The sequence below is a fragment of the Eschrichtius robustus genome, chromosome 1, assembly GCF_028021215.1.
Source record: "Eschrichtius robustus isolate mEscRob2 chromosome 1, mEscRob2.pri, whole genome shotgun sequence".
NCBI classification, from domain to species: domain Eukaryota; kingdom Metazoa; phylum Chordata; class Mammalia; order Artiodactyla; family Eschrichtiidae; genus Eschrichtius; species Eschrichtius robustus.
Genome location: NC_090824.1, coordinates 187,598,891 through 187,732,527, shown reverse-complemented (window position 1 = coordinate 187,732,527; position 133,637 = coordinate 187,598,891). Strand labels below are relative to the sequence as shown.

The window sequence follows — 133,637 nt, the reverse complement described above, 5'->3', positions numbered from 1 at the left end:
ACGAGGCGGCCGGGGAGGCAGGCTAGCGAAGGGCCGTCGGCTCGAATCTCTCCGAGGGTGATTTTAACACGCCGACAAGCGCAACATACGGTTTCCATGTTGGGCGGAGGATACAAAGAACGACTTTGCGCCGAGGAAGTCGCCTGACACCAAAACCCAGCAACCCCGACTTAGTGGGCCCTGAGTGGCAGGAGGCTGGATTTTTGGTTGAGTTGCAATTAATGGGAGATAATTATGACCGGGCCTCTCAGCTTATTAATATTTATAGCCTGGAGCGACAAGACCTTCGCTCCCTGGAGGCGGATTTTTCAGGCCCAGGCGCGGAGCCCGGATGTCTCCGGAGCCAGGGGCTTCGCCAGTGACCCGGGAGGAAAAAGTGTGGTGGGTAAAATGGAGACCGTCCGCCTTCTGCGTTTCTCCTAATTATATGAACGGTGGAAGTCGGGCCTGGGTGTGGGCGCGCCCCGCGGGAACCGCTGTCCGTGCGTCCCGAAGGCTGCCGGGCCGAGCACCTCGCAGGGCCTCCCGCCCAGCCCTCGGCCCGGCCCCGGGGCAGCGAGCGTTCCCGGGGCCCCGTTGTTGTCACTATTAATTACCCACACATTGCCTTCTGTTTCTAGCTCCCGGGACAGCCGGGGTGTTAGGGAAGTGTTCCAATAACTAGGCTAGGACTCGGGGGTAAATGTCTTTTAAGCTCCCTCCCTCCCCTTGGAGAGCCTGCGGGGCGAGGGCCAGGAGGAGTAAACGCGGCCTGGCTTTGGGACGGTTCTGCTAAAACACCCACGTCGGGCCTCTGTCTCCATCTGCGGGGCGCCGCGCTGCGGTTCCTCCCCCGGGCGCGGTCCCAGGGCGTCGGCGGAGCGAGAGGGGCTCTCTGAGGCCCGCGTCGCCCCCCGGCCCTGGGGGACGCGCCGGAATGGCGGGGAAGGAGGGGCTGCGCGGGCCGATCTCGCATGGGCCTCCACCCGGGGCGTCCGGCCAGGCCACCAAGCAACGCTTACGAAGCGTTTGCAACGCGTCCTTCGCGCCGCGTCCGATTTCAGCTTTCCCCGCAAGGCTGACGCGGGCGGGGAAGATGCGAGTCCCCCGACCCCGGGGGGTGGGAGCGGCGTCCGCGCGCGGATTCTCAGGTAATAAACGTCTGGTTCCGCAGAGGAGCCGCCGCGGTTCCCATGGCAACGCGGGGGCTCGCAACAGCCCGCCAGTCCGGGCTGCGGGAGGCTGCGCTGCGTAAGGAGCTCTTCTCTTGGGCCGCCGCGGCGGCCGGCTTCTTCCTGCGCCTGGTCTTCCTCATCTTCGTCTCGGTCTACGTCGGCTCTGGGCCTCTCCACCAGCCTCTGTACCAGAACTGTTAACTGAAAAAAGGAATCTTTCGTCGCAAGGGGTGCTCCCAGTGGAGCTGCGCGCCACAAAGGAAGGTACCTGCTACATCCTACGGGTACCAAAGCAGTCCTCGCCTCCGGCACCCAGGCCCAGATGTGGCGACACCAGACATTGCTTCACAGTTGGGTTCTGCCCATCCGATTGGCTTCGAGGGCTGGTTAGCATCGACACCAAAAAAATGAGGAAGACTCACAGCGTATTAAAAGGGTGAGCAACAGGATTTTATTATAACGATAATGGATTATAGCATAAAGGCATATTTATCAGAGACACGGATGGCATTGTAAGCCAGTTTTCTTTACACACAATCTCTCTCTATATACACACTCACACCTGAGAAGAAAACGTTTTGGCAGGCACGAAATGAATTTTTCTCTTTACCCACATAAAGAATGTGTGTTAAGTCTTGGGTGGTGGAGTTAAACAGGACGGAACAGTGGCACTAGATAATTTACAATGACGAATCTGCTACATCGAAAATAGAAGCTATACTGTTTATCCAGTCCATTGCCATTTGTATGTGTACAACCTTTTTTAACGTTAGTCCAGTTAAAAAAAATAATGGTAATGATGATAATCTTCAGTTTTATCATGGGAAAGTAAATCTGGTAGGAGGGCATCTATTCGATGCTAATGTCCAGTAAATAAGAACACTTGCTTTTTATGGCTAATTTACTGCTTGAAATAGATAATGTATACAGACGTTTTCATTTTCATTTTCTTGACCTTCCAGTAGGGTCTTGGGTGACTGCCATATATATTATCCATTCCCCACTCCCTCTCATCCTGCTTTTTTTCTATTTTTAAAAATAAGCTTAAAAATTTTTAGAATAGTTTTAGGCTCGTAGAAAAATGGCAGAGTTTTCCTATATCCAGCCCCAGTTTCCCCTATTTTTAACATCTTCCATTAATGAGGTACATTTGTCACAACTAATGAACAAATACTAATACGTTATTATTAGCTAAACTACATACTTCATTTGGATTTCATTCATTTTTAAATTTTCCTTTTTCTGTTCTTAGATCCCATCCAGGATATCACATTATATTTAATCCTCACATCTCCTTAGGCAGTGACAGGTTCTCAGACTTTCCTTGTCTTTGATGACCTTGAGAGTCTGAGGATCTGTTTAAATTGTGGTATACTGTAATTTACATACAGTGAAATGCAGAGACCCCAAGTTATAGTTTTATGAGTTTCGACAATTGCATATACCTAATATAATCCACTTTTGCATAGAAAACATCTAATCTTACATTTGAAATGTTGTCACACAAATATCATCGATATATAGTTTCTCCCACATATATACACAATTTACTAAATGTTTCCCCAAATCTTTCAATTCCAACTTAATATTTTAAAATTTTCAGTTCCAAAGGATATTAAAGAGTTATTTACCTATTGTTATCTTAATGAGCTGTTGATCCGTTAGTTCAACAATCTTAATTTAAGCTACCGATTGTTCTTTATTCTAGAACATTTTCTTCTCTATGGAGAGTGGTCTAGCATGCTCCTTAAGAAACCAGACAAACGGGGGTGGGGGGCAATGAGTCAATCTGAGGACGCTTACTGTGGTGGCTTAGCAATTTTAAAAAACAGATTCTTCATTTTTAAGTTCTTAATATTGAAGTGATAATTAATGCACTCATTCATGCACAGCTCTTCGGGGAATTGTTTTTATGTACATTTAAGCAATTTTATCATAGCTCACTGATTCTCCTAATTGTAAAAAAAAAAAAAGGTGTTTCACATTTAAGTCCTTGAGAATTTGACACATGGTATAACCCCCAAATATATATATATTTTAAGTGATGTTAATAAACTTAGAACTGGTAAAGGAAATAAAGGTCTTATACCCTTGTGAGCATGGACCCTATAACCCAGAACATGTAACAGGCGAGTTAACAGGTGAGTGAAGCACTCAGTTACAAGCATACCTCGTTTTATTGTGCTTTGCTTTATTGCACTCCACAGACACCACTGCATTTTTTTTACAAATCAAGGGTTTGTGGCAACCCCGCATCAAACGAGTCTATCTGTGCCATTTTTCCAAAAGCATTTGCTCACTTCGTGTCTCTGTGTCATATTTTGGTAATTCTCACAATATTTCAAACTTTTTCATTATTATTATATTTGTTATGGTGATATGTGATCAGTGATCTTTGATGTTACTACTACTATTTGCTGAAGGCTCAGATGATGGTTAGCATTTTTTAGCAATAAAGTACTTTTTAACTAAGGTGTGTACATTTTTTTTTGACATAATGCTATTACACACTTAATAGACTACAGTATAGTGTAAACATAACTTTTATATGCACTGGGAAAACAAAAATTTGTGTGATTCGCTTGATTGCGTTATTTGCTTTATTAACAGTGGTCCGGGACTGAGCCTGCAATATCTCTGAGGTATGCCTGTAATAGAATCTAATTTCCTCTCGTTTCAGTGGTATTTCATGCTAGCAGGCTCAGTGGATCATATTTTTATGGCTGGTAATACAGAGGAATGGACATCAGAGAGAAAATGTAAAATTTATGGCTGTGTTTCTCCTCTTTGCTATTCACTATTCATGCATGACTATTTTTAAGAAGCCCAGTGGGGTTGGAGCCCTGACCACATTTAGTTGAAGCTGGTCATGTCAGAGGATGATTCTGTCAGTAATTCCAGGAGCTGCCTTTCAGAAGAAATTGTTGGCTATTATAGCTTTTAGAGTCAGGCCATTTTGTGCCAACACAATTCTGGCCCATGTTATCTTTCCCAGTCCACAAGTAAAAACCAAGCCAACTAGGGTAGAAGACTGTTCAAAAGGTGTGGGTAGCAGCAAGCAGATGACTTTCATTCTTTTTTTTTTTTTTTTTTGATTTTCATTCTTTTACCATGAAAAAAGAAGGTTCAAAGATCCGTGTAATTAGCATAAATATATTTTCCACCCATTCTAAAAAAAATAAATCTCAGTTCCTACCCAAACCAAGTAATATGAAAAATATCTTCCAGAAAGATAATTCTGTGGAGAAAGAGAATGAATTTTTTTGAGGAGTAATGCCTTTTTAATGAAGTCTACCTTTACTTACAGCTAAGAAAAGACATAATGTTGAACAAGTTAGCATGTGTGATATTTGATTATTTGCCTGAATTTGGGTAAGCTGTGACTATCAGAAAGGATGTCAGAAACAGTCTGTGTTTTTCTACATGCTTACAAATTGTATTTCAGCAGCTGTCACTCATGGCTGAGAGTTTGGCTGAGTAGAACCACAGAGTCCTGTGTGCAGTGGGTCAGGCAGCAGTGACTAACAAAAGTGGCCTCTGAAATTAGACAGCTGGGTCCATATCTGGTGCCACCACTGACTTGCAGGTGACCTTAAGCATGTCACTTAACTCCGTGTCCGCAACTATTAAATGGGGATATTAATACGAGCTTTATAAAATTGTTGTGAGGATTAAATGACATACGCACATAACACTCAGAATAGGAAGCATTTAGTAAGAGATAAATATTATTATTATTGTTTTTATCGTTATTAATTTTTGAATAGCAGCTGTAGCCAGGTAGTGTATTATATGCTGGTTTTCAGTAATGTAAAAATCAGATGTGTTGCTGCATGAAGACTAAAAACCGAATCCCTAGGTTTGAGCCTGTTTGACCTGTCCATTGTTCTTTAACAAGCTCTTTTTTCTAGCCTATAATATTCATAACATTGTCCTAAATGCCGTTGATTTTGCTGTGTTCTTCTTTATTATCACAAAAGAGATATAAACGAAAAGGAAATCTAACCCCTGGCGAGCCTACCCCAAGCCCCAAGTGGATAAGCTGTGTGATCACACACTGATCCTGACAAGATTCCCCCAGGAACGCTGAAGACAGGACCACTTGAAAGTCTCCTCCACTTACTCAACAGACTTTAATGAGTAATGACCAAGTGTCAGGCTCTGTTCAGAGCTGGCTATTCACAAATAAGACACAGTCCCCACCCTCGAGAAGCTTACAGTGCACTGGGGCAAGATACAAAAGTAAACATGCAATTAGGGGACAGGATGAGTGCTGATAGAGGAGGGCACAAGAGGCAGAGTGAACTTACCGGAGCCCAGACTGAGGGGTGCGGGGAGGCAAGAAAAACCTCCCAGAGAAGATGCCTAATGTGGGTATTGAGGAAAAATGTGGCATTGATCCAGGTGAGTAATAAGGAGAGCTGAGCTGAGAAGGACGGAGAGAAGGGAGGCTCCAGAGGAAGAAGAGACAAAGCCTGGCCAGCAATTGGATGTGGGGAGTAAGGGAGAGATGAGGGGGAAGGAAGACCCCAGGTTTCCGTTTGGGGGACTGGATGGATGGTAGAGCCATTGACCGAGGGGGAACCCTGGAGAAAGAGCAGGTTTGCGGAGGAAGATGTCTTGTCTGATCTCAGATACAAGAGTTTGAGGTATCCAGGGGACATGAATTTGGAGATTTCCAGTCTACAGATGGATACTTGGGTGATACCCAACTTGGAAGCATGATGAAAGCGTGATTTCTAGGTTTTCTAGGGTGTCCTATATGATCATTCCTATAATCTTAACACTTTTAGGTCAGGAAAATTTCCTGTGAAAAATAGACTTAATGGTGGGAAAATAGCATTCACTCTGTGGAACGTCACTTTATAACTAAATTGAACACACATTCCAATCCTTAAATAAAGTATGTGCAGAATTAGTTACCTCATTTAGCTTAAGATGTTTAACTATTATAAAATTTCTCAAGGAGTTTTAAGAATTGTGAAAATGGATTATAGAAAATACATTTCACTCCTGCTAATTTCTTTGCTTATTCTTCTGGGCACACTAAGAGCCAAAGTATTAAGTTTAATACCTGTGAACAAAGAAATCACTCTTACTGACTCAGATGGCCTGATTGGGGTGGGTGCTGATGGAGAGAGAAACCCATAGCCTAGAGAGAGATGGTGTGACACGGCAGGTGAGAGCTTGGGCAACAGAGTGAGGGGGGAATCTGAATCCTGGCAGGCTTTACTACTTGCTAGCTGTATGCCCTTGGGCAAGGTTATACCTCCAAGCCTCAGTTTCCTCCTCTAAAAACTGGATACCACACTAGTACTTTTCCTACTTATTATGAAGATTTAACTAGGTAATCCATGTCATAGCCTTAGCACAGTACCTGCAACATAGTACGTCTCAATAAATTTAACTATTACGGATGACCCACTTAACTATCTTGGGGTCATGTCTTATTTAGAATAAGTTGGTACCTCTTGGGTTTTTTACTTCTCAAAGTCTGGTTTCTTCCAACAAACCATCCCAGGAATTGCTATTTACTGTCCATAGAATTATGCCTGAATTTATTTATTTTAATAAATTTATTTAATTTTGGCTGTGTTGGGTCTTCGTTGCTGCGTGTGGGCTTTCTCTAGTTGCGGCGAACAGGGGCTACTCTTCGTTGTGGTGCGCGGGCTTCTCACTGCGGTGGCTTCTCTTGTGGCGGAGCACGGGCTCTAGGCGCGCGGGCTTCAGTAGTTGTGGCTCGCGGGCTCTAGAGCTCAGGCTCAGTAGTTGTGGGACACGGGCTTAGTTGTTCCGTGGCATGTGGGATCATCCTGGACCAGGGATCAAACCCTTGTCCCCTGCATTGGCAGGTGGATTCTTAACCATTGAGCCACCAGGGAAGTCTCTATGCCTGCATTTAGAATAAATGATACCAGAAGGAAGGGCCTTACCGATTTCAGAGACTATAGTTTTACATCAATAAAAACAAATATAAAGTTTTAGGTGTCATTTCTTAGGTAAAATTGAGACCTTACCCCACGCTTCTCCTGAGCTATCATGGCAGCAGCAACAAAAGGCTTTTTTCCTCTCAGATGAAGGCCATGCTTTCTGACTTTCAGTTTGGTTGACTTTTCCACCTGCTCTCCCAATGTTTCTGAAAAAGGCCTGAAGGGTGAACTCTGCAGACTGGGAAGTGAGGCCAGCGCTTGTGTCAGTGACTTGCGCAGCATCATGAGCTTTGGCTAAACACAAGTATAAACGCTGCTTCTCTGAACTCTGACACTGACACACTAAAACTCTGCTTTGAAGGAAAGCACAATTAACAATTTTGTTAAAGTTGGCATTTGGCAACAATGACGTATGGCCAAAGTCCCTGCCTGCTCACGCCTAGGAGCGAAGACATCTGGGGACAAGGCCAGAGAGAGGCTCTGCCTTGTAGGAGGACCACCACTCTGCAACGGAAGCCAGAGCCTTTCCAGTGTGGGCCAGGCTCAGGAGGGCACCCTGGGGTGCAGGGTCCAGGAGGAGTGTTCTCAAGCTCAAGAATTTTGTTCTCAAGCTCTCTGACAGCAACGCATCCTGCAGGGCCTGTGAGAGGCAGCAGACAAGCTTCCCCTTCTTCTCACACACGAGACTGTCACTATGGCTTCTGCAGTTCCCGACTTTTCTTGTGCGCTCAGTATACATATTTTTAGTTGCCTGGTTATTGCCCTTGAGTTAAAATAGAACCCCAGAGTTCAGAATCAGGGGGTGTGGGGTCAGGAAGTAAAGGGTCCCAGAACCTGGAATAGCGTCTATGATTATTTTTGAGGCAGAAGAGTAAATATTTAACAAATAAATATTTGTTGAACACTGAATCACTGCCTAGACACGTCTGCATTTCCTAAGCATGATAATATATGAAGACTCATATGTTATCCCATTTTTGACAGATTAAAGCAAGCCACATCAAATTAAGCAATTTCTCAATGATGGCAAAGAAGTCAGTTAGCTGAACTGGAATTTCAGATCCCTTAATAATGAGCTGCACACACACACGCACACACACACCTCTCAGTATCAAGAATACCATTTTATATGCAGATCAAAACTATAATGAGGTACCACCTCACACTGGTCAGAATGGCCATCATTAAAAAGTCCACAAATAACAAATGCTGGAGAGGGTGTGGAGAAAAGAGAACCCTCCTACACTGTTGGTGGGAATGTAAATTGGTGCAGCCACTATGGAAAACATTATGAAGGTTCCTCAAAAAACTAAAAATAGAGTTGCCATATGATTCTGCAATCCCACTCCTGGGCATATATCTGGAGAAAACTATAATTCGAAAAGATACATGCACCCCTATGTTCACAGCAGCACTATTCACAATAGCCAAGACATGGAAACGACCTAAATGTCCATCGGCAGATGAATGAATAAAGAAGATGTGGTACATATATACAGTGGAATACTACTCAGCCATAAAAAGAATGAAATAATGCCATTTGCAGCAACATGGATGGACCTAGAAATTATCACACTAAGTGAAGTAAGTCAGAAAGAGAAAGACAAATACCATATAATATCACTTATATGTGGAATCTAAAATATGATACAAATGAACTTATCTACGAAACGAAAACAGACTCACAAAGAACAGACTTGTGGTTACCAAGGGGGAGGGGGGTGAGGGAGGGATGGATTGGGAGTATGGGATTAGTAGATGGAAACTATTATATATATAATGGATAAACAACAAGGTCCTACTGTATAGCACAGGGAACTATATTCAATATGCTGTGATAAACCATAATGGAACAGAATATGTATATGTATAATTGAATCACTTTGCTGCAGAGCAGAAATTAACACACTGTAAATCAACTATACTTCAATAAAATAAATTTTAAAAAGTAAGGAAGAATACCATTTATAGAATCTTTCTTGACAAAAATGCAGAAACTAGGTGATGGGTGACATATATGTTAAATGTTAAATTGCTTTCTGGTTTTATATTAAGCAAAAAGTGCAGAGCAAATTACCAGACTTCTGATTTTTCACCTAAGTGCTTGCCTAGGATTATTTCTATTTCTCAGGAAACAGCTTGAAGTATATAAGCTACACAGCTACATTTTTAAAAAAATCATTTTCAATATAATCCCAGCAACATCACATGAGATACTTTCAATATTTGCTGTCACCTGGAATAAAATACAGAAAGAAGCACAAGCTTGTGTAAGAAGGAGGAGTGCTGAGTCAATGCACAACTTTAATATTGTTATTAGTCCATTGTGTACAGTAATTGTATTTTCCAAACCAAAGCCTGGTATCTGATCTGGTAAATACACGTGAGAGCAACAGGGCAAATATTTGAAACCAGAACAGTCTCAGAAAATTTGGATGATCTTTTTACTGTATTATTAAGTGTGAAGCAAGTATTTGGGGATAACTTGGAAATGCCTGTACATTCTATTAATATTGACTTTAATTGTACTTTTTCAGTTCTTGTTCTATATATTTGCCCTTCTCTTAGAAACCTAAAATAACTATTAGTAGCGGCAATTCAGCTTAAGAATCTTAAATCTTAAAATATTAAATGTTAAACTTCAGATAATATACTGCTATTTTTTTCCAAGATAAACTCCAAAGACTATGTCTACAGAGGCACTGGAAAATTGTATATAGAATAACGTCAATGTTGGCAGACATAGTGGAAAATCAGACAGGAATATCTTTCTCCTCAATTTAAAAATCTGTATTTTCTCTGAATTACGTGGCTGCTTTTATCTATTTTGAATTTCAGTCACCGCCAGATACATCACTATTTGCTTGATTTGAAAGAAAAATTAAAAGAACTCAGAGAATCATAATGTCCGGAAAAACTCATTTATTGAGTACTTAACTATGTGCCAGCTTCGATGCTCAGACACAGAAAAAGAACAAACAGCCAAACCAACTCATGGCAGATTGGCTCCTGCCCTCAAGAAGCCTCTGAGAAAACAGACTAGTAGTAAGGGGATGGCTGCAACACAAGGTGGGAAGGTTTTGACGGGGCAAGGGTACGCGCCAGGAGCTGAGTTCAGCTACTCACCCTCCGAAGGACAGCCAATAAGTGATTGAGTGATATCACCCAGCATGGTGGCTGCCTCGATGCTCTGCTTCTCAGGGATAAAACCTTCCAGAAGTTTCCACTGAAGGATAGTGCTCAGGATTTAATAGAATATATGTCACAGTTGAAAATATACTTTGTGGGCATAAAGATAGGTGGTCATCAGTGACCTGTTTCTGCTCAGTAAGTTTTTTTTTTTTAATTTTTATTGGAGTATAGTTGATTTACAATGTTGTGTTAGTTTCAGGTGTACAGCAAAGTGAAGCAGTTATACATATACATATATCCACTCTTTTTTAGGTTCTTTTCCCATACAGGCCATTACTGAGAATTAAGTAGAGTTCCCTATGCTGTACAGTAGGTCCTTATTAGTTATCTATATTATATATAGTAGTGTGTATATGTCAATCCCAGGGCTCAGTAAGGTTTCAATGTCAAGTCTTAAGAGTAGGTACGGGAGTGCAAAGCACAGGAAAGCAGGCACTGGACAAGCTGCAAACTGTAAGCTAAATGTGCAGCCTTTTCAATGGTAAGATTAGCCCAGATGAGGAACCAAAAACAATGTATTTGGTCATTTACCTATTCTGAGTGTTTGATATTGGCCAAGTTACTAAGCCTTCTCTGTGCCTCATTTTCCTCAACTGCAAAATGGGATAATATTATCTACCTCACAGGGTAGGATTAAGTGAGATAATTCTTGTAAAGTACTTGGAACGTTGCCTGCTACAAAGTACTATTATATTTTAAGCCAAAATATAAATAGTGTCTGAAGTAGAGATATTAATAAAAGGGAATAGATGCAGTTTAAATAATTTAGTTTGGGAGAAAGGCAGAATTTGTGTTCTGAAATCTTTCTTTATTTTTATCTTTTACTTATTACTCATGTGAGAATCATTTGTTAAAAAGAGGGTCCTGGACTTCCCTGGCGGGCAAATGGTTAAGAATCCGCACTTCCACTGCAGGGGGCATGGGTTTGACCCTGGTCGGGGAACTAAGATCCCGCATGTCACACGGTGCGGCCAGAAAAAAAAGGGTCCTTACCTTTTAGAGATTCATACTGAGGTATTAGTGAATGAAATGACATGATAGCTGGGATTTGTTTAACAATAAGGCAGTGGGAGAGGTCTGGAGAAGGAGGGAGGGTAGAAATGAAACAAGATTGGCCATATGTTGATGGTTATTAAAGATGGCAATAGACAGTGAAGCTTTGTTAGATTTGCCTCTACTTTTGCATATGTTCAAACCCATACTAAATTTTTTTAAAATAATAATAATAAAGTCAGGATTTGTAGCTTCTATCTGCTCCTATGTATAAGTACTCTGGTGGAGATTGAATGCTCAATTTTTCGTTTCACACCAGGCAAGCATGAATTTATGTCAACCTGATGCAGAAATCATGTTGCTATGGCAACTTTTCACCACATTAAATGATTGCAGAGTCAAAAATGGCAGCAGGTTTTCTCCAGGGGATGATCTGAGTATTGGAGAGAGAAACCCATTCCAAAGACCCCTCCTAGCCACCCCCATACCCTCTAAGAGTCTCCATCCCCCACCTGCCATAAGGGATTGAGGGGTATAGAGGCCAACAGAGTTTTGAGCCCAGAAAATTAGGGGATGAGGAGCCTCTGGTGCAGACTCTTGGAAGAAGCCACCTAAATTCTCACTCTGTCAACTGGACTTCACGTGGAGCAGTTCAGGTGAGGGCCACTGGTTGAAAGCAATGAGTTCTCCGTAGGAAAACAGACCGTCAGTGAACATCAGTTCCTTTCCTTTTATGCCCTTTCCCAACATGTGCAACTGGGTCAATAAGAATCCGAGCCCAATCCCAACTTCCTGCACAAGGGATTCTGTTTCCATAGAGGCACACTACGCACTTCTAGAATCACAAGGAAACCATCATGTGGCCAGGATCTATGGTCATCATTAAGTCCATGGCCCTGCCCTCAGAAGACTTTCTCTAAATCATTCCATATGTGACCTGAACAGCAACACAAGGACAGAGGGACACCAGGCAAGGGGCAGGAGGGTTCATTCTACAATAAAGAATGGGCCCTCTTGGCTTTGCTCGTTGGAGAGATTGACTGTGGTTCCCACTCCTCAATCTGTTGGCCGCATCAACGTGGGCAAGTCATACAACCTCTGTGTGCTCATTTCCCTGCTAAAAGAATGGTTCCCTCAAGGTTGTGATGGGAATGAAACAAGATAAAATATGAGGGAAAGCCCTGAAGAATGTATGGGTGACTGCTACTCCTGAGAATGGGGGGGAATTACAAAGCCACTTAAATCATTGTTTTTTCCCCTTTTTCTTCCTCTCTCCTTCCCTATTTCCTTCCTCCCTCCCTTCCCCTCACCACCACCCCCCCACCCCCGCTCTCTCTCTCTTTCTTTCTTAAAAATTCCAAAAACCACCCTGAGATTTTTAGCATGTTCCTTGGAAAGAGTCTCCTCACATTTTCAACAATTCGTTTATTTTTAAGTTTCTGGGCACTGTTAGTAAAGCACCCAGTACAGGGCACACTAGTCCGGGATGGATTCAAGCATCCATCAAATTCCCTGCTAGGGCCTATCACACTAACTCACAGTGCTGTCTTTCTCCTTCAATCTGCCTCCAGCCAATCGAATTCAATACTTTCTCATGCATGTTATTATGCTGTGTCTCTAAAAACTGCCTACACAGACAACCTGGAAAGCTAGCTAACTGGAATTTCATCTACTCAATCGAGAAGTCATCTTTATTATGGGAGTAATGAAATGTTTATTTTGGCTGAGTCAACATGGAGGGTTTGTTTTTTGTTTTTTGTTTTTTGATGTTTCCTCAACACTTGGTGCTGGCTGCAAGAAACCCCCGGCATCCTGCTTGGCATCAGGCATTCAAAACATTTTTAAAGTGATAGAACGTCTGTGCTGGTGTGTATTTTAATATAGCTCTGTGCTTTTGAACAGGCTGTTTTTCAAGAGGCTGCTTCTGTTCTCCGTTTTTAAAAAATTATTATTATTATTATTATTTCAGGTAGAAATGCTGACAAATGTAAACAGTCCTTATTTAAAGCCTTTTTTTTTTCTTTTCACTCTTGAAAACAGTCCTTCCCAATCCTGTCTTTGGTTTTCAGAATGTGTGATGCTTGTCAGGCCTTTGAATGGTATGTTAATTACAAATTGATTGAGCATGTCTTCATTTAGTTACCGCAGCCTGCTGGCTGTGGGAAGGGAGACACATTCTCCTGAGAGCTCCCCGTGGGGCAGAGGCCCCAGAGCAGAGAGGGGCTGAGGCATGAAATGTAGTACACACGGCAGGGGAGCCTGCGTGAGGGAGAGTGGGGACCAAAGTCTCCGGTGAATCCGAAGGGCAATAGGGATCCACTGTAAGTCCTAGAGCAGTGACACGAGAGCCTGTTGAGAGCCATCATCTTTCGGTCTCCTCTTGCTACTTCGGTTAAGTCTATAACAATCCAATCAGATCATAAAGCAATCTGCTTGATGGCCAGGCAGTCAAATGGCAAATAATGGTCTAGATGGGGCTCAAGCCCACTAAATCTATGTGTCCGTATTAGACAAAGGAACTAACACACTGTGAACATACTCAACCCAATTATTTAAAAATAGCAGTGGGACACCTCCCTCATTTCTAGGAAAAATACACCAAGGATTTGTTAAGGAGAGGGTCGTCTGGAACTAAAGAGCTCTGTGAAGAAGATTCCTCTTAGTCATATTTGCCATCATGATAGAAAACAGACAAAACGTTGACATTCATGCAACACTTTGCAAAATCCTGTACAAAGAAGGGGGAGCCTTTGCATGAAAGAAGCTTGAACTCCAACTCAGAAAATACCTATATAGATGTGAAAAAGATACAAGACCCACCAGCCAAACAAACTATTCATGCGCTGTAAATGCAGGACTGACTTCCCAGGCCCACCAGTTTGGGAGTAAAAACAGTGTCCCTGTCAACAGTCGAAATCTCATATTTCTCAAGACACAGTATCACTCACTCAGCAGGGGCCCCAGCCCTCCCCTCAGACCCCCGGAATCCTCCCAAACACTTCCAGGACTTGGGGATGGGAGAGGGATGGTTGGGGAAAGTGGAAGTTCTCTTTCTTGGTTCCTGTGTCAGGTGTACAATTTTCCTCCTTTTCTGCCCTCACAGCAAGCTGCCATGTATGGCTGGGCGTGGTGGATGCTGGGAGCTGCAGGGCCAGCTCAGTCCGCACGTGGCTCCCTGAGGATCTGTGTTAAGTGTGCCTCCACCTCCATAGCCGCTGACACTGCTTTTTTTGCTCTCTGGGTTCCGTGGAAACTTTAGTGAAGCAGCTCTTCATTTTTATCCCCTCTGATCATCCACTCTAATTATTATAAGCAAGGGCTCTGAAGCCAGACAGACTTGGGATTTGGGTCCCAGATATCCTTCTCTCTCTCTTTGTGGTCTCTTTGTGAAGTCACTGAGTCTCGGTTTTTCCAGCTGTAAATTGGGGATTATCATAATAGTGCCTCTGTAATCGGGATGTCCTCAGGGCTGAGCTAATTGCTCCATGTAGAAAGCTAATCCTGTGCCTGATCTTGGTCAAGCTCTCAGTAACATTACCTGCTTCTGTCCATGTTGCTGTAGTTGATGCTGCCATGGTTGTTGTTCAGGTGACAGTGCCCTTCATGCGGGCATTCGGCCGTGAGTCCAGGGGCACAGGCAAGAGAATGATGTGTGTGACCCCCACTATGCTATTGGAAAAACCCAGCCCCATAAAGCACCCAGCACAGTGCCTGGCACATGGCATCTGCTCAACAATGTTGATTTCCCCAGTGGAAATGGTCCTCCCCTTCTTTAAACCATGTCTGTCACCTGTGTTCTGAAGGGCACACTTGATTATATATTCTCTCCTTGGGGTCTTTCTTTCTTTCTTTCCTTCTTCTTCTCCTCCTCCTTCTTTTTTAAGCTTTTCGGAAAGCTTTCAAAATATCTCTCTGTGTTGTTGTTGTTTAACCTTTGTGTCCCTGGAGCACCTCGCTTGCTCTTGGGGAGCTCCCCCTGACCCTGGAAACAGACCTGTTCTGTACTGCGTGAACTTCTGCCTTCCGGCTCCACCAAGGCCACCGGAAGCGTGTAAAGTCCTCAGCCCAGCAGCATCTACATCGGCCTGCTCCAGGCTCTCTGCTTCCCAGGTTCTCTTCTGTCTAACACACCAGGCCCCAGCTTGTCGAGAGTCTTCATGACACTGAAAGGAGTCCTCAGACTTTTAAAAATATCTCCCAAAGTCCAACAGCCTGTAAGAACCCCGTGTCTGATTAAAATGCCATGAGCCATGGCATTTGGCTAGAACAACATCAGTAATTTGGGATAATATTTGTTCTGCCTGCTGATCAGGTGCTCTGAACCTAAAAAGTGGAAAACCAATTAATGATTACTTCTTTTTTTCTGTGATTGAGGATACTAAAAAGAGTACTTGGTGGTACTCCTGCCTCACTCTTGCTTGCCAGCTGGCTCCTCTGTGCTTGGCCAGTTATGGCAACTGTGTGGAAATCCTCTCCCATCCCAGAGCCCTGTGGGGAGCAGGTGGGGACCAGACTCCTCATCCATCCCTAAACCACAGAGTAGGGCATAAGATAAGCTATTCTGACCATACTGGAACCTTCTGTAAAAAAACTTTCATTATAGCTTTATATTTTTTCTACGATGACTGTGACCACATTGTTTGATGAGCCTTAGAATCAATACCATAGTCAAACCACGAAGAGGTGGGAAGTCTGGAGGGACTATTTCACAGTTTAGGCAAAGTGATGGCTATTTTTAATTTTGTGCTCTAGGCCTCATTAGTGCTCATTCTCTTAATACTTTATCCTTCTCTAGATTGGTCATATTAATAAATATTAATATTAATAAATATTAATGAATAAAGCATGTGTAGGGAGGGATCTCTCCTAAAAGAGGAGCTCATTCATCCTTGAAAGTGTGTAGGATTTTTTCAAAGTGTCTACTTGGGGAAATGCTGTGGCGGCATTAATAGACAACAGCGTTTTAATTATGAATCTGATATATTTGTATCACAAAACCTGGTAATTTCAACAATAAAGCACTGTGATTATACAAAGAGTTTTAAGAAACTGCTGAATATACTCATGAACCACATTAAGATTCAATTTCAGCTCTTGTTAGCCATATCAAATAATATTGGGTGAATTGGTTATTTTAAGTGTATTTGATGTGAACTGATTTTGTATTATCAGAAAGAATGTTGAGGGACGTTCTGTAGTTGCCATTATGCATCCTGCCCTGGCTCCTGACCTATATGTGTCTAATCATGAAAGATTTATATAGCATTTGATTTTTATTACGTGTTATCTTGAATGATGGATAGATACTTGCTACACTTTCCTTCCCACCAACCTTGGACTTGTCTGTTCAACATGAGCCAGGGTCCCACTGGGGATAAACACTGAGTACCAGGCCCAGGGCAGAGCTTGGGAGACCGGGGCAATGTCCCAAGTGCACGCTCATCAGGGGCTGCATCGCTTCCAGGTCCCTTTCCTCATGTGATCGCTGGTTCTGCTACTACCAGCTCATCTAAGTCACAAATATGAGTTTGTCATGCAACATGAGTTAAGACTTTTCGGACACAACTTTATTCCACTTTTGGCTGGATCACCGAGCACTGATTGCAAGTTTCCCTGGGACCTGCAGCAACAGATCTGGGTATCTGAAAACAGAGCTACCATATGATCCTGCAATCCCACTCCTGGGAATATATCTAGAGAAAACCGTAATTCAAAAAGATACGTGCATCCTATGTTCACAACAGCACTATTCACAATAGCGAAGACATGGAAACAACCTAAATGTCCATCGACAGATGAATGAATAAAGAAGATGTGGTACATATCTACAGTGGAATACTACCCAGCCGTAAAAAGAATGAAATAATGCCATTTGCAGCAACATGGATGGACCTAGAGATTATCATACTAAGTGAAGTAAGTCAGACAAAGACAAATATCATATGATATCACTTATATGTGGGATCCAAAAAATGATACAAATGAACTTATTTACAAAACAGAAACAGACTCACAGACGTAGAAAACAAACTTATGGTTACCAAAGGGGAAAGGTTGGGGGGAGGGATAAATTAGGAGTTTGGGCTCAACATATACCCACTACTATATATAAAGTAGATAACCAACAAGGACCTACTGTGTAGCACAGGGAACTCTACTCAATAATCTGTAATAATCTATATGGGAAAGAATCTGAAAAAGAACGGATATATGTATATGTATAACTGAATCACTTTGCTGTATACCTGAAACTAACACAACATTGTACATCAACTATACTCCAATAAAAAAAAAAAAAGAGAGAGAGAGAGATCTGGGCATCTGTAACTCTTAGGTTTGCTCATGAAATGTACTTCAGGGTATGTTTAGTAAATATGATACAAAAATCACATGCCTCCTAGGAGCTTTCCTCTTCTTAAGTACCTGGATGAATATGCAGAAAATGAAAGCACAAGAGAAATTAGAGCAGAAGGCAAGACCTTAAAAAATCAACGTATAGTACAGAAAACACTTGTCAAGGAGGACTGGGGAATGCACTGAGATGGGGAAGAGAGAAGCACTTTCTGGGCAAGAGAACAGCACATGCAAAGGCCTGGAGGCAGGATGCACTGGAGAGCAGGCTGGGCTGAGGGAAGCAGAGCAGTGTGGGAGTAAAGGCGTGGCTGGGCCCAGCTGAAAATTGCCGCAAATTTCAGGGCTTTTTCTGAAGGCCCTGAGCAGCCAGTGAAGGAAGGAGGTGAAAGAGAAACACATTTTATACATAGTTTTTTTTTTTTCAACATAGTTGCCGCTGTCTATAGTCTGTGTTATAGCCTGCTTTTTCATTTAGCTGTATATCATAAACATTTCCACTGTTCTTCATTAGAGCCATTTTTCATTGCAATATGGCCAGTCATTCCATGAGTCCCCTTTAATCAGATATTTAGATTGTTTTCAACTTTTTTTTTTATTATTATAAAGTAGAGTAGTGCTGAGTAACTTGTACATAAAACTTTCCCTCCTATTTAAAAGTAATTCTGTGTCGGGATACATTCCTAGATGTCACACCAGCAATATGTGGCAATATTAGTTTCTTTGCTATGATGACTCTTTGATGGGGGAAAATCATTATCTTCGAGTTTTACTTTACATTCCTTTGATGACTAGGAAAATGTAAAAGGTCTCCATATTTATCAACAAATATTCTTAGGGCAATAGGTAAAGTCATAAAGTAATTTAGTGAACAGATAAAGAGAAGATCAGTTTACCCCAGTAAATCTATGGAATGTGCAGAGAAGCAAAACAATTTTAGACTAAGCTAAAGTTATTTTATAAAACAATATTATTACTTAAAAATCAATGTGTTTTCTAAAGGCTAAATAAATTGTTCTTTGGAATAAAGGCATTAAGACAAGCTAATAAGTTACATATATAGACAAGTATAGATAGTGAAATCAACTTATCTATATGGCTTAGATACCAGAGTAATCTGTTCATGTGGTTTAAGCACAAATCTATGCCTAAATCAGTGTCCAAGTATCCGAGAACTTGTCTATTCCACTAATAGAAACACAGGCTTAGCTTCTTTTTATTGACCTCAGGAAGTGTCTGGAACGACCTCACTGGAGGGGGTCTCTGTGTGGGCCTCCACTGGTTTTTAAAATAGCTGCTTCACTGAGCCACCCCCACAGGAAAGCTGTGTTTTCCAGCCCATTAGGAGAAACTCCCAAATCAATGTACAACTGTGTTCCTGAAAAGCCCAGAGCAAGAGAGCCGGCAGAGTACACTTCAAAGCTCACGTTCTAAGAGGAAATCTGTCCCCCTCCAGCTGCCCCCAGGATAGGACCCTACTCTTAAAAGATTTGTTTAAAATCTATGCAAAATCAGACTGGTCCTCAGTGAAATAATCACCACCATTGAGCCTCAGATGGCGCAGACGCCTGAGGTCTACCTGACTTCATCACAAGGAAAGCCGTCGGCCAGGAAATGCTCTGGTGCTGGGTAGAACCACCCTCTTCCTGGGTCTTGTTTCCCAGAGTTATGTTGACACATCCCAGGGGCCAGCCCTGGTGGGCCAGCACTGGAAAGCCCTAGCAGAGCGGTGTAGAGCTGGCCCCTGGTGGGCACTCCCAGTACAAATCAGAAAGTGGCTTCTCAGGGACTGGGGGACTCTGTGCTGAGGGCACTGACTGAGTCATGGGCAGGGAAAGCCTTTGGAATCCACAAATGGCCGTGGTAAGAAGTACCCCTCAGCCCTGATGTTAGCCCAGGCCGTAGAGAAACACACATGGGCTCGTCCCTGTTGCCGGGCTCTTCCCACAGGTGGTGTAGACCAGAGACCATACCCTTCTGCCATCAATGCTCTGCCCTGCAGTCATAAGTTCAATGCCTATTTAATACCCTTGTGAAAACCAGTCGTTTAAAACTGGTTTTAGAAAAGGCAGTCAGAATTCTGTGTGTCACTCCAAGCTAAAACCCTGAGGATAATTACTTAAGTCCAGTTAGCATAGAGCTACTGTGGATAAGGTTTAGTCTCTTAGCGGTGGCAGTTTGTTCTTATCTTGGAGCCTCTGTTGTACTATTTTGGGCAACCTCCATATGCATCATACTGAAAAACAGAGAGCATTTTGCTGAAATCCTCCATGTGGAAAGCCAGTGTGACTGGACCAATGATTGGTCCTTGATTTAATTATTATCTTCGGTAGAGTCAGCAAGTGGGGCAGTGAGCAAAGGACCTGAGGAGGGATGAGAAATCTCTCTATAGTACTTTCTGCCTCAGGAAAGAGGGGCTGTTCATTTGTGGGGGGGGGCTTACTGTTCTCTTCCAAGCTCCTGAAACTGGACACCACTCTGGTGAGGGAAGAGGATGGAGAGCTGGGACAGCACAAATAAAAGGATAATTAATCAGGTTGCTATTTGGCTTACAGCCATAGCTTCCTTGGCAACATGGATCCTTCAGCTGTCAGCAATCAGTCTACAGGCAACTTTCAATTATCAACGCTCTTGGAGGGGGCAATGATGTGGATAATCCAAAACAGCAGATAATCCCTCCAAATCATTTAATTTATCTTTTGCATGGTTTTCACATGTACACACACGCAAACACACATGATTCTTTCCTTCCTCATTATGTTCTGCTTAGGCCAAAAATCAAATTGATATGCATTCCTGGGCGCACACCAGTTGATAAGAAGGTTGACTGAAGGAAGCTAGTCCTCAGATTAAACATTTTCTGTGGATCATCCACTCATGGATAATCAAGGGTTTAATATATTGATTTCATTCATAGACTCATAGGACTGGAAGGAAGCAGGAAATTATTCAAGTCAAACCCTTTGCTTTGCAGATGAAAAAACTAAGTCCTGAGGCACTTGCCTAAAACCTTTTGGCTGGCTGATGCCCATGGGTTGTCATTATTTCATTCACAAGATTTGTCCTTCCATTGACTTTTAACCAATTTGTGCCCAAAGGGGAAAATCACAGGAACCAAGGTACAGTGTCTCCTCAAGAGCTTCTCATGACTGTATAGGAGGATGCTGAGATGCCGGGCCCCAGAACGGAGGCCCAACCCTGGCCACTCACTAGAATTGCCCAAGGAATATTTTTTAAATCCCTGAAAAATTAAATTAGGATCTGGAATTGGGGCAGGTCATGGGGTGGGGACACTGCAGCTGAGACCCAGGCATCAGAGTTTAAAAAGGTCTCCAGGTGAATCCATCATGCAATCAACGTTGAGAATCACCATCCAGAGCCAGAATCCTGACTCCTTCCCCTACTAGCTACACAGTCTTGGACAAGCCCCCTCCCCTTTCTGTGCCTCAGTTTTCTCCCCTACAAAATGGAACAATGAGGATGATGGTTTAATAGTTGCCCTACTGTGTTGTTGGCAGGATTAAATGGTTTAGTATATAGAAAACACCTACAACAGTTCTGCTATGGACTAAATGTTTGTAGCTCCCCAAAAGTCATATGTTGAGGTCCTAACCTCCAGTGTGATGGTATTACAAGGGGGCCTTTGGGAGATGATTAGGTTTTGAGGGTAGAGCCCTCATGAATGGAATTAGTGCCCATATAAGAAGAGACACAAGAGAGTTTGCTTTCTCTCTCTCTGCCCCCCGATGCATGAGGATACAAGGAGAAGTCAGCTGTCTGCACACCAGGAAGTGGCATCTCACTAGACCTTAATATTGGACTTCCCAGACCCCAGAACTGTGAGAAATAAATCCTTGTTGTTTAAACCAGCCCTAACTGACTAAAACAAGTTCCCAGTGCACAGAAGTCATTATATAAATGTTAGCTGTTATTGTTGCTGTTGTCATTACTACCACTACTACTACTACTGTTACGATAGAAGGAACATGCTGAGGGTGCTTCTGGAAACACTGGGCTTTAAAAGAGACCCCTTTTGAAAAGTTGGCTTGGGACCTTGAGTTTTAAGGTAACTTCTCTACTCAACAAAATATCCAAGGAGGGCTTCCCTGGTGGCGCAGTGGTTGAGAATCTGCCTGCTAATGCAGGGGACACGGGTTCGAGCCTGGGTCTGGAAAGATCCCACATGCCGCGGAGCAACTAAGCCCGTGAGCCACAACTACTGAGCTTGCACTCTGGAGCCTGTGCTCCGCAACAAGAGAGGCCACGATAGTGAGAGGCCCGCGCACCGTGATGAAGAGTGGCTCCCGCTTGCTGCAACTAGAGAAAGCCCTAGCACAGAAACGAAGACCCAACATAGCAATCAATCAATCAATAAATAAATAAAATAAATAAGTCTTTAAAAAAAAAAATCCAAGGAGAGGGACGTAAGTGCAAGGTCTGGGAAGAAATAAATCAGCTTCTGAAAACAGATTCACCATTCAACTTGTAGGAAAGGAAAAACATTTTAATGGGTTGGATTTGAGTGCTATCTCTGTCTTTTAAATTATAAATGCCATTTGGCCATTTTTCACTTAACACTTACCATATTGATTTTAACCATGCAACAGTACATTGTCAGAGTCTGAATTTAAAGCATTACAGAATCTGTATTACATGCAGTCACAGCTCCCTTTGAGCCCCTGTGATTCACCTTACATTGGGATGAATATTGAAATGCGTATTTGCTTCCCTCGACTCACAGTGTCAGGGAACACTTTTGATATCAGTGTACTGGTGGTTTTAAGAAGTTTTATATTGTAAGTTCACTCTGATGCCAAGAATTTTTGGATTTCCTGTGTTTGATTTTATTAGCAAACTAATGGGTTAGAAATTATCAGCTACTTGCCTTCAGAAATTGACCTACTTTCTGTTCCTTAAAAAACTGGCAATCAGGGGCTTCCCTGGTGGTGCGGTGGTTAAGAATCCGCCTGCCAATGCAGGGGACACAGCCTGCATTGTGTCCAGGGTTCCAGCCCTGGTCCGGGAAGATCCCACATGCCATGGAGCAACTAAGCCCGTGCGCCACAACTACTGAGCCTGCGCTCTAGAGTCCGCGAGCCACAACTCCTGAGCCCGCGTGCCACAACTACTGAAGCCTGCGCGTCTAGAGCCTGTGCTCCGCAACAAGAGAAGCCGCCACAATGAGAGGCCCGTGCACCGCAACGAAGAGTAGCCCCCCACTGGCTGCAACTAGAGAAAAACTCGCACGCGGCAACGAAGACACAACGCAGCCAAAAATAAATAAAATAAAATAAATTTATTAAAAAAAAAGTGGCAATCAGTTTTGTTCTATGGAAACAGAAGATGTAAAAGCAGTTTCAGACTAGATGAAACTCATATGCTTCTCATTAAATGATTCCTACATAAGTGTTGGCAAATGGGCTTCTTTCTAAATAGAAAACTACTATTTTACAGAACATTTTTGAGACTAATCATTGCTAGTAACACAAAGCACCATGATATTTGTATATTATAAATGATACAAGAGTTCAGAATTGAGTTGACTTCTTGTGAAAAAACAATGTCAACTGAGTTCACTTCTTGTGAAGAAACAATGTCAGGGTTAACCCACAATTTAAAATACTTTCTTTAGTAGAGAAGTTTCAAATAATTCACTGCACATTTTTTTTTTTTTTTGGTAACTTGCATTGACGTATAACACACATAGAGAAAAGTGGACCAATCATAAGCGCACAGCTTGACAAATTTTCACAAAGTGTATAAAGCCATGCAACGAGCGACTTTATCAAGCAGCAGAGCATTCATAGCACCCGAGAGCCCCGCCGCGCCCAGTGCCTCCCCCCACACACCACGTAACTATGACCCGCAGTCATAAGGCCACAGGCTAGTTTATCTTTAGGAAATGTTTTCATATTTTAATGTAAACATCTTACTGTTATAGAAATGGAATCACAGAGTATGGATTCTCTTGCATCCAGCTTTTGTCCAACATGTGAGATTCACACATACAGTCGCACGTAGTTGTAGTTTCTTCCTGTCATTGCCGTGTAGTATTCCCTTGCATAAAAATGCCACGATTTACTTATCCATTCTACTGTAGATGGACACTTTGTTTCTAGTTTGAGGCTAATACGCGCTCCTGTGAGGATCCTAGTACGTGTGTACACCCTTCTGTTGGTCTATACGCCTAGGAGTGGAATTGCTGGGCCTTAGGGTAGAGGGCATGTATGTGTTTAGCTTTACTAGGTACTCTCAGTTTTCCAAAGTGGCTGCAGTAGTTTATACTCCCACCAGCAGAGTATGATCATTCCAGTTGCTCCACGTCCTCACCAACCCTTGCTATTATATACCTTTTTCATTTTAGCCATTCTCCCATTGAACGTTTTAATAAAAGAAAAAATTAAAGGACCATATGAATTACGATACTGGGGAAAGTCCTCACGCTTAGGCGAAGCCAGTCCATCTGCAGTAGGAGTGAGAAAGGAACTGGCACAGCAAGATGGCAGCCCTTGTCCCACACATTTCATGACAATGGGAAAAAGAGGATAATGAAGGTGGCCCTAGTTCTCACTCAGCATGCTCTGATCCCTGGAACGGTCGGCAAACATTGGCTTAGGATCTCCCAGATCGGAGTCTCATCAAGACCCCAGGACCTGCCCTCAGAGAGCCTACAATCACCTCGATTCTTTGGAAGAGCGACTCTGCTAGCTGTGCTGAGCTGTCACAGAACAGGGAGGAACTGAGGCAGGAAGTCTAGACATAGAAGAGCAGGTGCTAGAAACGGCAGGGCAAATTTTCCAATAGCTTCATCTACTCAGTTTGCCCCTTTCTTGAAAGTGAGTCTCCTTTCTTTGAAAATGCAGACTCCACCTTAAAGTGAGTTTACTTTCTGGCTTTGTATTCTGAATGTTAAATACTGAGTTGCTGCTCAAGAGCTCCTTGGGGGCCTTGGCCCAGGCCTCCGTTCCTAGGCCTGCCACCTTCACGGTTTTCTCTACATCTTTCTAGGGCACAGCTCCTCAGTAACTTTGAATGCTTACACACTTTTGCCACAAGAGCTCGTTAAGCACAAATCCACTTTCATGGCTCTGCTGGCCATCCTCACCCAGCATCACAACTGCAAGAAAAGGCCTGGGCTCTAGCGTTCGACAGACCCAGTTTTGAAACTTCTAGCTGAAAAGTCACAACTCCCTGAACCTTAGTTTCTTCATTTGGTTCTTTAAAGATTACATGAGATAACTTGTGTAAAATGTTTAGTACTGCCCCTGGCAGATACTGGCATGCAATAAATGGTACGTAGTATTATTAGCTATTATTTAACATCTCACCTGTTGTATTGGTCCTGGGTTTTCCAGGATAAACAGAACCAATGTGATATATACAGAGTGAGACAGAGAGAGAAAAAGAGACAGAGACAGAGATTTATTATAACTAACTGGCTCACGCAATTATGGAGGCTAAAAAGTCCCAAGGTATGCAGTCTGCAAGCTGGACACTCAGGAGAGCCCATGGTGTAATTCCACTCTGAGTCCAAGTCCAAAGACAGAAGACCAATGTCCCAACTCAAAGACAGACAGAAAGAGAGAAAGTTCTCTCTACACCCTCTACCTCTGTGTTCTGTTCAGGCCTTCAATGGAGGATGAGGCTCGCTCATACTGGAAGGGCCATCTGCTTTACTCGGTGTACCAATTCAAATGCGAATCCCATCTAGACACACCCTCACAGACACACCCAGAATAATGTTTAACCAAGTATCTGGGCAACCCAGGGCCAATGAAGTTGACACACAAAATTAACCATCACATTTGTCAAAGCATACGGCAGTTTGAGTTAAGTGCCTCATCTCTGATGAGGCTGCACTGATACCGTAGATAAGGCCACATTAGGGAAGTATTCCTTCTTGGCCAAGGGAAGTCAGGAAGACACCCACAGGCTGAGGAAGGGAGTTCAGGGAGTGATCTATTGTATTTTTACCTCTGAAAATCCTGTCTTCCAGAACCATCAGGTGTATTGACTTGATCCCAGTGTTCTAGGAATTTTCTTCCGTAGGTTGTTAGTTTCTCTACTTGTTCTGAAGTAAAACTATAGAGTGAAGACCAAACTGTATCAACCTTTCTGGTCGATTTGTCATTTTCCAAATTTAAACCTCAATGTTTTTCAACCTGGACCCTATTCTCTGGAATCATTCTTTTTCCCACTTTTTCTTTATGTAGGTTTAAGCTTCCAGGTATATTCTCAAACATTTTTCTTAGGTGGTTATTGTATAATCACACACGGTCCCAAAGGCCAGCTTGGAAAATATGGGCCAAGAACCTCAGCTCCTGGCCTAAGGAGGTTACAGCTGTATGGTGTTGACACTTGGATGACTTGCTGAGATCATCTAACAAATATTTACTAACCATCCACTTCCATGTTTAGACTAATGAAAGACTGCTCTCGAGGGGCTCACAACCTTGAGGAGAAAACAATTAAACAGGGCGCAGGGCAGAAGAGTATAAACCAGGGTAGCCAACACTCGACTCCCTGCACTGCTTACAAGCTGTGACCTTAGACAAGTCTCTTAGCCTCTCTGAGTCTTGCTTTTCCCATTTGCAAAGTGGAAATAATAAAACTCTTCCTGAGGCATATTGGGAGGATTAAATGAATGAGTTGTGACTTTTCAAAGCAACTGAGCATGTTAGGGGGCACAGCAGACGTTCAATAAACTTCTTGGTCATACAGCAATACTCACACACACCTTAAAAAATCTCAAGATACATTAAAAACTGAGGAATGTTTTTAATTAACCTAAAAACTAAACTTTTACATATAACAGTGCTATGTTAACTAAACACACACTTAATGGTGACCATTGGTTCCAAGGACCAACTGACTGAGTGTCCGTAATTCACAGGGTGAGGGTTGCAGAAGGAGCAGGAAAATGACCCCTCATCCCCAGATTACATTAGGCAAATCTGACAAAAAAAAATCCAAATTTTTATTTATAATATTTAAGTTTCAGAAGATATTTATCATAAAAAAAATTGAAGGCAATATTATGTTGAAGATACAGATAATAAAATGTTCTCTCTAAGTAACCAATATTGTGCAAACTGACTCAATGAAGGTTTTTTTCTTTGTTTTTTTTTTTTTTTCAAAAACTGCCCGTCTGAGTATCACCACACCTTGTTTATTCACACCGATAAGCACCCTTGGAAACTCACTGTTTAACTTATAGAACTTTGGACTTTATGGAAGTGAACAAACTTTAAAATCTACTTATTGCTAAAGTTGTTGGAGATTGTGCTTAGAAACTATTTTTCCAAATTTGCTTTGCACCTGAGAACTGTCTGCAACTGGCAATAAATATTAAAATAATATAGTTTAGTAGTTGATATATTCAACTATATATGTTGAAAAACAGATGTGTTCCCAAAAATTGGCTAAGAAAGTGAATTTCTAAAGGGAACCTTCCTACACTGTTGGGAACGTAAATTGGTACAGCCACTATGGAAAACAGTAAGGATGTTCCTCAAAAAACTAAAAATAGAGTTGCCATATGATCCAGCAATCCCACTCCTGGGCATATATCCAGACAAAACTATAATTCAAAAAGATACATGCACCCCTACGTCCAGAGCAGCAATATTCACAATAGCCAAGACGAGGAAACAACTAAATGTCCATCGACAGATGAATAGATAAAGAAGATGTGGTACATATATACAATGGAATACTACTCAGCCATAAAAAAGAAGGAAATAATGTCATTTGCAGCAACATGGATGGACCTAGAGATTATCTAAGTGAAGTAAGCCAGAAAGAGAAATACAAATACTATACAATATCACTTATATGTGGAATCTAAAATATGACGCAAATGAACTTATCTACAAAACAGAAACAGACTCACAGACATAGAGAACAGACTTGGTTGCCAAGCAGGAGGGGGCGTAGGGGAGGGATGGATTGGGAGTTTGGGATTAGCAGATGCTAACTGTTATATATAGAATGGATAAACAACAAGGTCCTACTGTATAACACAGGGAACTATATTCAATATCCTGTGATAAACCATAATGAAAAAGAATATGAAAAAGAATGAATATATATGTGTAACTGAATCACTTTGCTATACAGCAGAAATTAACACAACATCTTAAATCAACTATACTCGAATAAAATAAATTTGTAAAAAAAGAAAAAAGAAAGTGAAGTTCTCAATATAAGCCCTCTACTTTCTAACTGGCTTTACTTATTTTTTTTAAATAAAGGTGTTCCTTTGGAAAATATCCTAGCACAAATACACAATAAAACCACAGATACGCATACATTAAACAAATTTTTTTTCACCCTGAGGTGAGGAGTAATCATTTCAATTCTGTTATTTAAAATAGTTACTGTACAGCAAAGTGTACAGCAAATAGTTACTGTACAGCAAAGTGTAAATGCAAAACATTCAAGAATTTTAAAGACTTTTTATTGTTTTTAAATAATGCAATAACAATTTCAGGCATACATAAAAATATGTATAGGGTGATTCTTTCTGTGTCCACCCATCACTCAGCCTCAACAACCATCAACCCCATGGCCAAACCTGCCCCATTCACACTCTCATCCACTTCCTCCTTCCCATATTATTTTGAAGCAAATTCCAGACATATAATTTCATTCATAAACACTTCAGAACTTATCTCTAAAATATAATGACTACTTTGTTTTCAAAGTAAGCATATCAACATATCACCATTATCACATCTGAAACAATTAACAATCAGTCCTTAAAGTCATCAAATGTCTCACGTTCAAATTTCCAAGGTCTCATACACGTGTCATAATCTAATATTTTTTAAAAATCAAGATCTGAGTAAAGTCCATGCTTTGCAGTTGTTTGATGGGTCTCCTAAGTCTCTTTTAAATTATTGGTCCTCCTCCAACTCTCTTTCCCCCCTTGTAATTTATTTTCCAGGAAACTGGGGTGTTTGTCCTAAAGGGTTTCTTCTCTCAGGATTTTGCTGATTATATCCTGGGGTGGCCTGAAAAGAAAAACATCTTTTTCTGTACTCTATTTTCTATAAATTGGTAGTTGGAAGCTTGATCCATATGTATGATTTTTATTTTAATGTTTTCTTTGGCTTTTTATTCATTTAAGTTTTACTAAATGAATACCTACTATGTACGTGTCTGTTACGGCTGGTTGTTATGGAAACAAAGATGCCTCAAGAATTTAGATAAGAGTGAAGAAAATGCATGCAAACAGAATTATAATCAATGTGTTCAGTGTTTTTAAAAAAGTGTAAAATAGCTGCTAAGGGAGTGCCAGAAGGAAGAAACTAGCCTGCCAGAGGGAGGCTTCTTAAGGAGGTGACTTTTGAACTAGGTTTTGAAAGAAGACTGGGAGTTTTCCAGATGAGAACCTGGGGAGAGATGAAGGGAAGGCAATTTCCAATCCAAGATATCAGCACTTGTGAAAGCAGAACATTGTATAAGAAGATAAATACAGCTTGAAGATCTATCCGTCTAAAGTAGGACCGCTGATGGCAGAGTTCCTGAACTGGATAAAAATACCTTTAATTCCCTCTACCTTATTTCTGCTCCGGGAAAATTAGCTGCTTGGTTCCCGCCTCCTCAGTCTCTAGAGGAGTCTGTGGCTTTTACAGAGTTGACCGTCACGGCCAAGGGGAGCAGAACGTGGAGAAGATGCCAAGAGCAGCAGAAGGAGAGAGAGGTCGGGTGATCTGGGCACTCGTGACACAGCTTGGGCAGTGCCCAGCTAGCCTGGCCTGTGCCTGGGGCCTTTGGCACAGTACGTCACACATGTATTCAGAGGCCGCCTTTGGTGAGATGGTCAGGAGAGTGAAGTTTATCCTGGTCCCTTAAGCACACTCCTCTCAGCGCCTCTCCTCTTGCTCCCATCACCCCCGCTCCCAGTAAGATAAGGGCAGAATCTGATTCTGCCACATGACAAGATGCCTGCAGGAGACAGGGGACTGGAGGGAAATGTGGGGAAGGAGGGTGACAGGAGCAGAAGCTTCCAGGGCGGCCCTCGCAGTACAGTGTTCCTGCCTATCCCAGGCTGCCTCTCTGAGGCTGTGTCAATCCTGCCCCAATCACTAGCCTAACAACACCCACCCCTCTCCCTGCTTGCGGGACTATCTGTCACTTATTTTTACCATGTTGTGATCATTTCCACCTTTGGTCATGCTGGTCCCTCTGATATGATGCCCCCATCTCTCCCTTCTCTAACTGGCAAACCCCTACTCATCCTTCAAGGCCAGCTCAGGGGCCACGGGCCCTCGTCCCTGGATGACCTGCCCCCATCCCTGTGCTCTCATAGCACAGGCACAAATCTTGGCTCCTGCATCTGTCGCTTGGTATGACCATCTGCTCATGTCCTCCGTTTCTCCTCCATTTGACTTTTTCAAAATAGGACTGAGTTCCATTCACCTGTAAGTCTCAGGGCCTAGTCTAGTGCTGGCACGTGAAGATATTCAGTGAGCATTTGCTATGTGACTAACTGGAAGTATTAACTAGAAAGATTTGGCTTGCACCCTTTGCCTCACTCCACCTTTTTTTCCCCTCCCAGTTATAAGAGGACATTGTAGATGGTGGTCTAGATATAATGTCCTGACTTGGCTATTGTGGCATAAGGCCTAAAATTAAGGCCCAATATTATGCATGCCTTGACATCTGGGGAAAAATGGGAGACCTCAAATGGCCTAACCATAAGTTCCCCTCCCCACTCTGCTCCAGAGGATAAGGTCTCCCAGCCAAACAACCCTCCTTATTAAATGGACCAGGTGCTAGTCCCTGAGTGGTGGGTTTCAGTTCCCTGCCAGCCCTCAGAATTCAAATAAGCCAGTCACATCCTCCCATGGGAATCAGGGGGCACTTCACCCTCTTGACGCTACATGAGAAGTCTGCCCTACCCACACAAGTCCTGGTTGTTATTCCATCCTCGAGTGCAACCTGCACGTGGCCCTGTGGGCAGTGTCCTCCTCCTCCCAGCTGTGAGTGTCGGTGACCAATAAACTGCTGCCAATCTCTTCTGTCCAGTGTCAGGGGTTGTGTGTCTGGCCGTCCGCATAACTCTAGGGTGCGAACACCTCCCTCACCAATGGCGTGAATAGGAGGTGATTAAAACCACCATGGGTTCCAGAGGAACAGTGGTGATGGTGGGAAGTGGGAGCCAGGTTGGCAGGGATGTAGAAGACCTAGCAGTCTTGGTTGATCTCCCTCGTGAGTCTCCTTTCCTATCATGCTGGGTTCCTGAGCTCTTATGGTAGTACTGGTGATCTGTCCATGGTTCCCAGTGCTATCAAAAAAACCTTACCAAAATGTGCCTGGACCTCGGTAAAAGCTACAAGGGTTACTACATTTTGGGTAATCCAGATATTTCAAAACATGGCAACCATGGAATGAAAGTGTAACTTTTAAAAAGGTCTTTAGTTGAGAATGCCTGGCCTAGACCAAGCTAAGTTTTATAGGATTGCTGAGGTAAAAGTCTAAGAGAGCCCTGGGCTGATTCCCTTATATCCCATATTGTTTTGCCCTCTTTAACCCAACTTAACCCAGGGGGAATCCATTCAGGAGCAAAGTACTGCCCAGCTGGGGTAATCCAAACAAGAGTAGATTTCTTTGGCTTGAATTATTTCCATAAATGCCTCACTTTCCACCTGGCATCAGTGCGAGGCCAGTGGAGTTATTCTGCAACTGCCCTTCAAGTTTGTGAAAGAACAGGCTCCCCTCAAACAGCAGCTTTGAGACAGAAACCACAAGTTCAAGATGCAGATCAGTGTCCCTTCACTTGATAAGATGCTTACTATATAATAATTTTTAAGATACAGGTAACAGAAAAATGGGGAAATGACAACAACCTAAAACTAAAATGAAGAAAACTCCAAGCTTCAGAAATCTATCAGAGTGATGTTCTCTTGAAAAAACTTCCCTTGCTGAATCACTCATTTTTAGTGTTATGGTAACTAATTCCAAAAGTGACTTAGTGTTAGCAAAAAGTTCAGAGTCCCTTCACAGTTCAAGTCCGTAGTTCTCTGGGTAATTGCTCAAGATCAGCCAGGTATTACTCTCTTATGTACCAGCCACAAATCATTTCAGGCCACAGCATTCTGCCGTCTCTCACAGATAATTTTTAAAAGGTTCTTTGGCATCCAAAGGAGTTGGATACATCTGATAAATGTCTGAGACACTTTGGACAAGGTTCGAAATAATTTTTTCCGAGTAAAGACAGTATAGTAAAGGTAGAGCATGAACTGTATTCATTTTTTCACATTCCCTAAATATGTTCTAACGTTTGCATATTACTATGAGTGGCAGTACTATTTTTTATTATTTCAACCTTATCTTACTCTATGGAGCACTTTATGAAAGCTAGCAATAATTCTTACCTTACGAGCCTAAAAGGTGGGTTTATTACTTTAGTAAGACCTAAGTGAATAATAACGTTTCTCTAGCTCCACAGACCTCCTTGCCCTTTCCCAGGCAGCACCCTGGCAGGAAACCCAGAGGCAGCGCAGTAGACAAAGCTAGCTGTGGCAAAGCTGCTCTTATTTCTTCCACACAGTGTTCGCACTATGTATAAATATTGCTCCATTCACCTTTATTACAGGTGCTGACTTACAGAGGACTTACAGGAACTTGTCCATAGTCTCTCAGAACTAGGAACAGAGAGCAGAAATCTGAGCACTGGAGACTCCTGGAAACTTCTGGAGTACAAAGGGATACTGACAGCTCTCACGGTCCAGCCTTCACTTTCAGACATGCTTACGTCTAAGTGAGCCTCAGTGGGACACAGGCCTGGGGAATCCTTTTCCCCAATTTGATTAGAGGAAGCCTGTGGTCAGAAGACTGGGTTGCAATCCTGATGTTGTCACTAACAGAGTATCCTTTGGTAAGTTCCTCTTTCTGGGCCTCATTTTCCTTATCTGTAAAGTGAAGACACTGGATCAGATGATCTTCAAAGGTTCCTTCAGATCTCAGCTTTCATATGCAGCAGATTATTTCTGAAGATGGTCCCACAGTCCCTCCTGCCTCCTACTTTTTTGGTACACTTTACCAAATAGTTGTAATAAAATGCACACATTTTGACAAATGTTCCCTGTGTATACACCACCACAGTCAAGGTACAGAACATTTCTATCATCCCCAAAAGTTCCCTCATGCTTTTTTGCTGTCACCACCCTTCAGCCACAGGCAACCAGTTTATCTTTCCCAGAAATTCACATAAATAGAATCATACATAATGCACTCTTTTGTGTCTGGCTTCTTTCAATCAGCAGAACCACATCCCCTTTGCAATGTGCCTGTATCATTCTCCCATCAAGAGTGGAATCCCAATCTTTTGACTCTATGCTGGCCCTTGGACTTGCTTTGACCAACAGAACACAGTGAAATTGATGCTGTGTAATCCCTTTCACTCCTTGGAAGACATCCACCACGTAAAAATGCTTGGGCTAGACTACTGAATGATGTGTGACCACATGGCAGGGAGAGAGAGAGAGAGAGAGAGGAAGCATGTGGAAGAGAACCCCACTGGGTGTGGAAGGGTGCCCCACCCAGGTATCAGCGCCAAGGCCCAGACAAGTGGATGAGGTCACCTTGGATCCTCCAGCTGAGGCACCCCAGTCAAGAGGAAATGGAGCAGAGAAGAGCCATCCTCACTGAGCCCTGCCTGAATTCCTAACACAAAGAATCATGAGCAAGTAAAACGGTCTTTGTTTAAGTCACTAAATTTGGAGGTGGCTTGTAACACAACAGTAGTTAACTGAAAAAATGAGTCTCCTGCCCTGTTTTCTTTTAAGGTCCATCAGAATTTCTTTCAGGCTCTAGGACTATTAGCTAACTATACAAGTGTTTTACCTTAAATCTTTTCTACTTCTCTTACTCCCCTTTTTTCCTTCCTTCCTCCATCCCTCCCCCCTTTCTTTCTTTCTTTCCTTCTCTCTTTCTAATTGAGGTATATTTGGCAAACAACATTATATTAGTTTCAGATGTACAATATAATAATTCCATATTTGTATATATTGTGAAATGATCACCACAATAAGTCTAGTTAACATCCATTACCACACAGTATAGAATTTTCTTTTGATGAAAGCTTTAAAGATTTACTATTTAGCAACTGTTAAATATGTAATACAGTACAATTAACTATGGTCACCATGCTGTACATTACATCCCCTGACAATTACTTTATAACTGGAAGTTTATACCTTTTGATCTCCTTAATCCATTTCTCACACTCCCCTATCCTCCACCAATGGCAACCAATTTGTTCTCTGTCTCCATGAGGTTGGTTTTTGTTTGTTTCTTTGTTTTTTAAAGATTCCATATATAAGTGAAATCATATAGTATTTGTCTCTTTCTAACTTATTTCACTTAACATATTGCCCTCAAGGTCCATCCACGTTGTCATCGTACTCCCATTTCAGATTGTTCTTCCCTAAGGTATCATACATTGCATCTAAATTCTTTCTAACTACACATTAACCCTGTTACTTACATGGACTTGAAAAATGTAGGGTGTTTTTCTTAGATTTCACTTCTACGTGATTAAAAAAATCTCAGATTCTTTCCCTCTTTCCTTCAGATCCAGTGTTCTGGCATTTGAATTACAGCATATTCTAGAGAAAAGAATGCAGAGTTTGGGAGCAAAGAGCTCTCACTTCAGACCAAATGAGCTGTATGGTTCTGGGCAAGTTTAAAAGCTTCCTGCACCTGATCTTCTCCATATAAAGTAGAAATATCTCATGTGCTGGTAGACAGAAGATAAAGTGCAAAAGCAGATGGAAGAGTTATTCAAAAGCAAAAGTACCTTTCATTTCCGTAACTCTGACAGGTCCTCTTGCAATATTTGCATGCCCTCCATGGGTCAAGTTCTCTGTCACAGGGTTGAACATACAAGATACATTCACCTATCACCTGGAAGGCAAGATAAACACTATTTCAGCCTTACAGCTTTTTGTTGGGAAAAGTGAGGGGGGTGTGTGTGTGTGTGCAGGCGTTTTACTTTGCTACTCTCCGTAAATGCTTTATGGTGAGCTATGGCTCATTACAGTCAGGGAAAATCTGGTGAAGGAAACATTCTCATGGAAGGGTGAAAGCTGCGGTTTACATGAAGAGATGCATTGGCTTGTGGGGTAGTTAACTGGAGGGCTTAAGACTTTTAGAAGTCACTTCCAGCAAAGAAAGAATTATGGGAGTCCTGTCTCCCCAAGTACAACTCTAAATCAAAAATCATATTAGCCATAAAATAAAGGTAAAGAAACTCAGAAAGTTTCTGATTTGCACCATGATAGTTACTTAGAAGCTTCGTTTGAAGTATCAGATACAATCCATCTGATTTGTTTCCCCTCATTTTTTCTTGGTGCCCCTGTTTTCCTCGGTGTCCTAGGACAGTGGTTCTTCTGAACCAGCAGTAGCAGCAGCAGCGCCGGGGAACTTGTTAGAAATGCTAATTCTCTGCCCCAACCCCTAATTTACTGAATCAGAAGCTCAGGCTGTAGGACCTCGCAATCTGCATTTTAACAAGCCCTTTCAGGTGATTCTGAAGCACTGACGTTTGAGAATAGCTGCCTTAGACAGATGCTTGAGCTGCCCACTGCACTGTTTCTCAAACTAGCTTTCGTTAGAATCTCCTTGAGAGCTTTATCAAAATACCCATGCTGAGACTCTAACGCCACAGCTTCTCATCTCATTGGTCAGGGGTAGGCCCAAGAAGGCAGTATTTTTTTAAAGTCTGATTCTAATATGCCAACCAGGATTGAGAATCACTGGCGTGTTGGGTAATCCAGCTCTCACCCCCAGGCTTGAGCAGTTGGGGGTTGGCAGTGGGGAGGGGGGGAGGTGAGGGAGGACAGAGAGGTCTGCTTCCTCAGTCCAGGCTGAAGGGAATGAGCAGGAATATAGGGATTGTTCCAAAGAATGTTCAAGCAAGTTTGAAACATAACAGATTTAAATGTGAAATGGGGAAAGGGAAGTATTGTAGTTAAGCCACAGTCTTCAGGAAACGTTTGGGTCAGTGAGCATTTTGGATTGAATGAAAGGGAGAAAATTTAGAGAAAACTGCTGAAAAAGAGTAGAGTTAGTACAACTAAGAAAATTCCTTCTGGTACCGTGTTGTGCACTAGAAACTTGTTGCACGTTTATATTCCGAATCTCTAAGCCAACATTCAGTTTACTCCTTTTAAAAAAATCTGGAAAAGGAACACCTCTGTGTTTAAAAATTTAACATTGCTATTCTCCACATAATGTTTTACTGTATGCTTTATTGTAAGATTAGTATGGTCAGGCAAAGTCTGGGTGAAGGAAACATTCTCATGGAAGGGTGAAAGCTGACTGAATAGTAATTATCTTCACTTATACAATAGCCAACTGAAGGAAACCAGGAAAATCATTTTTAAGCTTTTAAAAATTATAGCCATAAAAGGAAAATTTTAGAAATGAATTCTTTTTGGTAAAAAGTTAGGTTTTTAAAAGGACTTGATTTTTAAAATGTATTTCATCATGTATTTTTATTTGATATGTTCATATTTTGGATGAAGTGAAGGGCAGAAAATAGAAATGTTTTGAAAAAAGTGGTAAAGTAGATGGCAAATGAAAGGTGAAAACAAGTAAAGAAAAAAGATGTAGTGAAAAGACGGAAGGGGTCTGGGAGTAGAACAATATAAAACAGGAAAGGGATTTTTGTCTGTTTTTTTTTTTTTCCACTGCTATATCTGCAGCATCTAGAGCAAGGCATGACACATAATAATAAATATAGTATACTTGTTGAGTGAATGAATGATCTTACAGGATACCTCCAGTTTTGCATACCAGGATGATATGATTACTGGTTGGTTGAGGCATTAATATATGCGATCTTAAACTTATTTTTTTGTGTGAAGGACTTTCCAATCTGTCAGGTATACTTTGACATATAAACTTTCCTGGCCAAGGTGTGGCTCTTTCCCAACCAAAAGTTCCAGAGAAATGGAGGTTGAGACACAGGTAACTCCTTAGAGCAGCTGGCTGTTCTGATCCTCTTCACTCTCAAAACACCCCATTTTCACTTCCTTCAGAACTAATCCATCATTTATGCGTCAGCAACCTGTGGGGATGAAAGGGCGTTCAGAGAGCAGAAGGATTTAGCCAGCTAATTTTCATGTGAAACACACTCCCCAGCTATGTCTTCATGTACTAGACATGACACTGAGGGTCCAGCACAGAAAAAGTGACGTGGGGCTCACTGATGTCCGTCTTGTAAGTGTTCCGAATGTCCCAAAGCCCCATGTCTTGCTCATCAGACAGGCCACCGAAACTCCCAGATGGGGTTGAGCATGTGTCCGAGGGTCACCTAGGACTAGCAAAAAAGAAAAAAAGGACTTCCATTTTCCTCATAGATTTTTGTTGGGCTCACCTCAGAGGATTAATCTCTAGAATGAAGTGGAAAGCACCCTAGACATAAACGCTCACTTCTTTCATTATTCTCCTTTGGAAAACGTAATAGTGGGGTATCACTATCTCTTGGCTATTCCTCACCAATGATTGCTCCGAAACGAAAAGAGCAGGTCTGAAGAGATCAATTTTTCTTGTGTCACGTGGCTTTCGGTTTCGTGCTTCTCTCACGATGCCTTTAAGTAATGTGTCATGTGTGTTTTTCATTCACTGAGTCACTATTTACGAAGTCCCCCCCACCCCAGTACTTTGCCAGGCACTGTGCTAGGCTCCAGGGGACCCCAGTGAACAAAACACCTCCCAGCTCTCCCAGGTTTAGATCAAGTGGGGGAGAGAAGCCAAACAATAAGTATGTAAAATATGCAACATCTAGCAGGTGGCAAGAAAGGCTACGAAGGGAAACAAAAGGGGAGATCAGCAGTCACAAGCTGCGAGCCCAAGCTGGACTTCGGTGCTCTCAAAGAACCCCCTCCTGCCCTCTCTTCCGTCACTGAGGGCTGTCGCGTAACCAAACAATAGACGCCTTCGCAGCGGGCTGGAAGCCCCTTTCTGAGGCTCGGCTGCCTCCGCCTTCTCTGATCAGGCAGTTTCCCTGGATATTCATACAAAACCACAGACTAACGGGATCCCCAGATAACTTTAACCCGCACAGCCCTCTCCTTAGGCCTGCGTCTGAGGCACCAGGGTGGACTCAGCAAAACACATCTCAGGACACTGTAAGCCCGGGTGACCCTCGCCCACCTCCACGGTTGCCCAATTCAATTCTTTCTGAGGGAGGAAAAGAAAAGATGTGCGCTAAGAGTCCACAGAGAACTCGGTCTCATCAGGTTTCAGAATCGCTAAAGGAGATGGAGTCAGTTTAGGCGGAAGGCAGTCCTCAAACTCCAAGACTCCAATCAGAATGAAAATGTCGGGAAGGAAAAAGCAGACTTTCCCGGGTTTAACTGACACGGAAAACATCGCCAGCGGAGCCCGCGGAGGGCGGCCCGGCGGCCATTCAGAAGGCGCCGCTTCGCCACAGCTCTTTTCCCGCAGACAAAGCCTCCTCGTCAGTCCCTCCGCTGCCGCCGAAGCACCACGTTCGGCAGAAGAAAAAGAGAGCCGCTGCTCTCCATCAGGCAGCCAGACAATAGCGGCGGCCAGGCCGCGCCTCGCCGAAAGGCAGAGGACCGGCATCTTTGTTTCCACCCTGTCCTTCAAACCCGGTCTCCGCGGGCTGTCGTAGCGCGGCGGGCGCGGAGGAGGAGAAAGCGACCCGGGACCACTCTTCCCGCTCGTTCCTTTGCAGCGGCAGGGACTGGGCCGCCTCCTCGGGCCGTGGCGGAGGCACCGGCCGAGCCCGAGGCACCGGCCGAGCCCGCGCTCCCCTCGCCCACGACGCTGCTCCGTCAACCCCGCGGGAAGTAGCGCCGTCCGCGCGGAGGGAAACGGCGCGCGGTGAGACGCCCGGCCGTCGTGACGCGTCCGCGGAAACGCGGCTTCCTCGCGCTCGTGCGCGTCGACCGCCCGCGGCCCAGCCTGTGCTGGTGGCCGGAGCCCCCGGGCCGTTTCTCGGGAGCAGGCGGCCCTGGAGGCTGGCGGCTGGAGGGGTCCGGCCTCTCCGGCCTCACGGGCGCCATGGTAGGGCCTCCGTCCCGGGGGTGGGGGTTTGTCTGGCCCGCGGCTGTACACGGCCAGGCCCGCTGTCCCCCTCCCCAGCCGGACAGCAGGTGCCGCGAGTCGGGCCCCGAACCGCGGCGAGCGTGGCGGCCTGACTGGCCGGGGTCGGCCCGGAGCCCCCTCCCAAGCTCCCCCGCCGGGCGCCGCCAGCCTCGTGTCCCCGTGCTGGGAAGCAGGGTGGTTGTGAGTGCTCCAAGTGAGCGAATGCAGGTGAAATGCCCGGCGTTCAGCACACAGAGTAAAGTTCTCCAATAGAGCGAACAGTCGAAAGGGACCCAGTATTAATACGTGCAGCAACGCGGATGGATCTAAAAAAACATTATGCTGGGGGCCGTAGGAGAGGTAAACGCGGAAGACCTTAATGTGCCCGATTGCGTTTATCTGAAATTCTAGAAGCAGCAAAACTGTGGTGATGAAAGCAGTTTCCTGGGGAGGGATGAAAGAGGCGAGAGGATGGGAGGCAGAGGAGCAGGAGGGAACTGTGGGCGTGATGGCGCAGTTCTGCGCCTTGATGGGAGTGGATTTTGAGGACGTGTGCAGTTGCAAAATCCAACGCTCTGCAGCTTTCAAATGGGTGATTTTATTACACTCCAATTACACCTCAAACGATCTTGGGCGGGGGCGGGGGTAGAGTTAAAATAGTGGGTAAGGGTAGTCGAGGAACATGGGACCGTTTGGTGGAAAATAATTACATTTACAACATCTGAGAGCTGAACGCGTGCTCTCTCTGAACTGAGTGGCTCCTCCTCCCCTAGGAGTGAGTGAACATCAGCACTAAGACCAGCTCCGGCCCTCGAGGGAGGCACGGTACCAGACCCAGCTTGTGCGCCTCGCCGCTTTGCTCAGTCCCACCTCCACCCTCATCTTAACCTCTAGCTCAGTGCGGAGGCCTGGCCTCCACTGCTGTAGTTTCCTCTGAGAACAGCCTCCCCGTGGGTGAGAGTCAGGCTTCAGCACCGTCTCCCCCGCAGCCCGATTCTGATGGTCAGTCGGAGGCACTGGCTCCTCCCACCAGTCCCAGGCTCAGGTGAAAAACCCTGAGGTTCAGCTTGTTCTTGTCTCCTTGGCAATTGCTGGGAGGGTCAGAAGACACACCCAGAAGAGTGGGGCATTGGAGCCCCACGAGGCAAACTTACACCACCACAGAGGGCAACCTAAGAGGGCGGAGAGCAAGAAGTAGCAAACATATAAACTCCTCTCCCCTTTTCTCCATAGGCAGCTGGTCCCAAGGCATAATGGTTCTGCATGGCTTGTCGGGAAGGTGTCCCTGGGGACTGAGCAATCAGCTGTACTTCTCTCGTGAAGCACCGCTTTCCATTTGCTTTCCTTTGCCTTTCCCCTCACTCTTGCTTGCCCTGGGATTGCACCTCCTAATAAAATCTTAGCGCTTAAACTTGGCCTCAGGCTCTGCTTTCTAGGTAATCCTTTAGCAGCCTTTGGTCTTTCACTCTGTGCTTTACTGAAAATTTCACAGCCACAATAGCAAACAAAATTAAGATTCTTTTTTTTTTTTTTTTTTTTAGATTCTTTTTGGCTCTGGCATACTGTCCTATTAGCCCTGAACTGCTACTTGAAAAAGCAACCAGCTGAAACCAATACTAAGTACATACATTTATATACACATACCTCTGTGTGAGTTAGTAGAGATTAAAAATTTGTTTTTCCATTTATAGGTTCCTAGTGGTGTTTCCTCTCAAGACTAAGTTCCTAGAGCACAGGCACTTGTATGTTTTGAACATTTGGAAGCTTAAAAAACTTGAGATGCATGTGAGTGCAAAACCAAGAAAATGCTTTTCAATCATGATCATAAAGCTGTCATTTTGTCGGGGGGAGGTCTGGTTATGTTTTTTGGTTCATTCATAAAGCCATGTTCTATCTTTGCTAAAATCTTATTATTAGGGAAGGATATGTTAAAACCACTTACAGGAACATCTTCTGTTCCTGAATGCTTTGCAAAACAATTTTTCTTTGCATTACTTTAAATACTGAAGACAGTAAGTTTGTATTTTTAATGATAACAGCCACTGGCTTTGTGGCCTCCTGTTTATTGCAGGGTTGTCAGACCTTGTTCTTCCCTCCTACTTGGCTTGCCAACCATCTGTAACTTGATCAACAGTAATTTGAGATGAGACTGGCCAGGGTCATATGTTAAACAGGACATTTCCACTTTCTTGACCACAAAATCCTCCCTTTCCTGGCCACTTAAACACTGTTACATAATCTACAAACATGTGGCTCTGATGATGATCTGCTACATATGCTGGCAGAGGTCACACCTGCAAATCTACCTTTCTATTGGCACAATATTTTTTTTTATTAGAGACATTTTTATTGCTTATAATATGGTGTACCAGAGCATTTAAAAGTTATTTTTAAAAACATGTTTTGCCTTATCTACATCATCATAATGAATTGATTTTTGCAGAGAAAACTTTGTCATCCTATCATGTGAACAATTTTTAATCTTTACATTTGAAAAATGTTTTTATCTGGGGTTAATTTCAATCACAAACAAACACGAAGCCAAGCTGTACACATAATGTATTTAAATAAATTTTCACAGAAAGAAAAAAACATTTAAAAATATCTTAGGTTATAGACATGCGGTATCAGAGGACATCCCATTAAGCAAATGTGAGAGCTTCTCTTTAAATTCTAGCACTTGATTCTTTCCAAATATATGAGGGCAGATAATGTTCTAGGTTTTATATATACAAATAGGTCTTGGCCTTTTCAGAATAGGTCATAAGCTTTGCTGCAGTTGTCGTTACTCAAACATTTTTAGAATTCTTTAGAGTTCTGAAAGAGACTGAGTCACATTCTTTTAAATAACATCATCAGTGATAGCAAATCTTTCTCTCTTGAGAGTGGATTTAATTTTTAGAAATACCCCACAGTCATTTGAAACCAGACCAAGCTGAGGGACATTGTTTAGCAGGAGAAAACTGAACACGAAAAAATAATAAGTGAACGGAGTGATACTTTTTTAAAAATTAAACCCTTAGAAAAGGAGAATTAAGGAAAAGATTGAAGCAGAAATTAATGAATGAGAAAACAAAAAACACAATTATTGATCAATTCCAAAAATAATTCTTTGGAAAAAAATAAAGTAGAGAAATATCTGGCAAATCTATTTAATTAAAAAAAGAAAATATAAATAAAATTATAAAGGAGAAAGGAGACAACAGATATGGAGAAGTCTGAGGGGATTATATGAAAATACTATGTATAGTTAGCTATATGCCAATATATGTTTTTTTCCAGGAAAAACATAAATCACCCAAATTTAATCAAGAAGAAGTTAGAAAAACTAAGTAGATCAAAACTAGGGAAGAAGTCAAAAAAGGCTCACCCTAGAGATTTTATAGGCAAATTCTTGGAAATTTTGAAGGACATGTAATTCCCTTTCTGCATGCATAAATATATTAAAATTTAATCCATTTTATGAAGCAAATATAATTATTATAAAACCTATCAACGGTGGTACAAAAAGAATAGCCAAAAAATATAAAGTCACATAAGAAATCAAATGCCAGAATTCCCCCCAGAACTATCAGCAGATTACATTCAATGAAATAAGTAATTTTTAACATGATCAAGTAGCTTTTATCCTAGAAATGCCAAGATATTTTAATAATGGGAAAATAATTGAAATAACAAATCATACATTTAGGCCATATAAGAAAAAACTTTGTTGTCTCAATAGATGATAAAAATCTAACACCTACTCCTGATTAAAACAACTAAATTTTTTAAAAGACCTCTTAGTAAATATTAAACCAGTAGCCAGCATCATATATTTTAATAAGGTTCTATAAAAATAATAATGCTAATGATAAGACAGCCAAACTGTAAGGAAGAATAGAAAGTGTATAGTAATTCCTCACCCTCCCATCATCACTCCTTATTCTCCTTCCCAGACATAACCTTCATTAACAGTTTCTTACATGTCCTTCCAGAAATCTTCCATGAACATAAAAGCATATGACCATCCCTTTGAAAAAAACAAATAGAATCTTACTATACGTATTGTTCTGCACTTGATTTTTTTCATTGTATACATTAACTTGGACATCTTCCCATATCAGCACATAGATCTACCCAAAATTTTCATAACTTATTATATGAATATATATGTGAATTATGTAACAGTTCACATATATGAATGCGCCATAGTTTTTCACTCCCCTACTGGGGAACATTTTCTAGTTTTCTGCAATTCTATACAGTTACACTGAGCATCCTTGAGTATAGGATTAATGCCTAGCAATGGAATTGCTGGATCCATTTCTGAATAGATATTTCCAAATTAGCATCTAAAAATTAGTCTGGATTAATTTATAATCCCTCTAAAAATGTTTGCAAAAATATTGATAATTGTTGAGGGTAGGTGGTGAGCACGTGAGAGTTCATTTTACTATTCAGTCTACTTTCGTGTGTATTTTTAAATTTCCAAACTCAATGATATGACAGGAGAGGCATTCTCATTAAAATCAGGTATAAAGATGCCCTCTATCAGCACTGTCCTTTAAAATTATGCTGAAATAATTCTGACAAGAAACAGAAATAGGTAAAATATTGAAGGCAGAAGAAAAGTTACCTTTATTTGCAGATAATACTTTTGCCTAGAAAACTCAAGACATGATTAAAAAGCTATTATAAAATAACTATTAAAACCAGTAACTTTTCCAGATCCAGTAATAACCTGTAGGGAAATATGTATTTTTAAAAGATTCTATTAAAATATAAATAATATTGGCAACACCTGGAAGGGATTGATACAAAAAAAGAGAGAAGAGAAAAAGCATGAAAGCAAAAAGATTTAAATAGATTGAGAAATCTGTTATGCTTCTAGATAAATGTATCTATTCCTTTATTTGTGATTTTAACCCAAATTCTAATAAGAATTTTTTTTTAAGTTGAAAAAAATTAATTTCCGTTTGGAAGAAAAAGCAGGAGAGTAGCCAGAATACTTTTGAAAAGGAAGAATAATAATAGGAGATTCACTGTACCAGATGTTAATACATGTTATAAAGCCACAATAATTACAATGATTTTGAACTACTGAGAAAAGCTTGACAAATAGATTAATAGTTCAGAAAAAGCCCTGAAAGAAAATTTAATATGCCAATAAATGAAGCATCACCAACGAGGAGGACATAGATTATTCAAAACTGGCCAGTAATTTAGTCGATTAGATGCTCACTTCATACAATTTACTGAAGTACATCCCAGATGGATCAAAGGCACAAATGTAAAAACGAAACTGTGAAAGAACTAAGAGAAAATATGAGTCCCTTAAATAAGGGATTTTGAGTGGGAAGAAAACTACGAAATAGAAGATATATAGATGTATCTGCATAAGCATTTAGACCATCTGTATGTCAAAAATTACAAACAATATTAAATAAAAAGTTAAGAAGTAGAAAGATATTTGCCATAAGAGTTAGTATTTGCAACAAGGTCCTTAAAAGCCTTTTCAAAGAAGAAATCCCAACACCTTTTTGGCAAAGACAGCATCACTGTATTATGGGTTATGTCTTATGAGTTCAGAGGGAACCACTTTGAAGAAGAGAGTTCATTTGGAAGAATCATTTGTCCCAGTTTTAGAATGCGAGGTTTTTGCTTTTGGTACGTTTTGTTTTGTTTGTTTCCACCTCATTTCATGTGTACAAAGTGATGATATGTGGATTACAAATGCTTTTTTTTCCATTTTCTTTTTCAAAATCACCCCTAGAATATTGTGCTTCCCTCTCTCCTCTGAAGGGGTTCACTTGATTTATCTCATTGCAAACGCAGGGGTAGATAATCTTACTATCCCCATTTTCCAGATTAGGAAAGATGTATCTTTGTGGCTTTAAGTACAAATAGGCAGCAAACTGAAATATCGACATAAGTCATTAGAGGAGAAGCGACGCCAAGTGAACACGATTTAGAGAAAGAGAGGCAGTTGTTAAAAGTACCTGCTGATCCTCAAATGCATGTGCTCAGCCAGGAAGGATTCTTACATCCTGCCCCATCTTTGGCTGTCACAGACCACGCCCAAGGGATACAGCCTAGCTATCTGCAGTGCCTGAATGAGGACAGGTCGCAGAGGCCCCGCTGGAGAGAGGAGGCTGTGAGGAAGTTCACAGATGCCTTCACTTGTGCTAACACCTTCTGGGGGCTCAAAACAGAGACTGTTCTGAGCATGTACCGACTTCACAATATGCATGAATTGTCTCATGTAACCATCACCAAACAACCTCAGGACTTAGGTACTTTTACAATCTCCATTTTCCACATTAGAAAACTGAGGCACGGAAAACGTTAAGCAGCTTGCTGAAGCTCACACAGCAAGGGAGTGGTCGAAACTGTATTTGAGCCAGGCAGCTGGGGCTGGAGCCCAAACCCCTTGGCCACAAGTAATCATGTATAAAGCCCTTTCATCCACAGGAGCACATTTGTCCCTCACAACTTTGTAAGGAGGTCAGGAAATATTCTCCCTGATTTACACTAAGGCAGTGGGAAGCCAGAAATGGGTTACTGGAATTAGTCATCTTTTTTTAATATATATATATATATACTCTGAAGAAAGAGCATGGATGGACATGTGATAAGGAATGACTGGAGGGAAAACAAGACTTAACAAGGCTTGGATCAGAGAAAGAAGTGCCCTAAACTTTAAGTAGATTAAACACAAGCTGCAAGGAGGGGAAGGGAGCTGGGGAACAGGCAAGGGGAGGTTATCCTAGCATGGGGAGAATGAAAATCATTCTAGCTCACCAGCCATCAGGTCTGTCATGATGCCGGATGATAAACAGTGAAAGAAATCACACCCACAGCATTCTCATCATGTTGAACTCGTTTACCTTCCTGAAATACTAGCTCTACTCTATGTCACTATTTGTCTAAGAATACTGTTAATTCATGTCTCTGTTTACTTACCTGGGCTTTGTTAGTTTAGATAACAAGACTAGAAGTTATGTCTAAACAGCCAAAATGAAGGTCCATTGCACAATAGGACTTTCATGTAGTTTTAAAATACAATCATGGTAATAAAGTTTATGCAAATACTTTTAGAATTTGCTCTCATAGAACTAAAACAGTATTAGTTAACCTCTGAACTTGTTGCTTGTTTTTTGATCACCTTATTTCCCAGTGTTGTGAATACAAAGGAACTTCGCAAGAAACTCTCATGTTCTGATAAACTTACATCTATAAAATGATCCACGTTAATTAAATGCACTGGAACTAACTCTATTTAAAAGTAGGAAAATAAAGAATCCTTTTACTCTAAGACTGTTGCCCACTCATTTATCTGGTTTTGTTCACCTCAAATGATAGGTATCAGAAAATATATACTCTATACTCATTTCAAAATGTTCCTAAAATTGATACGTGTCCTCAACTGCAAAGGGAATTCTTTAACCTATTGTAAATTACAGCATTAACCTCAAGTTGCATGTAATGTTATATCAGTATAAGATTTATCGTGGGTGAGAGGCAGAGAGCCACCAGTGTTACCCATCAGGGTTCTTGCCCTCCTAAAAAAAAAAAAAAAGATTTATCGTAAGAACAATGTCTAAGTATAAACGTTTTCATAAATAAATTTCTATCTAAATCCTCTCTCAAAAGTGAGTAAATTTCATGTAATAAGTCCTTCCTAACTTCCTTTTCCTGCTCCAAATCCACATTCTTTCCTTCTATAACTCTTGGCCATCAAAATCCTTCAGTGAGCTGTAGCCACCAAACAGGTTTCCAGGATTTGATCTTAAATAGTTTTTAAAAATGGGGGGATTGTTCAGACTGAAATATTTGGCTATGCCTCAGGGGAAAAAAATAAAAGGCACTCTTAATCCATGGTTCTGACAGCACTGTTCTGATTTTTTTTTTTTTTTAAATTGCCGGTGCTGGCATGAAATAAATATAGAATGATTCATCCAATTAGAATTTGAATGCTGGTAGAAAACTGTACAGAAAATCCAGGTGAGTTGAAGGAGAAAGAGATCAGGGACTTGTGAGGAAAACGCAATCAGAAAATGAAAAGAGAGGTTCTATGAACACAGGCAAACAAACATAGCAGGTTTGAACTCTAATAGTTAAAGCCTGCTAAAGGCCAGTGACAGATGACACCAGGATGGGAGAAGAGCCAAGGGTGAGAAGTTTCTAAGCTGACTGTTAAATAGATGTAACTCACTGATGAGTGTGCCCATGTGGGATTTTAATTACTCAGACATCTGTTTAGCGAAGTGTATAGTAAATAGGGATCAAATACAGAGATCAAATTATGTGGGGAAGAGAGTGGAGATGACATTCATGACTCAGAAAGGAGAGCTATCAGCCAGGGGAAAATCAATCCCGGCTTTACATCTCACCAACAGAGAAGCAATTATTTTAGATGTGGGGCTGGTTTGCATCCTAGGTCATGAATTTAATTAAATAACCCTCGAGTGGCAGAAAACAGAACAAACCACTGTATTTAACTGTCAGTAAGACATGCTGCAAATCAATGATCCAAATTCCTCCTCTTCTCCTTCCCTCCTTACAGCTGTCAGTGACAAACAAGGTAAAAGAAGCTAATAGTTGATGTAACAACATGGATGGACTTGGAGGGCATTATGCTATGTGAAATAAGTCAGACAGAGAAAGACAAATACTGTATGATATCACTTATCTGTGGAATATTTAAAAAAATAAAGAAATAAATACAACAAAACAGAAACAGACTCACATATATAGTGGTTATAGAGGGGAGGGAGGAGGGGCAAGTTAGGGGTAGGGAATTAAGAAGCACAAAGTACCATGTATAAAACAAATAAGCTGCAAGGATATATTGTACAGTCAGGGAATATAGCCAATATTTTATAATAACTTTAAATGGAGTATAATCTATAAAATTATTGAATCTCTATGTTGTATACCTGAAACTAATATAACACTGTAAATCAACTACACAAGTAAAAAAATAATTAAAATAAAAGCCAGTTTAAACCTAAAAAAAGTCCAAAGTGCCTTAACCAATGGGTAAATGCAATAGTTACAATTAAGACTGTCATTTGATCCTTTTAATCTCTGAAACAGAAGAGCTACAAACCGGTATTTTCTATACAGTGAATTTTGTGGCAAAATAAGCCACAGTATACACAAGCCTCAACATTTGCTAGCACCTAACTTAAAGTTAGATGATTTGAAAACACAACAGACAAATCCTTCATGCTTTCAAGGTCAGTTTCTAAATTTGACATCTTAGATTGGAGATGGCATTACCCAGGAATTTAAGGTCAAGGTTTATGAATTTAAGGAAAGGGTTGGAGATCTAAAAACACAACAGACAAATCCTTCATTCTTTCAAGGTTAGTTTCTAAACTTGACATCTTGGATTGGAGATGGCCTCACCCAGGAATTTAAGGTCAGGGTTTATGTTAAGCAGGACCTCAAATCAAGTTTAGAAACAAGCAAATCTTTAATCCTGTCTTTAAGGGGATAGTTTGAGAGAAAAGGTTAGAAAAACAGGTCAACCTCCTGTAACTATGAGGTTGTCATTTGTTTTTACATACTGAATGAAATATGCCTGTTTGGTGTTCAGTGTCTTGTGCCTATTTTATTCCCTGTGTCTGGGCAAATGTGTTTATATTAGAAAACTCCATGAGGGCAGGAAATTTAGCTTTTCTTTATAATAAATCATCTGGAATAAACTCCACTGATCTAAGATTATGGGGCCTGGTGTGCCCAACTGCTGGCCAAAATGTGTAATCTGTCACTGACTGTCAGATTGCCCATAAATCACATATTGGTTTGCACAGAATAGAAGAGTTTACAAAACTGTTACATGCATCATTGCAAGTTATCTTCATAAGCATCTTATGAGTTTGCTGAGCAAGTATTATCACCTTTACTTTTAAACAGACATGATCAGAACCCAAACTTTCACCATCTCCTTTCAGGTACCACTGATACACACCTATTTCCACAACAGGTGAACTGAATGAATAATAATAAGGTTCAACCAATAATAAGATTCAACCATTCTATTCCTGAAATGATAAAAATAAACTGTTGTTCATGTAAGCTAAATGAGATATCCTAATGATAGTTGAATTTTAAATAAACTGCAGGGGGTGGGGAGGGGAAACAGAGGATTGGAATTGACAAAATTCAAACCAGGAGTGAAAGTAACAAAAGAATACCATCAGTGAGAGACACTATTTTTCCTCTAGCACAAATAGAAAATATTTTTTTAAAAGTCTCATTATAGACTTTGCAAAGAATAAAGAAAGCTTCATTTTGCTTTAAGTGTTTTATGTCAAGAAACATTTCATAGCATATATTTTCCAAATTGCATATGAACAACTTAAAGCACCCATTCAAATTCCACTAAACATTTTTATTTTTCTTAGCTTAAAACTATTTGATAAGTATGAAATGATTTAAGAAGTGAAAAATTTCAAATACAACATACAATAGCAAGAAATACATAATAGGAAATTCACCATTCCCATAACATTTGAGGAGGTCTTATAGTAGATGGACTAATTTCTGTCACTATTAATGAAGAAAGATGGAAACCACCTTTATTTTCTCAGTCTGTTAAAAGGTTCATAAGAGAAGCTGGGCAGGCAGGAAGGAGAGAAAGGGAAGCTACAAAACTGAGGATAAAGATTACATTTTCTTATGCAATGGATCTAAGAGATTACTGCAAGGAAACAAAATAGGCCCTTTTCAAAAAGTATTAAAAAAGTCAAACTGCATGCAATTCTAGACTGATACAAGGCAAAAAGAAATGAGGTAATCTTGGGTATGATGAAATTTAAAAATATACAACAAAGCTATGTACTGTTAGGAAATGATGACAGAGATGAATCCAGAAAATACCAAAAATAAATGGGTAGGTTTCTTTTGAGAGGGGGAAAAAAAAGAGTCTGAGAAGGAAACCTGAAGGCCAACCAGACTGGAAACACTGTGTCCAAGGGGCTCTCTGGTTACCATTTATTTCCTCTCCAGGCCTCCAGGGGAGATCACTGTAAGGAATGTCCTTTAGATTAAAAAAAAGACACAGCTGCCAACTAACCAAGACTCCTGAGTCGAATCACATATTCCCCAAGGTCAGAAACACTACAACGGAAAAATGAAAAGGACAGTTCTAATGCTGTTTTTATTTAAAATTTTATCACAACTCCCTCTTACCCTCCTCTCAGCTCTGTTTGTGAAAATGTAAAGTCTGAGTCGGACAGTATTCTTTTCAAATTTTTCCTTAAATCCCTGAAAATCTGACTTTTGAAACCTGGGAATGTGAAGCTAGGACAAGGGAACACTGAGGACCCATTTTATTTGCTTGCTTCCTTGTTTATTCATGAGCAGGGCTAGACTAAGAAGAAACCTTTCAATGAAAATGGAAAGCATGCCTGCAATAGCATAGTGCTTAATATTGACTTCTACCCTGTCCAGCCCCAGGAAAGGTAAGGAACAGTTTAGGTAGGGTAAGAAAAGGTTTAGGAAGCTTAGGATGAAGAGGAGACTTCCTAAATTTTAGGAAAACCTGCCAGGTTATCGATAGATTCCATGTGTTCAGCTAACACATTTGTGTAACCAGCATCAGTATGTCTTTCAAATGCCCTGTACTTTGTCATCAGTGTCCTCTTTCAGCTAGTACTTCCCTTGGATATCCTACTGTGGAATTTGCAAGGCCAGCCTTCCTTGCCTGTGCCTGTGAGGAATTGGCAAAATAATTAAGAGTTTTTGAACACCATCTTTCATCTGTATCTAGTTGGAAGGGTGTGTGTGTGTGTGCGTGTGGTCTTTAATGGAACAATAACTAATGCCTTAGATCCTTTAATGTCTTTTAAAAATTTACCTTTAGAGCATATCCTATGCAAATGAACATGAATAGTTCCTCATACATTCAAGCCACTAATTTTTAAAGTATTCCATAAATTTAGAAAATATCCAAAGGTTTTTCACAGTGAATAAAGCTACAATGTATTTAGTTCAAATATTTAGAAAGAGCTTTAACAACTGTCATTCATAAATACTCTGCTGTGAATTCGAGTATAAAAATGTAACTTTGCTCAGTTAGTAAGTGGTTGATAGCTGTCCACTCTCTGCAGAAGTATATCTGAATATCCAGGGGAATAATACCTGAAAAAGAAAATTTTCTATTAGATCTTTGTGAAAAGATTCGGCACAGTAGGCAAAAAAGATTTAATATAAGATATTTATCTGAAATAATTCTCTGAGTGAAACCTCTAATACACTGACCAGTTATGCTCCAGGAATGCTTTGTGCACGAGGGTAGAGATGATCAAGGAAGAGAACAACAGCTCACCAGACTGTGCCAGAGAAACAGCAAACATTTAAGGGATATCAATGCAATGGCAAAGAAGGGGTATTTTCAAAGCCAGGCACTTGGATCCAGTAACAGTATTTTATTACAGAGACTTTGTTTTCATTATGTCAAGTGACTGATGTTGCTTTCATGATCACAGCAATGGGTTTTTTTGTAAGTTAGACAACACAGTCTATCATTACTAATCAACTTCCACATTCTGACTACCCTACAGATTATTCTCAACATATGGTTTTTTTTTTAATTAATTAATTTATTTATTTATTTTTGGCTGTGTTGGGTCTTCGTTGCTGCACGTGGACTTTCTCTAGTTGCAGCGAGCGGAGGCTACTCTTCGTTTTGGTGCACGGGCTTCTCATTGCAGAGGCTTCTCTTGTTGCGGAGCATGGGCTCTAGGTCCATGGGCTTCAGTAGTTGTGGCACAAGGGCTCAGTAGTTGTGGCTCGTGGGCTCAGTAGTTGTGGCGCACGGGCTTAGTTGCTCTGCGGCATGTGGGATCTTCCTGGACCAGAGCTCAAACCCAAGTCCCCTGCATTGGCAGACGTATTCTCAACCACTGTGCCATCAGGGAAGCCCTCAATGTATGTTTTAATCAGATCTGGCTACCCATAAAAACAAAAATTTCTGGGAGTATAATTCACATTAAACAGCTATTCAATAAATAGTTTACAAATACTTCATCATACTAACCTAGGAAATAAATCCTTTTCGTTGGTTTTGGGCATCTATAGTACTATAAATTTACATTTATAAATTTATCATTTTATAAAATATATAGTATAAAAGTATTATATATATTGATTAATGCATTGTGAGATGCTTCATATACCATGAAAAGAATTTATATGCATATAAAAGTATGTCAAATAAAATTTGGCATTCTAGAATACACTAAATGGATAAAAAAATCTAGTAAGTGTAATTTAAAATTTTCTAAAACATTCAAAATAATTAAACCTCCTAAGGTGTTTTCTCCAAATAAAACCAATATTCAAGACTTGCTTTATCCTTTGTTAATAATCTTTAAATATCCTCAGATGCTTGACTTAAAAACTCATAATTTATATTACATTAATTTCTTCCACAATTTGTCAAGTTAACGTGGATAAAACTGTGTTTTCTCAACAGTGTGCTTATAGGCAGTCATAGATAAACAGATACATACATGCATACATAAAGAGCTACCTTAAAGAATGTATCTCCACCAAAGGCCTCCTATCCTTGAAAAAAATTGTCCCTCAACAGTGAGTCTCTTCAAAGTATTCTTAAACCAAAGAAGTTACAACTGTTTCTCTCTGAGTTAGTCACAAATTTTAAGCAGGCCTCACCTTCCTGGGTCTTATAAATGTGTTAGACACGAGATAGGTACTTTTATAGAAATGGTAGAAAGTGAATTTAGAAAAACCAAAACTTTAAAAATTGTGCTGTTTCATATGGTAGCCACTAGCTACATGTGGTTCTCGAGCCCTAGAAATATGACTGAGGAACTGAATTTTTATATTTAATTTTGATTAAAAATATTAATAACTGATATTCAATTAGTTATTAGAAAAATTTTAGGTGTGCTTGGAACAACTTGTGAATCTACTTTTTTAACTGTAAACTTATATAATCTAAATACAGATCATGTATTTCCAATGAAATTTAATATCTGAATTGAGATGCACTAGAAGTGATAAAATACCCACCAGATTTCAAAAACTTAGTATAAAAAATGTAAAATAGCTGATTGATAATTTTTATACTGATTACAAATTGAAATTATAAAGCTTAGATATATTGGGCTAACAAAAATATATCATTAATATTTATTTACCCTGTTTCATTTTACTTTTTAAAATGTGGCTACTAGAATATTTTAAATGACATATGTGGCTCATATTGTATTTCTGTTGGACAGTATTGCTTTAAAATAAATGTCCCCAATAAATAAATTAGGACTTACCTATAATTCTTGAGGTTTTACCTGGCTAATTGCCAAGCTAATTGCCACTGTATACCTGTCTCCCCAGGGACCTCAGTGATGCCACAATCTCCAGGATTCCCCACAGGGAAGGAAATGTGCTCAGGACTTATACTTCTCACCCCCTCAGCAGGGTGTACATTTATCACTACCTAACTTCTCATAAATGCATACAGATCACGTATGTATCTCAGTGTATGGACCCATAAATAAGTACATCAAGTTACCCATTAACTGTCAGAAATCCCATTCCAGCTAGAACCTGTCTGATGCTAAGGAATTCTTTTTTTTTCTTTTTGGCCTATTTTTATTTAAGGAAACTTCATACTGTTTTCCATAGTGGCTCCACCAATTTACATCCCCACCAACAATACACGAGGGTTCCCTTTTCTCTACACCCTCTCTAGCATTTATTATCTGTAGACTTTTTTTTTTGATTCTTTGTACATTTATTTGTCTTCAGAATGTACTCCAAACATGGATTTATATTTAAAATATTGTGTTCTTAAGTCACTTAAGATAATTACTTTTACAAACAATAAGAAATTAGTAAAATTGGCTTCTGTTTCTAAATTCTTAGGAATTGCTGGGATTTTTTTTCTATTTGATTTAATTTTATTTTTAATTTTTAAATTTTATTTTTTTATACAGCAGGTTCTTATTAGTCATCAATTTAATACACATCAGTGTATACATGTCAATCCCAATCACCCAATTCATCACACCACCACCACCACCACCACCACCCCACCCACCCCGTTGCTTTCCCCGCTTGGTGTCCATATGTTTGTTCTCTACATCTGTGTCTCAATTTCTGCCCTGCAAACTGGTTCACCTGTACCATTATTCTAGGTTCCACATATATGCATTAATATATGATAGCTGTTTTTCTCTTTCTGACTTAACTTCACTCTGTATGACAGTCTCTAGATCCATCCACATCTCAACAAATGACACAATTTCGTTCCTTTTTATGGCTAAGTAATATTCCATTGTATATATGTACCATTTCTTCTTTATCCATTCATCTGTCGATGGGCATTTAGGTTGCTTCCATGACCTGCCTATTGTAAATAGTGCTGCAATGAACATTGGGGTGCGTGTGTCTTTTTGAATTATGGTTTTCTCTGGGTATATGGCCAGTAGTGGGATTGCTAGATCATATGGTAATTCTATTTTTAGTTTTTTAAGGAACTTCCAGACTGTTCTCCACAGTGGCTGTATCAATTTACATTCCCACCAACAGTGCAGAAGGGTTCCCTTTTCTCCACACCCTCTCCAGCATTTGTTGTTTGTAGATTTTCTGATGATGCCCATTCTAACTGGTATGAGGTGATACCTCATTGTAGTTTTGATTTGCATTTCTCTAATAATTAGTGATGTTGAGCAGCTTTTCATGTGCTTCTTGGCCATCTGTATGTCTTCTTTGGAGAAATGTCTATTTAGGTCTTCTGCCCATTTTTGGACTGGGTTGTTTGGTTTTTTAATATTGAGCTGCATGAGCTGTTTATATATTTTGGAGATTAATCCTCTGTCCATTGATTCGTTTGCAAATATTTTCTCCCATTCTGAGGGTTGTCTTTTCGTCTTGTTTATGGTTTCCTTTGCTGTGCAAAAGCTTTGAAGTTTCATTAGGTCCCATTTGTTTATTTTTGTTTTTATTTCCATTACTTACTCTAGGAGCTGGATCAAAAAAGATCTTGCTGTGATTTATGTCAAAGAGTGTTCTTCCTATGTTTTCCTCTAAGAGTTTTATAGTGTCTGGTCTTACATTTAGGTCTCTAATCCATTTTGACTTTATTTTTGTGTTTGGTGTTAGGGAGTGTTCTAATTTCATTCTTCTACATGTAGCTGTCCAGTTTTCCCAGCACCACTTATTGAAGAGACTGTCTTTTCTCCATTGTATATCCTTGTCTCCTTTGTCATAGATAAGTTGACCATAGGTGCGTGGGTTTATCTCTGGGCTTTCTATCTTGTTCCATTGATCTATGTTTCTGTTTTTGTGCCAGTACCATATTGTCTTCATTACTGTAGCTTTATAGTATAGTCTGAAGTCAGGGAGTCTGATTCCTCCAGCTCCGTTTTTTTCCCTCAAGACTGCTTTGGCTATTTGGGGTCTTTTCTGTCTCCATACAAATTTTAAGACTTTTTTGTTCTAGTTCCATAAAAAATGCCATTGGTAATTTGATAGGGATTGCATTGAATCTGTAGATTGCTGTGGGTAGGATAGTCATTTTCACAATGTTGATTCTTCCAATCCAAGAACATGGTATATCTCTCCATCTGTTGGTCTCATCTTTAATTTCTTTCATCAGTGTCTTATAGTTTTCTGCATACAGGTCTTTTGTCTCCCTAGGTAGGTCTATTCTGAGGTATTTTATTCTTTTTGTTGCAATGGTAAATGGGAGTGTTTCCTTAATTTCTCTTTCTGATTTTTCATCATTAGTGTATAGGAATGCAAGAGATTTCTGTGCATTAATTTTGTATCCTGCAACTTCACCAAATTCATTGATTAGCTCTAGTAGTTTTCTGGTGGCATCTTTAGGATTCTCTATGTATATAGTATCATGTCATCTGCAAACAATGACAGTTATACTTCTTCTTTTCCAATTTGTATTCCTTTTATTTCTTTTTCTTCTGATTGCCGTGGCTAGGACTTCCAAAACTATGTTGAATAACAGTGGTGAGAGTGGACATCCTTGTCTCGTTCCTGATCTTAGAGGAAATGCTTTCAGTTTTTCACCATTGAGAATGATGTTTGCTGTGGGTTTGTCATATATGGCCTTTATTATGTTGAGGTAGGTTCCCTCTATGCCCCCTTTCTGGAGAGTTTTTATCATAAATGGGTGTCGAATTTTGTCAAAAGCTTCTTCTGCATCTATTGAGATGATCATATGGTTTTTATTCTTCAATTTGTTAATATGGTGTATCACATTGATTGATTTGCATACATTGAAGAATGCTTGCATCCCTGGGATAAATCCCACTTGATCATGGTGTATGATCCTTTTAATGTGCTGTTGGATTCTGTTTGCTAGTATTTTGTTGAGGATTTTTGCATCTATATTCATCAGTGATATTGGTATGTAATTTTCTTTTTTTGTAGTATCTTTGTCTGGTTTTGGTATCAGGGTGATGGTGGTCTCATAGAATGAGTTTGGGAGTGTTCCTTTCTCTGCAATTTTTTGGAAGAGTTTGAGAAGGATGGGTGTTAGCTCTTCTCTGAATGCTTGATAGAATTCACCTGTGAAGCCATCTGGTCCTGGACTTTTGTTTGTTGGAAGATTTTTAATCACAGTTTCAACTCCATTACTTGTGATTGGTCTGTTCATATTTTCTATTTCCTCCTGGTTCAGTCTTCGAAGGCTATACCTTTCTAAGAATTTGTCCACATCTTCCAGGTTGTCCATTTTATTGGCATAGAGTTGCTTGCATTTGCCTCTTAGGATGCTTTGTATTTCCGCGGTGTCTGTTGTAACTTCTCCTTTTTCACTTCCAATTTTATTGATTTGAGTCCTCTCCCTCTTTTTCTTGATGAGTCTGGCTAATGGCTTATCAATTTTGTTTATCTTCTCAAAGAACCAGCTTTTAGTTTTATTGATCTTTGCTATTGTTTTCTTTGTTTCTATTTCATTTATTTCTGCTCTGATCTTTACGATTTCTTTCCTTCTGCTAACTTTGCGTTTTGTTTGTTCTTCTTTCTCTAGTTCCTTTAGGTGTAAGGCGAGATTGTTTACTTGAGATTTTTCTTGTTTCTTGAGGTAGGCTTGTATAGCTATAAACTTCCCTCTTAGAACTGCTTTTGCTGCATCCCATAGGTTTTGGATCGTCGTGTTTTCATTGTCATTTGTCTCTAGGTATTTTTTGATTTCCTCTTTGATTTCTTCAGTGATCTCTTGGTTATTTAGTAACATATTGTTTAGCTTCCATGTGTTTGTTTTTTACGTTTTTTTCCCTGTAATTCATTTCTAATCTCATAGTATCATGGTCAGAAAAGATGCTTGATATGATTTCAATTTTCTTAAATTTACTGAGGCTTGATTTGTGACCCAAGATGTGATCTATTGTGGAGAATGTTCTGTGCGCACTTGAGAAGAAAGTGTAATCTGCTGTTTTTGGATGGAATGTCCTATAAATATCAATTAAATCTATCTGGTCTATTGTGTCATTTAAAGCTTCTATTTCCTTATTTATTTTCATTTTGGATGATCTGTCCATTGGTGTAAGTGAGGTGTTAAAGTCCCCCACTATGATTGTGTTACTGTCGACTTCCTCTTTTAGAGCTGTTAGCAGTTGCCTTATGTATTGAGGTGCTCCTATGTTGGGTGCATATATATTTATAATTGTTATATCTTCTTCTTGGATTGATCCTTTGATCACTATGTAGTGTCCTTCCTTGTCTCTTGTAACAGTCTTTATTTTAAAGTATATTTTATCTGATATGAGTATTGCTACTCCAGCTTTCTTTTGATTTCCGTTTGCATGGAATATCTTTTTCCATCCCCTCACTTTCAGTCTGAATGTGTCCCTAGGTCTGAAGTGGGTCTCTTGTAGGCAGCATATATATGGGTCTTGTTTTTGTATCCATTCAGCGAGCCTGTGTCTTTTGGTTGGAGCATTTAATCCATTCATGTTTAAGGTAATTATCGATATGTACATGTTCCTATGACCATTTTCTTAATTGTTTTGGGTTTGTTTTTGTAGGTCCTTTTCTTCCCTTGTGTTTCCCACTTAGAGAAGTTCCTTTAGCATTTGTTGTAGAGCTGGTTTGGTGGTGCTGAATTCTCTTAGCTTTTGCTTGTCTGTAAAGCTTTTGATTTCTCCATCGAATCTGAATGAGGTCCTTGTCGGGTAGAGTAATCTTGGTTGTAGGTTCTTCCCTTTCATCACTTAAGCATATCATGCCACTCCCTTCTGGCTTGGAGAGTTTCTGCTAGAAATCAACTGTTAACCTTGTGGGAGTTCCCTTGTATGTTATTGGTCGTTTTTCCCTTGCTGCTTTCAATAATTTTTCTTTGTCTTTAATTTTTGCCAATTTGATTACTATGTGTCTCGGCATGTTTCTCCTTGGGTTTATCCTGTATGGGGCTCTCTGCGCTTCCTGGACTTGGGTGGCTATTTTCTTTCCCATGTTAGGGAAGTTTTCGACTATAGTCTCTTCAAATATTTTCTTGGGTCCTTTCTCTCTCTCTTCTCCTTCTGCGACCCCTATAATGCGAATGTTGTTGCGTTTAATGTTGTCCCAGAGGTCTCTTAGGCTGTCTTCATTTCTTTTCATTCTTTTTTCTTTATTCTGTGGAACAAACAGCAGTGAATTCCACCATTCTGTCTTCCAGGTCACTTATCCGTTCTTCTGCCTCAGTTATTCTGCTATTGATTCCTTCTAGTGTAGTTTTCATTTCAGTTATTGTATTGTTCACCTCTGTTTGTTTGTTCTTTAATTCTTCTAGGTCTTTGTTAAACATTTCTTGCATCTTCTCGATCTTTGCCTCCATTCTTTTTCCGAGGTCCTGGATCATCTTCACTATCATTATTCTGAATTCTTTTTCTGGAAGGTTGACTATCTCCACTTCATTTAGTTGTTTTTCAGGGGTTTTATCTTGTTCCTTCTTCTGGTACAAAGCCCTCTGCCTTTTCATCTTGTCTATCTTTCTGTGAATGTGGTTTTTGTTCCACAGGCTGCAGGATTGTAGTTCTTCTTGCTTCTGCTATCTGCCCTCTGGTTGCTAAGGAATTCAAAAGTAGCTTCTCATCAGGAAAAAGTTTGGAATCCCTACCTTAGCAATTAAAAGCAATTTAAATCTAATCAGAACAATCTTTATTTATGTCTTTTATACTTGCAAAAATGAAACAAACATTTGCTTGCTATGCATTTATCATCAAAACAAATAGTGAAAAAATGATAAGTGGCCAAGTGCTGCTACATAAGTTTCTCCAGTATTATTATAATGTTAAATTTGATCTAGCTAATAATGTGACTTAACATGGATAGAAAAAAGAACAAGAATAATATGCCTTGGTGTAGGTCTGTTTGGGACCCTCCTGTACCTGAATATCTGTTTCTTTGGTGTTGGGAAAGCTGGACAGCCACATGTAAATCAAGGAAGTTAGAACACTCCCTCACACCATACATAAAAATAAACTGGAAATGGCTCAAAGACTTAAATATAAGACATGGCACCATAAAACTCCTAGAAGAGAACATAGACAAAACATTTTCTGACATAAATTGTAGCAATGTTTTCTAAGGTCAGTCTCCCAAGGCAATAGAAATAAAAGCAACAATAAACAAATGGGACCTAATCAAACTTATAAGGTTCTGTAAGCAAAGGAAACCGTAAACAAAATGAAAAGTCTATGGACTGGGAGAAAATATTTGAAAATGATGCGACCAACAAGGGCTTAATTTCCAAAATATACAAACAGCTCATATAACTCAATAACAGAAAAACAAAAAACCCAATCAAAAAATGGGTAGAACACCTCAATAGACATTTCTCCAACGATGACACACAGATGTCCAACAGGCACATGAAAAGACGTTCAACATTGCTAATTATTAGAGAAGTGCAAATAAAAACTACAATGAGATATCACCTCACACTGGTCAGAATGGCCATCATTAAAAAGTCTACAAATAACAAATGCTGGAGAGAGTGCGGAGAAATAATCCTCCTACACTGTTGATGGGAATGTATGTTGGTGCAGCCACTGTGGAAAACACCATGGAGGCTCCTTAAAAACTAAAAATAGAGTTGCTATACGATCCAGCAATAACACTCCTGGGCATATATCCAGACAAAACTATAATTTGAAAAGATACATACACCCCAATATTCACAGAAGCACTATTTACAGTAGCCAAGACATGGAAGCAACCTAAATGTCCATCGACAGATGAATGGATAAAGATTTAGTATACATACATACACATACACACACACACACACACACACACACAATATAATACTACTCAACCATATAAAAGAATGAAATGATGGCATTTGCAGCAACATGGATGGACCTAGAGATTATCATAGTAAGTGAAGTAAGCCAGAAAGAGAAAGACAAATACCATATGATATCACTTACATGTGGAATCTAAAATGTGATACAAATGAACTTATTTACAAAACAGAAACAGACTCACAGACATAGAAAACAAACTTATGGTTACCAGAGAGGGCAGGGGATGGGGAAGGGATAAATTCAGAGTTCGAGATTAGCAGATACAAACTACTATATATCAAATAGATAAACAACAAGGTCCTACTGTATAGCACAGGGAACTATATTCAATATCCTGTAATAAACCATAATGGAAAAGAATATGAAAAAGAATATATGAATATATCTGAATATATATATATGAATCACTTTGCTGTACACCAGAAACTAACACAACATTGTAAATCAACTGTATTTCAACTTAAAAAAAAGAAAAAGAAAAAAAGAACAAGAAGAGGGGTGCCCACAGAGGACCATAACACAGATATTTACTGAATTGAATTCTTCCTATCTGTAAACCCTGTGGCTAATCCTAATAGCCTCTCACTTAATCCAAATAGCAACTCTGTGAAGTAGGTAATTATTCACATTTTAGAGATGAGGAAACTGGCTAAGAGGGTTAAGTAATATCTTCAAAGTCACAGTTAGCAAGTCGTTTGGACTGAGATAGGAACTTAGATCTGTTTGATACCTAAGTCCGAGCTTTTAGCCATACTCCTCATGAAAGAACGAAAACGAACCTCCAAAAAAGAACTGGAAATGCCTTTCCTCTGGCTATCACCCTACTTCTTCCTGGCCTTTAAGAATATAGGGGAGTTAACTCATCCTAGACCCATGTAGAATTTGGGTTACTGTAATAGCTGTTATCACACCAGAAATGTGCTGAATGGAAGACTATATGCATGTCTCGCACCCCAGTTTAGGCAGAGATCCAGAAGACAACAGCTGTGGAGTGGCCCAGGATTAGAACTTAGGTCTTCTAACATCTTGTCCTGGGCGCCTTCCCTCTCATCATACCAACCACCTTTATTAAACATTTTTAAAGATTACTAAAATTAGAAGGCAATGTGAAATAAATGTTTAGGCTAAAAACAGCTGAGAGAATGTATCCACTGATAATCTGTCTTATAAAGAATAATTCTAAAATAGTCACCAAGTCATTTTTGAGAATTATGATAGCAAAAATTAAACAATTTTGAGATTATATTTGTCTGCTTTCATAGAAAGGCAAATTTTCAGAGATTTCTATAAAACTCCTCTAAGTTCTATAGAGCCCAACGCTTTAAAAAATATATGTCAGAAACTTGAAAAAGTTAGCCAGCTAACCAAAATTCTTCATGATAATTAGCCAGTTTTAAAAATGAAATCCCAGATCCCAGAATATGAGTAGTGGAAATTTTACAATGGTATTTTGACAAAGAACCAGGTCAAATTCTAACATGACAGAGTTTTTTATTTCCCCTGGTGTCCTGTAAAACAATCCTAGAAATTAGTGGAAAGAAAACTTCTATTCAAGAAAGCACCTTACCACTGGTTAATTCTAATAGGTCAATCCATTTGGGGGACCAGTTAGTTTGCTTTTTCCATTTTTCTATAATTCTGTTTATGTTAGAAAATTGCATAGAAAGTTATTTTAAACTTATATAAAATAGCATTCTTCCTGAAGGGACATACATTCCATGCACAAAAATTAACTTAATTTTCTTCATAAAAGATTTTCATATTTCCTTCATTTAGTGGGTTCACACATATTTATATGTTATACAACCTTTTTGGTATGTTATTTTATTTATATATTATACATAGTATACATACATGTTATGATATACTACTCCTTTGATGTATTTTATATATATTAATATTTTCAAAGGTAATTTATTGGAACTCTTTTGGTCAAGAAGTTCTCATAAACCTCCCCAAAGTGAATGAACTTGTACACCTCTGGAAAGAATTTACTGGCAGAGTATATGTGAATATAAAACAAATTTCAATCTTAAAATTATTTTTGTGCTTTTAAAATCAATGTTACCATATGTATTAAAAACCACTGATATTAAATAGGAAGAATACTCCCAGAGTAATGGAAATAAAACAAAAATAAACAAATGGGACCTAATGAAACTCAAAAGCTTTTGCACATCAAAGGAAACCATAAACAAAATGAAAAGACAACCCACAGATTGGGAGAAAATATTTGCAAATGATGTGACTGACAAAGGATTAGTCTCCAAAACTTATAAACAGCTCATGCGGCTTAATATCATCAAAACAAACAACCCCAGTCAAAAAATGGGCGGAAGACCTAAATAGACATTTCTCCAGAGATGACATACAGATGGCCAAGAAGCACATGAAAAGATGTTCAACATCACTAATTATTAGAGAAATGCAAATCAAAACTACAATGAGATATCACCTCACACCAGTCAAAATGGCTATCATCAAAAACTCCACAAACAATAAATGCTGTAGAGGGTGTGGAGAAAAGGGAACCCTCCTACACTGTTGGTGGGAATGTAAATTGGTACAGCCACTATGGAGAACAGTCTGGAAGTTCCTTAAAAAACTAAAAATAGAGCTACCATATGATCCTGCAATCTCACTCCTGACCATATATCCAGAGAAAAATGTGGTCCAAAAGGATATAAGCACCCCAGTGTTCACTGCAGCACTGTTTACAATAGCCAGGACATGGAAGCAATCTAAATGTCCATCAACAGAGGAATGGATAAAGAAGATGTGGTACATGTATACAGTGGAATATTACTCAGCCATTAAAAATAATGAAATAATGCCATTTGCAGCAACATGGACCGACCTAGATTGTCATACTGAGTGAAGTTAAGTCAGACAGAGAAAGAGAAATATCGTATGATATCACTTATATGCGGAATCTAAAAAGAAATGATACAAATGAACTTATTTACAAAACAGAAACAGACTCACAGACTTAGAGAATGAACTTATGGTTACCAGGGGGGAAGGGTGAGTGGAAGGGATAGTTAGGGAGTTTGTGACTGACATGTAAACACTGCTGTATTTAAAATGGATAACCAACAAGGACCTACTGTATAGCACATGGAACTCTGCTTAATATTATGTAACAACCTAAATGGGAAAAGAATTTGAAGAACAGATACATGTACATGTATAACTGAATCACTTTGCTGTACACCTGAAACTATCACAACACTGTTAATCAACTATATGCCAATAAAAAATAAAAAGTTTAAAAAATAAATAAATTGAAGAAAAATAAATAAATAGGAAGAATAGTTTATATAACATATAAATTATAACAAATTTTAAAAATTGGAATTTGTAATCTCTAATATTAAGAGAAAATAAGAAATGAGTGTAGTATTAGAAAAATATAGATAAATATAGCCTTTAATTCTGCATGTTTTGTGGACACTTTTCAAGATTCAGTTGCTTAATAATTCTATCTGTACTTGGTAACTTTGCTTTTATTTATTTGGGGTTTAGTGGTATAGTTCTCTTTTAGGCTTACAGGGACTGAGGCTTAGGTTTAATGCTCTGCAAACCAACCTCATTAAGAAAATTAATCTTGAAAAAAGCTTCCTGCTACATTACTATGAAGCATCTGCATTTCATAAAAAACATTATTTAATTTTTTCAAATATAGATAGTAACTTTCTCTTTGCCATTCAACATCTCTTTTTTATTTGTAATACTCTCACTGATATGAATGGAGCTTAAGGCAGAGAAATAATATGCAGGGAACTATGAAAATCAGACTCTTTCTAAATCAGGTTCATATTAAAGATTGTTAATTTACTTTGAACTCTGTATTTGAGTACTCTTTAGTAAAGCATGTATTAAATTAGTACAGAAATATCTCAAATGGCATTCCAGTTTGATGTGGAAATGTATGTGTCAATCAGAACATCATTTAATTTGAGGAATAAAAGAGATCAAGAGAGAAGTAGAAGTATACACTGGTCTTATGTGCTATTTCAAAGTCCACATTTTGACACAGTAGATATAAAATCTAGGTTTGAGAACAGAAAAACTACATTATAACTTTGACTTTCTCAAAGTCCATTTTTCCCACCTTACTATTTCTTCTGGGTAACAGTTGTTAATACTGTTGATGTATTCTTGAAGGAGAGATCCAGGTTCTGCTTTTATTTCTTGAATCTTTTTAAGTCCACCACTTGTTACAAAAAGTCGTCGAGCTTTGCTATCATGTGGCAGCACCTTGAAAAGTGAAGCACATAAAAATGTCAGCTTTTCTTTTCCAAGTTGGATTTTTACTACTGAAAAGCAATAATATATCTGAGGAAATGTATAAGAGAATTTATGTCCAATATACCTGTAACATAATGAGCCTAAATTTGCTGACCATTGGAAGTAAAATGCAGCCTTTTTAGAAATGTGTTAACTTTTTATGTTGCGGAGATGGAATAAAGGCAATGAACAGGAGCAAAGATAATGGAGAGCCACTCATATACATACAAGGTAAAGCAGTATCTGTTCTTGGCTTATACAAACTGGAGGTCTCTCCAAGCTCCTTAACAAGGCACAGAGGGCCTTCTGTGACTCAGGTCCTAAATACCTCTCCAGTGTCCTTCCCTACCAACCTCTATGCTAAATTTTATTTCAATAATCTCAAAGGATGTGTCCAAACCATTTCTTGCCTTTGCCTGTGCTGTTTCTTCTTCCTAGAATACCCTTCCACCCTCCACACACCTCCCCCATTACTTGGCTCACTCTTATCTTTTTTATTTTTTATTTTTTGGCCACGCCACATGGCATGCAGGATCTTAGTTCCCCAACCAGGGGTCGAATCAGTGCCCCCCTGCAGTGGAAACGGGACCATCAGGAAATTCCCACTCTTGCTTATGTTTTAAGACTCAGCTCAGATGTCACCTCCTTTAAGAAACTTTCTCTGGGATACCCCTATTCTCTTTTCCCAGGATGAGTTGGGTACTTTTCTTCTCTCATGGAATTCTGTTAAACCCCTATTAGTGCACTTGCCACATAATATTTTAATTATTAGTTTATATGTCTGTCACACATAAATGGCATTGAAGGTAGAAACCATTCATTCATTCATTCATTTCTCTAGTGCCTGGTGCCTAATAGATGCTCAATAAATGTTTAGGAAATGAAAGAACATACTAAGGAGTAGGCAGAGAAACGAAATTGAGGAGGTGTTAGAGACAGAAGAAAAACCAGGGAAGTAAAGAATCAACAAATGCGAGAGAAGACTTTAAGAAGCGACTAATGAGAACTAAATAAAGTCACTGGGTTTGACAATGGATGTTAGTGTGTTGAAAGGAAAGAGCCAGTGGAGATGAAGAGGTTAATCATGCAAGACAACATGACCACCAGACAAGGAACAGATAAGGAAGGTCCTGGGGGCTGGGGATGCGGTTCCTGCTTTGTTCCTTCCATGGCCATTGCTACCATTCCCTCTGACAGAAACACCCTTTCTTTCCTCCTCCATTCTTCCTCTTTCTTTAAAGACCAGCTTTTTTTTCACTTGTACTTCTTCCGCTGAAGTCCTCCTCGAATATCTCAGGCTGCATTCACTCATTCCTTCTCAATTTTTTTTTTTAAAAGTTTATCATGAAGTCTAGCACATTGAAGTGTTTTCTGATTTTTCCATCTGGTCCCCCAGCTCGATTATAAAATTCCTTGAAAAAGAACTTGGTCTTATTCATTTTTTGCCTATCCCTTAATGTTTAACAGACTGCTGGGTACATGTAGGAACTTTAATACTTAAAACTACAAAAGGATCTTGCTAATAGAATGATAATACGTATCAACTGGACAGTAAAAGATGGCACTAGTGTGTATATCTAAAAATGGAAAAGCCTATAGATGTGTCGGTTTTAAATATTTTGTTTGGCCTGGAGGGTTTTTATTACCTCCTATTTGTCTGCAGCCATGTTAAATTCATACCTTTTTACCTTCTGCCTTGCTTTCCCATCTCTTTTCTAGTGCTCTGGATCCTTAGATTAAGAAAATGCAAAATTCTGCCTGAAGAAATATTCCCAAAGGCACATTTATAAGAGCATGTGATATGCAGTACTGTCTTTATTTTATCTTGGCTGTCTAACTTCCACAAATCCCACTGATTTACTTTACAACGTGACTTATTTTGAACTCAGTTCAAGCTAGTGTTCATTTTCATAAAGTTCAGTAAAGTTCAAGTTCAATAAAACCAGAATACCTCACTTCCTGTAGCCGAAAAGATTAGACGATAAAATGAAGCTTTCAGAAATCATGTCAACTACTCACTTTCAAGAGCTGAAGACTGTGAATGATCCACTCATCTCCTTACACCACCCTCCCTCTTAGCTGATCGAATTAGCTGGTCACTTTCTTACTTAGCACCAAGAAAACAAAGTTCGATTATTTACTTAGAAGGAGGAAGACAGAGCATAGGTGTTTGACACACAGAATTGTATCCTGAGGGGCCTTCAGCAACTTACAACCTTCTACCATCCAGTGACTATGGTGCTTGAGGGGCAACCAAGCTGTTGGAGATCATGGAAAGGATTCAGAGAACTGAGGGCTGTTAGCAGACAGTATGATCTTTCAGATGAGTACCTAAAACTAGACCTATTTAGCTGTAGGGCCTAACCTAAACATTACAGCAATATATAGTTTTTGTTCATCATTTGTAGAAATGCAATATACAAACAGTAGTACCTCCTTTATATAGCGTTATAAGTGACTATTCAAATGAATTTGGCCCGCCACTCATTTTTATTATTTTTTAAAAATCAGCCTTAACCACGTCCATGTTTTATTTCTTAAAAACAACTTTTTGAGATTTTGTGGGGTTTTTTCTTTTTTTTGAGTGCTTAGTATATGCCTGGGATTAAGCTAAACTCTTTATATATAACATCTCATTAACCTTTACAATGACCCTATAAATAGGTTCTTTTATTAAGCCCATTTATGGGTAATCACACTAAGGTTTAGAGAGGTCAAGACTTGCTAAAGGCATTGCTGCTGGTAAATGGGGAATCCAGGCACCCCAGCTCCAGAGCCTGGGCTCACGGCCACAGTGGGATACTAATTCCAAAGACCCTGCTTTCTTAAACCCAATCCCTGAACACAGTTGTTGATAGCTTAGGGTCCCCCTCCTGGCCACCCACAGCTGTGAGAACGCACTCACTCTCTCTCAGTCTATGCTTTCAGCAGTCAGTCCCACTGGCTGAGCCCCTTCCAGCAGCTTGACCTTTCTACCTTACTACCTTGAATCTGCAGTGGTCTAAGAAATATGACAGCCACGTTTGTTAAAACTGTTCACAGAATAAGTCAGTACACTCCAAGTGACTGTCTCAAAGCATCTCCGGTAAAGTGCATGCACGTTGCAAAAAATATTTCAGTGACTCAGAGACCTTTTTCCTTTCCTTTATAAGATCTTCGCAGTGTTCCCAGATGAGTGAAACTAACAGACACTGGGAAAATTACCAAAAGTTACTTCTCAGTATAAATTATCTGCGCTATGAGATTTTTATATGTTGACTCTTTACTCTCCAAGAACATAAAAAAGACAGTACAGAGGCTGTGAGGAAAATGTGAGGAAGAAGAAAGTGTGAATTATTTATGTGTGAATTTTATTAGCTTATGTTAATTTTATTAACCTGTATTACCTTCCGTGTCAATATGATAGGTGAAAGTTAAGTAGCAAAACCCTGCCCCCATCTTACAGAAGAAAACATTGACCCAGCAGAAGAAACAAGTTAATACCCCATTTCAATTTTCTTCCCCCACTTCTAGGCTAAGAGAGCATGTCTTACCTTACTGAACTGTCCAACCACATACTTCAGAATATTGGGAGGAGCATCATGAAGAAGTGGCTCGAGAGCTGGTAAATGGGTGCATTTTTGTAGGATATTCTTTATGGCTTTTTTACTCTATTGAAATACAAAGCGAAATACATACCAAAGTAAGTAATCGATGAAAGCTTGACAAGAATTCATGTCTTGTGTTCCTGGAATTTGAAAATGAAGTGAAGAGCTTGTGATGAACTTAACTGCTGTTGGTGACAAGGTCTACCAGCGGGACAGCGGCGATCACATCCACTGTACCATGCAGACAGCCTTATTCCAATTCTAACAGTTCCAAGTTGGTGATAGACTGCCAACTTATTAATCAAGAACTCTAATGACACTAGAAATCCACTGAGCTTCACTATCCTTCATCAAGAAATATACTTGATTTTTGACTATAAACTTCTAGATCAGGATGTATATCATGATTAATAATCAGTTGTGGGCTTCCCTGGTGGCGCAGTGGTTGAGAATCTGCCTGCTAATGCAGGGGACACAGGTTTGAGCCCTGGTCCGGGAAGATCCCACATGCCGCGGAGCAACTAGGCCCGTGAGCCACAACTACTGAGCCTGTGCATCTGGAGCCTGTGCTCCGCAACAAGAGAGGCCGCGATAGTGAGAGACCCGCGCATCGCGATGAAGAGTGGCCCTCGCTTGCCGCAACTAGAGAAAGCCCTCGCACAGAAATGAAGACCCAACACAGCCAAAAATAAATAATAAATAAATAATAAATAAATTTAAAAAAAAATCAGTTGCATTATCCAGCATGAAAGAAATATTAGTATATTAGTTAATTAAGATTCTGTTTACTTGTCAATTTCTGGGTTTAAGACTTTTTAAACAACATTATTGAGATATATTTACATACCATAAATTCACTCATTTTAAAATCCATGGATTTTTAGTAAATTTACAGAGCTGTGCAACCATCACCACAATCTAATTTTAGAATATTTTCATCCTCCCCAAAGAAACGTCGTGCCCGTTTATAGTTACATTCTTGTGGGTGTAAAGTAATATCTCATTATGGTTTTGATTTGCATTTCTATAGTCACTAATGATGTTGAACATCTTTTCATGTGCTGATTGATCATTTGTTGGTGAAATGTCTATTCAAATCTTTTGCCCATTTTTTAGTTGGGTTGTCCTCTTATTATTGAGTTGTAAGAGCTCTTTATATATTTTGAATACAAGTCCTTGCTTGAATATATGATTTGCAAGTAATTTTTCCAAGTCTGTGGTTTGTCATTTCATTTTCTCAGTGATGTCTTCTGAAGCATACAAGTTTTTCATTTTGAAGAAGCCTAATTTACCAATGTTTTCTTTTATTACTTGTGCTTTAAGCGTCATTTCTAAGAAATCAATGCCTAATCCAAGGTTAAAAAGATTTACTTCTATGTTTTCTTCTAAGAGTTTTATAGTCTTAATTCTTATATTTAGACCTATTATCCATTTTTAGTTAATTCTGGTATATGGTATGAGACAAGGGTCCAAATTAATATTTTTGTCTGAGGATATAATAATTATCCTAGTACTGTTTGCTGAAAAGACTATCCTTTTAACATTAAATTGCCCTGGCACCTTTGTGAAAAATCAATTGACCATAAAAGGGTCTATTTCAGATTTTCAATTCAATTACTACATTGATATATATGTCTTTCTGTAAGCAAGTACCACACTATCTTGATTCCTGTAGCTTTATAATAAATTTTGAAGTTGGGCAGTATAAGGCTTTCTTTTTCAAGATTGTTTTGGCTAGTCTGAGTCCTTTGCATTTCCATATGAATTTTAGGATCAGCTTCTCAAGTTCTGGGGGGAAAAAAGCCAGCTGGGATTTTGACAGGAATTGTATTGAATATGTAGATGGTTTTCACAATATTGAATTGCCATTTTAACAATATTGAATCTTACAATCTGTGAACATGGAATGTCTCTTCATTTATTCAGATCTTCCTTAATTTTTTTCAGCAATGTTTTATAGTTTTCAGTGTACAAGTCTTATACTTCTTTTGTTAAATTTATTCCTAAATATTTTATTCTTTTTGATGCTATTGTGAATGAAATTATTTTCTTAACTTCATATTTGAATTACTCATTACTAAGATATGGAAATACAATTGATTTTTATATTGATCTTATACCTAGTGATTTTGTTGAACTCTTATTAGTTCTAGTATTTGTGTATGTGTGTGTCTGTGTGTATTCCTTAGGATTTTCTACATATAAGATCACATCATATTTTGGATTTAAAATGTATAAGCCTTTAGAAAATGTGCCTTATATTTGGTTATTTATGGCTGTGAGTGAAATAAAATTGTTCCTACAACTTCATTCTGTGAATTGTACAGAAATTACATGGGGTCAACAAACCCTTTTATTTACCTAATTCAGGAAATCAAGTAATGTGTTACTTTGAAATAACGAATAAGAGATTATGAATTTTGCTAAATGTCACAGCATTTAATAGCTAGTGCTTATCCTTAGACATATATAATACATGATGATGTGAGGGAAGGAGTCATGGGCTATCTGTTTAGGGCAACTTGAATTTGAGCCTGGTTTTCCTATGAACTAGCATAGCATCTACAGTTCTACATTCACTAATTTTTCTGATATTTCTAAGAACTGACTTTAGCCACACTGATCAAAGCTATTGTAAAAACCACAGTAAGTGACTAGCATACTTTTTTTTTTTTAACCTCAACAACACACATAAGCATAGTAATTAACAAAATTAAATTGTCAATTCTAGGCAAACACTTGGTGCCACTTCACTTGTTTTTCACAGAAAATGAAGGGAGTAACAAAAAATTATTCACTGTTGCTTTCCTTAATGAATGATCTGTAATGAAAACTGCTTAAAATGAAAAATGTTTCTTATTCAAAAGTTAATTTTATTCTGAAAGCATTCTGACCCAAAGAGCTATAGTTATTTAAATGAGGGGGGCACATAGGAATAAATCTTCATGACCTTGTGTTAGGCAAAGTCTTCTCAGATATAGCTCCAAAAGCACAAGCAGCAAAAGAAGAAAAATAGACTGAACTTCATTAAAACTTTTTTTTAAATGTGCTCTAAACAATACCATCAATAAAGTGATGAGACAATCCACAGAATGGGAGAAAATATTTGTAAATCATACATCTGATAAGGATTTGTATCCAGAAATATATAAAGAACCCTTACAACTCAATAATAAAAAGATAAATAGCCCAATTTAAAAATGGGCAAAGGCTCTGATTAGACATTTCTCCAAAGACGATATACAAATGGCCAATAAGCACATGAAAAGATTTTCAGCATCATTAGCCATCAAGGAAATGCAAATCTAAACAAGAATGTGATACCAATTCACACCCACTAGGATGGCTATAATAAAAAACAAAGACAATAACAAGTGATGGCAAAGATGTGGAAAAATTAGAACCTTCATACATTGCTGGTGGGAATGTAAAATGGTACAGTCACATTGGAAAACAGTTCGGCAGTTCCTCAAAATGTCAAAAAGAGTTATCATATGACCTAGCAAATTCCATTCCTAGGTACATACCCAAGAGAAATGAAAACATACGTCCACACAAAACTTGCACAATAATGTTCACAGCAGCATTATTTATAACAAAGAGTAGAAATAACCCAATGTCTAAGCAGTGAGCAGAAAAATAAAATGTGGTATATCAATACAATGGAATATTATTTGGCAATTAAAAGGAACAAAATATTGATACATGCTAGGACATGGATGAACCTTGAAACTTTAAGTGAGAGAAGCCAGGCACAAAAGGCCACATATATTGTATGGTTCCATTTAAATGAAATGTCCAGAAGAGCAAATCCCCAAAGACAGATAGTAAATTAATGGTTGCCTGGGGCTAAACAGGAAGGATATGGAGTGACTGCTAATGGGAGAATGAAAATGTTGTAAAATTAGACTGTGGTGATGTTTGCACCTGTGAAGATACTAAAACCATTGAATTGTATAGTTTGGGTAAATTATATGGTATATGAGTTATATTTCAATAAAGCTGCTAAAAATAAAGGGGAACAACCAAGACAATAAGAATACAATAATTAAATCAAATAATTATCTTAGAAATAGTTTTATAACTATTTGAATAGTTTTATAACCATTCAAATGCCAAACTAAGATGATACATTGCGATATGATACCTCTGAATCAAAACAAATGAAAATGTAGTTGCCTGAATATTATCAAAATATATGTAGGTAAGCTGATTATATAAAAGATATATTTTTTTTTCAGTTTTTATAAGGTATTTGAAATTACATAGGTGTATAGACAGTAAGGCTATGTGAAAATGTGCAAGAAATTCCAAGGAGCTGCTCCTTGGCTCTCTCTCATGGATCAGAACCAATTAGAGAATGCTTACAGAAGTTGACATGCCTTTGGGACAAAATGAACTTCAACATGGCCTTATAATTTGAAAGCTGCTACACAGTAACAAATGAGAAACACCATTAGACAGTTCCTAAAGCTCTTGGATACATTTTCCCTACTGAGATAGTGTCACATCAAACAGATTTGGACTTTCACTCTAAAGCCTTTAAAACAACAACTGATAGAATACAGGAGACCTTGGGGAAGAAAAAAAAGGAATGATTAAGTCCCTACAATACGAAAATATCTGGATGGATTTAAAGCCTTGGAAAGATTGTTGACAGGATAATGATTGATAAATCACTTTTAATTTAATACCCACTGTATTTCCTCAAAGTAAATATTATATTAAATCAAGGCAGAAGGAACCTTCTATTAGTAAACCTAAATGTTTTAATAAAACCACCTTTATTAAAGTAATACAAGATAAAAACTATCTGACTTCAAAAAGTAAAGTTACCAAACTTATTTTACTCTGGTGATATTTATACAATATAATATCATAATAACTCATTAAAAACCAAGTTATATAAACTTGGTAGTATGTAAATAGTATATAGTGCTCCCTCAGAGACTATTTGCAAGGGTTTCTCAAACTATAACTACTATTGACTCCACTATTAATTATTCATGTTCTAGCTGATGTATTCTTTTATTTCCCTGGATTACTAGAGGTAAGGGTGGGAAGGATGAGAAGTGAGGAGGAGGGAGGAGGGAAGAGGAGGAAGTGGGGAAGGGGAGAGGGAAGAGGGAGGAAGAAAGACAATTATGATAAAGGGTTAAAGAAATATGCCACAAAAAGAGAACTACATACATAGGTTAAAATTGTATGTAAGGCTTCTGTGGTGGCGCAGTGGTTAAGAATCCACCTGCTAATGCAGGGGACGCGGGTTCAAGCCCTGATCCAGGAAGATCCCATATGCCGTGGAGCAACTAAGCCCATGGGCCACAAGTACTGAGCCTGTGCTCTAGAGCCCATGAGCCACAACTATTGAGCCCTCACACCACAACTACTGAGGCCCATGCGCCTAGAGCCCATGCTCCACAACAAAGAGAAGCCACCATAGTGAGAAGCCCACCCACCACAATGAAGAGTAGCCCCCACTCACCGCAACTAGAGAAAGCCTGCGCACAGCAACGAAGACCCAATGCAGCCAAAAATAAAATAAATACATTTTTAAAAAATAAAATAAAATTATATGTATGTAAATCAGATGTAGTTGGACAATTCAAAACTGGAAATGGAGCTGTGGTTTCTCACCAGAAAGTCAAAGAATCACACAATTGTTAAACAGGAAAAGACCTTCTTAACACACTGTCAATCTTACTCTCTACCAAGCATTGCCAAGGAATGGAGTCAACACTGGAGACAAGTAAGGGAAAAGCCCTGAATCTATTAAATCATTGCTTTGATCTAGAAAGTCTTATAAAAATGAAAAAATTGTTAATCTTAGAAATCAACTTCCCCCAATGAATCTGTAGAGAAAAAAACATGTAAACATAACCAAATCAACATAAACTCACTTCTATAAAATTTATAAACCAAATAAATGACTCACTACATCGCTTTCAGAGTCTCTCAACTGTAAGTTCAAGCAGACTTCCTGCTTCGTTATACCATCTAAAGTTGTTCCAGCAAATGTGTTTTCCTATTTGTTACTTTAGCGTTTTAATTAAAATTTAAAAGTAATTTAATTTACTGTTATTTTGAATTATTGTCTTTTCTGTGTACTTCCCTCAACCCAAGTCAATTGTGAAAGCTGCTTTCAAAAAGTTACATGTTTTCCTAATAGGGAGTATGCTGGGAAACATTTTTCTTTCTTTGAAATTCTAAAATTATTTTACAAACCCATCCTACTTTATATTCATGTTTTATGAATCATTTCAGTAGCTAGTAACATTTTTTTTTAGAAATCTTGATTTTTTTTTTAAATGCATGATTTAAAAATGTTTAGTGAATCTTACAGTCATTTTTCCTTTAAGGAACAAATATAAGACATAATTAAAAGATCAGGCAGACTTGGAGTTAGGAGAGGTAGCTCATGCTTCAGGAATACCTTGGGAAAGCAGCTTAAATTTCTTTAGACTCAATTTTTTAACGTAAAATGGACTAAAGTACTCTCTGGCCAATTCCACCTCCAAAATCCTATTATTCAATAACCTATTTCATAAGAAAAGTCAATAGAAATGTAGAAGGCAACAACCAGACATTCATTTTACAAACAACTTTGTACCTATAGAGAACTTTCTTTAAAATATATCACTGATTTTTAGAGACAATCGTAACTCATTTTCAAAGAGTCACCTCACTTCTTCTGATAAATTTATTTCTTGACTCAGAAAAGCGATATTGTCCATGATGAAAATTAAAACATTTTAAATTACACATTTTAAAGAATGAGTCAAAATCTAACAAACCTTCATTAAAACAGTCAAGGATTAAGCACTTACTTTCACTTGAAGATCCTCAGAACTTTCGGTTGACATGTACAAAGAAAGCAGGACAGGCAAAGTGTGTGTGACCGCGACAGCCCGTGCGTGCTCTGGAGTGTGCCTCCCAATCTGTCCCAAGGCCCAGGCAGCAGCAGCCTTAATATGATCTTCTGGCTCTTCTGACAAGCAGACTGACAGCTGGGGCACACCCTGCAGTGTTGATCAGAAGAGCAAGAGTTATGAATCCAGAGCAGGATTAAAGCGTCTTCCCTGTCTCTCAAACATTACGAAGGAATCATTTTGGTCTTGATCCTTTTCTTAAACGGTTCAATAAATGAGCACTTCACAGGGGCTGCCATTTTTCAAGTCAATAAAATGACTAGAACTAATTTACCTTAATTATCTGTAACAATCCAACTAAACTAAATCTCTCTGCTAGCGTTTACTCCCCAAACAGAGGCGTTTAACCAAAAAACAGATGCCACAGACTAGTATTTAGGCAAAACCAGATTCCACTGTGACAAATTAAAAATGCGTAGGATTTTAAAACCTTTTGCTTGAGGGGAGGCCGGCTGGGGCCGGCGCACACATCCCGGACGCAGCCGGGCCAGTGACTCGGCTGCAGGTGGCGCCCCAGAGTCCAGGGAAGCGGCGGGGGGCGCAGGACGCAATCCGAGGTCGCCCCCGGGGCAAAGGATTTCCAGATCTGATCAGGGAGCTGGACTCCTCTGTGTCACCACTTAGAACACACATCCTTTCTTTGTTATCAATATCATTGATCATCAACCACCCCAGACATCTGCATGTGTGACTTTAAAAAGCCAATGCAGCAGCATTTTGGTTGAAGGATGAGACCTTCAAGATGGCAGAAGAGTAAGACGTGGAGATCACCTTCCTCCCCACAAATACATCAGAAATACATCTACATGTGGAACAACTCCTACAGAACACCTACTGAACGCTGGCAGAAGACCTCAGACCTCCCAAAAGGCAAGAAACTCCCCACATACCTGGGTAGGGCAAAAGAAAAAAGAAAAAACAGACACAAAAGAATAGGGACAGGATCTGCACCTCGGGGAGGGAGCTGGGAAGGAGGAAAAGTTTCCACACACTAGGAAGCCCCTTCACTGGTGGAGACGGGGGTGGGGGTGGGGGTGGGGAAGCTTGGGAGCCACGGAGGAGAGCGCAGCCACAGGGGTGCGGAGGGCAAAGTGGAGAGATTCCCGCACAGCGGATCGGTGCCGACCAGCACTCACCAGCCTGAGAGGCTTGTCTGCTCACCCGCCGGGGCAGGTCGGGCGCTGGGAGCTGAGGCTCAGGCTTCGGAGGTCAGATCCCAGGGAGAGGACTGGGGTTGGCTGCGTGAACACAGCCTGAAGGGGCTAGTGTGCCACAGCTAGCCGGGAGGGAGTCCGGGAAAAGGTCTGGAGCTGCCAAAGAGGCAAGAGACCATTGTTTCGGGTGCGCGAGGAGAGGGGATTCAGAGCGCTGCTTAAAGGAGCTCCAGAGACGGGTGCGAGCCGCGGCTATCAGCAAGGACCCCAGAGACGGGCATGAGACGCTAAGGCTGCTGCTGCCACCACCAAGAAGCCTGTGTGCAAGCACAGGTCACTATCCACACCGCCCCTCCTGGGAGCCTGTGCAGCCCGCCACTGCCAGGGTCCCGTGATCCAGGAACAACTTCCCCGGGAGAACGCACGGCGCGCCTCAGGCTGGTGCAACGTCATGCAGGCCTCTGCCGCCGCAGGCTCACCCCGCATCCGTGCCCCTCCCTCTCCCGGCCTGAGTGAGCCAGAGCCCCCGAAGCAGCTGCTCCTTTAACCCCGTCCTGTCTGAGCAAAGAACAGACGCCCTCAGGCGACCTCCACGCAGAGGGGGGTCCAAATGCAAAGCTGAACCCCAGGAGCTGTGCGAACAAAGAAGAGAAAGGGAAATCCCTCCCAGCAGCCTCAGGAGCAGCGGATTAAATCTCCACAGTCAACTTGATGTACCTGCATCTGTGGAATACCTGAATAGACAACGAATCATCCCAAATTGAGGCAATGGACTTTGGGAGCAATGATATATATATATTTTTCCTTCTCCTCTTTTTGTGAGTGTGTATGTGTATGCTTCTTTGTGTGATTTTGTCTGTATAGCTTTGTTTTTACTATTTGTCCTAGGGTTCTGTCTGTTTTTGTTTCTTTGTTTTTAAGTATAGTTTTTAGCGCTTCTTATCATTGGTGGATTTGTTTTTTGCTTCAGTTGCTCTCTTCTTTCTTTTTTTTTATTACTTTTTAATTTTTTAATTTTTAATAATTATTTTTTATTTTAATAACTTTATTTTATTCCCTCCCTCCCTCTCTCTCTCTTTTTCTTTCTTTCTTTCTCCCTTTTCTTCTGCGCCATGTGGCTGACAGGGTCTTGGTCCTCTGGCCGGGTGTCAGGCCTGTGCCTCTGAGGTGGGAAAGCCGAGTTCAGGACACTGGTCCACCAGAGACCTCCCGGCTCCACATAATATCAAACGGCGAAAGCTCTCCCAGAGATCTCCATCTCAACGCTAAGACCCAGTCCCACTCAATGACCAGCAAGCTACAGTGCTGGATACCCTATGCCAAACAACTAGCAAGACAGGAACACAACCCCACCCATTAGCAGAGAGGCTGCCTAAAATCATAATAAGGTCACAGCCACCCCAAAACACACCACCAGACACGGTCCTGCCCACCAGAAAGACAAGATCCAGCCTCATCCACCAGAACACAGGCACTAGTCCCCTCCACCAGGAAGCCTGCACAGCCCACTGAACCAACCTTAGCCACTGGGGGCAGATGCCAAAAACAATGGGAACTACTAACCTGCAGGCTGCAAAAAGGAGACCTCAAACACAGTAAGTTAAGCAAAATGAGAAGACAGAGAAACACACAGTAGATGAAGGAGCAAGGTAAAAACCCACCAGACCAAAGAAATGAAGAGGAAATAGGCAGTCTACCTGAAAAAGGATTCAGAGTACTGATAGTAAAGATGATCCAAAATCTTGAAATAGAATGGAGAAAATACAAGAAATGTTTAACAAGGACCTAGAAGAACTAAAGAGCAAACAAACAATGATGAACAACAAAATAAATGAAATTAAAAATTCTCTAGAAGGAATCAATAGCAGAATAACTGAGGCAGAAGAACGGATAAGTGACCTGGAAGATAAAATACTGGAAATAATTACCGCAGAGCAGAATAAAGAAAAAAGAATGAAAAGAATTGAGGAGAGTTTCAGAGACCTCTGGGACAATATTAAATGCACCAACACATGAATTATAGGGGTCCCAGAAGAAGGGGAGAAAAAGAAAGGGACTGAGAAAATAATTGAAGAGATTATAGTCGAAAACTTCCCTAATATGGGAAAGGAAATAGTCAATCAAGTCCAGGCAGCGCAGAGAGTCCCATACAGGATAAATCCAAGGAGAAACACACCAAGACACATACTAATCAAACTATCAAAGATTAAATACAAAGAAAAAATATTAAAAGCAGCAAGGGAAAAACAACAAATAACATACAAAGGAATCCCCATAAGGTTAACAGCTGATCTTTCAGCAGAAACTCTGCAAGCCAGAAGGGAGTGGCAGGACATATTTAAAGTGATGAAAGGGAAAACCCTACAACCAAGATTCCTCTACCCAGCAAGGATCTCATTCAGATTCGGCGGAAAATTAAAAGCTTTACAGACAAGCAAAAGCTAAGAGAATTCAGCACCACTAAAGCAGCTTTACAACAAATGCTAAAGGAACTTCTCTAGGCAGGAAACACAAGAGAAGGAAAAGACCTACAATAACAAACCCAAAACAATTAAGAAAATGGTAATAGGAACATACATATCGATAATTACCTTAAATGTAAATGGATTAAATGCTCCCACCGAGACATAGACTAGCTGAATGGATACAAAAACAAGACCCGTATATATGCTGTCTACATGAGACCCACTTCAGACCTAGTGACACATACAGACTGAAAGTGAGGGGATGGAAAAAGGTATTCCATGCAAATGGAAATCAAAAGATAGCTGAAGTAGCAATTCTCATATCAGACAAAATAGACTTTAAAATAAAGACTATTACAACAGACAAAGAAGGACACTCCCTAATGATCAAAGGACCAATCCAAGAAGAAGATATAACAATTGTAAATATTTATGCACACAACATAGGAGCACCTCAATACATACGGCAAATGCTAGCAGTCATAAATGGGGAAATCGACAGTGACACAATCATAGTAGGGGACTTTAAGACCCCACTTTCACCAAAGGACATATCATCCAAAATGAAAATAAATAAGGAAACACAAGCTTTAAATGATACATTAAACAAGATGGACTTAATATTTATAGGACATTCCATCCAAAAACAACAGAATACACTTTCTTCTCAAGTGCTCATGGAACGTTCTCCAGGATAGATCATACCTTGGGTCACAATCAAGCCTTGGTAAATTTAAGAAAATTTAAATCATATCAAGTATCTTTTCTGACCACCATGCTATGAGACTAGATATCAATTACAGGAAAAAGTCTGTAAAAAAGACAAACACATGGAGGCTAAACAATACACTACTAAATAACCAAGAGATCACTGAAGAAATCAAAGAGGAAAAAATACCTAGAAACACATGACAATGAAAACACAATGACCTAAAACCTATGGGATGCAGCAAAAGCAGTTCCAAGAGGGAAGTTTATAGCAATACAATCCTACTGCAAGAAACAAGAAGCATCTCAAATAAACAACCTAACCTTACCCTAAAGCAATTAGAGAAAGAAGAACAAAAAAAACCCCAAAGCTAGCAGAAGGAAAGAAATCATAAAGATCAGCAGAAATAAATGAGAAAGAAATGAAGGAAATGAAAGCAAAGATCACTAAAACTAAAAGCTGGTTCTTTGAGGAGATAAACAAAATTGATAACCATTAGCCAGACTCATCAAGAAAAAAAGGGAGAAGACTCAAATCAATAGAATTAGAAATGAAAAAGGAGAAGTAACAACTGACACTGCAGAAATACAAAGGATCATGAGAGATTACTACAAGCAACTATATGCCAATAAAATGGACAACCTGGAAGAAACGGACAAATTCTTATAAAAGCACAACCTCCCGAGATTGAACCAGGAAGAAATAGAAAATATAAACAGACCAATCACAAGCACTGAAAGTGAGACTGTGATTAAAAATCTTCCAACAAACGAAAGCCCAGGACCAGATGGCTTCACAAGAGAATTCCATCAAACATTTAGAGAAGAACTAACACCTATCCTTCTCAAACTCTTCCAAAATATAGGAGAGGGAGGAACACTCCCAAACTCATTCTACGAGGCCACCATCACTCTGATACCAAAACCAGACAAAGATGTCACAAAGAAAGCAAACTACAGGCCAACATCACTGATGAACATAGATGCAAAAATCCAACAAAATACTAGCAAACAGAATCCAACAGCACATTAAAAGGTTCATACACCATGATCAAGTGGGGTTTATCCCAGGAATACAAGGATTCTTCAATATATGCAAATCAAACAATGTGATAATGCCATATTAACAAATTGAAGGATAAAAACCATATGATCATCTCAACAGATGCAGAAAAAGCTTACGACAAAATTCAACACCAATTTATAATAAAAACCCTCCAGAAAGTAGGCATAGAGGGAACTTACCTCAACATAATAAAGGCCATATATGACAAACCTACAGCCAACATCATTCTCAATGGTGAAAAACTGAAACCATTTCCACTAAGATCAGGAACAAGACAAGGTTGCCCACTCTCACTGCTATTATTCAACACAGTTCTGGAAGTTTTAGCCACAGCACTCAGAGAAGAAAAAGAAATAAAAGGAATCTAATAGGAAAAGAAGAAGTAAAACTGTCACTGTTTGCAGATGACATGATACTATACATAGAGGATCCTAAAGACTCTACCAGAAAACTGCTAGAGCTAATCAATGAATTTGGCAAAGTAGCAGCATACAGTATTAATGATCAGAAATCTCTTGCATTCCTATACACTAATGATGAAAAATATGAAAGAAATTAAGGAAACACTCCCATTTACCATCGCAACAAAAAGAATAAAATACCTAGGAATAAACCTACCTAAAAAGACAAAAGACCTGTATGCAGAAAACTATAAGACACTGATGAAAGAAATTAAAGATGATACAAAGAGATGGAGAGATAAACCACGTTCCTGGATTGGAGGAATCAACATTGTGAAAATGACTATACTACCCAAAGCAATCTACAGATGCAATGCAATCTCTATCAAAGTATCAATGGCATTTTTCACAGAACTAGAACAAAAAATTTCACTATTTGTATGGAAACACAAAAGACCCTGAACAGCCAAAGCAATCTTGAGAAAGAAAAATGGAGCTGGAGGAATCAGGCTCCTGAACTTCAGACTAAACTACAAAGCTACAGTAATCAAGACAGTATGGTACTGGCACAAAAACAGAAATATAGATCAATGGAACAGGATAGAAAGCCAAGAGATAAACCCATGCACATATGGTCACCTTATCTTTGATAAAGGAGGCAAGAATATACAGTAGAGAAAAGACAGCCTCTTCAATAACTGGTGCTGGGAAAACTGGCCAGCTACATGTAAAAGAATGAAATTAGAGCACTCCCTAACACCATACACAAAAATAAACTCAAAATGGATTAAAGATCTAAATGTAAGGCCAGACACTATAAAACTCTTAGAGGAAAACATAGGCAGAACATTCTGTGACATAAATCACAGCAAGATCCTTTTTGACCCAGCTCCTAGAGAAGTGGAAATAAAAACAAACAAATGGGACCTAATGAAACTTAAAAGCTTTTGCACAGCAAAGGCAACCATAAACAAGATGAAAAGACAGCCCTCAGAATAGGAGAAAATATTTGCAAATGAAGCAACTGACAAAGGATTAATCTCCAAAATTTACAAGCAGCTCATGCAGCTCAATATCAAAAAAACAAACAATCCAATCCAAAAATTGGCAGAAGACCTAAATAGACATTTCTCCAAAGAAGATATACAGATTGCCAACAAACACATGAAAGAATGCTCAACATCACTAATCATTAGAGAAATGCAAATCAAAACTACAATGAGGTATCACCTCACACCAGTCAGAATGGCCATCATCAAAAAATGTACAAACAATAAATGCTGGAGAGGGTGTGGAGAAAAGGGAACCCTCTTGCACTGTTGGTGGGAATGTAAATTGATACAGCCACTATGGAGAACAGTATGGAGGCTTCTTAAAAAACTAAAAATAGAATTACCATATGACCCAGCAATCCCACTACTGGGCATATACCCTGAGAAAACCATAATTCAAAAAGAGTCATGTACCACAATGTTCATTGCAGCTCTATTTACAATAGCCAGGACATGGAAGCAACCTAAGTGTCCATCGACAGATGAATGGATAAAGAAGATGTGGCACATATATACAATGGAATATTACTCAGCCATAAAAAGAAACAAAATTGAGTTATTTGTAGTGAGGTGGATGGACCGAGAGTTTGTCATACAGAGTGAAGTAAGTCAGAAAGAGAAAAACAAATACCGTATGTGGGCAGGACAGGAATAAAGACGCAGACGTAGAGAATGGACTTGAGGACACGGGGAGGGGGAAGGGTAAGCTGGGACGAAGTGAGAGATTGGCATGGACTTATATATACTACCAAATGTAAAACAGATAGCTAGTGGGAAGCAGCCGCATAGCACAGGGAGATCAGCTCGGTGCTTTGTGACCACCTGGAGGGGTGGGAGGGAGACACAAGAGGGAGGAGATATGGGGATACATGTATATGTATAGCTGATTCACTTTGTTATAAAGCAGAAACATACCATTGTAAAGCAATTATACTCCAATGAAGATGTTAAAAAAATAAAAATAAAACCTTTTGCTTTCCATTGTTAAAAAAGTTAATTTAGAATCCTTTTAAAAATTGACTTTTCACCAAGTATAACAGATCTGAGAACAAAATACCTACTATAGATCCAAAATCAAATGAATAATATGAGCAAGAATCCTATTTAAGTAAATTTTAGGTGAAATATATTCACTAAAACCTTTTCTGAAATAGTAAATTTCCATTAATTTTGGTCAACATTTAAATGATAGTTTTGCCCATTTTAACATGATTGAATGTCAAAGTAGGGATGAGTACTTTTGTTACACAGATGGCACATGCTTATATCTTGCACTTCAAACTTCAGTTTTATCTAAATAATCAAAACAGAATTAACTAAAGGGCCTCAAATGCATCACAGTTTATATACCCAAGGAAGAGTCAAATAGCCAAATCAAATTATAATTCATTCTGTATAGGCATAATTTTCTAACTAACTTGAGACTAGAAGAATTATCACCTTAAATTTAGTACCACAAAAGCCACTATCACATGGGTCATGCTACCACAGCAAAGGCCAAATGATCATATATACTTTTTTCCCTCCACCTTTAAATTAGGTTTTTAAGACCAATTTGTTAAAGAAGAGATCCACCATATTTCTTTGACTTCTTTCTTACGACTAAAAATGTGTCTGCCCATACAAAAAAAAAAAAAGGTCAGAATCTTTCTATCTTCAGAATGAGGCAACTCTCCAGAAAGTCCACACTTCTGAGACGTACCAAGACTGAAGAAGCAGGGGGAAGAGAAGACAGCCCCCTTTACCCCAGGCCCAACACTCTGACTTACTGGCCTCGGTTGTTTTGAACAGCAGATGAGACAAGGAGCGTTGAGTGTGCTTTGAACATTAGAAAGTACTATTTAGATTGGAGGTGTTGTCAGTCCTGACAGTACCACACGGAACGGGAAAGGATGAGGCAGTGTGCCGTGGTCTGCCTCAAGCTGCTGCTGCTCCCACCTTGATCTTCAATTAAATGGAAGACAGACCAGATGGGAGAGGCCAGAAGCAGCCCCAGACCAAAGGCAGGGAGCACCTCCTGGCTAGTCTGGGGAAGAAACACAGGAAGCAAAAGCAATTGCTGCTTCCTTCCTCATCCTTCCTACAGCAGGCTTTCTGACTATCCACAGAAGCACCGAGAATCAAGAATCCTGATCACATCCCCGTGGTGACCCTTCAGGAAGCAGCACTACTGCTCTAGTCACTATCAGAGTCTTTGGTAATAGAAGAACAAAAGGAAAAGTTAGAGATAAAAAGGGAGTGAATTAAAGAATTATCAAGGAATAGGCAGAAAATAAAGATCTGAGGCTCATTTTTATTCTGAGGATTAGCAAAGGACAAAAAAAAAAAAAATCCACACTTCTGTTTAACATACAGCAGCAGGTTTTCCATGCTGATAAGAAACCCACATCCTAGAGGGTTGCCAGAGACACCGGGAGCACACAGCCTTTGAAGCATGCTTCAGGAGATCAATATTTATTCATTCAATATTTTTTGAGCACCTACTATGAGCCAGGGCTACGTGATCTGGTGGGTTAATTCCAAGTTGTAAATTGAGATAAGGCCAAATCCCTAGGGCAAGGAAACAGCATGTCAGAAACATGCTATCCAACATGTGCTCTGAATTGCCCATGTCTAAGAAGAGAAATTAGCTCATGGAAGCTGAAGGAGAGAGAGCCATCCACTGTCATCTCCTGCCCAAATGGCAGGAAGGGGGAGAATGTACGGAAAAATAAAAATGACCACTGGGCATGTCATTTATGATAGCTGTCTTTAATCAAAGTATGCTTAACATATTTGTAAAGCCAATCCTTCAAGATACAAATACATGGTATTTAGATATAGGTGATACTAACACTCAGAGGTGTTGACATTTTATTGATATTAAACACTGAGTAAAACTTTAAACTTCCTGCCAAGTAAACTTTACTTCAAGCACTGCTTTGGGAAACTTACTAATAAGCCTTGAAGAAAGCTGGTAATTCTTTGACTCTGGTCAGCTATATTTTACACTCTGTGGGATAGTATTAATCTGCGGTTCTGTCTTAGAGTATCTCACTGCAATAACTAGAGGAAAAGGAAGCAAGAACAAACCTTGGAAATGATGACCGCCATTGCCAGGTTCTCAGAATGAGCTGCCACGTAGCCAAGCATCATGATGCCCGGCAGCCTTATGTTTCCTTTGCAGGACCCAATGCAATCGATCATGGCAGCAACTCCCCCCGTGTTCACTATCAGCTGAGAAAGCTAAGAGAAAAGAAGGAGAGCTAGATAACCATGGCCCTAAAGTGTAAGATGATCTTTAAATATTACTTCAGCATTGCCAAATTTTAAAATTTAGGACCTAAAAAACATCTGGTAAAATCTGAAATGTCATTTAGTGAAATTATTACATTTATCAAAGAAATGTACAAGGGTAACAATCCTGCTATTTCTAACGTACAGAATATGCTCACGTGAGGAGCCTCTCTGTGGTTCAATTTTTCCTGCACGACTCTATCCTTATCATAATGGATGTCAAAATTCCTCACCTAAACACTAAGCCTAGGGCTAGTTCATAACTAGCTAACTGCTGAAACCCCCCATCACAATGCGTGAGTATGAATTGGATTAATCACTGAATGCTGAAAGGTGAGATCAGACTTGAAATAGTCTAGCCTCATTATCCCTCCTTTGCTAGCAATGATCTCTAGCTGACTGCACTCCAGTCTTGAAAACTCTCAACCAGATAAAGATGTTGGGTGAAATAAAGAATGAGGACTTGGGACTTCCCTGGTGGTCCAGTGGCTAAGACTCCGAGCTCCCAATGCAGGGGGCCCGGGTTTGATCCCTGGTCAGGGAACTAGATCCCACGTGCCGCAACTAAAGATCCCCCACGCCACAACGAAGATCCTGTGTGCTGCAACTAAGACCTGGTGCATCCAAATAAATAAATAAATATTTTTTTAAAAAAAGAATAAGGACTTAAAAGTTTAGTGAAATGAAACTGATTAGTGAAAATATACACAGAAAAAGACATAACTTCAGAATCTACCCAGGTTCGCTTCGTCTCTATTCCTTTCCCACCTCACACCTCAGAGCAGGAACCACTGTGCAAGAGCAGCTGTTAGAGCGGTTACGCCAGCTCAGGGGGCCTGATGGTCTCTCCCAACCTGGAGGGGCACCATCTCTCACTACGCCCAGCTGACCTAGAGTGACAGGACAACAAAGGTCCACGGTCCCTACAGTCTAGAAATGGAAAGCAGAAAATGATTAAGAACTGAGATTTCAGACTCAAACTCCATTGATGTAACCCAGTGGTTCTCAACTGGGGGCACTCTTGTCCCCCTAGGAAACATTTAGCAATACGTGGGGACATTTTTGATTGTCACACCTTGGGGGAGGGGTGCTACTGGCATCTGGTGGGCAGAGGCCAGGGATGCTGCTAAAGGTCCATCCTGCAGTGTACAGGACAGCCCCTCACAACAGAGAGCGATCTGGTCCAAAGTGTCAACAGTGCCGAGGATGAGAAACCCTCAGAACATGTGGCACCACCCCTGATCCCTGTGAACAAACTGATGTTTTACTTAAAAACTAAAACTAACTGCATACTGTTGTATTTTGAAGCTGTTTTTTTTTTTTTTCTTGTTTTACCTCAGGTGTATGTTTTGCAATCTCTCTAATTAAAGTGGAAGCATTTTTCTTCACGTATTCATCTTTGTCCTTCAGACAGGTAAGTACAGCTGGAAAAATCTCTGCTTCAACCACCATTTCTGCTAGATCCACAGAATGTTTCGCAATCTGACTGAGAGCTGAAAGGACCTGACGCTGTTGAGCAAAAACCAAACCCAAATGTTACACAGAGTCCACTGTGGAGTTCAGACATAATTTAAACAGCTTCGTACACATTCAAATTCCTTTATAAAGAGGAAAAAACAATCACACATCCAACATAATCTAGGAGTCTCGAGGCATTCACTTCCTAGTCTTCTTATACCTAAATACTCAATTTCTTAAATTCCCTAATTTCCAAGTTAAACATCTTAGTTCACACTATTGACTATTTAAATCTCTTATCAATTGAGGCTGGTCAAAGAATATGACCCTGGGATGAATACTATTTCTTAATTATGCAATACTTAAATTGTTAATTTATGATAAACACAGTAATGTAATACAGTAACAATCAAGCAGAACTAACATTTTGGGATATTGCCAATATCATTTTTAGAAACTTTGCATTGCTTAATTAACATTAACAATTTTTAAATCTTATAGAATATAACTATTAGAATATAAAAGTATAACTGGTGACTATTAACTGAAAATTAGATTTTAGAAAGCTATAAAAAAGACTAATATAAATATGGCAAATTTTACAGGAAACTTAAATATAACAGTGGGCTAGAAAACCTTTAGGTCCCTTCTAACCCTGAGATTTAATCATTACGTGATTCCTTATTTTAATTATTAGTACTAATTCTGATGCTATTTCTAGTTTTCAGCGTTGCACATACTTTTTCCCAGTCACGTCTTTACTGCCTAATCCTTACAGCACAGTTTTCACATATTAAAGGGCCAAATACATAATATATTCATATCTGTTTTCCATGATAATTTACTAATTATTTAAAAATGTATAATATTAATGCACACATTTCCATCTTCTTAGATTATCAGAATCCTGGTTTGTTTGTTTCTTTATTTTTAAATACCTTCAGCTTAGCATCAGGGTTCAGGATCATCTGGGCTAAGTGAGCAATTGCTCCTGCGTCCACCACTGTCTGTGCTAACTCTGGAGAATGCTTTGCAATATCACTGAGGGCCGAAGCAGCAATCCTTTTCAAAGCAATTTCTGGCTCTTGGATACAGAGCACTAAAAGAGGAATGGCTCCCGCATCCACCACAGCTTGTGACAGCTCTGTGGGTCCAAGAAAAGTAATTAAGTGAGTATGGGTGACTGACCCTTGTACAAGCCACTTTTCACCCTGACAGATACAGCAAAGGGAAAAGGGGAGGGTGTACTTCACTGTCTCGACATCTGCATTTCAAATCAGGCTTCCTGGTTTCATGAACCATGTGGACCAATACTGAGCTGAAAAGAATACAGGTCAATAGATGGACCTCCATTTACATGAACACATTTGAGGTAGATTAAGCTGAAATGGCTTCCTATTCTTTTTTTTTTTTTTTTTTAAGAGAGTAAGCAGATGTCAGCTGTTTAAGCTCTGACAATTCTGCACTTCTCAATAGGCAAGCATTTTATGCATGGTTTACAATAACAGAGAAAATTAAAGTACCAAAAATTTACCAACCACACTAATTAGGCAGTATTTTGTGCTATTTACATGAGTAAACATTAACATGAATCTTGTGCCAATAATGTCAATTTTTTAATTCCTTTCATCTTATTGTACTTTTAAAAGATTTTTTAAAAAACTTTGTACAATATTAAAAGGTGTATTTTCATTGTACATATAAAAACACTTTCAAAAATGAGAAATGCAACTGAACAGGCTTTAATATGCATAAATGTTAATGTAAGATAAAGAAATAAATTTATCTTAAGCATTTTACATGTCAAAAATAGTATCTTTTGTATATACATGTTGATTCACTTGTGTGCCCAAAAATAACAGCTATAAAAAATAACACATTTTAAAATTATAGAGAACAGGAGACAAGCAGGCAGACCCATATAATATACGTGTAAAAACTGTCTGTTGAAAAGCATAAAACAGTGCATAGTTACAGATTCTACTCTCATTGTACTCATGGCCTTTCTTGCTGAATCACATATACCCATTTCTATAATCTCTTCCTTTCAAATTATGCTCTCATTTTCTCAGATTTATAGCGCCTTGGCAATTTATGTCTTAATAGCCAAGCTATCAATTCAGCATATCTCTTAGTCTTTAAAGAAAATACAGTCTTTAATTTTTCAAAAGATTGGTAATATCACATTTTCTAAAAGGAAATAATGTTAGAAAATACAGGTTAGTGTCCAACACTTGTTTTCCTTCAATTATTATAATTATCTTAGAAGTCCCGATATTGCATAAACGATTCATTCATTCTTTCATTAAACAAGTATTAATGGAAGGTTATTATGTGTCAGACTCATTCAACACGGGTGCAGATGACACACTTCTACAAATTAACACTGCACTGATTAGCAAATATGTTTCAATTAAAAAACCCAAGTGTGAAATATGAAATACAACGGGAAGTTCATCTATTTATGCATTTTCACTTTTATACAGTTTCTAAGAGTAAAGACTCTGCAGTAAACAACGGGAAGTTCATCTATTTATGTATTTTCACTTTTATACAGTTTCTAAGAGTAAAGAATCTGCAATAAACAACTGTTTAAAAAACAGTTAATATGGGCTTCCCTGGTGGCACAGTGGTTAAGAATCCACCTGCCAATGCAGGGGACACGGGTTCAAGCCCTGGTCCGGGAAGATCCCACATGCCGCGGAGCAACTAAGCCCATGCGCCACAACTACTGAGCCTGCGCTCTAGAGCCTGTGCTCCGCAACAAGAGAAGCCACCAGAATGAGAAGCCTGCGCACCGCAACAAAGAGTAGCCCCCGCTCTCCACAACTAGAGAAAGCCTGCGCACAACAATGAAGACCCAATGCAGCCAAAATTAAATAAAATAAATAAATTTTTTTAAAAGTTAATAAACTATTAATAAACAGTTAATAAAACTATTAATAAAAACAAAGTGTTAATAAAAACAAAGTTCTTTTAAACAAAATTTATCATCTTTGTAATTCCCATACATTTTATTCTTTCCTTGAGTAACTGAGTACCGTATCCTCCTTTTCCTGAACTCTATAATGCTAATAATAAAGCAAACTCAGTTCTTCTGACTTGTTACCCATTCCCTCCAAAGCTGTTTTCCACTCTTTCTGGATCAGTGATGTTAAATGAGGGGAAGGCGGGGGAGGGTACCAAAGAAAGGTTTGCCTGAAGGTAATGAAGCTTCCAGGGACCTGGATGGGGCCTAGCAATTTTGTACCTGCAGTTTCATATACCTTACATCTCCAATTTATGTGGTCCTACAAGACCCAGCTCTGTTCTTGGGTGGCACACATTGTAATTCATAAATGATACTGTTCTACCACTTTCATTCATATATTGGGTATAAGACAGTGTATACAAAGGTAAGAGTATAATAGGCCTAAATAATGCACACCATACTATATTACACATTCCACAGGCTATTTCATCCTGCCTCTGTCACTACTCTTTTTCCTGTGGTATATCCTTCTCCTCTTCCCTACCGTTGCTTCCTCTGGTACTTCTGTGCCAGTCGCTGTTGACGTCTACCCCATAGCCTTTGTCGGTCAGGGCGTGGGCTTGTGAATCAATCCTGGTGAATGGGACCTGAGTAGAAGTCAGCTAGAAGCATCTCTGAGCGGTTTTCCTCTTTAATAAACAGAAATACACAGGAGGAAACACCGCCTCTTCTTTGCTGGACATGGACACATCTGCCTGCAAATGACATCTGGAACTCCTACAGCCATCTTGCAACTATAACAGAAGAAATTGCCAATATGCTGAGGATGGCCGAGTACAAAAATGAAAAACAGCTGGGTCCTCCAAGACACTGTTCAGCTGCATAACCAACCTTGGAACTGCCCTGACTCTGCACTTTGTGTCATGTGAAATAAAAAAATGTCCTCACTGCTTAAGCCACCTGTAGTTGATATTCTTAACTTACAGCCCCAAACATATTGATACAATTCTGTCCTCTCTCAGGCTTGGTGTATGTACTTATTTTCCTCTCTTTTCTGGTCATTGAGTGTTCATTACGTGCTTACTATGTGCTAGAAACTTGCTAGATCTTGGGGAAGCAGAATAGAGTAAAAACATTGTTCTGTTCTAGCAGACTCTGCTCAGGGTGAATATGTTAACAGACCACAGCACAGAGTGGAGCTGGGAGTCGGGTGCTGGGAGTCGGGTGCATGGAGAGTTTGGGGAAACACACATGGGGTGCCGTTTCAGGCAGTGCTTCCCATCCTCCTTCCTGCTCCCCTTTTCTTCTTCTCTCTACTTTCCTACTCTAAAAAACAGCAGCAGTAACCAAAACACATACAAAAATCTGGTACACTTAAAAGTTACTCCCGGGCTTCCCTGGTGGCGCAGTGGTTGAGAGTCTGCCTGCCAATGCAGGGGACACGGGTTCGAGCCCTGGTCTGGGAGGATCCCACATGCTGCGGAGCAACTGGGCCCGTGAGCCACAACTACTGAGCCTGCGCGTCTGGAGCCTGTACTCCGCAACAAGAGAGGCCGCGACAGTGAGAGGCCCGCACACCGCGATGAAGAGTGGCCTCCGCTCGCCGCAAGTAGAGAAAGCCCTCGCACAGAAACGAAGACCCAACACAGCCAAAAATAAGGAAATAAATAAATAAATAAATAAAATTTTAAAAAAAGTTCATATAAAACAAAGTTACTCCCTATAGGAGAAATCTCAAAGAATTCATTTTTAACTCTAATTTGGAAATGAGTCTGGGTTGTTTAATTATTAAACTTAGGAAATCAAAGATTGATATGTACAGATGCTCATAAAAGGTTTGATCAAGAAAAAAAAAGAGCCAATTAATTTATATTCAGTGCCTGAAAATATCTTAACCTCATTTTTTTTTCCTTAACCTCATTTTAAATTTTAAATGAATCTTCAAAAAACAAATTTTTTAAGACTACATCTTCTTTTATGCAAGAACATGTGACATAATTATATACTGTTAGGTAACCAGCAAAATTAGAAGTAGTTATGCAAAAAAAAAAAAAAAAATTTCAGAGAAAGAAGGCTTTATGTTATACTAACATACTAACAAGATTTAGATGGGGTTGATGGTACTATTGGTGATATATTTTCTTCTCTATTTGACAAATTTTCTTCAATGTGATTGTTTTTAAAAAATAAAGGAAATATGAACATGTCCTTTGACCATACATATAGCTATTGCTGGGGCTAACTATACTAACATTACTATTCTAAAGAAAAATAAACACTTTAGCTTATTTCTCAATATGGAAGAAAGTTTCTTATTTTTAAAAATGGTGGGAATATATGTCTCCTTAAAACAAAATATTAGGAAAGAATGCATAATTATTCTTTGAAGAATTGCTAATATATACTAGAAATATTATCCATTTACTTTTTCACACTTTCCCTCATCTTAATTCATGCCTTTATCACAGTTAAAATATTACATTTTTTAAATGTTAAGGCTTATTCATTTTTAACAATTTTTTAGACTTCAAATTGTCAGTAGAAATATAACTATCCAATAGCACCTTCCTGATTCATAAATAATAATTAAAGCCATTGAGTGCATGCATGTAGACAACTGGTATACAGTCCTCAAATCCGATGGTCAGCTGTTTTCAGTAAAGGAATAACTAGTTCTCTTTGGCCTCCTGAATACCTCACTGCTGAGTGAAGGAATTGAAGCAGCCACCTCTACTGGACCATGACAAGCTCAGTACAACTTTAGATTTAATTTTTAAAACAAAAGGAGACACAGATAAAAGGGAGGACATTTAAGATCAACAACATTCATAAAATTACTAGTATCTAAAGCTGGATGAATGGAATATTTAGGGATGACTTTATGTTGACCAGAAGGGAAGAGCACAGAAAGGAAAGTCCGTCAGCATATAATAGGCACGGCTGTAACACGTAAAACTAGGTGCGTCAGGCAAAAGTGATCTTGCTTTAACAGTGCTCACAATGGCCTTAACCCCCTCCTCTTAATTGTTATGGCTAGTGGTTTGTTTAGATCAGGAGTGGTAAACACAGGGCCCAGGCAAGTAATTAAAATAAGTGAAGCCAGAAGGCGTAAGAAAAATAACTGAGTGGAAAGCACAGTAAACTGGAAAAGTATATGCACCAGCTACAAGGAGCAGCGACTACCCAGCTTCAGCCCAGCGCTGCCACATAGGAACATAGGCCAACCGTTGTCAGGTCCTTGGATTTTTCAAGAGAAGCCAGACATCTGATTTTTAATGTGAAATTGCCTGGTTTTTAAGTGTTGGGAACTTAAAAACACACTGTGGAAGACAACATAGTGCAGGCTAAATAAAACACGTCCATCATTTTACAACCCTAGGCTTAAACCTTACACCTTCTAAAACGAGCTGTGGGGATTTTCTGGATGTAGAAAGGTGACATTCTTTCTACATCTGATTCTTGAAGACACATTCTAGAGTCATAAAGGAAGAACCACTATAGTGGTTACATAAGAAAATTCAGAGGTGAATTCCAAGAAATTGATGAAAACCTAAAAATTGGCCTGCAAAAAAAGGATTAATCTAAACATATATTATGATACTCCATTAATTTTTCTGCTCATAATGGAGATGTAAGAGGGAAGAATGTGAGCAAAATTAAGTGATCCATCATGAGAACTCATAAAAAGGACTCAAAATGAAGAGGTTCTCTGAAAGGAAAAAAAGGAAGGAAAAAAAAAAATATATATATATATATATATTTACCATACTAATTCAAAAATAATTAGGCAAGTCAAACACCTCAAAAACTCTAATTCCTTTTAACTTTATTGCTTTTTAATTTCATTTTCCAAACACTGCTTTTAACTCACTGGTTTTAAGCCCTACAAAAATTTATATTCTATTTTTTCATTAAAAATAAAATAAAGTTATGAATCTTCATTTCTTTGCATTTAGGTGGCCCTATTTATTAGTTTAAAGATAGGCTGGTTTTGCATCTGGCTGTAAAACACAACTATATCACTTCAAAACCTTTGTGAAATAAAGCAGGTTAAAAAATACATTTAAGATTTGGCTATCACTTATGATGTCAATCTTATGTTATCTAATCATCCCATTCAACCAAATTTTTCATGATTTGGTGAAATTACAGTAAAAACAAATATGGAGGTGTAATCACCAAAACTGGTTATATACTGACCATACGCCAGTATGATTTTAGGAATGTCACTTTTAAAGTGGGAGAAATTTGTCTAGAAATTTGTCTAACTCAGCTGTTTACAACTGGTTTAGTTACCTACTGCTACACCAAACTTAGCTGCTTGAAACAGGAAACGTTTATAATCTTACAGTTTCTGTAGGTCAGGAATCTGGGAGCGGCTCAGCTGGATGGTTCAGGCTGTGACGTCTCACTAGGCTGCAATCAAGCCATCAGCCAGGGCTGCAGTTATCTGACGCTTGACTGGGATACACTGGGTCTACAGGATCTTCTTCCCAGCATACCCACGGGAGTTGGAAGAAGGCATCAGTTCCTCCCCATTTCTGGGCTCTTTCATAGGCTGCTCATGATGAGACTTCCCCCAGAGTGAGTGATCCAGAGGAGAGAACCCAAGACAAAAGCCATAGTCTTTTATAATCTAACCTCGGAAGTGACATGCCATCACTTCTGCTCTATTTCATTGGTGCAACGTGGGCGGAGACTACACAGGCATGTGACTAAGAAGAGGCAGGCACGGAAGCCAGCTACCAAAAAACCTTTATTCTACACCAACGCATCTGAGAGAGGCAATATCCTTCTGTAGGTAGCGATGGCTCACTAGAGCTATAGTTCTGAGCTGAGAAACTGATATTTCCAATCGCATGTCGGAGTGAGAAAAGGTGGCGGGAATTTGCATATTATTATGAAAAAATCTAATGTATGATTTTTATTTATCCCTCGCTCCCACAAATGTCATTTTTCCTACCCATTATCTCCATGCCACTTCTTTCCACCCCATCTCCAGAGCCATCGGTCTAACCCTTACATATGGATTGAGTGTCTGAGAGATTAAGGGTTAACACACATACATACATATGCTTTGAAGGTTAAATAATTCTAGCTTCTTTAAAAAGTCAAGTGAGTCAAATAAGCCGTTGATCTGGAGTTAACGGGGCCTTAGTAAGAAATCACAATCAGCTGGATGGATGGCGCACTTATACAAGGCTCAAGTATAAAAAACAGCTTCAAAATACGGAAAGGAAAAGTCAAGAAGTGGAGAAAAGAGAAAGAAGGTGGGAAAAGGTAGAGTTGGGTACGGCCTTGGAAGATCATAGGTAGCATAAGATACAAAGCCATTTTTAAAACCCCGATTTTAGCAACTTTTAGTTTTATACTTTACTCAACAGCTGAGACTAAGCTGAATTGGAAAAGGCAAAGTTACAGAGAGGGTCTGGAGTGCTCTTGTAATGAAGAAAACAATAAATTACTTGGAATTAGCTTTTTACAAAATACGCTTTTTGTATCTAGACATGTTTCCATTCATTTCTACTTGCTTTATATAATATTGCAACAATCGTTGTAGTTTCGTTCCACCTACAATCCGCACTCTGCTGGGGGAAAAAAAAAAATCCTTAGATGGAAAATGCAGATTTTATTATTCAACCTTTCGAACTTCACTGGCATCTGTTCTTTCTTCCAGCCCAGTTTTAGGCAAGTCCCTGCCTTCGAGAAGCTCAGGCTGACGGAGGAGGCTAAACAGTAAAGGGTTAGCAGTGCCCCAAGTGGAATTCTCTACAAGAACACACAAAGGACAGAGGAAACAGAAACGAAACACTGGCTGGCTAGAAAGTTTACAGGGTGTTTTTATACAAGTGGTCCCCTGTCAGCAGTTCTTGGGGTGACTGCCTCTGGGTGGTTAATGAAGCGACCTGTGGGCCTCCACTGTCCACTTTTATTCCTGAGGATGAGCCAGCCCAACATTGTTAATAACTGCATGATATCCCACTGAGTAAATATTCCATAATTTACTTAACCTGCCCCCCTCCACCCCAGCTACTCAGGACACTTAATTGTTTTTTTTGCTTTGGGGCTTTGCCATTCTTAAGTTCAGTACAGTGAACTTCTCTGTGCATTAAGATTACATTTATTTATTAGTTATCCATTGCTACATACAAAATGACCCAAACTCAGCAGCTTAAAGCATCATTCCTTATCTCATATTTTCTGTGGGTCAGGAATCCACGAGCAGCCTAGCTGGGGGGTTCAGGCTTGGAGTTTCTCATGAAGTTGCTGTCACACTGTCTGCGGGGGCTGCAGTCGTCTGAAGGCACAACTGGGGTAGGATCTGCTTCCAAGCTCACTCATGTAGTTCTAGGAAGCTCCGGTTTCTTGCTGGTTGTCGAAGACCTTAGCTCCTCATGACATGGGCCTTTCCACAGGCTGCCTGAGTGTCCTCATGTCACAGCACCTGGCTTCCCTCAGAGCGAGTGATGAGAGAACCCCACCACAGAAGCCTCGATCCTGCAGAGCTGGTCACCTCCTCTCAGAAGTGACAGACCATCACTTCTGCAGCATTCTGGTGGTGACACAGACCAATCCTGGTACGATGTGGGAGGGGACTATACAAGGGTGAGAATGCCAGGACATGGGATCTCTGAGGGGCATTTGGGAGGCTGGCTACCACGGGTCCTACATTGATACATATATACTGTACAGGTTAGACAAACACACACATTCACACATATGTGTGTGCATGTATGTGTTTACTTAAGATAGAGGCTCAGAGGTGAAGGTCCTGAGGGGAAGAATGTTGACATTTTTTGAGGTTCTTGATATTTTTAGATTAAACCACATGAAACTGCTGTTTTTGTTAAGTCAAAACCAATCAAATATAGGTAATTTCATAAGGTCAACCTAATATGACTGCAATATTGTTTTCCAAAGGGGATTATCAGTATGTGGCCCCATCAACAATGTGCGAGTCTGGTAGTTTGGCCTCTTATAAAGTACATTTCAGCCCTTACATCAGTAAGTGATTGCTCGAAGTTGACTCATCATTTACTTCTCCTCAAATGTTAAGTTTAGTTCCACATTCCTTAACTTACTACACATATTACTGTTCAGTTATACTGATTAATAAGCATGAATATTAAGTGTGACTTTTTGAGACCACAGCATCACCACTACGTTGCCTTTTAACAACAACAACCCCCCCCCCACACACACACACACAAAACACAAGAGTGCAGGCACAGGAACTTTAAGTCAGTGCTGTGAGATGGGAATGTGAGCCACGTATAAAATTTAAAATTTTCTAGGGACTTCCCTGGTGGCGCAGTGGTTAAGAATCCACCTGCCAATGCAGTGGACACGGGTTCGAGCCCTGGTCCGGGAAGATCCCACACGCCGCGGAGCAGCTAAGCCCGTGCGCCACAACTACTGAGCCTGCGCTCTAGCCCGCAAGCCGTAACTACTGAAGCCCGCATGCCCTAGAGCCTACGTGCCACAACTGCTGAGCCTGCGTACTGCAACTACTGACATATGACACAGAAAAGAATCAGGCCAGCCAGCTCTGTCTGGATTCCTTCCTTACATTATCTATTTGGTAAACAGCATGTAATCTACTCGATGTTTCTGTAGTATCAGAATGAGCCAATTCCTGCAAGCACCGCTCATCTGTGGCTGCAGCAATCTCCTCTCCTGACTGCTATTGAGCTGGAAGGGAAATTTCTCATTTGATTTAGGATATAAATGATATCCCTGGGAGAAAGAATAGTCACACATGTGGAAACCAGTCATCAGGGATTAAAAACAGAGGTATCTGGCAAGACTATCAGATACTACAAGGAGCTTAAAATGAAGAATGATGAGCTTTCATACACTTGCCTTTCTCACATTATAAAAAGGAAGACTCTTTGAAGGGTTTTGAGTAATTGCCAAGCAGTTCTGCCATAAATTGCTGTCTGACCAGAATAAATCGTTTAACCTCTCTATTTCAGTTTCCTCACCTATAATGTGTTAATGTTATATATATATATATATAATATAATGTGTTAATAATTAAAATGTTTTAGAACACCTAATCAAACGTATTCCTCTTTGCCAGGACTGAGAATAGCCAAAGTTTATTCTGAGACAGCAAAGGTTTACAAGAGACCAAGTTTACAAGAGACAGAATTTTTAGCTAACGCTCCTAAACAAACACTGAAAACTTAAGTTTTCAGCCCAAATGTGGAAGATCATTCCTACAAAACATGTACATGGCTCCTCCTTCCTCAGGCTGCAGCCAGGCCGCTGCTCTCACCTCTGTCCCAAGTACTCTGATGACTGCCACATGCTGCACACAAGTTCACCGGCGGCACTCCTCCACGAAGCTGCTGTGCCACCGACGGGCGCGAGGCCAGAGCCAGGCTGCCAGGCAGAGCGAGGAAGGAGGGCCCTGAGCGCGAGGAAGCCCCTGCCTGGGCCCTACCGGTGGGAGCACCGAGGCCGCAGAGCCCACCGCCCCTCCTGCCTCGCCCCCTGTAGCTCCAAAAGCAAGACTAGTCCTTGGAAATAGTGAGAGATTTGACACCGATTAGGTAAATATGTAACCAGAGTAATTCTGCTGAGTGGGAGAATGTAGCAAGACGGAGGAAGAGGGACAACCAGTCTGAGAAGAAATCTACCTCAACCTTTATTAAGGAGCCCAGAGTAGAAAGAAGTAGCTTATTTATCTTCCGAGTAAGAGGTACATATTATCAGTTGTATTCCGTACCTGGTGAGTCAATCGTGGAAATTTAATGAGACCATTTGCCCAGAGTTAAAACCACCACCACCACCATTTCTGGTGGATAGCCCCCAGTTTCCCTTGGTTATCTGTAAAATGCTTTAAAATCTATACATAGAAGTAACTTTTAGAAATTGCATTTTTCAAATAAGGAAAAGTCAGATGATGCCCATAGATTTCCCTCTTCTACTAATTGTATGCTTACTTTATTTTTGTTTCCTATGCACAAAACGTTTTTCTTTAAAGGTTGCTTTCTTATTGCCCTTAAAGGTACATTTCTTTTGCACCTCCTTTAAGGTTTATATTTATTAAACTATCTAATCAAACAACTTACCACGAATACCCAGAAGAAAACACTGAATGAATCCCTTTAATCTCAATATATTCCATTTTTAAGAGATCATCAAGAAAGAAATCAGGTTATTTGGAGGTAAGTCTTCTATTTTCACTGATATTCAGGATGTGAATGATGACTTAACTGCTTACTAGATAACAATTCCCTTTCCTTCTGGGAAATCTATGCAGTAATCTCTTCTGGGAGCTTCTGGGTCCCAAGCCCCTAACTACTGTGAAATATTGAAATTACACTGGGAATTCCATGTGGGAGCCAGATTATAGCAAAAAATTGGAATAGAATCCCGAAGACAGAGCCTATTTATGAACTATAATCATTTAGCCTCAGATTCAATAAAAGGGAGGTATGGAAAGGTTACCTATGGGCACCTGCCTCAGCGTATCTGTATGGTTGTCCTCAAAGCTCTCTCGCACCGCTCTTTAAAATACTCATGTTACAATCTGTTTGCCGTAAAGTCCTCTGACATTCAAAAAAAAAAAAAAATTACTAAGTATACTCAGGTAGTTTCCCCACGATAACCAGCTTCTAATTTAAAACATTGCTTTAGTTTTCTCAATCAACATGTGTTAAACAATAGTCCTAGGGTGAAGCTACTTGGAAAACCAAAATCCAGATATTAAAGAAATAATTTTCATATACCAATTCTGAATCATTCTAAGCATAACAATAGTTTTCTTTCTCAATTTACGTTTATATCATCTTATTATTTTGTTTCCAATAGTGTCACCATTTAAAAACCAAATTAAACATAACCATGGGACAGCCACTTCCTGTTTCTGTTTTTGAGTTTCTTCTTCAAAACTCTTTCAAGGAGTACTTAATGAAACTGTATGGTACAGGGGTTGACATACGGCTTTGGAGTCAAGACAGATTTAGATTCAAATTTTGGTTCCACCATTAACATGACTTCAGGTATCCTAAGTTCCACTTTCTTCCTCTTTTTAACAGGGAGAGTAATACCTGCCCTAAGTGTATCTGTAGCCAAAATGAGATAATATCCTAAAGCATACTGCACAGAGCCAGGCACACGGTAATTACTTGATAAACGGTAGCTATTATTTTACACATGCACACACACTGAAAAATCTGGAAAACAAATCAAAAACATCCTTAATTCTATCACCCTAGTAACACAAACATGTACGTCCTTGTAATTTACGTCCACATAAAAATTTATTTTTATATTATTATAATTGTAACACGCAATTTTGTCTTTTTTTCACATTATAATCACTTTTCCATGTTATCATGTAGGATTCATAATTACCTTTTATTTGGTGAGTGAGATTCCATTAAGTAAACTACTATAATTTAACCACTAAATTCCTGCCAAATATTTGAGGGGTTTTGGTATTAGAAATAATACTACAATAACATTTGCATGAATGCAGCTTCTTCATTCTGTGGGATTCTTTCCTAAGGATGAATTCCCAAATCAGGCTTTCTAGAGTAACCATGAACTCTTTCATGGCTTAGATTAGTTTTGCCAAATGGCTTTGCACAAGTTTATACAATTTGTAGTGCCTCCATCAGTGGACAGATACATCTTCATGCCCTCTCAAACCTTCAGTATTAATACAGTATTCATACCTTACATTTATTGATTCTTTACCATGTACCAAGCATTGGCCTATCTCATCATCCTCACAACAAATCTCTGAAGCAGTACTTCCTCTCTTGCAGATGAGGAAGTTAAGTTTCAGAAAGTTTAAAAGCCATGTCGAAGGTTACACAGCAACTAAGTAGTAGAACTTGGACTCAAACTCAGATCCTGTCCTAAGGCCACAATGCTGTTAACCACTTGGTTTTATTTCTGCTTTACTCTTTTTTTCCCCCAAATAATAATAGGTAGGAAAAGATACTTTCACTGATGTTTTAATATGCAGTTCTTTGATTATCAGCAAAGCTTACACTTTTACATATGTTTGTTTTAAAACTGTTATTTTCTTGTTGTGCCATTTGTTCATACTATTTAGCAACTTCTGTAAAGTGGTGGGGGCAATTTTGTTCCCTATGTATTTTTTACCGATCAGGTGTGTCAGCACAGCCTTCACACAAGAGGCCCAGGCCCCTTCTTGATGGCTTCATTGAGCTCAGTTTATGAGAAAAGGTGCTCCTCCTCTTTCTCCTCCTTCCTGACGATTATGGGCTGAATACAAATATGTTCTAGCAAGTTACCACGTCCATATCTTTTCAACATTATTCACTCATACAACATGGCTCCTGGCTGGCTTGGAACACCCTACCATAAGTGAGAGTGAAGACCCAATGTCCCCTGAGGGGTGACAAACTCAAACGATTTTGTAACGGAACCAATTTACCAAGGTCCTTGAAGCTAATCAATATCTCATTCTCCCCACATCCCCCTGATTCCCCTTCTGACTTCAAATTTTTCTTTTGCTAACTAACATAAAGACTGAAATGGATAGGTTTTTTGCTGAATTTGTGATCCAAACAACTTGGCCGTCATTCAAAACTTATCTCCCATAATGTATAGAAACATCATTAAGATGTCATATCTGGGACTTCCCTGGTGGCACAGTGGTTGGGAATCTGCCTGCCAATGCAGGGGACACGGGTTCAAGCCCTGGTCCGGGAAGATCCCACATGCCGCGGAGCAACTAAGCCCGTGAGCCACAACTACTGAGCCCGTGCTCTAGAGCCCACGAGCCACAACTACTGAGCCTGCGCTCTAGAGCCCGCGAGCCACAACTACTGATGCCCGCACGCCTAGAGCCCATGCTCCGCAACAAGAGAAGCCACCGCAATGAGAAGCCCGTGCACCACAATGAAGAGTAGCTCCTGCTCGCCACAACTGCAGAAAGCCCGCACACCACAACAAAGACCCAATGCAGCCAAAAATTAAAAATTAAAAGAAAAAAGACCTCTCATATCTATGGTTTACTAAGCAAAGCCAGATTTACCTGATTAATCTAAACTTTAACAATCCTATTTTATAGTAAGGCCCATTACCTGCATTATGTCTTGCAATATAGCCAAGCGCCCAGGCTGCAGCCTCTTTGACTCCAGGGTCAAAATCTTCCAAGCATATCACCAGCGTATCCAGTGCTCCACAATCCACTATGGCCTGAGCTAGCTGGGGAGAATGTTTACCAACTGCTCGTAACACAAAGGCAGCGGCTTTCTTGTAAAAACGCTACAAGGATAAATAGACAAAACTCAAAGTGAATTGAGCTAAAAGTTAAAATAGACCAAAACCAACATTAAAATGACATTGATATATTTTTTTAAAAAGCTCAAAAAGTAATAAAATAAAAAATAAAACTAAGAAAAAAAGCTCAACAGCTATGAAATATAAGAGATGAAAAACATCCTGCAATATCATTTTGATTTTTTGTTGTTTCCCCCATTGCTTTTGTTCAGTAACTGAACTGAAAGGATTTAAGTCTTAAAATACATTTCAAATGTTTTACTCTGAAACATGCATTTGGAAATTGTATAAAATGAAATATAAACATTATATTTCCTACAAATTCATAAAATAATGAGATTTCATGTTTGTGCATTACAGTGAAAGGTATTTGTTTGCCCTATGGGAACTCTTAGATTGTTAGCGCATGCAACTAAACTGTCACCTAACAAATTCGTTTCCTTTACTTGCCCTCAGTCTCTAAGCATGACCTCAACTAACCTTTCTGGTGTCCCACGTTATCCTGAAATAACAACTATGTTCTGAGGCTCACTTAGCAATCATCAGATAAACATAAAGGCAAAATATTCATGATACATTTTAAAACTCCTCCTGGCAAATAAACCAGCCCAACAGTGGGTTATGTTATTTATCCCTTCTTAGAAATGCTTTTTTACAAAGATATAAATGACTTACCATTATGTGAATTTCAAGTAATGCTTCATATTTATAATATGTTCTATATGTAAATTTTATCAGATTAAGAAATAAAACTGAAACACAAGACTAACCTGTTTTTCTTCATATTGCTAAAAAAAAAAAAAGATGTAGAGGAAGTATTCGGCTATAACGCTCACTGTTTTATGGTTAGCATAATGACACAGTAATAGTCTCCTAAGTCTATCTTTCATTAATAGAGCCCAATTAATGCCCTATTTTAGATTCTAAGTTTCTATTTCTTTACAGTGACTACAAAAAAAAGCGACTAGGTGACTATAGCATCTGTTTTGAAAGCATTCTATTTATGCAGGCTGAAATACTAAGATTCAATAAAAAATTATATGAGAGAAAATACATCAAGTATAATTTAACATATTATATCTCCAAAATCAGTATATATTGACAAGATAAGAAATATGCTATGTTAGTAATGATGTTTTGATTTGATATATTTCTTTAGTTTCTTAAATGTCAACATATAGAGGCATTAAGATATTTGTTATAAAGTCTAATTTTACATGTCAGTAACCAAAAATCTCCTACTTTATTATAAAAATTAGAATAGTTTTAGAGTAGCTTCCCATACATTATTTTCTCATAATTGTGGAAAAATAACAGTGACACATTTCTTGTCATTACCTTAAGCTAATTTGACTTTTTATATTGCAGAATTTTCAAATTCACACTTTACTGGGCATCAATAGTCAGTACTAACTACAGTGCCTAGAATATCACTCTCTGATCTCATTCCAAATCCCTAACTCTCTTCTCTCCCGGAATTCCTCACCAAAAGAATTACCCTTTAAAAAAAAAAAAGGAAGGAAAAGCAAAACCAGAGGACTTTGTACTTCATAAAGAAGAGATTAAATCTCCTGTGAGAAATGGGCTAAAAGCCTGGTAGGGGAAGGAGACAGAAGCCTGTGAATGATGCTTCACATTCTCACTTTCTCCTCACTTCTGCCCTAGTACTTTTTGTCTCTTTACAGCTAATGGGTACTCATTCACACTTACAAAACTTCTGTTGAGAACCTTCTATGTGAGACACCAAACACAGACCCTGCCCTCAGAGAAGGAGCTAAGAGTCCAAGCATTTGATGATAGAAGGAATGCCTACAAGAAAAATAAAATTTCTGTAACTCCTCCTAGGGATAAGACAGTTATTAGCAAATTACTCTCCAATCTAAAAAAATAAGGCACATTTTTAAACAATTAGGATTTTTTTTTGGTAAATACACATAACATAAAATTTATTATTTTAATCATGTTAAAGTGTACAATTCAGTGGCATTTAGTGCATTCACAATGTTGTGCAACCATACCTATCCAGTTCTAGAATATTTTCATCACTCCAACAAGAAACCTCCTACATGCTAAGCAGCCACTTCTCACTCCCTCCTCCCCCCAGCCTCTGGTAACCATTCATCTGCTTCCATCTCTATGGATCTGCATATTCTGGATATTTCATATAAATGGAATCATACAATATGTAGCTTTGTCTGGCTTCTTTCTGTTAGCATAAAGTTTTCAAGGTTCACTCATGTTGTAGAATGTATCATGATTTCATCCCTTGTTATGACTGATAATATTCCATTGTATGGATACATAACATTTTGTTTATCTAGTCATTCTTTTGGCTATTGTGGATAATGCTGCTATGAACATTTGTGCACAAGTTTTGTTTGAACACCTGTTTTCAATTCCTTCAGAAACATAACTAGGAGTAGAACTGCTGGGTCATATGGTAATTGTGTTTAACTTGCTGAGGAAGTGCCAAACTGTTTTCCATAGCAGCTGCACGATTTTACATAACTTCTCCACATCTTCACTAACACTTTTATTATTATTTTCCTTTTTTTCTTTCTCTTATTTTTTATGGCCATCCTAGTAGGTAGAGTGCTATCTCATTATGTTTGGGGTTTTTTTTTTTAAGATTTGATTTTATTTATTTTTGGCTGCATTGGGTCTTCATCACTGCACGCGGGCTTCCTCTAGTTGTGGTGAGCAGGGGCTACTCTTCGTTGTGGTGCACGGGCTTCTCATTGCAGTGGCTTCTCTTGTTGCAGAGCACGGGCTCTAGGCGCACAGGCTCAGTAGTTGTGGCTCGCGGGCTCTAGAGCGCAGGCTCAGTAGTTGTGGCGCACAAGCTTAGTTGCTCCGTGGCATGTGGGATCTTCCCGGACCAGGGTTCAAACCCGTGTCCCCTGCATTGGCAGGTGGATTCTTAACCACTGCACCACCAGGGAAGTCCCCCCATTTTTTAAATTGTATTTTTTGTCCTTTGGTTACAACAAATAGGAATTTAATCTTAAAGACACGTCAAGAAAGATACATCCCTAGGTTATGATAAACTAGCAGGATGGAATGAACAGTCCAAGACCCTATGTACAGGAAGATCCTTAACTATTGTTAGAAACATAGAGGGAACCAGACAGGATGAAAAAAACAATGGCGGCACTCTTATATGGCCCTTAAAGGGGCTGACATGCTTGCATACTTGGAAAAAAATGCTTTGTCAAACCTTCCGTTAAATGCATTCTCCTTCCTTTTGGATGCTTCTCTCCCCCTTGCTTCAGAGCTGTCTCTTACATTGTCCATTAACCAGATTTCACCATTGTATATAACTTATTTGCCCAGGGCTCCATACACCTTTCTAAGACTGATCCTATAACTTGAATAAACCCATGTTGAGAAATACTGCTTTATGTATAATTCCATTAAAAATTGTAATATGTTTTCTCCTTATATTAACAGTAATGGAGAAAAGCTGCCTATCAGCCCCAAAGTAAAACACCCTAAAAGTATTATTACATGTAGTTCAAAGAATTGAAGGTTGTATTAACATCCTAATAATTCTATGCCTACAAACTTGCAACTGTACCCAAACTATCAATTTTTTTAAAAATCCAAAACAAACAAACAAAAAAACATATAACTTAGTTTTTAAAAATTCTTACATTCTGTTCTGCCAATGAATAAACAAGCTGTGGAAGAATGTTGCCCTTCACGACTGCTTCTGCTAGGTCATCATTATAATTAGCCAGTCTCCCCAAAGCCAAAGCAGCAGTCTGTTGAATTGTTGGGACCACATCCAGAAGAAGAGGCCTCAGCAAAGACATTACACCTAAGTTATGAGAAAACAGAAATCAGCAAATTTTAAATTACAAGGCAAGCATACCATTCAGCATATACGCAGATAGGAAAATTCAGGGGAATATATCAGTAAAACAACAACAACAAAATCATCCACTAAAAACTAATGGGATATTAAGCAGCATCTAACTGGCTAAGGCACAGAATAATACAACCTGTAATTAGCAAAGTAGCAGCTTAGCATGGAAATAAGAAAGGCTTTGGAGAACCAGAGTTTAAATCCCTGATTTGGAAAACACTAGCTGCGTGACGTCATGAACGCAGAGAGAGGTTGTAAAGCACAGAGTAGAATGCCTACCTAGCACGTGGCAAGGAGGCAGGTGTTGGGGAGCTGGGTCCCTCCCACACAACCTTTGCACATCCTATCTTTCAGGGCTCAGTTCAGTCCTTTCCTCTCAATCAAGTCTTCCGATGGTTTTTTCTCTGATTCCAGCTGAACTTTACTTCAGGGCTAGGTGAGCTAGGAGGGCCATTTGGCTAGGGCCTCCCATTCATAAAGGGCTGCAAATTCAGATTTCTGACATTACCTCCAAATAAATAAGTCACAATACTAGCTCTCATAATATTCATTCTAGGCTTGAATACATAGTAGGAATACCATCATAACAACAACAATAATAAAAGTAGCTTATATTAAGAACTTATTTGCCATATTAATTCACTGAACTCTCATAACAAACCTAGGAAGTAAGCCCTATTATCATGTCTATTTTACAGATGTGGAAATGGAGGCTGAGAAAGGTTAGGGAAATCCTCACACAAGGGTGGAGCAAGGTTAGAAATTCAGACATTCTTTATCGATACTTACTAAATAAGTAATATGTATGGAAAATTGAGGAGGTGGGGAAAAATGATTGCATTTGGGCCTTTTTACTGGATACTTCCAACTCTGTATTAACTTTGCCTTACTATAAAATATGCAAAATAGTCAACTGCTATTTGTGCTTTAATGATGGTGTTTTAGTCTAAGATTACAAAAAAGGTAATGACAGAGAGAGTTCAAACTAGAACAAGTTTAGAAACTTGACTTTCTAAACTTAATTTACAGCAGGCTATTCAACTTGATGTTATTACATCTTTTCTTTAAAAACATACCCCAGTGACCTATAAAAGCAAATACATATTACCAATATTCTTTTATAATGTTATATCCAGAAACATGTGAAATAGAAATAAAAGGAAAACATTTACAATAACATTTAGGATTAGACCAAAATAAGATAAATAGTACTACCAAATAACATAAGCAGAGAATAATGATGCTTATCACAGAAACATTTAATGATGAGACCTGTGGCTTTTCGCAGTTCCCAATTTCCTTTAGTGATCATTTTTACATCTAAGTTGGTTTGGTTAGATGATTTTACAGAAGGCCACCGTTGCAAGTCTGCATCCCACTCAGGCTGGTTAACTTTGCAGGCACACACAGTGTGCCTAGGCCCCTCCTCAGGCCTAGGCCACAGCTCATGTTAAACAAATCAGCATGTCCATGTGCATAAGTGTTGTTTATATTATTCTCTATACTTTTTTATAGAGATGATTTCTGTAATATATCACAACAAAAAGTTTAATGCACAGAATAAGGTATTAGAATGACTACCAAACATTAACATGGGTTCCTTCTAGAAAGTTCAATCTAAAACAATTTGTTGATCTCTTCTTTGTAGTTGCTTTATTACTCAATTTAAGTTTTTTAACAGTGGTAAAATATACATAACATAAAAATTACCATTTTTACCATTTTGGGGTGTACAATTCAGAGGCATTAAACACATTTACAATGGTGTGCAATCATCACCACTAGCTATGAACCATTAGACTGCTTTCCACAGAGGCTACCTCATTTTACACTCCCACCGTCAAAGTACAAGTGTTTAAATTTCTCCCCATCCTCACCAACGCTTGTTATTTTTTTTTAGAATAACCATCCTAATAGGTTTGAAGTGGTATGTCCTTGTGGTTTGATTTTTATTTCCCTATCACTAGTGATGGCGAATGTGCTTATTGGTCATTTTGTACATCTTCTTTGTTGAACTGTCCATTTAAGTCCTTTGCCCATTTTTTAATTGGGTTGGTTTTTTTGTTTTTGTTCTTGAGTATAACTTGATATTTTTTATAATAAATATGCACCATTTTAAATAAAACAAGTCAATACTCTAAAAGAGAAAAGCTAAATTTGTTAACATATATTTAAAGTTTCATAATAAATACATTAATGAGGATGCTCAGAATGGTTTTAAGAGAATCACAAATATGTTTCATGTTATTTTTCCCTGATGATTCAGGTATTTCCTTTTCTCCTCACTTGATATAATTATGTGAAGGCAGTGGCTTATTGTCTTTTGAAATATAAATGGAAAATCAATCCATACTGGGTTATTCAACCTAGAATTTTGAATTAGACTGCAAGAACTCTGAACTTTTATGTTATGAATTTGAAGAATTAATTTATCTGTCTGAGTTTATAATATTTCTTATTATATTATTATTTATTATTAGTTACTATATTTAGCTAACACACCACAAGTCTCCCAATGTTGGATATTTTCAGTTTGCCGTTTTAGCAATAAGATATTTTACCCCCAAAGATGTATTTCACTTGTCCATATACTCAAAGGAATTTTCTGCTTTGTATATTTTCTCCTCCCTTTTTCTACTGCATCTGGCCCAGGAAAAATAAGGTCAATAAAATGACACACAATTCCTTTCCTTCTACTCCAGTATTCAAAATCAAAGTTAGACTTCTATGCAGATGCTTCTGCTCTATCATATTCCTTTGTTCAGAGAGTAAGAATTTTGAAAAATTTTAAATCTCTGAATCTATAAAAGTAAAAGCTAAAGTTTCCGTTTAAAATATGTTTAAATAAGGTCATTCTGGGGCTTCCCTGGCGGTCCAGTGGTTAAGACTTTGCCTTCCAATGCAGGGGGTGCAGGTTTGATCTCTGGTCGGGGAGCTAAGATGCCACGTGCCTCGCAGCCAAAAAAACAAAACAAAACATAAGCAATATTGTAACAAATTCAATAAAGACTTTAAAAATGGTCCACATCAGCAACTAAGCCTGTGTGCCACAATTACTGAGCCCTCGCGCCACAACTACTGAGCCCTCGTGCCACAACTACTGAAGCCCGTGCGCCTAGAGCCCGTGCTCTGCAACAAGAGAAGCCACCGCAATGAGAAGCCCGCACACCACAACGAAGAGGAGCCCCTGCTCACTGCAACTAGAGAAAGCCCACACCCAGCAACGAAGACCCAATGCAGCCAAAAATAAATAAATAAATACATACATTTATTTTAAAAAATAAATAAAAATAAAAAGGGTTCACATCAAAAAAAATCTTTAAAAAAAATAATAATAAGGTCATTCTTACTAGAGAAAATATTGCCCCAAATTTCTAGTCCTTGAATTGCCTCTTAGTGCTTCATAGTCCTCAATCCCCAGGGACATGTTTTTAGCTCTTACATAGGCTAAGCATACTTTGTTATTCTAATTGCAGGTTTGTCCTAGATATACAGATAATGATGCAAAAGGAACTGAGGAAGGAAGGAAGGAAAGGAGGAAGGAAGAAACGAGGGAACGAGAAGCATATATAACATAAAAAGAAAATTTTCCTTACTTGTCTGTCCATTAGGAATTCATGGTGATTGATCCTTGGTGAGTGAATGCATGAAAATGTAGAGTCCATAAGTTACAACAGTCTGAATTACCGCTACAATATCTGATAGACAAGGTCTCTAGTGAGCAGCTAATGACTCATTAGGGTCTCCACTAAAGGAGCCAACACGTACTAGCTAATATTGGGTTGGCCAAAAAGTTCGTTTGGGTTTTTCCATAACATCTTACACAAAAACCCAAACAAACTTTTTGGCCAACCCAATATTATATCTATTAGTAAAAATTATTCCTGTATTATACTCTAATATCTATAAAACAATTCTGTTTTCTCTATACAAATTGATTAAATGGTGTGAAAATGTTTCTGAAATTTAACCTACAGGCTAAATCTTTACAATCTTCCCCACCCCCAACTTTATAGCTTTGAGTTTCTTTTCTGTATTTCTTGTTCCAGTGCCATACTGGAGACACTGCTTCTAATACTTACATTGTAATCCAGTTTTGCAAAAAACAAAAATAAAAACAACCTCGCTAATCCTACCCACCATCATTCATTCAAAAAATAGATCAAGGTTTACCGAGTGGCAAGAAATAGGACCTCATACATGAGTAAAGGCAGTTCATGCTCTCAAAAAACTAATAATCTAGTGGAAGAGATTATAGAATAGCCTCAAAATAATCACCACTCTTTCCCTTAATTCCTTTTAATACAACATAGGCCTAATCACTTTAATTTTGCACGCCAATTGCATATGTAAGTCAGGAAAAAAAGGTCAAACATTTCTAAAGACAAAAAAAAAACTCATTCTCATATTACATGTGTATAATTTATATAGATATTACTTCAATCTGAGGTGTTTTATAAAGATATTTAACATCTCAACTTTGTTCCATTAAAAACAATTCTTTGGGTTCATTTAAGTCATAGTAAAGATTTCTGGTTGCCCTGGTTACTTTTTTGTTTTGTCTTGTTTTGTTTTAATTGTGGTAAAATATACATAGCATTAAATTGATCACTTTAACCATTTAAAGTGTACAATTCAGTGGCATTAAGTACAGTCATAATGTTGTGCAACCATCACTACTGTCATTTCCAGAACTTATTCATCATTCCTAACAGACACTCTATACCATTTAAACAATAACTCCCCATTTCCTCCTACCCCCAGCCTGTAATAGTTTCTATTCTGTTTTCTATCTCTATTATTTTGCCTATTTTAGATACTTCATATAAGTGGAATCATACAATATTTATTCTTTTTCATCTGGCTTCTTTCACTTAGCGTAATGTTTTTAAGGGTCATCTGTATTGCAGCATGTATCGAAATTTCATTCCTTTTTAAGACTGAATAATATTCCATTGTATATATATACATTTTGTTTGTCTATTCATGTGTTGATGGACATTTGGGTTGTTTCCACCTTCAGGTTATTGTGAATAATGCTGCTGTGAACAGTGGTGTACACATACCCATTTGAGTCCCTGCTTTCAATTCTTTTGAGTATATACCTGGGAGTGGAATTGCTGGACTAAATGATAATTCTATGCTTAACTTTTTGAGGAACCACCAAACTGTTTCCACAGTGATGGCACCCTTTTACATTCCCACCAGCAAATTACAAGAGTTCCAATTTCCCCACATCCTCACCAATATTTTGTTGTTGTTTATAACAGCCATCCTGATGGGTGGAAAGGGGTATCTCACTATGGTTTGATTTGCATTTTCCAATGACTAGTGATATTGAGCTACTTTTCATGTGTTTATTGTCTATTTATCTTCTTTGAAGAAATATAATTGATTTAAATCTTCTGCACATCTTTGAAGTGGATATTTTGTTGGTGGTGGTTATAGTTCTTTATATATTCTAAATATTAAGCTCTTATCAAATATATGCTTTGCAAACATTTTCTCCCATTCTGTGAGCTGTCTTTTCACTCTCTTGATAGTGTACTTTGAGGCCCCTCCTTGTTTTTTTAGACTTAAAATGAATATTTTTTACTTTCCAATTTTATTCAAAATTATCACAAACATAAAATATGTTAAAGACTTGTTATAAATTTTACAAAGCTTTAAAATTTTAAACTCAAACAATATGTTTTATTTTAATCTAAAACTACTTTCCATGTATCCATTTACTATGAAACTGCTACTACAGTTCATTCAAGTTTTGGAAGAAGTGATTTCTGCATACAGTTAACCAATACTCAGCAAAGGATTCACCCTTAACCATCGACGTTACTCAGGCATTCTGTTGGGGCTCAATTAAAATATGAAAGAAACTTCGTGCTTTAGAAATAGAAGGAATCTTGCCCTACTTGGTACATGACTGCCTATGCTGAGAGACAACAGACTGAGGCGGTTAATAGCATGTATCTGGAGGGAGATTGTTTGGGTTCAAATCTGGGCTCTGCCACTTCCTGGCTGTGGGGCCTCAGCGAGATTACTTAACCACTCTGTGTCTCAGTTTCCTCATTTGTAAAATGGTGACAAATTCTAGGACCACCTTATAAAGCTGTTGTGAGAATTAAAATGAGCTAAAATTTCTAAAGTGCTAGGAAGATTAGCTAGGACAAAATAAACACCAGTTGGATGCTTGATAAATAAAAGTGCTCTAAAGGAATCAATTCCCTATGTTGACCATATTTTTCATCAACATTTTATTATTATTAACATAGATGACTCATTAATCAATCAGTACCTTACACTGTAATGGAGAAATATTTAAGGTCGCACGGCCCCACAAATTGAGCCTTTTCTACGATGTATTTTAGAATTACTATGGAATGAATAGCTCATTCACCACTCATTTAAGAAATATTAAGAATCTACAAGGTGTTAAAACACAATGGTCCCTGACCTCAAGGAACTCATAAAGGAGTCATGAGAGATAAACAACACTTTATGATGTGTGCAACTAAAGGAGTAGAGGATGCTTTGCAAAAACACAGCAGAGCATCTAACCCAGACTTTGAGGGACAGAGGGAAGGTGCAAAGGCTAACTGACATCTAAATTGAGATCTGAAGGCTCTCAGGCAGATTGTCTGCTGAAAAAATTGAAGGCGTAGGGATTGGAGAGAACTCCAACCAGAAGAAACTGTATAAATGAAGCCCAGAACCAAAAAGAGTTTGATATGATGACAAAACTGAGAATACAGTTTGACTTTAGTACAAGAGAGGAGAGAGGACAGAGGAGTTGGAGAAAGAAGGCTGAGATTAACAGAGACAAAAGTCCTGAAGAGTCCAATGAACTGTTTTAAGTATTCTAAATTTAATCTGAGCATTAATGTCAGTGCAGTGACAGATCAGATTTGCACTCTGTAAAGAAGGACCACTCTGATTACACTGGGGAGAAAGGATGAAAAGAGAGAAGACCACTTAGGAAGCTATTATAGGAACCTAGGCCAGATGCGAAGATAGCCTGGAGTATAGTAATGGCAAAAGGGAAAGAGAAAAGTGAAAGGTCTAAGGAGATATTTAAAAGACAAACTGATTATTGTGAAGAAGACGGAGGAATCACCGATACTTCCCAGTTTCTGGCTTGGACAAGGGATGCATGATTGTTGCAGACTGTTGAAGAAGCCATGATAAATCTATACTGGTCTGAAACGTAAAGTGGGAGGGGTGACGCAGCAAGGGGTAAAGCTGGAGAGGTTGGTTGGGGCCAGATAAATTTAGCTATAGGTTAAATGAAGATTTCTGTGATGTTGTTCTAAGAGAAATGGGAAGCTATGGGGAGCTTTATTGTTTGCACTACTCATTCTCAGGGAAATAAATAAATGAAAATGAAGACTCTGAATAATTCCCAGGCCCACCATGTATGGCTGGGCAGGCTGCATACTGCACAAATCCAGGGGATGCCATTCACATAGATCATGATATAAACGGCACTCCCGAAGTTGTGCAAAGCACAGTAGCCATCCTTGATATTTACGTGGTTCTCTATTTTATGTGAATAAATATCTTACCTCCTCAGTATAATAATGAACATCTCTAGAGCAGTGCTTATGTTTTACACTTTTCTTCTATTTCTCAAATTACCTAGCACAGTTCTGAACGCACATCTAACTCTTATTGAAACACTTTGTGGTCTTGACTCTAGAGACCACTATCCACTTGGATTTTTACTATTACAAGCACTACCTACTCTCCTATCACAGAGTAATTCCAATTACACTCATCAGCTTTACTCTGATTTTAGTTTTTTTATTTCTATAACAAGTTATTACATTTACATGTCTATATTTTTACTGAAGCAAGTTTTATGACACTGATGAGTTTTAAAGCATGTTCTCGTTTTCCTTCACTGGTCATTTTTCACTTGAAAATATTTGTGTTCCTCCCTTGCTTTTCTTTAGAGAAGAATTTTCAGGCCTTGATTTGATTTCTTTCATCCTCTATGATTATATACCTCTGGCCACTATTCCTTCATTTGATTAAGAATTAGTAAATTTTGGTATCACATATCTATTTGTCTTGCTTTCTGTGAAACACTTTTTCACTGCCATAACTATAAAGTCAATTATGGTTTTAGGTGTTATATCCCTTACAACACACAAAGAGCCTTATAATTTATTTAAATGGTCAGAATGAATCACAAAATGTATATATAGTCTTTTTTACATAAAATTCAATTGTAATCATAAATGATTCAAGAAACTCTTATGATCAAGAGTAATATATTTTCTCCTTTTAAATTTATTCTCATTAACTGTAGTATCCTCTGAATTTTGTTTGGTGATTCACTGTCAATTCAGTCATTTGTGAGTGAAGGACTACCACACCTGACATGTCACTGTTGAGTGGGGAGGGGTGAGAGGAAGATGAGACAGAGATCACTGACCCTCTCACTGGCAGCCAGCAAGGAAGCACAGTATGTATTCACTTATTTAACATATACTTCTAGAGCATCACCAGGCACTCCTCTAAAAAAATCTACAAATATTAACCCATTAATCCTCATTAAAATCCTACTAGGTAGATGCTATTTATAGCTTGGGAGTCTATGCCCTCCTATTTCTCCAATGTCAGTCAGCCCATTTACCAATGAAAACTGGCCTCTGTGCTAGGTTTAGAACGCATACCATCTGTTGAATTCACATGATTCTGCCATTAACGTTACTGTGTCTCTTCCATGATTACTGTATTAAACCTAAATTCCATTGATTTGTCCAGTGCAACTGTGACTCTTGACTAGGTCACTGCCACCACCGTCTATATGTGAGATTTATACTGAGTGAGTATGTAGAGCATAAAAGTTATGGCAAGTTCAATTTACATGACACTTCAGATAAAAATGATTAGAACTTACGTGTTTATAGTTACGTGAAGAAATATAAAATGGGCTTTTAACATAGTTTTCAAATGAACATGTAAGTTCCACATATCCAAGCCTTTATTTTCATTTCAGATCTCTCTCCTGAGCCCCAGAGCCCTATCTATCCAAACTGCTTACCAGAGTCACTGGCACATAGATCTCCCAGACACACTTTAACCTCAGCACTGTTACAGAGTGAAATCTCCATTTCCCTGTGCTGTTTGTATCCCTTCTCCATTAATGAAGAGTGCTAATTTGCCTAAGTAACCAGAAGCCTTGGCGTCATTTTGTTTGGTTCTTTGTTTCTTTCTAAAAGTCATTTTATTGTGAAAGCATGAAGGACTGCCTTTCATCAGGCAACAAGTTTGCCATTCCAAAGCTGTTTCAACATTTATTGAGTGCCTATGTTGTACTGGACCCTCTGCCAGTTGGAGGGCTGTAACAATTTTTAAAAACAATTTTATTGAACTACACTTAATTTATAATGTCGTGTTAGTTTCTAGTATACAGCAAAGTGATTCAGATATGTGTGTGTGTGTGTGTGTGTGTGTGTGTATCCCTGTGCTATACAGTAGGACCTTGTTGTTTATCTATTTTATATATAGTAGTTTGTATCTGTTAATCCCAAACTCCTAATTTATCCCTCCTCCACCCTCTTCTTTCCTCTTTGGTAACCATAAATTTGTTTTCTATGTCTGTGAGTCTGTTTCTGTTTTGTAGTTTGGTAAATGAGTTCATTTGTATCATATTTTAGATTCCACATATAAGTGGTATCATATGGTATTTGTCTTTCTGCCTGGCTTACTTCACTTAGTATGATAATCTCCAGGTCCATCCATGTTGCTGCAAATGGCATTATTTCATTATTTTTTTATGCCTGAGTAATATTCCATTGTATATATATACCACATCTTCTTTATCCATTCATCTGTCTATGGACATTTAGGTTGCTTCTATGTGTTGGCTATTGTGAATAATGCTGCTATGAACACTAGGGTACATGTATCTTTTCGAATTAGAGTTTTCCTTGGAGTCATTTTGAACTCCTCTCTCCCCTCACCTGCCCCTGCCAGCCCCCTTCTACTAAGTCACAAGTCTGGCAGATCTCTTATCCAGCATGACTGCTATAGCAAAACTGGATACCTGGTCTTCCCGATCCTGTTTCAATCCCCTCCAATCTATTCTCCACACTACTGTGAAAATCATCTCCCTAAAACACAAATGAATCCCTCCATCCCTCTAGTTAAAACTTTTCAATGGCTTTCTATCAATTTTAGGATAAATCCAAACTTCAGATGAGGTCCTTCATAATTAGGGCTGTTTTCCTCTCCAGCCACTGACTTGCCTCTCTCTTGTCCTATTAACCCAAGAAGTTCCAGCCATACCTAAACATCTGCCTTTTCTATCAAGTACCATCTTTTCTCTTGCCTATTTGCCTTTACACATAATGTTCCCTCTACCCAAATGCAGTTCTCCTCTCCCATTTCTTCGTCTAGCTAACTCCTAAGAAATTCAGCACAGATAACACCTCCTCCTAAAAGCCTCCCATGACCAGCACCCCTCATTCCTAAAACTTGGTTAGGTTACCCTTCACATGTGTTCCATATGTCTATATATCAGACACTTATCAAAAAGTATGTATTTATATATCTCTCCATTAGCAAATAAGCTCCTTAAGGGCAGAGTCTATGCCTGCTATTTTTGCATGATCAGCATCTAAGCATGCATCTGGCACTTGGACACTCAGTAAATGTTTGTTGAATGATGAACGAACAAACTCTGAAAATTAATGTGCAATTTTCTCTTTTTAGGTAAATTTTAGTTAAAATAACAAAATGGATAACATGTGTTCATAGTTCTTTTTTTAGGTACACGAGGTCAGGTACATAAGTGTCATCATCATAAATTCATAAAGCTTTAAGGAACTCAAATGGGTCATTTAAACTATCCCCTCACCTAAAACCACCCCACATACATATAATTCTATTTTAATTTAAAGTCTTCTAGAGAGCTGCAAATTTTAAATTAGTTCTGTCTTCTTCTGTCAATGTGTTTTCTCTTTTACAATATATACCTATTACACCCATCTTCCTGGAGAAGATTGGAATGTTTAGGAATGGGGTCAGTATAGAGAATAAAGAGGACAGTTCTAAAAGGACTGTCTGCTCCAAGAGGTTTCATGGGTAATATTTGAAGAAGAAACTTTTGAAAGGCAATCAGTTCAAAAATCTATCTTCAGATGAAATTCTTTGCTTGAATCATACTCTACCTAGTTTACCTTTTTTTTGAGATAGTTTACTCTAAAAGATATGGATACAAAGATAATAATTAAGAGCCATGGAGTGGAGACAGGGGCTGGTTATTTTTTAAATCAGAAATATAGTGATAGTTGCTACAGCTGAACTCTGAACATAGCACTGAGTTTTGTGGCAGCAAAAGTAGAACGAGAACCACTTTGTGAAATAAAAGGAAGCAGGAACAAATTTTTTTTTTCCTGAAATCATACCTAGGCCTGGCTTGAAACATAATAGTTAATAAAAGATTGGTTGAATAAAAGAGTATACCTTTGTATTAAAAAATTTAACAGCAAAATGGACATCTTCAATGATAGGTTTTTAAAGTTATGGGAAAGTCTAAGTATCTATTTTTAAATAAGCCCTCAAAAAAAAAAAAAGAGGGACTTTTAGAATTATTAGACTAATTCTACAAAGACATTTTTATAGAAAACTAATGTAATCTAGTTTACTTACATAATATAATAGTGATTCTAACTTGACACAGAGATACAACTTAGAATATATGGAAAAGTGGAGAGAGATCATTTCCTTTGGAGACACATGCACACATACACAAGCACAAATATCATTTGTTTTCACCTAGATTTTTTAACAGAACTTGAATAAACAATAAATTTAAAATTGAGCCACCCTTATAATAGAAAACTGGGGTGTATGGCAAAACCAATACTTCACTTTGAAAATTAGGGAAGTCTGACTTGTGTTCAAATGGGCCATTCCACCCACTACAAGACAAGGCCAATTTGTTTTCTCAAGGTATGGCCCTGGATTTCTCCTAGGGCCAGTAAATCTACTCAGTAGAAATCCCAAAGTTCTGCCCCCAGTGAACATGGAAGAAAAGCCCTTCACACCAAGTGTGATTAAATAAAGAACAAAGGGAAGTGTTGAGTATGCATTCACCTCAACCAACCAACAAATATCAAGGGCCTCCCTCTTCACTGTACTCCACCTCAAATGTTCTCAAAAGACCCAGGAGAGCAGGCAGGCAATCACAGGGCAGCTGGCCTCCCTGGGCCCTGACGAAGTCTCCTGGGCACTCTTCCTGATAACAGGAGGTCTCAGTCCAACAACTCTCTCAAGTACTCTATTGGTTCTCAACTTCCAGTGGATTACACACTTTCCCCAGGTGATTTTAAAGAGCTTCTGGTTTGATAAGACTTTCCTTAGAAGCCAGAGGAAACCAAAAAGTCTTCTAGAGCTCTGAGGCCAGTTTAAGCCCTAAATACAACTTCCACTCCCTCAAACCTCCAGGTATTTACCAATTAAAGTTAGTTCTCTGCATCTGGGCCTCCACTCAAGATCCCATAATGGTCCTCAACGAGACCTCAAAAGCAGTTATGCACAATTACTGGACAGTCATTGGTACCCAAAGGCCTAAATAGATGACTTGTTTTAACAGTTAACACTGAGGTTTATCTGGAACTCCTAGAACATCTAGGAATAGTTTCCTGATACCTCTGAGGTAACACAGAAAGAGCACAAGGTCAGACAGCAATTAAGAAAAAGGTCCTAGTCCCAGTTTGGCCACTAACTCACTTTGTGATGAGGGCAATTATCCAATCTTCTTTGGGCTTTAACCACAGTGAAGAAGATACCTACTCTACTTTCCTGAGCTGTTATAAGAATCTAATCTTCTAAGAGATGTGAAAACACTTAGAACAATAATTACTCCTTCCTTCATTCTATTTAAACATATTGAACATCTGTTCTATGCTAAGCATTATGCTAGGCATGAAATTTACATCTGGTAGAGAAAGCAGAAACTAAACCGTTACAGTTGTGATAAGGACTATGAAAGAGAAATATTAGAAGCAGGGAAAGATAAATCAATAAACTCAACCCGCTGGGAGGGCTCAAGGAAGGTTTCCCTGAGGAATCAACATCTAAGCAGAGCCATAAAGAATGAGTAGGAATTAATCAGGCAAAGAAGTGTAGGAAAAGGTTCTAGTAGTCAGAGGAGCAAAGGTCTTGAAAAAACATTCAACAAATGTAAAGTGCTTTTAGGAAACACTTAGATAACTTTTCAAAAACATTTAATCTGTGACATTAAAATGTAACCCCACAATCTGCCATTTCAAAAACCCACTCTTACAGGTTTATCTACAGCTTGGATTTTTCTTTTTAGTCATCAAACTTTTCCTAAGAAAACAGTGAGATCCCAGCCCTGGTTGCATTATTTTCTACTTATGTACTAATGCTTAGATAACAAAACAGATAAATGTCCATGTAGAAGCAACGATTTGGGACACAGAATAAAATTCTGAAAAATCTTGTTTTTAGGATATATTGGTAGGTGCATAAAAATTCAGAATTTTTATAGTTCCCTGGAACATTTTCCACTTAAGTATATGAAAAAAAAAAGAAAGAAAAAAAAAAGCCCTCTATCCCTACCCTATCCTTAAAAAAAAAAAAAAGTCAGTGCTTTGAGTTAATTATCGTACATTCAGAACTATAAGACTCCTTTTATATTGGCAAATACATCAAATTTAAAGGGCATAATTCGTTAAGTTTTCTGAAGTTGCTTTACTAATTATCTTTTCAGTTCTAATATCCTTTGGAACAACAGTTTTTGTAGGAGAATCATGGTATTGTACATGTACCTCCCAGGATGTGTTTTAAATACATTATAAATGTTTACTACAGGCTTTTCCTTCTCATAGCAAATTGAAGTTCTAGATCATTAATATGAAGATTTTCCCCCTGCCCAAGACACATGCAATTTAAAATCATTTTATGTCAACATATATTACTTATTTTCTTGAATTATGAACCAAATAAATTGCCTCAATTTGCAAATTAGCTTCATACAGGTGCATATTTAAAGAGATAGGCGAACTTTTCTATTCCTACTCTTCTGAAAATGTGCATAACTATGATTTGCCATGTTTACTGTTTGGCTATATATAGGTTACAAGCAAAATATTACAAAGTATTATTTTAAACTTTACCCCCACTTTTCTTATATAAATAGCTGCTTCAGAAGAAGTTTATTTCGTGCAGCTAAGCAGTTTAAAAATCATGTTCTTCGGGCTTTTACTGGCTTATTTTAAAAGACCTTCTAAACAACCAAAGAGTGGCCTGGTACTCCAATATACAACAAAACACCTTTCTTATATTTTATAATTAAACAACCACCACCAATTGCTGAAATTCCACAATTGGTACAACGATGTATTATCACTACCATTGAAGTCATGTGTTATTATTCAAAGAGGGGAAGTATCCAAATTCATTTTTAAATAGCTGCAAGATGTAATGGCCCAAACATACAGGGTTTGAGGGAGCATAAAGAGATTTTATAACAGACATTAAACTTTTTAATCTTTTCATGTATGTCCTTTTGATTTAGAAGGAACAAAATCTCAATGAGGAAAAAAAAAACTCTAGGTTATAGACACATTGTACACAGTTCTTTCTAGTAGCAATTTTGATTGGAACTCAAACTTATTTTTGTCCAAATACTCTGAAGAAGATATCTTGCAACACTGTTTTATAATTACTTTGGACATATTTAATAGAGCAGATTCTCTCATTAGCACATCAAAAACACAATGAGAAAGATCAGAGATTTTAAATGAAATAAAACTTCATTGATAACTTTAAGATTCCTTTCACACTGAATGAATTTAAAAATTCTAAACCAGTGAACTACTGATTTATCATGATACCTATATGGAAACTTTTTTTCACATTATTTTGGATCCATGAATACATATTTAAACAGTTTATTAGGGGAGACAAGTGGGAAAATAAAACAAAACCCTCCCAGGTATGCAGACAGTATGTCAAAGTCAGGAATAAAATGCACTGGTATCTTATGCTACCAAAATGAAGTCACTTGACTGAAAAAAAAAAAAAAAAAAAAAGCTTGATCAAAATATATACTTTATGTACAAATATTGTGGCTCATTCAAAAGCATTTTTAAATCCATGGTGATGTTTTAAAAATAAATCATTTAAATGGTTAAGTTGACTATTAAGAGAAGTTTTCATAACAAAGCTTACAGGGTTTTTTTAAATTAAAAGAATAAATATATTAGAATACTCATCTGTCCCTATTTAAAGTCATTAAAGGGGTGCTTAAGTTGAATTTAGATAACGTGAAATACATTAAAATAAGTTCCTCAGGGGAAAGAAAAATCTTACCATTCCATCAAGATATTAGTCAAGTGCAGATAACTTCAAAACATTAAGTTATATTCCTTTTGTATTCCATTCCTTCATAAGCCAGACCATAAGTGGAAATAGGTGGCTACTTAAGAATGCCATATCTAAGTCACTTATACTTTGGTGATGACTTAGCCTGTTTGGATTGATTAAATTCCGCAATATAGTCTACATTGTATACTTATGGGAAGAGATAATCTGTCACTATTACGCTAAAACATGATATTCTGTATCTTAAGAGTTATCTGTACATCCATATTTCAGTATCAAATTTATAAAAGAATGTCATTTTCCCTTTTTAAGAAATCATGTTTTAGTTTAGCTGTATACATACTGTCCAGAAAATTAAATATTTGTAAATAGCAAGTGTCCATTCACGAAGGCCACTGAGTAGGACTGAAAGGGAAAAAAAATCCAAAAATAAGCCCATTCAAAAAATGTAATATGCTCTAATGAAGTTAACATGGTCAGTACATATGAAACACTGTGTGTCCAGCACTGTTCTGGGCACTTTGAGGAGTATACGTGCATGCACACAAGCACACACAGACGTGCAGAAGAAAGAAGACGAATTCACATGAAACAACTGTAGAGGAAAAGACTATCAACTCTGAAATTTTCAAAATGGAGAACAGATTAGTGGTTGCCCAGGGTTAGGAACAAGAGGGAGGTAGGTGTGGCTATAAAAAGGCATCACAAGGGATCCTTGTGGTGATGAAAGTAGTATCTTGACAACAGTGGTGATGGATACACACGGTATAAAATTGTATAGAACTAAACACACACATACACTTAAAGTACAAGGAAAACTGAAAAAAAAAAACTGATGGATTTTTATCAATGTCAGTATTCTGGTTGTGATATACTACAGTTTTGAGGTACATTAGCTCTCTATATTATTTCTTACCACAGCATGTAAATCTACAATTATCTCAAAATTAAGTTTTTTAAAATGATTACAAAATACACTTTCTCTATTCTAAATACATCCGCCTCCCAAAATAAAAACATGCAATAATAAACACCAGAATCCCTCCCAGTGACAAAAGAAATTGCCAGCTAGGTGCAGTAGTAATTCCCCTCAAAGAAACCCAGAGTAAACATTATGTCTAAACATTCTTGCCCTGAAAATATGTTCTGAATTTTCTTCAAATCCGTGTTAATTTAATGAGTTTTAAAGATCATATCCCATAAATTGAAGATTTCTCATGACACAGCAGCAATAAAATTCTACCTTCAGATGGTGGTGGAATCATCCTTAATCAGAGACAGAGACAGAGTTGGGGGGGGTGTACCACCATTTTCTTCTCTGTTTATGTTAAAAGATAAGAAGCAAATCACACACACAGGCACACACTCTTCCTCTCCCTGTAGATTCTACATGAGTTCGGATCGAGACGTGTAATAAGAGCACCATAAGGATTTCTCAAAGCTAGGTCTCTGCCTACTTGGAACCTCTCGGAAAATATTCAAGCATATCTTTGCTCTTTCGCTAATGCAAGACAAGAAATAACGGGTCAACTGCTCTGGAATTCCTTTGGTGTGAGAAAGTCAAGTCGAAGGTGATCAAAGGCAGGGCATCCGGATAAAATGGGTCTGATTAGGGTAGACTCAGACAACCTGACATGTGCTTGGTTGCGATAAAGATGGAAATAGGGACGTCGGGTCCCTCTCACACCAATCTGGAAACGTGACCCGCTGAAGAGACCGAACGCTTCTACAGCCTCCGCGGTGGGTTGGAGGAATTTAGGGACGCTGTCCTCCCGTCCCCATCCTGCCGCTCCCCAACAGCTCAGCCGGCTGGGGAGCGGGGCGACGGGGACCCGGGGCGAGGCGAAGCCAGGGGACACTGGGCGACGAGGGGCCGGGGATACGGGGTGAGGGGCGAGGCAGGGCCAAGGACCCAGGGAGACTAGGAATGGAGATGCGGGGCGAAGCCGGGGCAGCAAGGGACGCGGGGTCGGGGCGCGGGGCGACGCGAGTGCGAGGTGAGGGCTCACCCGCGTTTTGCAGCGTCTCGATGTTCTGCGGTCTGGTCGCCAGCTCCGCCACCATCTGCACGAATTGGGTCCGGGCTTTCTGGTACTGCTCGAACACTGCGGGGAGAGACACGCTGGAGCGCGCTGCCCGCGGCCCCCGGGCCCCGCCGCTCCCCGTCGGGGCGCCCGGACCTACCTTGCAGCACCTGCCTCTGACTCATGGCGCCCTCGCCACCAGCTCGGCGGCGCCCGGCTCGTCCGCGCCCGGCCTGCGAGTCCGCGGAGGGGTCGACCGCGGCGACCGCTCGGACTCCGACGGGAGCCAGGTCTCTCTGTGTACCCGCGTCTCCCGGGCAACCGACCGGAACCGGAACGCGGCCCTCTCACGGCAACGGCGATCCCGGGCGTGACGTCAGGGCGCGGTGCTCGGGCGCCCCGTGCGTGGTTGGCGTCCACCAGGGAGCTCAGCCTGCGCGACTCCTCCGACGTGCGGAGCTCGCTCGGCGGCCGGGGGAGCCGTGTGCCGTCGAGGGTCACACCCTGTGGGCACAGGCGTCCGCCAGGAGGTCAGGGAGTTTCACAGACCGAACCCGGAGGGAGCCCCACGCGCCCAGAAACCCGGTCCAAGTGCGGCGAGACAAGCAAAGTGCTGCGATGGAGTCGCCTGGGCTTCGACGGTCGAGAAAAATCTCACATAGGACACTGTGTAATCTGATAAATACATTACTGTCAGTACAACCTTAAAGTCAAATGTTTTCCCCTTTAGTCCAGCTTTTATATACCCGGCATTTCAGGTTTCAGGATTCCTGGAGGGTCAAGACAACTATGTTCATACACTTAATTATACTGTATTGAAAACATTTAATAAGCACTCCTAGAGATTCAGTGAGAAAAGCAGACGAGGAAACAATATGATAAACGTCCTGTCTTCCTTGACTTTCTCCAAATTACTACCAACTTTGCTGTTTCCTCACTTTCATGTGATTTTTAAACATGTTGTCTTTGTCTTTTAAATTTAGGCTTCATTCTGTTGCTGAAGGACATTTCCAAAAGAAACTGAGAGAATCTTTACCTGGAAAGTCTTGATTGAAATTATCTTAACCAGACTTCCCTTGCTGACATAACTTTAATTCTTTACCCGGTTTCTTTTGACAAAAGTTAGGTAGTCTGTTACTGGTTTCTAGTTTGTCTGAAAACTGTATACCAAATGTTTCAGTGACAGGTGTCAACTTTAAATGTTCCTCCATCAGAAACTACAATTTCGCCAGATGCCAAGTGAGCAGATAGTCACAGCTGCTGCTGAGTAGTGCCAAGACAGGAAACCTCTTGATATCTCTTCTTTAATAGAAGAGAGCATGCAAACTTAGCTGGGGTGAGTCCTATATAATAATCTTTCAAATCTCACTCTGACTTGAGCTCTCTGATAAAGTCCTGGTATTTTGTGAAGCCCCAAATAGTTGTGGAATGGACTAGCAATCAGAGAGAGGAGTAAGTATGTTAAATACTTACAGCCGGGTCCCTACCACCCCCGGAACAGGTGTATGTCTTTTGCTCCGGAGTTCAGAAGCCAATGATACCCACAGTCCCTTTACTTAACTCTGAGGCATAAAGTTTAACAGTGATCTCCACATTTCCCTAAGGAAACAGGTCCTTTAGAATTAAAAGTTTTTGTGTGTACTAATTTAGAGATTGGGGGGGAGGGACAAGTTGAACAAGTAATTAAAATGGCAAATACACCTTCACTGTAATTTTATTTTCAGTTCCTTGTTGCATTGTGAAAAAAGAAATCCCCTTAAAACTAAAAGGTTCCATATTTGGTTTCAGTCCTTTAACAATTCAAACTCCGAAGTGACTACAGCTGCCATTTTTAGTAATTCTTTTTACTATGTATTTTCTACTTGAAACGTGTTGAGATAAGAGCTCAATAGTGAAAAAAAGGCTAAACCTATAAACATAACAGTCTACTTACGGAACCTTGCAAAGTTTGAAAACTTAAGTTCAAGTGGTATATAAATTATTTTTAACTATAGATTCTGAGTATTTGTCATTAACAGTGTCTGTGGGTTAAACTGTATTGTTCCTGATGAAACACAATATAGAATTCCTACTTTATATCTGAAACTGGACATACTAAAGAAGCTAGATCTTTGCTCTTTATTCTAGCTTTCTTTTTTAAAATCCTTAAAATTAAATGGAGAACTGTAACAGATTAATTGTAAAACATAAATGAATTGTTAGTAATTCAAATATAAGATATGGCAAAACTGAAAGATTACGTTTACTGACAAAGCCAATCTATATTTTCTGACTCACTTTTCAACTTACTAACTATAAAATAAAATACCATTCTGTTTTACAAAGCTAGTTGAATACCCCAAGATGACGTACACACCTCTAACAGTTAAGCAGTGAGAAAGAAAACTATTCAAAGGGATATGTCAATTAAAAAAAAAAAAAGGAAGAAAAGGTGCTATTTAAGATTACTCTTCTTAAAGTACCAGCTGACTTTAATACAGATATACAGTGTACTTGACACATTAAACTATACATTTGATTGAGAATGAAACTTATTATCTGAATAACTTGCAAAAATGTTTCCAAGAAAGATTTGTGTGGAAGCCTTTGCCCCCTTTTGTATAAAGCTAATCACATGTAATTTCAAAATCATTTTTGCATTTATCTTTTTATGAAAATGAGACTCAAAAAAGACAACATTATAAAGCCAGTTTAAAAATCCTGTTCTGTTTCTCTTTAAAAATCTGCTCTGGGAATTCAGAAAAACCCATTATCATGGGAATATATTCTGCACATGCCTAAAAGAAATTTTACTAATTTTAACAGACATGTTTTCTTTTCCTTCAGCTTCTAGAAGAATTTTAAAAGTTAAAGCTTTATATGTTCTAAGTAGATATTAATATCCACATTTTAAAACTGCTGTTGAATGAATCAAGTGTATATATATTCCTCTCCCAAGCCGAAAACATTAAATATCAGTGTGTGCCTGACACTACTACTAACAGAATGTGCTTGTCTTCTAGGACAGGAAACCTAGTGGAAGATCGACATCTAAAGAAAGTTTAATTCATTAAATAAGCATATACTGCAGCCTGCCCTGTTTTAAGGGCTATTATTGCACTCAGCACTTTAAGTGCCTTGGGAACAAAGAAGAGGGACTTAGGATAACCTAGGGGAAGAGGTGAGAATATCTAAAACATCACTTAACTAATAAAAGGTGTCTTGTTTTTAAGAAAAATTAGCTGACTTTTACCTAGATATGAAATCTCCTTCCCTCCTCCCCCAAAGAATTAAAACATAATGGTAGTATTTAAATATGCATTCATTTGGCAACTGCATGTAATTATGCAAGTCATAAGAATACAATAATCATTTTGCCAACATCAAATCTAAAATTAATAATATTTACATAGTTGAATGAAAAATAAAGGTATTACATACCCCATAACCAAGTTAGTGGACTCAAAATATTACCTATAATGATGAAAGCAAACACATGACATCTTAAATGTTGCTCTGCTCCTCTTATGATTAAAAGCCTCAGGAGTTTACATTTGGGTTTTAGCAGACCAACCGGTTGTGCCATCAAGTTTGTCAGCAGAGCAGAAAAGACTCGGACACTTCCATCCAGAAAAAGAAGATTAACATTTCTATGCTGATGTTGTGTTTGTGTCTTGTTTCCTATTCTTTGCTTTTCAAGCCTTTTAAAGTCAACTTATATTTTAGACTTTAAAGTTTTTACGTTTGTGTTAAGGCCAATAAAATGTTTAAATGACAGTGATTTTGCTGGCCCCAAAGTTCTAAAGATACACCTGTACATGGCTTCCTTTTCCAGTAATTCAGTGGATGCACAGATTGAACTCATCCTTTCCACTTCCAAAGACTGATACTAAAAATTGATGATTCTAATGTCTGAAATACAGCATAACATTTTCGAAGGCAATGGGACATGCATAAAGACCAATTTATTGCTGCTTGGTGTGCGTGTGTGTTATGTGAGTATCTTCTTTTTAAAGACTTAACGTGTTTTCCTTTAAGACTGTACCCAAACCCCGCACCAGCAGATACCCTCTAGGCACCCTGCCATAGAAGTCTGTCAGCCCCTCCTTCCCAGCGCTCCCCAGGGCCCCCACCCCTTTAAAATCTTGGCCTTGTTGGACTTCTCTGAGACAAGGTCGGTGCTATTCCTTTCCCACGTTTTTATTACTACAGGACGCAAGAGACAAAAGATGGAGGGTGCCACATACGAAAAAAAACCCGGAGCCCACCAAGCGCGCATCTAGGCCAAGACCCAGGAGGACGCGGCTCACGCATCCTCCATGTGCGGGTCCCGCCAGGGCTGCGCTGCGACTCCGCCCGCCGCAAGCGTTAGGTTCTGGGCCGACGCCGCGAAGCTAGACGTAGGCGGGTCTCCGCGCGCGCAATGGGCACGGGGTCCCCGCCTCGACGGCGCTGGCCTCGGGCAGGCAACTGCGTTCAATGTGGACGGGGTGTCGGGGCCCCAGGAAAAGGGAAGAACGCGATGCTCCTCCGATGTCCTCGGCTTTTCCTTTAAGCCAGAGTTTCTCAAACTCCGGCGGGCACCTCCGCAGACTCCGCGTAGTTCTCACCGGGGAGGGGGCGCGGGAATCTGTTGGGGTTGGGGGTCAGGCCGTCGTTCGAATCAGAAACCCGCGAGGCCCCCGCCGTGGGTCGCTGGGCTGGGCCGAAAAGGAGGCGCGGGGGCGGCAGCGCCGGCGGGAGGAAGAGGCGGGGGTGCGCGGCCCGAGGGGTAGAGTGCGGAAGCGTGGCGCAGGCTACGCGCGGGCGGCCCCCCTCTAGCGGGGCCTCCGGGGGCGGCCGCGGGCCTGCGGGTGTGAGTGAGGGGGGAGGTCCCAGCTTCGGCTTGCTCGTAGCCCTGCGGGCCGCCGGCCTGGGGATCAGGAGGGAAGGGGCCGCAGATGCCGCAAGCCGGCGTCTGCTGGGGGCGGGTTGCAAGATGAAGAAGGCCTCTGTCCTTTCGCTTTGCTTCCCCCGGCCAGGCCTCCAGCAAGCACCGCACCGCCGCGCGGGCTCTAGCGGACGGGTCCCGCTCCGAGCCTCCCCGCGGCGCGGCTGACCCGTGGGCCCGGGAATGGTGTGGCCAACTCGCAGGGGCGAGCCCGGAGCGGGCGGAAGCTGGAACTTCGGGAGCAAAGGCCCCGCAGCGTTGCGCAGCCAGAAAAGCTCGCGGCGGCCGCTCCGTTCGGCCCTGCTTCCCCTGACTTGCTTCTCCCGGGACTTAAAAAAAGAGAGCCCCGTTGGCGGGGGAGTGGGATCAGACTCTTGGTCGGAGTGGGGTGGGGGAATCCTACACCACCTTACATCAGCCAGCTCCCTAGACCCCGGCGGCGCAGGCCGGATCCCAAAGGCTGAGTGAGGAACCCAAAGCTTACTTTAAAAAAAGGAAAGGAAAAAAAAAAGCTGCATGTCACTGCGCATGTGCGAGCCTCGTGTTTTTGGTTTGTTTTTTTTTTTTTAATTTTTGACGTCATTTCGCTACATCAAATCTCAAGCCAAAACTTCTTGCTCATTGATTACTCTGAAAAATAATTGACTGTATGCTCTGACTCCTAGGAAATACTGCAAAAGTACAGAGAGACGGTGTTCAAGGTTTCTGCTTTCACAAAAATAGCACAGGCTGTCTATCCACCCTGCACGTCGGTTCCCCCCACAGATTATCAGAGCCGAGAGAGCTCCGCTAAAACGTAGGCTAGACTTGGAAGACTCAGTGGCACAGCTTCCCATTTTTTAAGTGGAGATAACTTGCGCTATGATTTGCATCCTCCTTAGTGCAAGTAAGCTATACAACACAACTCCTGCCTTTTTTTTTTTTTCTTTTGGTATTTCTGAGGAAACGTGAATATTGCTAAAGCTGAACTACTTTACGTCCTACTCCAGTGTTACCTCATATTTCTTTTTTAAAGCGAAGAATAAAGGCTTTCATATGGACAACATAAAAGATTAATGACTACCAATATGAAGAAAATACTAATGCCTTTCCCATTAATAAGACAGGAAATGAATAGTAAAGAAATGCTTTTTATTCTAGGAGTACTTTTTTTTTTCCCGGTGAAATAATACGTAATTGCTTATCATTTTGATTATAAGTCAAGGGTAAAGGTCTTGGAAGTTTACAGATAAAATTAAATGTATACAAGTAATGTCAGTATATTTATAGTCAAATCCCAGAGAACCAAACTTACTAACAAACTTTTGGCTTAAAGATTGCCTTGCAATACTAAGGACACCAAATGGGGACAATTAAGATAGAGACTTCTGGTAGCACAACTGGATAGAAAAACCTTGATTTTTTTTTAATATGATGCTTATGCATAATGCTTTAAACGTATGGCAAACATCTGAGACTGATACCAATTAAGATATCAGTTATCTTTCTTGGAAAGTGTATTCTCAGAACCCATTGCAGACCATGATAATATAATAGAGTTGGCTGCACTAAGGTCTGTCTTTAAGTTTAGAGAGCCTATACGAATTGTGTATATTAAGTTCATGAAAAAGGATTTCCTTAAGCCTATTTTAAAGGTTGCTTATATCATTCTGTTGTAAACTTACTTTATTCTAATGAATTTCCTTAGAAGTGGTCTCCAAAGTGATAATATTAATTGGTGAATAATTTGAGCAGAATGATTATTTAGTAAAAGTGAGTGGAGTCCTTCAGATCTCGTAACCTCTTTCTCATTAGAAAATGATGGCATAGTTTGAAGAGAACCCAAATGAATATATTTTAAGATAATTGTCATGAGGCATATTTAGAAAGAAACAGCTGGTAAACACATTTTCCCAAGCTTACCCTGACTGACTTCTTCAGTTACACTAGAAAACAAACTGTAATATATCATGTTCAAAGGAAAAACACTCTTCTGAGTTAATTACTGGTAACATTAATTTTCTGATTCATGAACAGCTAGATGCTTTCTAAACAGCACTCCATTTTCCCAGTATCATTTATACTTAAGTATTTTGGATGAGTGTTTATTGAATTTAGGAGTTTTGTTCAGAAGGTTGGAAAGGAGTCAAAAATTGCATGGTAAGATTCTATAGAAATGTAACCAATTCCAATAAAAAGTGCTCTGTATGGAAGTACATTATGGAAATGACGTGGTTGTCAGACCTAATTGCTTGGCTTTTGAGTCCTCAGAAGAAATTCTACAGCCTTAGGGGTGTAGACTCAAAAGCAGCAGCATTTCTGGTTTCAGTTTAAATAAAACAATGAAATCCATCATTATTCAAGTCAATAGCAATAATTCACATGAATATGAATGCACTTTGATCTTATCCTTCAATTCATTGAAAGACACAGTCGTAATGAAAAAGAGAGATAATCTCTTTAACTTGGTCCAAAGCAAGTTGTTGGAGCTTTTCTTTCCTGAAAGACCATAGAAAGGAACTTTTCACTAAAGCCTTGCTTCCGTGTTTTTCAGGTGGAGGTGGGGAGTGTTGGGCAAGCTACAGGTCATTATGTTGCCCCCCAGGAACCAAGTAGTGCTAACTTTCTTCTTTGAGGTAAACTGTCTTATTTAATGAACTTGACGTTTTGTGAAGCTTAAAGGTGAACCCCTTTCATAACATCATACCTAAGAAGCATTCTAGGAGGCATGTTGATTTGAGTTTACCATCAGATATGATTAAGACTATTAACTGTTTTCAGTATGTTTTAAAGATTAAATTAAATAGGATATTTCAAGCTGCATTGTCTTAGATTTGCAGTATCCAGTAGTAGCTCCTTAAGAATTCCTGTTGAACTGTGAAGACAGTTAACACCCTGCCTGTGCTGTATGCAAGTCACTTTAAAATATCATCTTATGCCTATTTAACCAATTTCCAGACACCTTTGGTGGGAAAACAAAGTTACAAGTTCTTATTCTTAGAATTCTGGAAACATCTGTCAGATATTTTTTACTACAGTCACCACATTCGAAATATAATTAGGTAAAAATATGCACAAATGAGGATATCTGATTAGTGCCACTGGCTTGGAAAATCTTTACCTTTTCAGAGTTCATTAAAGATATCCAAGCTTTATAGTAGTTATTAAGTTTTATTTCTCATAAGGGTTGTTGAACTTCTGGAATCCTCTGGAAATTCAACAAATATTTGTTGAGTTATGTTAAAGGGACTCCGGAGCATACAAAGATAAATAAGACAGGTGCTTGTCCTCAAGGAGCTTTAAACTTAAAAGTTTCAGCACATCTGTGATTTACATTAAATGTCAATCTAGAAAGAACACTTCACTAACTTAATAGCTGTTTAAAACCGGGTCAGTTGTTAAGAGCGATGAAATTTGGCAATGCATGTATTTCCCGGGGTTATCCTACTAGCTAATCAAAATATTTTGCTGGATACTTTGAAGATTTTTCTTCAATAAAAACTTGTTTAAAACATTAACAAGAGTTCTGTCAAACATTAAATCTACGTCCTAGAGCCACAGACATTAGAAAAGGCAGAAAGATCCCTAAAGGTTAATGTCAATCATTTTCTTTATGCATCCCCACTGCTGAGGTCTGGTGTGGTTCATCACATGAGATGAGGGAGAAAAAAGTGCTCCATCCACTTATGTATAAGAACAAGTATCTGGAGGTAATGTTTGAGCTACACAAGCAGTTATACTATGAATTTCATGCAAAATATTCGTGGCAGACAAAGAAGAGGGAAGACTGTAGCGTTTGCCTGTGGTTATAACCCAGAGGAAAGCCACCTTTACCAAGGGCAGACACAACCCTAAGCTCTTTGTGTCGATGTTACTAGAGAGGGAGTGGGCATCTTGACTTCTTTCTTTACCACCATCCTTATTGCTGATATCTAGAAAAGCTTTTTAATGGACTGGCCATTGACAAAGAATTTCGGCTCAAGTTGGAGACAAGGGCACCTGGGGCTGGGACGAAGCCGAGCGCCGGGATCTCGGGGGCTCAGGTGCCTGCGCGGCAGCGTGCGCTTGGAGCCTATTTATCTATTGTCTGCCATGGGGGCAGGGCCGAGCCGAGCGAACTAGCTTCTGAGTGGAGCTGAGGGTCTTGGAGGATGAGGACCCGGAGGGGTGGGGGCGAGAGATGTCAACGAGGGCAACCTCTAGAGTTCTAAATGCTAGACACCGAGATGTGCGAGGCGGCGGCGGTACCCGCGGCTGCAGCCCTGGCTGCAAATCGCCGTCGTGTGGTTGCTACTGGCAACCGAGCCTTTGCCGAGCGCGCAGCCCCGCAGCCCCTGGAAGGAAGGTGGCGAGGGGAAGCGGCGGCGCCGCGGCCGCCCTGGCTCGGCCGCCCGCAGGGCTCGCGCTCCCGCCCGCGCCCCGCAGTCCCTTCGGGCTGTGACCACTGCTGTGCGGCACGTAGGGCCCCGAAAGGCTCTCGGGTTGGGGGTGTCGCTGCCTCGGGAGCGTCAAATTACTGGCGTCCTCCGCGACTGCAACATGGCAGCTCTGGCTCAAAGACTGGGCTTTTTCAGTCCGCCGGGGAGGCGGGGGATGCGGACTCCGCTGCGCGCCCGCCGCCTCCCTTCCCAGCCGCGAGTCGGCCCTCCTGGCGCCCCCGCCTCCGAGCCGGGCCCAGCCAAGGGCAGCCGCGCGCGCCGACTCGCCGTGCGCTCGCCCCTCGGCCCTTTGTTCTCCACTCGATAGGCAGGCACCTCGCTCTTCGGGGGCTTTTAATGGAGACCGTGGAAGACAGGGTGACCCCGGGTGGGACGCCGACGTCCTGGCACTCCCCAGAGGTGTGTAGCTCCCCGGGTCTCCCGAGGGCTCCGGAGCGAGCTGAAAGCGCGAGTCCGGGATGCTAACTCGACACTACCCGAGGAGCCGCGTCTCGTCGGGTGGGTCCCTTTCTGCCAGGCCTGGCCCGCCTTTCTCTTCCTTGCTTCCGAGAGGTGTGAGGCGGGAGGCCAGGGCTGGCACGCGACCCCCGCAAAAAGACAATGCCCGTCACCGCCCCAAGGAAATGAGATTCTCCGCAGGGGAGAGGAAAGCTGCGGGCTCGCAATCTGGGAAAAAGGGGGAGAAAAACACCCGTTAGTCCTGCGCTGGGCTCCACCCCGCATCACACTAGCCCTTGGGCGCGGGTGGAGCCCGGTGCAGCCCCGAGGTCCCCGCCCCGGGTCGAGGGGCAGCCGAGCCGCGGCGCCCTCCACCGCGAGTGGGGGAGGGGTCGGTGCTCCGGGGAAGCGGGGAGGCCAGGGGGAAATTTGCATTTTTAAAAACGGCGGTTCCGAAAAGACCTTGCCACGTAGACAAGCCAGTTGTGACGTTCAGCACAACATGCTACTGAAATACCGAAATCCGCCACCAAATGGCGGCTCCTGCAGTCTGCCGCGCCGATAAAGAGGACTCGCCGGGCGTCGCCCATTTTAGGCCGCTTTCATTTCTCTGCTGTTACCCCGGTCCCCCTCCCCAAGCCGTCCCTTCCTCTCCCCGTTTTTGGGCGCACGTTTTTGGGACTCCTGGGTCAGAGAAGCGTTTCTGCCCCGGGGATCAGGCAGGCGCGGACTCTGCTGGAAACCGCTGCGTCCCGGCGGCTTTCAGAGGCGATATCCCAACCTCCGACCGCCCGATCCTCTGCCCCGCCGGGGTCTCAATGGCGCCGGAGTGCGAGAGCACCGGACCTTCCAGGTTCGCCCTGCCCGGAGACCCAGGCTTCGCATTTGGGTCCCAAAGTGTGATCCTTCGCCCAGATCTTAAGATTCCTATCGCGCAGCCACCCCTTCCTCGACACTGTAACCTGGTCAGGTTTTCTTCCCAGGGGATTAGAGCCCGTTCTACCCATTAAACAAGTT

General features: G+C 39.7%; 1 protein-coding gene across 2 annotated transcripts; it reads right to left on the bottom strand.

Annotated features, from left to right (window-relative positions):
* Positions 1 to 49,488: 49,488 nt before the first annotated feature.
* On the bottom strand, positions 49,489 to 123,040 carry SPAG6 (sperm associated antigen 6). 2 transcript variants are annotated; one of them, XM_068538607.1, is made up of 11 exons: positions 123,016 to 123,040; positions 122,841 to 122,936; positions 105,251 to 105,417; positions 101,399 to 101,582; positions 87,292 to 87,497; positions 86,231 to 86,404; positions 84,692 to 84,844; positions 74,672 to 74,863; positions 67,791 to 67,907; positions 64,082 to 64,227; positions 49,489 to 50,827 (listed from the first exon to the last, which is right to left on the bottom strand). In XM_068538607.1, exons 1-11 carry the CDS (start codon positions 123,038 to 123,040, stop codon positions 50,758 to 50,760), a joined length of 1,530 nt encoding a protein of 509 aa, XP_068394708.1. In that variant the 3' UTR covers positions 49,489 to 50,757. The 2 variants fall into 2 exon arrangements, with proteins under 2 accessions (XP_068394708.1, XP_068394716.1); XM_068538615.1 differs by lacking the exon at positions 64,082 to 64,227.
* Positions 123,041 to 133,637: the final 10,597 nt, after the last annotated feature.

Coding starts and splice junctions, on each gene's coding strand:
- SPAG6 (XM_068538607.1), bottom strand. CDS start 123,040: ATGAGTCAGAGGCAGGTGCTGCAAG. Junction 122,937..123,015: donor TCAGAGGCAGGTGCTGCAAG/GTAGGTCCGGGC, acceptor CTCTCCCCGCAG/TGTTCGAGCAGTACCAGAAA. Junction 101,583..105,250: donor ATTCATTGGCAGAACAGAAT/GTAAGAATTTTT, acceptor TTATCCTTGTAG/CGTTTTTACAAGAAAGCCGC.